At 33.2% G+C, this 118,690-nt stretch overlaps 1 protein-coding gene and 1 long non-coding RNA gene across 2 annotated transcripts; both read left to right on the forward strand.

Moving 5' to 3' along the window:
- Positions 1 to 17,253: 17,253 nt before the first annotated feature.
- LOC128990421 (uncharacterized) lies at positions 17,254 to 52,108 on the forward strand. The gene is made up of 3 exons (XM_054412782.1): positions 17,254 to 17,436; positions 50,846 to 51,051; positions 51,703 to 52,108. Exons 1-3 carry the CDS (start codon positions 17,379 to 17,381, stop codon positions 51,859 to 51,861), a joined length of 423 nt encoding a protein of 140 aa, XP_054268757.1. The 5' UTR covers positions 17,254 to 17,378; the 3' UTR covers positions 51,862 to 52,108.
- Positions 52,109 to 52,420: 312 nt separating this feature from the next.
- LOC128990422 (uncharacterized) lies at positions 52,421 to 56,456 on the forward strand. The gene is made up of 3 exons (XR_008490523.1): positions 52,421 to 52,624; positions 55,661 to 55,794; positions 56,367 to 56,456. It is a non-coding gene; the product is annotated as an uncharacterized LOC128990422 (long non-coding RNA).
- Positions 56,457 to 118,690: the final 62,234 nt, after the last annotated feature.

The following is a 118,690-nucleotide window of genomic DNA, read 5'->3' on the forward strand; positions in this document are numbered from 1 at the left end:
CTATAGCTCACAGTAAGTGATTCAATTAGTTTGAATTGGTTAACAAGATTGTGTATTCAACAGAAATCAGTAATTTATATCAGCACAATCTGTCGGTGGCTTACATCAACTACGACGATTTTGGTAAAAAAAGCTGGCTACAAATTTAACATGGTGATGGAAAGTCTAGTTGTATTGATAGTCTAAGGTTGTATCATAACTTCCAAGGCCTGACTTATTGGAGGTTAAGAATATACATGAATTAACTAAAAAATAACATTATTTATCTGCAACTGAATTGTTATTTAGCAAAATATTTTGTACTATTAAATATATAACAGTAACTACAAAATGTTATCATTAAAGCATTTTTAAATATTGGTGTACCGGATACAAAACGAATCATGATATTAAACAGCTACATTATGATAATAAATTAAACAGTTCGTTAAAAAATAGTGTCCTGATTTTTTACCATGAGGACAGACATGAAAAAATACTCAAATATACATTTTTTTTTACATTACACAATGTACGATTCTAAGAAGCTATATTGAGATTTTGATGTTCGCTGGAATCCGTGTCAACGATTTATTGCCAGAGCGATGACATTTGAAGCACGTGACTCTGTTTATTGGAATGTCACGAACCTGATCATAGGATCAGTTTTATGGTGAAACAACATGTGGCATCATTAGTTTTCTGATATATTATTACATAAAGATAAATTTTAAATGTTTTTCTTAGATAATTATAATTAGCAACTATTTAACATATTTAACTAATTAGCTATGTAATAGAAACTAGATTTTCCAAATATATGTTACTAAATTATTATCATGTTAAAATATTATTCATATAAATTAACATAACGTACATTATTATTACACACAATGTATACTCTTTAGTAAGCACAAGTAAATGACAACTTTTAAATATAAAATTAAATCTATACATTTATTTACTTTATTGGGGAGGTCCTCCCCAATGGAAATGTATGGTCCAATAAAGAGCAATTGGATATAAAGCATAACATATTATTTTTCAACCAATGATTTAGTTTATAATATACTATATTGTTTATTCTGGATGTAGGTTGCAAGGTCAACGAAGTTACTAGTAGTTTTAGCAAAGAAAAGAGAACTATTTGCCTAGAAATGCATTCTCACTCTAAAAATTGAAGATAAACACGTGTTTTATTACAACAACTGAATCAATACATTCGGTGTTGAGTGTTTTCAATCTATAGTACTACTGATTAATATAATTCTATTTGATTTACTTGACATGCTATTATTTTTTCAAATATAACGTCCATTAACAAAAAGATTTTTCTAACTGCTTTATAGACATGTAAACGTTAGTTGTGTAAGTCTTACTGTTGCAAGTTTTTTGAGTTGTTTCTACTTTGAAAGGACGTAACAAAGAAGATAAATCTTGTTAAGAATAATACATAATTTTTGACCATGTCTACTAGGTGAGATATTTGTGAACATTTCATAGTAGGCCTATTTATGTTATTATAATAGCCATACGTTATTGCCTTTATATCTCTTGTTTTAGTTTTCTCAAAGGACACATCACAAAAGTACTTTACAGGGTGATAATATGCAATATCAAAAATATCAGACGAAAAATAACTGAAATATAACGTTTATGGTGTAATAATTAGGCAAAGTTATTCGGTGTGCACTTCATTTTACCATATCTTACAACTAAAAAACGTACCTATATCAGTTATTTGTCGTTCGATCTTTTTGATCTTTGTATCGTTTGATAGGGAATAAGAAATGATAAAAAGACGTATTCTTTACATTTTTTAGTTATTTATGTAAGACAAATCCAAACGGCCGCCATTTTAAAATTTCTAATCGGACTAACTTTATTTGTTTCTATAATAGGTCTTCTTTACGTTAAAATGCTTACCAAGTTTCATAATCATCGAATGAAAAACTTCACAGTATAAAAAACAAAATGGGGGATATCTGGGTAAATATGCATTTTCGGACATGCCATCACAAACACTTTTTTTCTTCCTTTTATGAGGATTCACTTCTCCGAAGTCGTGAAACCTTTTTTAAGGACATCCTGTATTTATCGTAGAAATCAATAAACTTGTTAAGAAACTTGTTAAGAATAACTTAATTCCAGAATCACCTGTTAATTTGACTTTTATCCAGAATTAATTGCATGCGCATTTGTTCACGACTGAAAAATTCTAATGAGAGACATTCGACTCTACAGGCTTCAAAGCAAGGGCTGCATGCTTCAGGTAAAGTGTTTGAACAGTCAATAATGGACCGGGCTTTGATGTAGTGTCCAATTTGAGGCGTCAATTCAACCTTGAGTATTGAACTAAAGAGACGAGTTTTTGCCAATCCAGGCATTGTGTCGTTTAAAATTTCCTATAATTAATAAATTTAAAAACTGTTATTTTACTTCCTGCATTAAAACCCCCATTATATAAATGCATAGTGTTGCGTTAATAATGGCCACAAAATGTGTAAACAGTTTTTTTATGCAATTAAGATTGGGGTGTATTGTTACTGTATTAGTGTTTTGTTTTGAGTTATGATTTATATAAATATAAACTAATGTATATGTAAATATAACTGGTGCAATTTTACTGCCCTGGAACACTCCGTAGTCCACTAGTTCATCACTATATCAACATCATAAGTAATACGATTTATATAAACCAATTGTGATCCGTTACAAAGGTTACATCGTAGCCATGCAATAGAGTTGTGGGGAGACAAAAATATCTCTTATTTTTCTCAATAATAACGTTGCAACACGTACCTCAAAAGATAAATTGGCATTATAGTAAAACTTTCAATACACTTGCAAAAGATATACATGTGTAGGACTGCTTATGAGATTATTACGGCAATACACACTTTTCAGTATGCAAAAGCGAAACGTATGTTATTTTTTATGAAGTAACATAAAAATTGTTAAACTTCTAATTTCAAATCATGTGATTTATCGTGTAAAAAACCAACTAAAATGAATAGAGTATATTGTATGCTCAGTTTTTTATTTAATAACAGAACCTGTTCGCACAACCGGACGGATATCAATCATTCAGTTCAAGAACGGATTCTGTTTTCCACAACACGTGTTACCATGTTTAATGCAGCAAAACTTAATTGTGTGGTTAATTTTTTTTATTTATTGCTATGCTAGGTATATTTTGGTATTTTATTTGATTTAATTTTAGGCTCATATTGTTTGTAAATTGTAACGACTATATAAATAAAATAATTGTTTTTTACACACCTATGACTCAGCTGCTTTGTTGATTAAAAATGACAAGAACAGAAGTAGTAGTTTAACCTTTAAGAGAGATTAATTATTCATGAGCAGATGAATGCTAGATCTTTGAACTTTTGATTAAGTCAGAGTTTACTTAACGCAGTATGGTCTTTGTTAGAAAACACCGCATTTGAAGTACACAATTAAAGCTCATTCCATTTATAATTATTTTTATTGATAATTGACCTCCAAAAGTATGCATTTTGGTCATCTTCCAAAATCAAACTATCCCTTCAACAAGTCTTTCGTTTGGAGAAACGATGCCTTGGACGAAATTAATTCTGGTCAACTCAAACCCTATGTAGATCATGACTTGACCTTTAGGCTACAGAACAAGTCATGCATAGCTTTCATCCCAATTTGATGAGATTTACTCGAATAGGTTGTTGTAGGTTGAAGTTTGATTATTTTGCGTTGTGATTAATCTGCCTTGGGAGAATAGTTATTTGTGTAACTAGTGGGTAAAGTGGTACTTTGCTGCACACGAGAGCAATGTTTACTCGAGGAATGATCTCGAGTGCAGCAAAGGCCTTTTGCACTCGTGTTACACATTATATTTTTCCTACAGTCACTACAAAGCATATAAATAATTAGTCTTTCAAACACTATACAGCACGTTTTTAGGTTCAGCTGGCAACACAAATAGGTGCCCTAGAGAAAGTAGTACCCGGTCCATATCACTCCGCTATTTTTCCTCAGCAAGAAATGTGCACCGCGTTTTGAGAATATAGTTTCGTATGTTTTTGTAATTTAAAGTGGTTTCCGTGCCTAAAAAAATGCTTTAAAGGTATTTTCTTGTTTATTAAGATCGTAGGAATGTTTTAAAAACGTTTAAAAGAAAAGTCCAGAAAGTTCAGAAATACCGAAACTATAAACACGAAATGACAGGTTAAATCGTAGTTATAATAGTCAATCAGCTGCTCATAGTATTATTATATTTAAGTGTTGCCAACCTATTTCCAAGCGTACACGGATTACGTGCATAATAGAACCACGCTGTTTTGTGTTGTTTCGTTGGAATCCTGATTTGCGGCAAAGTATAAACCGTACGACAAAGTATAAATATGCAGCAATTAGCAGCTTTCTGTACTATAAACAGTACAAGGAAGCCTACCTTGTCGGGTGACTGTAGGAAATAGTTATTTGTGTAACTAGTGGTGAAAGTGGCACTTTGCTGCACACGAGAGCAATGTTTACGCACGAGCCGCAGGCGAGTGTGGAATGATCTCGAGTGCAGCAAAGGCCTTTTTCACTCGTGTTACACATTATATTTTTCCTACAGTCGCTATAAAGCATATAAATAATTAGTCTTTCAAACACTATGCAACACGTTTTTAGGTTCAGCTGGCAACACAAATGGTGCCCTAGAGAAAGTAGTACCCGCGGTCCATATCACTCCGCTATTTTTCCTCGGCAAGAAATGTGCTCCGCGTTTTGAGAATATAGTTCCGTATGTTTTTGTAATTTCAAGTGGTTTCCACGCCTAAAAAAAATGCTTAAACGGTATTTTCTTGTTTATTAATATCGTAGGAAGGTTTTAAAAACGTTTAAAAGAAAAGTCCAGATAGTTCAGAAATACCGAAACTATAAACACGAAATGACAGGTTAAATCGTAGTTATAATAGTCAATCAGCTGCTCATAGTATAATTATCTTTAAGTGTTGCCAACCTATTTCCAAGCGTACACGGATTACGTGCATAATGGAACCACGCTGTTTTGTGTTGTTTCGTTGGAATCCTGATGTGCGGCAAAGTATAAACCGTACGGCAAAGTATAAACCGTACGGCAAAGTATAAATATGCAGCAATTAGCAGCTTTCTGTACTATAAACAGTACAAGGAAGCCAACTTTGTCGGGTGACTGTAGGAAAAAGAAATTAAGTCACATTAGCTGACAAACCTGAGCCCCCAATTTGACTTTTTTCAGTCCCGAAAAAAATCATAACTATTACTGGTTATAAATCGTACCAAGCAGGGAGGACCTAAGTGGTTTATTTACTATAATCTCCTCTTTAATGTCCTCACCTTCTATCTCAAGGTCACAAATCTCTATTATCACCCTCACACCTCACCCTTCTCATGTAGCCTATCATTCTCCCCCCTCACGTAATCCAACGTAGTATTTACTCATCCTTTTCTAATTTGGTTACGTTTATTTAAAGCTACAGATTTAAGCTATTTAATGCCTAGTTAAAGCGTAAGTTGTTCGCATTTTGCAGCTCAATACACTCAAAAGTTACTGTTATCGTGCGAGTTAAACGCGTTTGACAATCATACAATAATACATATAGTAAATTTATAAAGTAAGTTTACTAAATTATGCGATTAATGAAAAATAAAAATGGTTTTCGCTCAAATTAAATTGATCTTGCAGTATGTTGTATCCAAACCAATGCCAGTAAACTAAAATACAGTATTCTTGAAGGCACTTTAACATTGATCAGATGCAATGACTTAGTTTGATTATTGATATGAATTAAATATTTCGTGGACTGAATACATGTTTTATTTAGGTTATAATATTAATAACCATAGTCCATGTAGAAGGTAGTATGTAAGAGGGTATTAAAATTTTGTTATTTATTGGGTACAAATTAATACGTACACTCATAAACTATGAGATTTATGAGCGTGGCGTTCACTAATTGGATAAAATTCAAGTTCTTGAAACAAACACCGTTTACATTCAAGGTATTAGGAACATCAAATGTTAGTGTTCATATTTTGTTTGTATCTCTTATTATAATAATTTTATTTACTAACGGGGAAGGTTTTGCATTCGTTAACGTAATAAAGTCTGCAAACTCTGACCCTAATATTTCTACAGTTATGTTTTTACGTAAAAATATTAAAAGTTTAGTTACAAAAATAAGTTTAAGATGTTATCGAAACAAGTTGAAAGATTAAAACAAAATATTCGTATATTGAAGCATACGAAGGATAAAAAGGAATCAATATAGTGTGTGTTGGTATGCACGAAGCATTGTTTATGGATTTGTAGCCTGTTTAAAATATTCTTATCATACCATACAAAAGTGTTACGATTTTTCAATGTGGAATATACAGGGTTAGTAAAAAGTGTGGAGACCCCCTGTTATTTTTCTAACGGCCCATACTAGAAAAACTAAACTCGGCACACCATTATGGCATGTTATGAAGTAATTTTTGTGCATAACCGCCACTTGGTTTTCATCCCCAAAATGGGACATTTTGGGGGAAACTAAAAAAATTCAAATACAAAGACCCATCAAGTGACCCCTCATTTTGAAGGTCCTGGTAAAAAAAAAACCAACAACGCAAACTAGAGGTCTCTATCTCAGTTCAGTACAAAATGGCAGCCAATTGAAATTCTCATAAGTTCCCAAACCCAAAATGGGGGAATTTGGGGGAAACTTAAAAATTTTAAATGATAAGCCCCATCGAGTGACCCCTCATTTTGAAGGTCATAATAAAATTAAATTAACAACGCAAACTATAGGTCTTTATCTTAACACAGTAAAATATGGCAGCCAATTGAATATAAAATTGCAAGTTATTTCCGATTTCTAAAGATTTCAATCAGCTTCCATTTTTTACTGGATTGAGATAGAAACCTCTAATTTGCGTGTTTGGTTTTCTTTTTCCAGGACCTTCAAAATAAGGGGTCACTCGATAGGTCTTTGTATTTGAAATTTTTGAGTTTCCCCCAAAATCCCCCATTTTGGGGATGTACACCAAGTGACGGTTATGCCCAAAAAGTACTTCATAACATGCCATAAAGGTGTGTTGAGTTTAGTTTTTCTAGTATGGGCCGTTAAAAAAATAACAGGGGGTCTCCACACTTTTTACTAACCCTGTATTTTACTAACTGTTTTCCTGCTTAATAAATAATGTATTTAATGTATGCTAATGAATGTTCTATATTCGAATAGTTCAGTCTAGCCACAAACACAGTTGGTTTGGAACTGCTGACTGCAAACAAACAAGTTTCTCAGGTGCTTGGGCAACTACTGCATCATATTTTAACCCTAATAGCTACACTTCTATGCAAATAGATTGAAAACAATAAATATTGGTTGAGTTTATCATTTTCTACATCCGTTATCAAACGGTAAATAAATAATGTAAGAGTTCAACTACAAAGTTGATTTCACAAGTATAACTAGGGTGTAAGTAACACTTGTGGCTTGTAGAACATATCTTTACGTTAATATTATATATATAGTCGATAGGAAGCAATACATTATCTGACATCGTCACTGATAGAAAACTGAACATCCTATATGATTATGATAGTAAAAGATTATTAAGTATAGAGTGATTTAAAAATTGAGGTTATTTTACTTTTTTAATTATATTAATTCGAACTTCAATCGTAAAGACAGTTTTTTGTTTACCTTATCATTATCACATACAACAGAACTGGTAGTATTTACTGCATTAATAGAACTATCTGCTAAGTCATTGCCAGCATTTAGAAGAGATAGGTTTATCTTACCACTTGAGAACATATCAAACCAGTGTTTAAAAGTGACTACAGGTTGATTTTTCGAATAAAAGTAGCTAAGGATAGCTTTAGCGTTTACTAGAACATTTAAACCACATTCAAATCCATTATTTTGCTGGCAGCAAGAGACCTCAGTAAATTCCTTCTATGTAAAACCAAGATTGTTTGTCAGTTTTAGTGCTGAGTTGTTATTTAAGTTTTTTACTGAGTCAAGATGGAACACTGCTTTATTGTGTCACTGCTAGAAACCTGAACACCCTATATGATTATGCTAGTAAAAAATTATTAAGTATAGAGTGATTTAAAAATTGAGGTTATTTTACTTTTGGAATAATTTTAATTCGAATTTCATAAATAATCTTTTAATTAAGTAACTAAAGATTAACCACTATTTCAGATTTTATTCATGCATATGTGACCTAGCTTTTATTCGTCTTATTAATAAGAAAGAAAATTTTAACTTAACAGACAAAATAATATTCATTAGTGAATCTGATCCTAATAATATGGCTACTCTATTTTGTAAACAAACCAAAATTTCACCAAGTTCATATGAGTTCAAATATGAAAATGCATTACCGGTATTGAGTTTAATTAAAGCTTTACCCTCTTTCATACAAATTATATATTAAGGGTAAAATAAAATATAACGAGAAGTTCTGAAATAAGGCAAATAATGTGTTGATTCTCCCATAAAGCTGTGTATCGCACACAATAATCAATCCAACATCTCATCTCCCTTGATTGTATTTCAATGATATTGACTGACCGATAATTATCGGTTTTGTTATTTATGGTTGGCCACAAAAATATGTTAAGTTAACTTTTAAACCACTAACTCTAAAACATCACTTAGCTCTTCAAACAAATTGACCGAAAGTTGATTAAATACCCCCGTCACAGCAAACCTACAGACTAAGCGAATTTCTATTTACCCGGCTTGATTTCTACTAAAATATTCCCTATAAATTTTCAGATTTATTTCCTATTTAAATAACATTAATTTTAGTGAGTAGTTAGGTTTGCTGCTACGGGGAAGATGTTGAGGTGTGTTTTTTCAATTGAAATATTGATAGCTTAGTATGAAATAAACCAAATTGCCAAATTTGATTAAAATATATCCATAAACAAGCAAACTAGAACAGTTTATTTATTCTCCATAAGAATAACATGGGAATTTTAAATTTACAATTTTTTAAATTTTCTCCGTAGTCAATGAACATTCAAAACACTTCAATATACTAAATTATTTGTTTTTTAAGCTCTTCAAAATGGTCTAGAGAGAAATTTAGAAATTTAAAGTTTTTTTGGGTCAAAAATGAGAAAACCCCATTTTTACCCCATAAAACCCCCCATAAGCCTCTGATCCCATGGTCCGATCATGCTGGTTCGCGAACTCGTTCGAATAAATGTAGGTTTACACGTTTGTACAAAATTTCATCAAAATCGGATTAATTTTGCTCGAGTTATCGCGCTAACGGACATATATATATATATGAATTTGAACGGATGGTGTTTTTGGCCTCTGGGGACCTCAAAACGAAAAAGTAAATCGGTCCCGGGTCTAGGTCTTACCATGAGACCTACGGTAATAGCTTATTCCCTATATGGGAAATTCGCTAAAAGCGTTACAAAATTAATCAATAACAGAAACAGTATTTGTTTCCGCCTTGTAAGTCACTGAGTGCACGAATCAGTCTACGTTCTATTCAAAGGTCACCGGTTGGATCCTGAGAGATCTGCAGCCTTTGGCATTTATTTGCAGTTGCTGTATATCTCATTGTAATTTTTTTTTTATATGGTTGGTCCTCCTTTTGCATTCCTATTATTTCTATACATTACTTTTTTATTTCAACAAATACACACATATATAAAACGTTTATTAACTTTTTTAATTGGAGGATTTATAAGCAATTTATTATACATTATTGTTGCCAAATAACATTGTTTTCATACAAACACAAAAAGTATGTAAGGACGCAGTAGGTGAAAAATGGTCCCAGAAATGGAATAAATGTTGCATAAAATGATGATGCAAAGAAGACAGCAGCGTCCATCTCGGGAACTGAGAGAGTTCGCTTTTACATGTACTTCTTTACATGATGCCACAGCGTTTAAACAATGTGAGTTTAAACAATTATTACTAAATAACAATTAAAGGAGTGTTGTTTTAAATTGTCTGTTTCTATATAATGTGTAAAATGTATCAGCTCCAAAAGTAATGGATACATTTGTAAAAACCACATACTGCTAATAGACAAACACAGAAAACCAGGTATTTTAGAACCATATTTAGGCCTAAATTATGATTACATTTACCGTTTTGGCCTAAGAAACAAATAACGAAAGTCTATTTATATACAAATATTGGCTTTTTGGGTGGGGAACAAAATACAATTGGGTAAATGAGCTTGTTGGCAATTTAGTTATAGCCTATAGCACTGTATTTTAATTTTCAAAAATAAATGTTGACGTCCGTACATCATAGGTCAGACAGAGTCAATTTTTATTTAAAGCCTAAGTTACATATTTTGGACTTTGTACATTAGATATCTCATGTCTAACAATTTCATGATTATACTACGAAAATACTACATACAATTCGCAATAATGGTTGTGAAGCAAAAAATGTGGTTGAATGAACTCTGTAACAATGTCAATTTTTGAATAGTTAGTGAGAATAGAGAATGGGAAGGTAATTGCAATTCCATTCAAACACATGTACAATCAAAGTGTAAGAGGACAGGAGGCCAGTCTGGGTATGATTGCCAATTACGGGACTGGAGTAGCCACGGTCTCTGGCTTTCACACGATTGGTCAAAGTTCCACAATTCCAATTAAGACATAATGAGCCCAGTTCTACAAATTTTAGTCTGAAATTCAATGAGCTAAATCAGAGGCTAGGTCTAAAGGTGGATGTGAAATGTGCATATTGTCTCCAAACTGTGGTATGTTCTGTGTTTCAGAGTGTTGTTTCATACAATATTGCATTAGTTGACTTAATGATTTGTTCTAAAACCTCTGCATGTAAAAGTAAGTTTAAATAAAAAATAAAAACGAACTTGTGCAAATAGCTATTCACGATCAATATAAGCTTTGCAAATTATGTCTAATTTGATAATTTGATAATTTATTTATTTATCCTGCCCTGGCTCCGAAGGTCCACTCTTCCGCCAGGACAGGCTCCACAATTTTACAATGTTTTTTTTTCAAATTACAGGTCTAAGAGAAATTATGTCTATGAAAACATTGACAAATTATCATAGCCATACTTAAAAGATATTATAAACAAACTTTATAGTTTTTGATTCTGGATATAAACTATTTGCGGTAAATTAAATTTGTAAAGAATGAAATGATAAATATCGTTTAAATAAGTGTTTATTTTTCATAATCAAATAGACAGCTTAGAATAGGCTGGATAAACATTAAATCTACTTTCAAAAATTATCTATATATATAAAGCTCAAATACCACTGACTCATTCATTCATTCATTCATTTACTCGCTCATCACGAAATCTCAGAAACCATAAGACCTAGGAACCTGAAACTTGGCAGGCAAACTCGTTTGGTTATAATTTATATCGTTTGTGGTGTCTCTTTTATACCGTGCACTAGAAAATAAAAAAGATTAAGCCTGAACTATTTATTGCCTATATTTGTTCGCAAATGATCCATTATGCCAATAGTTAGACACCCACATCCATTCAAAGATTTAAATTATGGTATGGTGTTTCCATCACGTATGTTACATCATAGTGTAATTTATTGTTACTTAAATTATCGGAATATGTGAACGTAGCTGTTATAGTTAAGCCAGTAACTAAGTTACATCGATCGTCGTAGTTAGTATTGAAACGTCAAAGCCATTGTACAACAAATTTAAAGTTGATAATAACGTGTGTGGGAATGATTACATCAGAATGGCGTTGGACAAATACGTTGGTCGTTCATGTTTTGGCATCTAGGCAAAATATAGGTTTATGTCTATTTAAATTATGAATCCAAATATTTTATGTACAGTTACAAATAGAAATACTATATCACAAATATTATACTGAGCCTACTTTATAGTAATATAGGTATACTTTTTATACCTTTACTTTAATTAAAATACATTTGAAAAGGATGCATAATGCAAGTGTTAGAAATGCATTTTAAATTAGATTTAGTTAATTCTACAGATGTTTGAAAATAACATGCAAGACTATTTACCATCGTTTGCATACGGTTATCTATCAACCAATGGCTCAAGCTTTTCCAAGGTCAAACATATCACCTTTTCAACTCTCTTGGTGACATTTCATTGCCGTAATATTTTCTGTAGTTTCATATTGTTCTAAAATATCATACAATACAAATTTAAATTTCGAAAAAATCGTTTGGTTTTTTATTTAGCTAAATTCAAGGTGTATTTAATACTAGCATTAGTGATATACATTTACATTACTTTGGTTAAACAGTTTTGGTTGTTGAAAATTAAAACATTTGACAAAAAAGTAACAAATCTTTGATTGTTTACGTCAGCAAAATCCGAAAAAGATAGTAAACATTACTATCGCACAGCAAACATTTTTTTCCGTAGTAGGCCTGAATGATTAATTTTCGCAGGTAATAAACATGTAACGAAAACAGGTCGTTTCACAGTAGTGTAGCGAAAAGTTGTTCTGTAACGATGGGCTGATTAACAACCCTCTTTGTTGGACATTTTAAAATTGTACAAGACAGAATAATATTTTACGTTAATATAAAATGTATAGACGAAACTTTTGATGATTAACGGAATGGTAACTTCGTGTAAATTAATTTTCAAGAAGAAGTGAGCGAGCTGGTCTAGTGGCTAGAGCGTGGGAGTCAGTCCCTGTGGTCTTGCGTTCAAATCTCCCATATCACCAATGGATTTTATCAAAGTGATATTTCCGCAACCCCTAGGTCTAGCATGAATTAATGTGAAAAACGATCCCGGGCTCGTGCATAGCGTCCTAGGACAAAAATACACAAGTGGGTTGATAACATGACGTCGAAGATAATCATGACCATGCATAAATCGGTGTGTTTGTTCACACTACATTTATTTTATCGTGCAATCATTATAATACTTACTTTAGTATGGTTCCTATCGATTGCATTGCTGTGTAGTCACAAAACAATCATGTAAGCTTGTGGTAATTGCAATTGAAGGCTTGTGAAAGCAATAAGAGATTATTGATTTAACACATATAACATAATACTGGTATCTAGTGCGTTATCAACTTTATTCATGACATACTAATAAGCTACAAAAATCATCCCAAACAACATATTAAAAACATGCATTATACTTAAATTCACTAATATGAACGATAGATAAGTTACAATGTTATAATTAATTGTAAACAATTTAAAACAGTCGAAAACGTGATCTCTTTAGCCTATTTTGATGTCATACAGAGTTACTGTATTTAATTATATAAATCTGGGACGCAATATCCATTTTAATTAGAAATGTGGTTAAGTTTAATTATATATTTAAATAATTATGCAAATATTTATTTGAATGTGGTCGGATGAAATACTGATGAAGTATACTTTCTTATAATGTACTATACTCGTCCGAGAACGCTAATCATGATGATGAAAGGCCCCATGTATTATTTATAATAATGTACGGCAATAAAAGAATGGATTCTGGCCTGGATTTCTAATCCAGGCCAAGAGAACAAGAGAGGAGAACATAGTATACGTTTTACATAGTTACGTTTTAAAATGATGAATTTGAATATTTGTTATCAACGACTTATCGTTGAGAAAATACATTCGGTTTTGTGTATTGTGTATGTAATTGGCAAAAACTTTCCCATAGTCTATTCTAAAGTTGCATTTTCAATAAAACTCTATAGCTTAGAACTATAACAACTAAGTGTTGTTTAAATTTGTAATCTGTTATTGAATGATTAACCACCAAACAATTTATACAAATTCTACTTTAACAAAACCGATCTACAATACCTCGATTTTCCACTGAGATGATATAATGATTAAAGGGAACGTCTGTCTGTAGATTGTAAACAAACACATTAACTGGTGCTTTATATATCGCTACCAGTTACATGTAACGTTTACCTTTAATGAACGATTATTCTTTTGCTTGAAAAATCTACTTCTATGCCAAATAAATGTTTATATGTTTGATTTTTTTCTATGCTAACTTTTATAATTTAAGTACTTATTAAAGTAGCTAGTGTTCTTAGTTTTATTGAAGATCGCGTTTAAACATTTTCTTTCCAATCTTCAATTTTTAAAGCCCGAACATCAGAAATAATATAGAGTCAAAATCACTTGAATAATTTAAGTTATGCCATACCTTTTCAGATATTAAATCCTACCTAGGTTCTTATAAAAACTGAGTTTATATTATCGTGCTTCAGTTTCTTTCCAAATACCAAATTGAATTCAATATAAAATCTACTGATGTACGTTCAAAAGCTTGAAAAAAGATCATTTATGTTAAATAATCAATAAAGTGCATAATCCATGTAGATGATTCTTTTTTCGTTACGTATTCAGAATGTCAATGATTTTGTTTACTTACAGAGTAATGATTTTTTTTCTTATTTCTCTGTGCTGTATTTCCTGAAGATTTTCTAGTTTTAATTCAATAATACTTCTTCCGTGGCAATTAACTAGACATTTTAAATTTAATATCCAAATTGGTAGCCTTTAAAATTTTTCCATAAAAATATGGTTAGCATGAACTGATTAAAGAAAATTAGGTCATTAAAAAAGTAATTAATACCTGTTCCACTTCAAGTAACTTTATTCATGTATTGCAGCTACTGTAGTAGTTAATTTTCAAACGCAGAACAGTTCAAGTGCATTATCCTTTGACCTTTCTCGCGAAACTAACTTTGCAATCACCAGTTAGTCGCTTCACCCCCCTGAAGTGGCTGAAATAATCTAATTATAGGCCTGAAATCAGTGAGGAGGGTGAACTCAAGTCTTTACAATGAATTAAAGCTCGAAAACCACCTACAAACGATTATAATATTACTCTTTTTGCACAAGTTATAATAGCATTTTGGTATTTTACTTTAAATACATTCAAACAGACTATGTAATGCTTTTAAATACTTTTATACTTGAAACTAACAAATATTCTTCGATTATTATAACACCTTAGAACGAACTTCTTGTAAGAATCAACAGCCATAGATAAAACATACTCCCATGAGCTCAACAATTAATTTCAATAACGAACTTCTTGGAACGTTGCGAATTTTAAAAACTAAGTACTAAATTGTTTTCCGAATACTAACTGCCCCCAGCGAGCACAAGGCGAGTTCCCAATTAAAACTGTAAACGTTAACTTGGATAATTTTAAATATGTATCAGAGAAGAATTCATTAACTTTGGATAAGTAATTCAATAGGCGTATTGAAATGTTACATAAACATTTTCGAAATATTTTAAGTCCACCAACAATATTCAAAGGCCAAGCTTTGGGTTTGTTATTTTTCTCGGCCTTAGGTCCAAGTCCATTACTCTTCTTGACTCACACACCGCCATGAATCTCAAAATCTACAAAAGAAACACTTTACCTCCAAAATGATGTGTCTCGTTTTTCACATTTATCTTGAAGAGAACGTTTCATGTAACGTTTCGTTAAGACTATTATTACGGCTTGTAGTTGTAATACTTCGGTATGTAATATGTAAACATAAGAGAAAACGTAACATGTCATCAGCATGTAAACATTTTCATAGAAATTTATCATTGAACGTTGAAAACAAGTACATGGAAACCAACTGAACAGTCTTATTGGCTGTGTTTTTGTAAAGGTCATGCTGAGTATTTACGGTTAACTAATTCTTCTCTGTGTCTTTGGATCTTTGTGATTTTTTGCAAATTCGATAAGAATTGGTTGCTTAATAATTCTTACATTTACAGGTATACTTAATTTTCACTTTCATATACTATTTGGCATTATTGAGGGCTCTATGAGCTGCAACCTAAATAAAATTCATGGTTTTGTCAAACACTGAATCTTAAAAAAAATATAAACTATTCATCCGTCGAGTCACACTGCTAGAAGTGTCATGGTGTCAAGACAAAATGCTACAGGGAGTTGATATCGAGCGATTGGAGATTTATCTGTGAGATTTTCTGTCCTGAATTGTCCTAGTCGTGACATAGTTGGGCTTTATTGGAATATTTAGAGTTTTTAATATTGTATGGAAATGTTAAATGAGGTAGAATAATGATTTTCTTTTTCTCCTCGAAATTAAGGAGTTTAATTAAATAGCAGTATTGTAGTATAAGAATTATATTCTTGGGTTTCGATAAATGAAAGGTTTCTACATTATATTTTACATAAATGCGAATATGATTTGATCGTAGAGAATATTAAGTAGGGTGTTCATTATTAACATCTAGAACTAACCTCAAACTTAAAAAATCGAAATAAAACAGTCGCGCAGTAGTCAAATAGTCGTGATTGTGAATATTGTTCATTAAATGCTACATTTATCCATTACTCTTAATTACCAAACAGTTATCTTTTGTGACCTCACTGTTTACATACATGCATGATGTAGTGGTAATAAAGCTTCGAAAGTAACTGTTCAACAACGATAGGTTTTGCAGGTAACCTAACAGATTTAGTAGATCTGATACAAATAGCAGATACTGAAGCTTTAATTGTACGTAATTACTGTTCTAACCATAGTTAACTTATTTTGTATTTATTAATATTATTTAAAATTGACCATTTATTACTTAGATGCCTTTAATTAAGCAGATTTAAACATTCTTCGATATATGTTTAGGAGTGTATTTACAATTCAGATATGCCACATCCATAAACTTTAGGACAACATAAAACGTTGTTAGTTTTACTTTTAACAATCAGGAAACTGATCCATCAGGCACAATCGTATCTTGCAGAGTAGTTTAAACATTTTTCAAACTATTATCTTAGGAGCTTTTGAGAAAATTATTTTTCCTTTGACACAATAAACCCGATTCTTCTATGCTAAAATATAGAACTGATCTTCCTGTTGTAATTGATCCCAAAATACCTTGTTTAAAGTCCCCCCATTTTGAGTACCTTAACGTAGACATCGAAACGATTAAAATGTACTGCAACATTTTCTCTCAACGTTAAACTGAAGGAAATGGGGTCCATACAATGCACTGTGTCAACGGAATCTTCCCCAAATCTCATCACACTAGACTGATATTTTACACAAAGCCTGCGGGAACTCCAGTAAGCCAACTTATCCATTTGACAGTTTAAGTCTGTGGCACATGTCTTATTCAGATAAGTGGCTGAGGCGATTACAAGAATTAGAATCAATTAATACTCTAGGGGGTGGGGAAGTTCTGTAGGGTGCTGTTGGAGGGGAGTTTAGTTGAAGCCTGGGGGTGGTCTTCTCCCCTATCGCCGCTCAGTGAGCGCTCGGCTTCAACCCCTAACTGATCATAGGGTGCTTCATCGTCCGTAACTAACTTTACGCGCCGCGAGCGGAAATTATCATTTCGGTCCCAGCTGGCTTGGAAACGTTTGATTTCCTCTAAACAGCTGTTTCGTTGCGTTTTTCGATGTGACTGTGGATATGGAGACTTCGCTTGTGTTTTTGGCGGGTCTTCACTTGGTGTTTTTGTTGATGACAGGTATGAATTGTACAGTATTTTTAACCGATTGTTTAGTGAATGTATACAGTGAAGTCGTAAGAGTATTGCCAATTATTGTGCCGTATAGTACTACCTCTGATAGAATTAATCTACTCTAGGGAATGGCATCAGGTTTTGTTTATGTTCACTTTAAAAGTGAGCAAATACTACGAACAAAAGACCGGCTCAATGAATTGGGAATTTGTGACACATAGTCTAATCATTGTAACCCAATATACCCACTTCCGAAAACATATTTTTTAATAGTCCAGGGTCAGGTTCCTGGTTAAAAGAATTGTTCTTAAATAAAATAGTACCATAGTTTCGCTTGATATCCAAAAATGACTCTGCTACTCACAAGGATTATGAAGGCTCTCGTAAAATTGCAGGTAGAATTATATTGTATGACTATAATATTGGATCAAACACAGCCAACATGTCGTTGTTATAGTTTTGGCATAATAACTATTATTTTAATAAAAATTATCATTTACATTGTCTAAAGAATCGTCATTAGTTTGTACCGAAAAGGATTTTGTTTATACAAATTTAACAATAATGAACTAGGTTGATTTTTTGTTTGAATATAAAATGCCTTTGATAAGGAATTGATAAAACGAGCTAATTTAAATAGTTCTATAACCCTATTAAGTTACTCAAAGTTATGAGAGAGACTATTACAATTACAGTGTAACTATAAGATGTAGTGAGCTCCATTGGCACACGAGCTTAGAAAAAGATTTAGTTGTAGTTTACCTAAAACTTATAAATTATAACCATAAATATGGTATTTAAAGATATAATGATTCTAAGGTCAACCGCTAACGATGTTTTAATAATGCACAAGTCTTACTTTACGTAAAAAATCACTCATGCACAATTATTTTTTGTTTATGATCATGTATTTATGAAAACACGAAATTAATTCAATACTTTAATGTAAGGTTTAAAAGGTCCTTATTATCGAGACAAGTTTTGGGTCAATCAATTAATACGGAAATTAAACTCGTATTTATTTTAAGTTTATTGTCAGAGTAGTTTATTATTTACCATGCAGGTAGAGTTAAAAAGTAATATCGAAAAATCTTTTTACCTTTGATTTACTATTATAGCAATTAAATTATTATAATCTTAAAATAATTCTATTATAGTACAGGGTGGGGCAATGAAAGCGCCCCAATTTATAAGCAGTACAAACTCAATAATATTCACCCTATGGATATAAATAGCTCATCAAAACACAGCTTATCTTTTGCCATTTTAACTTAACAAAGTCATTTTTCCATTTCTTGAGAACGAAATCCTGCAAGTGACGTCCTTGTCCTACTTGACATTAGGCACTTGAAAACTCCATCAAATACACCTCTAGCATTTCTTCAGGAATCACTTTAGTTTTTGGACAATTCTTAGCTTCTGTTCAAGCAAATCTGTGGGGTGACTTTGAAAAACTTCGAACTTCAAGTAGCTTATTAGAAACCTCCCCCCCCCTTCCAAAAAGGAGCCAACGTAAAGCTTTCAACAACAACAGCTCCTGGCAAATCTCTTTGGACTTTGAGTTACTGCGAATTTGCTGGTGTACAAAGAGTTTTGCGGCACCCACCGATTATTTTTAAGGTTTAAGCGTTTATCCTAAATAATTTTCCCAGTTCACCATTGTTTTCCAATCTGGAACAGTGCTATGTTGACCAAGGATGGAATGTGGTCCATACAATCCCTGGGGTTTTGCACAAGAACCACTATTTTAAAAATATGTTTGCACATCAAAATTTCAGTGTTAATAGCCTCGGGCATAATATTTACTAAAATGGCATAGTTTAATTGATGTTTTAAGCGCAGCTGATCATTCGTTGTTGCAACAATTAACATGTGACAGCTAAAACAAATTGTGGCGTTCTCATTGCCCCACCCTGTATAATATTATGTAATACTATACCCCAGGTAAATTGCTGTCCTGAGATCGAATCCCGCCACCAATAGAACCTATACCATGTGATTTTCCATGTTCAAGTGGTTCAGATTTCTCTCCCTGAGTTGTAAAATTTGGTCTTCCTATAAAATATAGATTGATAAGTCCCTTTGGCTAATGACTTGCGTTGGTAATCTTCTTAAACAGTAAATCATACGGTAGTTAACTAACTAATACAAATTAGTATGTTTGTAAACGATAAAAAGGTATTACTAAGGACGCGTTGCAGAAAGTCAACAGTCCCGGAAGGTCAAATAATTTATACCTGTGCCTCTAGGTCAAAAACTACAATGTTTGCAGTGTCTGTAGATCAAAAATCCCAGTAAGTCAAATAGTACAGTCCGGGCTAAAAACGTAGTCTATGTTAAAGCAATTGACTTATTGGGAATTTGACCTAATGCAACAGCAGTTTTAATATAACGAAATAAGATAAAATATAAGTTCAGTTTCGCTGAGTCAACAGTGCCGGAAGGTCAAAAGTATAATCTGTTAAAAACAGCGATAGTCCTCTCGACGCATGACTTCAATAATTTCGTGTTTTGGTGTACTTAAAGTTGTGCTAAAATTTTGAAAATTGGCACAGAGCTTCTTGGTTAGTCCTACTCGATGACTATTTTGTTGGAACTTTAAACTATTTACCGATCTAATTAATAAAAATTGATATGTATGGTGAAATAGTTTTAAATCGTGATTTCTAACATGAAAAAGTTAGCATGCGAGATTTTTGTTTGTTTTTGGGTTAGAGAGGTTTTGTCTGTGGCAAAGTTGTAGCCAAAAGTGTGATGCGTAAAATATATTTTTTTGAATTTTTTACAATCAGTGGTTCAATAGATAACTTGGGTTGAAGAGGACGGCAAATTTAGCATTTCGCAACGCATGGAAAGAACTACATCGTACGATGCGACTGCTGAGTGGACTTTTAATTTACAGTTCTAAGGACAAGAAAAAGATGAATATACAGATTACCAGTACATTCATATTATTTATAAAACATCTTTCTGTATTACCAGCTTACATTTTTCACTTATATTAATAAGAATACATCACAAACAAGGTGTTAAAAATAAGCGGAGAGACACTTTACCTAGTAATTCCTTGGGTCAAAATAAACAGAAAATGAACGATAACATTTTTTCCAAAATCGTTTCGCGTTTCGTTAACCAGATATCCGCCATTTTGTATTTTTTACATACAAATATTTATCTTTACACTTTTCCAACCGATGTTTATGAAACTTGGTATGTACGTTAAGGTAGGAGAGACCCATGTTATAAATAAAGATTCATCTCGATTCACCCTAAAATTTCAAAATTTAACACTTAACTACAATATAATATTCTTTACTATACCACAATATTTACGTATCACCATAAATCTTTAATAAAATAAAACGTCCACTTTTTAAAATCCAAAGTAAATCAATTTAATCTTCCTTTTTTGAAAAATATAGTAAAAAAATTAAGCGATGTTAAAATAACGACAGGCGAGTTTCGATCTGGGTGTTTCAGGTTTGAACCTAGGAGGATTTAACATTAATTAACATTAATGTTTAATCCTCCTAGGTTTGAAGTGATTGAGAGGAATACATGAAACCGAAGGGGGGAGGTAGCAACAAGTGCACTGGTACTTACTAGTGTCCAATTACAATTTCAATTGTAATTGGGATATCGGATACGGTAAGAATTAGAGAAAACTTTAAATGGGGGACATTCCTTTATTTCTTGTGGCAGTTAAAAATATGATTTTAGTTTTTTGAAATTCAGCCGCCATTTTCCAAAATGGCGGCCAAATTTGAAATTTATTATGGAACACCCTATATTTTATCATGTTTTCGGATAGAATATGCAATTTAAAAACTTTTTTATAATTGACATTTTTTCGATAAACCGACTCGTTTAGGAGTTATAGCCTATGGAAAAATGACTTCCGGTGTACATTTTACATCATGTAGCTCCTAAACAAGTAAGTTTATAGCAAAAATGGGAAGAGTAAAAAAGTCTTACAATTGCATCCACATTCCAAAAAGACCATAAAATTCATTAAAAATATGAATTATATTATTTTAAAAAATGGCGGCAAACTTGAAAAGTGGAAAACTTTTTATTTTATAGTCTTAAAGGAATGTAGATGCAATTCTAAGACTGATTTACATTTTGCAATTTTGCTCTAAACTTACTCGTTTAGGAGCTACATGATGTAAAATGTAAACCGGAAGTCATTTTTCCATATGCTGTAATCCTAAACGAGTGGGTTTATCAAAAAAATGTCAAAGCTAACAAAGTTTTTAAATTGCATATTCTATCCGAAAACATGATAAAAAACTAAAATCATATTTTAACTGCCACAAAAATTAAAGGTATGTGCCCCATTTAAAGTTTTCTCTAATTCTTACCGTTTCCGATTTCCCAATGGTGGACTCCTTGAGTTGATCACCCTGTATATATGAATTTGAACGGATGGTGTTTTTGGCCTCTAGGGACCTCAAAACGAAAAATTAAATCGGTCCCGCGGGTCCAGGTGTTACCATAAGTACTACGGTAATACCCCCGCCGCAGCAAACCTGCAGACTAAGCGAATTTCCATTTGCCTGATTGGATTTACACTAAAATGTCTCCTTAAAAATATCACATTTATTCCCTATTTAAATAGAATCAGTTTAACATATACTTAGGTTTGCTGCAACAGGGAGGGTAAAAGTGTTTTTTATGTAAAATGTTAATAGTTAGTAAGAAATAAAAACATTTTCTAAATTTGGGCAAAAAATGTTAATAAACAAGCAAACTACAACAGTTTACTTATTCTCCATAAGAATAACATGGGAATTTTAAATTTACAATTTTTTGAAATTTTCTCCGTAACCATTAGGTGCATTATAACGCTTTATATACTAAATTATTTGTTTTTTTAAGCTCTACAAAATAGTTTGGAAAGAAATTGCAAAATTTTATGTTTTTTGAGTCAAAAGTAGGAAAACCCCATTTTTACCCCATAAAACCCCCCAAAAACCCCCGTTCCCATGGTCCGATCATGCTGGTTCGCGAACTCGTTCGAATAAACGTAGGTTTACACGTTTGTACCAAATTTCATCAAAATCGGATCGTTTTTGCTCGAGTTATCGCGCTAACGGACACATATATAAATATATATATATATATATATATATATATATATGAATTTGAACGGATGGTGTTTTTGGCCTCTAGGGACCTCAAAACGAAAAAAAAATCGGTCCCGGGTCCAGGTCTTACCATGAGTACTACGGTAATAGCTTATTCCCTATATGGGAAATTCGCTAATAGCTTATTCCCTATATGGGATATTCGCCAAAAACGTAATAGTTATATAGAACAATATTACATTCAACCAGCTGTTAGTTAAAACAAATTATATGGGACTAAAACAAATCAAGATTCCTTTAAAAATAATTTGAACATAATGAACATCCTACAATTTTACTATGCATATTTAATTAATCTGCCATCCTCATACCTAAGAATTGAATGTATCAATGGTCAGCATTACACATAGTATAAATATGTCAACTCTAAATATGTCTTTAAATTTGTTTCCAAATGCTGAATGTTTACAGCTGTTATGTTAAGCAAATTATATTGTACTAAAAGCTAGCTTAGAAGGTAAGCGTCGGCTGCTAGACTTTTTAAAAATTAAAACTTAATTTCTAAAAAACTGGGACCCTTAATTATAATTATGGCGTTGACATTCCCTAGTTCTCAAAATTATCTTTCTTTCAACATAAAAATTATGAAAATCCGTCGACTGGTTGATTCAGAATGTGAAAAAACCTCATTTACGTTTTAATAATATATATGATAGTTTGGACAGGTTTCAACCCTTCCGAGGCGTAATACATTTACACAGTTTATGTGTAGACTACATTATAACTCATAAAATAGTTCTACAATTAAATGGATCTCCTTTTACAAACGTATATAATAACCAGAAATTTTCAGATCGTCCTTGCGTGTATTTTATGCCACAAATTTTGACGAAAGGCTTTTCATTACATAAACTATACCTATTTACAGTGTTGACCAAACAGTTGGCAAGAAGCATTAATAGATAATGTACCAAATATGATAATTTTAGCTTTATTCTAATTATGACAAAACACGAAGTAACTAAAAGCGAGTTTTGTTGGTGTAGTAAGCGTTGCAGGAGGTCTACTTTACACTGAATCAACGTTCACTTTTATTGCTTTTGATCTTCCGGCACTGTTGACTCAGCGAAACTGAACTTGTATTTTACCGTATTTCGTTTTATGAAAACTGCTGTTGCATTAGGTCAAATTCCCAATAAGTCAATTGCTTTAACATAGACCACGTTTTTAGCTCGGACTGTACTATTTGACTTACTGTGATTTTTGATCTACAGACACTGCAAACATTGTAGTTTTTGACCTAGCGGCACAGGTATAAATTATTTGATCTTCCGGGACTGTTGACTTTCAGCAACATTCCCATTACTAAAGAGTATCTTCTTGAAATATGACACATTAGAAAGTGATGAACGATTCATTCAACAAAGGAAATCATGTAATGAGCGAGAGAGGGAGAGTTTACAGTACATTACGACTAGACAACACGGAAAGTTGTCATCACCATGTTGTAAACACGAAACTATCTACTTCGCTATGATATTGAGGAATTACAGTATAACTGGTTGCAGTACACTTACTAATAACTTTGTATATGATAGTAGGCCTATGAGTTGTATGTTCGACATTTCGTTATAAGAAACAATTGAATAAATTTGGCTCCATGAAATGTCTACGTGTAAAAAAACTCATGGTCAGACATAGAGTAGGCCTACGTTGATTTCAAGTGAAATATTCTATACAGATGATTAAATTCTTCTCAATGCTCCACGCTCTTTGCAAATGATGTCGAGCGTGAATATCAAAACGCGGTCTGGAGGGTTTTGAGTGATTTCAAGGAGAACAATGAAGAGAAGGTGGATTGACGGGGATCGTTGTAACCTCCCCTGTAGGAGAGGGTGGTGTGTATTACTGGGGATAGTGAACGTTTCTTTCTACAGTTGAACCTCGATAAAACGAATTCCTCGATAAGACGAATTTTTTTTAATCCCCTTGACACTTTCATATAGGTTAATGCTAAAACACCTCTATACAACGTAGTAATTAAGTTAAAAACCTCCATAAGACGAATTTGTTTGTGACATGGGCTAGGACTGATTAACTAAATGATATACTACCTCTACAAGACGAACGTGACCTCTATAAGACGAATTTATCATAATCTTAACCTCCATAGTAGGCTACTTAGTTTTCAAAACAAACAGAAGCTTGTCTCAACATGAAACCCACACCCATCCCTCCTCCTTCCTAAGTAATTGTTTGGATAAACCTTGGAGCGAGGAGAAACCTCTATAAGAAGAATAACAGCAGCATTAAACCTCGATAAAACGACCCTCTTTATTAAGAATATTTCTATAGTACGAATTTTTCCCGTACCCCTTGAAATTCGTATTATAGAGGTTCAATTGTATCATGTTGAAATATTTCTAGGAATGACATAATCGTGAAAATACAGCAGTGTAAATGCTCATCTTTAACAACCATTGAAAGGTCTGTCTTTGTTGTGTTATTGTGGATTGTGTTGGGCCCCCAACTACCGGGCCATTGTGTTATAAACATAGCAAAAAGGCGATTCATTGCGTTCAAGCTCAGCCTCAAGTGCAGACTACCCTCACTTTGTCCACTAGTGCAACCACACGTCTGATATGAAAGTAGAAAAATTGCTTTTTTTCTCTTGAAGTTTAAATATTTAATAACTGATTTTAAATTTATACATATTAATAGAAAGGGGTGTGTTCTTTTACTGCAACAGTGTGGGAAGAAAATATTTTTATGGCATATTTTTCTTGAAAGAAAATGAATACTCAGAAGGCTAAAAGATACAATAGCATTATAAACTCTTTAAATTAATCATAGGATTCGACCTTTTTCGCAGAACTTATGATTTCCTAAGGCTAGTAGGCTACCAAAACACACATCAATAGTATTATACAGTAGTGGTTTAATAATATTTCTTAAATGGCGTCATAGTTGAGGTTTAAATTTATTGAGGACGATATTATCACTGAGACATGGATTCAGGACTCGAGACTAGGATTAAGGTATTTCGCACTCTAACCCTAGGGTTAGAGTTGTACTCAAATTGGAGTGTGTGCACAGATATACAAATACAATGTCTGACCTTTATCGTGTATCGGGTTGTAGTTCCATATTTAGTAACAGCGGAGTAACTACTATATTTGTATCACAGTATTTTTTCAAAGAATTGATTTTCATTTTTATTTCTCGGCATCCTTAACTAATTTCTTGTTGTTCCATCGACTTCCTGCTTTACAAAAAAGTTAAAAACATAAACAGATTAATTCTTATACTGTACCCAAATATAATAGAAACATTAAGCAAAATGAGAATTAGTTTTGCTGCTATGAGTAACACAGTGAAAGATAATTAAAATTTATTATTGAACAAGAAATTCCCAATTTCATTAATTTCATTATCCATGCACAAGTATTGTTTAGCTTATTCGCAGTCAGGACAACACGATGCATACGTACTACGTTTAGCACTAAACAATATACGAAATATTAATGTAACGAACAAAATTGTCTAACAACCTCAACTAAACAGTGAACAATATTATCTTAAATTTTCAATGTTTTGTAAAATGTTCTAAACGTGATTCTGAGGGTTAAAACTCCTTTCATACACAGACCTAAATCTTACCTTAAACAATGGGCTTTAAGATTTTGCAATTGTCTATTGTTTGCCTTACCAGTGATTCGTTTACAATAAAAATATGGTATGAATCAACTGCAGAAAATTAAAATGTTTTCACTTGAGAATTCACATTTTACGTTCGTGTCATTTTGGTAATAACTCTTAGTTATATTTTCGGGGTTTAGGATGTATACGTTTGTGCTATTGACTAAAACAGCCGCTTCCTCGCCCTATGAGCAATAGTCCTCCAACGATAGTATCAGCACACATCAGCACACCGTCGAGTGGCTACGTCGGAACGTGCTGTTTGGACCTGATCGCCACATTTGTGTTGTCTGATCCAGCACGATCGCAGATTTAACACTGACAAGAAACTAGTATTTAAAGGTATAATAAAAAGTACAAGCGGATCGAGCATTGCTTGTGGTTTTTAATTTGTAAGACAAGTTAAAAAATAGACATAAGACAATACCCACATGTACAACTCTCATGATATTATAAAAACAGTCTAAAATATGCAATAAAACAAATTATATAATAACTTTTTATCATGCTCACATATTGGTGCTATTTGCACAACATTTTGTGTAGGACCCTGTCGACTCAAGGCATTGAAAACCGTTGTAGGCCTAAATAAACTTTAATTACTGACACCGTAAAAAATATCAAAATAAAAATTCTGCATTGAAATAATATCATTACAGTATTGTAATTTTTAAAGTTGAGCCCTTCTATAAGACTTGATGTTATAGTTGATCTCATATTTTATAGTTTAATGACCTATATTTGACATTGAGATTCCTCCAACAATTAATTGACTTTAATTAATGGATTAATTAATTGCCGTTATACAGTATTGTGCTAGACATAAGAAAATGTAATTTTTATTCAAAACTCTGACGAAAATACTCTTTAGAAATAAGTTAAAGTGTAAACATAAAAACATAATAAACACTCCGAATACTCTAAGATGTGGTTTTCTGCTGTATAATGTAGTTTCAAAGGCTGAATTTAAGAGTTTGTAAGACAAAAAATGTCATGCTCTTGAGTCTAGACCATATTTAGTGCGAAGATGTCAGTTTTTATACTGAATCACATTTAAAGTATGTCTAAACAAAACAATAATGTTAAAATTAAACTATTAATTTGGAACTCCAGTTAACCTAAAAAAACATATACCTTAATTGTGTTACGTGTACATAATCTCTATTTTACATTTTTCCACGTTAATTAAGTTGTAAAGCTATTTTACGCCACACTACATTATTTTGATGAACTTTCCACGCAAAGATTTAGTCCAGAAAACAGCTGTTTGCCGCCAGCTTATTCAAATGGGGTTTCATTGCGTACTACTGTTCTGCAATGAGTTTTACCGGACACCTATCAGCTGATTATACTGTATTTTCATGGCAATTAGTGGTTATAAACAAAAACATAACCTCTCTTAGAGGTTATGACTAGTGATTATTAGTCCTTTAGTAGGTGGAAATATATAAGGATTTGTACGGATTAAGTAGTATGGCGTAAACTATCGTACGTAACTCGTCCAAAATGTGTGTACCGGACTCGTATGGTAATCCCGTACTCGACTTCGTCTCGCACGGGAACGACCACACTCGTCCGGTAAACACTTATTTTCAGGACTAGTAACGTAATATACTATTTTGGGCGACGTTCCCTCTTCAATCTTAATTTAATAAACAATAAATATTGAAAATATCTACAATAAAGTTCACTATAAAAACTCGTGATCATATTTAATTAACATCTCAGCTGTTGATCAGCATTGTTGCGGGTTGCGAATATTATGCACTCTCTGGTTTCAACATGTTTAGTCATTGGATCGTGGATCGTCGCAACAATGGGATCGTCCACGGTTATTAGAACAGCAATGTATGCATAAAAAATAATGACGCCTCTGTATTGAATCTAATACTAATAATCTCTACGTATGTTTTGGAAGTTTTTTGACAGTTGCATTGAAATAATAATACAAACGTGTTTATTTTCGGGTCATTTGTTTGTTTATGATCCATGTCTTTTCCGTGGGATTGTCAAACATCGTGCAAATTCCGGTGCCGCATCGTCAAAAACTACAGAAGGTCCTTGAGGTTTCCTCAATACTGTTCAGCATTATTGTATCTTTTGCGGTAAAATATTCTACGGTTTTGAACAGTCGTATTTATTCCAGTGCTTAGTAAAACACCTCAAGTATATTAAATAACCGATGCTAAAACGTATTCATATGGGAATGCTTTTTTTTACTATATTCAGTAATTTGCCACTGTACTGTAGATGATTTGTTATGAGCATAGGGCATATTTTAAAATACTCCCATTTTCGTATAGCTGTCTTGGCTACCTGGCCTTTCATAACAGCAATGTAAAAAATATTAAAGTTTCATTTAAAGTTTTTAACAAAAAACGAATTTTCCTAGAACAGTAGGTTATGGTTTTTAGCCTAAAACTAAGATATTAAAAAAATTAGAGGAAATCGTAGGAACCGCTTTTTAAATTGTGCACAAACGTTACTCCTATTATAGTATAGATAATTATTATTAATATTACTATTGGCTGAGGATAAACTAAGGAAGAGTAATTAAATAATAGCTTTGTTATTGATTAAGGTCAGTTGGTTCATTACCTAGGACTCGATAGGACCATTCGATAAAAGCAAAATATCCAAGGGCAGCTAGGTCCAGTTTCAAACTTTCAAAAACTACTGACTTTTCCCAGGATCAAACCGACAACCTAGTCATTACTATAACCACTAAGCCATCCAGTTATCCTTAAAAAAAAAACAAAAAAAAACAACTAGTAAAATGGTTACTACAACCGTAGAAAAGATATTACATTTCCATGTTTACGTTGTAACATGTTAGTAGTGGCGAACTACCGGTTTTACCCCACTTGGGGCACGTTTTCCCATAAGAAATAACATGGGATCATTTTTTGGCCACTAAAACCAAAAATCCTGATCTTTGCCTAAATATCCCTATATAATTGTCAAACCTTATTTCTTACTTATTCCCCATAAATATATTCGATATTAAGCTAAAAAAGCTATTTCTTATATTTATTGACCCTTACAAGTGTAAATTTAGAGTAGAGGCAATATGGCAAAGATACCTCACTTTAGGCACGTTTTCCCCATAAGAATAACATGGTGAGCTTTTTTTGACCACTTTTTTAAAAATCCAGCTCTCGGCCTATACAAGCCTATATAAATGTTCAATACCATTGTACAACACTATTAAAATTTCAAATCCACATCCATTCGCATGTATATTCTCAAAATCATCAACTTGACAGTGCGAGGTTTGTACGCGAACTCGGGCGCGCTCCCGGCTCATGGCGCGCTCCCTTGGACATCCTTAGTGGAAATCCATGAATTCTGGCTACTTGGGAACCCAAGCCATTTGACATATAATAAATCACCTTTTCTCCTAATAACCTTTTCTATCAAATACATGTCTTTATATTTGGTCTGTAACAATTCCTCTGTATAGAAGCCTCCCCTGATTATATTACCATTTTCATCTTTCAAGATATAAGTCACAGGCTTTGTATTCTTTAATTCTGCTATTGTAAATAGCTCCCCTGTCCAATTCGGGGCATATCCTTTACTAAAAACATGTTTATACTTGGAAATTCTCACACTATCACCTACCTTATATCTTGGCTTTTTAACTTGCACTACTTTAGAAGTCAACCTCTCATGCACATATTTACTGTTCTTAATATTCACTTGGTTAGGCTTCATTCCTATAGATCTATGCACCTTATTATTATATTTTTGAATTAACTTTGGAAGTAAATCCAACCATTTATAACTCCCCTGAGCACTAAATTCCCTATATAACCAATTCTTTAAAGTTCTCTGAAACCTCTCCACAATTGCAGCCTTAGTTGTAGAAAATGTGTGATAGTGATTAATATTTAATTGTTTCATTAGTTTGCTAAAATATTGATTAAAAAATTCTTTTCCATTGTCAGATTGAATGTTTTTAACCCCCTTTGGTAGAATGGTTTTAATGGCTTCTGTAACCACTAACCCTGTCTTATTCTTTAGTGGAGCAGCATAAGCTATTTTAGAAAATGTATCTATTAAAGTTAAAATATATTTATTACCAGAATTCTCTCTAGCATAGTTTTGCATATCAATTAAATCTATTTGTACAGTTTCGTTTATACCTAATACTTTAAAAGACCTTCTAATGAAATTCTTTCTTGCAGGCTTATGAAGTTCGTATGCAATTTCATTCATTTTTTATAACATCACTCTTTCCTTGTATTGTAAATATATTACCATTAGCCCCAATCAATAGATTATCTTCCATTCTTTTAAATACATAGTTTTCTGGTATATATGGTCTATTATCTATATACTTAAATCCACTCAAAGATGTGGGGTCAGCAACTAATAAATCAGGATTGTATTCCATCAAATTAAATTTTCTTCCTCCATATACAAATTTTGATCAATCATAATACATAGCTTGTGACATTAAACAAATATCATCTAAATATTCCCCCATTGGCAGATTTCTTATATATTGTTTTTTGGCATCCCAACATTTTTCTTTTTTATCAAAAGTTATAGTCTGTTCTTTTGTAACACAGTCAGTGTCATCAACGGCAGGTTTAACACGTACTAACCTTTTATTATTAAAATCTCAATAGCCTGATTCCATTTTTGGAACTTGTGAAACATTCACAGCATCCTTACTATCTGTACCTTCTATCAAATTGCTAAGTTTCTGTTTCTTAGCATTCCAAACACCATTCTCTGATTCTAAAAATTCATAATTATTATCGTCTTGTACAAATTTACCATCTTCTTTTCGTATTAAAGTCTGTTGTAAAGTGGGCACATCATCTAAACTTTCACCCTTTTCCACATTAGTAATTTTTCGTTTCTTAGCATTCCAAACACCATTTTCTGATTCTAAAAATTCAAAATTATTATTGTCTTGTACAAATGTACCACCATCTTTACGTATTAAAGTCTGTTGTAAAATGGGCACATCATCTAAACTTTCACCCTTTTCCACATTAGTAATTTTCTGTTTTTTAGCATTCCAATTTTTATTCTTAGATTCTAAAAACTCATATTTAGTTTTACCTTGTAAAAATACATCACCTTTTCTAGTTAATGTCTGACCCAAAGTTGATACATCATCTACAAACTCCCCATCTTTAACATTACCAATTTTACGGTTTAAACAATTCCAACTATCGTCTTGTAAATTTAAAGTAGGTTCACTACTAGCCCTGGATTCTGCAGGCTTATTATATGGATTATATAAACGATAAAATTTATCTATAAACATATTTTTATTTAATAAATAATTCCACTTTCTCTCAATTCCTCAATAATGGAATCTATTTCATTGTCTACTCCTGAGTTACCGGCTTGGCGACTTAGCCAAAGAAGTCTTAACCTATCTACAAGCTCATTAGGATCATCCCAATAAATATAGTCTATTTTATTACCAGTCACTTGTCTCAAACCTTCACCAACAGATTTAAATAGAGGTTTAATTATATTAAGATATTTAGTATGTCTATTACTTGAAATTGGTGCACCATCTTTGTAACTCTTTAAATGTCCATTTGTAGCTTCCAAAATTTCTTTATAATTTTGCAAATCAGCCTGAGTGTTTTATCATGTCATTTTTTACCATTTTTATTATATAAAAAATGTCTTTTATTCAACAAAAACATAAATTTAAAATAGTACATACTAAGGAAAATATACCAAAGAAGTTGGGTCTATTTCCTACCAATATTCGATGTGTTATTTGCGGTCCAAGTGGAAGTGGGAAGACGGTTGTAATTTATAACTTAATTGTAAGAAAGGAAGGATTAAAATTTACAAACTTATATTTAATATCTAAATCATTAGAACAAGAAAAATATAAAAAAATAATTGAAATATTTAGTTTGTGTGATGAAGTGAAATTACACACGTTTACTGACTGTGAAATCACACCAAATGATGTAAAATCACAGTCAGTTGTTGTATTTGATGACATAAATAGTCCAAATATTACACAATTTTTCTCAATGGGTCGACATAAAAATATTAACTGTTTTTACTTGTGTCAATCTTACAGCAAAGTACACAAACATTTACGTGATAATGTAAATTTCCTAATATTATTCAAACAAGATGATTTAAATTTAAAACATGTATATCACAATCATGTTGGTAATGACTTTTCATTTGACCAATTTAAAAATCTCTGTCCTCAATGTTGGGATAAAACTAAATATGGCTTTTTCGTAATAGACAAAGAAAGGTCAAAGAATAATGGTAAATATAGATTTATGTTTGACCAATTCTATCAAGAGGATGGTAAGGGTAAATAAATAAAAGACTGGAGTTTTTTAACATTTGTATTTATTATATATCTACACATACAATTCATGTTTGATCAATTTTATAATGACCAAGCGCAAGAGTATTAATGCCATCTTCAAGAATAAACCTCTTGTCATCGTCAAAGGATAGTACTTTCTTGTTCATGGTCAAGGTTTGAAGATGATGATTTGTAGATTTAATTCTTGTCACATTCTCATAGTAATCTTGCCCAGTTGCAAGACAGTTCAAATAATGTTGATGTCTGAGGAGATGTTTAACAGTGGCACCATCAGCTCCTTTAGCTTTCTTCACCTCTAAAGCTTGCTTGTCTTCTTCATATAACCATTTTAGAGGAATGTAAGAATATAACTTTGGTCTTAAACCCCAATATTCATACATAATATGACCACCTAATTCATCTTTAAACTTTCCAGTGACTTTTTTATTTTTATCAGAGTATAAGAAATGGTCTTTACTATATCCAGAGGTATCAAAATAGTGTAAGTCACATTCTATTTCCTTGTAAAAGTCCTCTGTAACTATAGCATACATTAATGAATCTGTATCTGTCATTAGAAATCTTTTGTTCTTAAATTTTGACATATAATTATAGTGGAAATCATACATTATTACTTTACTAATATCCAAAATGGTCATTCCCAAATATATTGGTTTATTAAACTTTACAACTAATTTATTTAAATGTATAGCATGTAAATTGTTATCAAACTTTTTGCTACAGTCAAACCTTGGATTAGTGACATATTTTGTTAATAGTGACTCATCCTTGAGATATATATCACGAAACTTGCGTTGATTCAAGATTGTTCGACCAAAGAGACTATTATTTAACAATTTATAAAAGTCTTTTTCGAAATCAGTTTTAGCACATTTGCGTTTTTCAATATTAAAATTAATATAGGGCGCAAGCCATTTAGACTGTCTAAATTTTAAAATTCTATGGTATTTTGTAACAATCAAACCCAATTCCTCATATTTTTGTAATGCTTTATAATGTAAAATATATTTAGTTTTGTCATTTAAATTTGGCATTAATTTGCCATTCATTTTCTCAGGTGCTAATGGGTAGTCATTATGTAAATCATGTAAGCTTTTATCATATTTTAAATCAACTTCTAAAATGTATCCAAACTCATCATTTTGATTGTATTTGTAGTCTATCTCATTAGTCCAACGAAATCCATCCACAGGTAGTGGCTCACACATTGCTGTGGAGTATAGCGAGTTACAATCTAAATATATTAAATACACACTTTCTTGATTGGGGTCATAGTGTTCGCCCCTATATCTATTATTGGCTTTAGCATAACGTGTAGAAATCATACTGACTCCTCCTCTGATTGCACTTTCTATGAACAAATGCATGTCAATATCTTGAAATAATTGTAATTTTATACCGGTCATTCTAAGACAGGCCTCCCATGTTAGTCCAGGGAGTAAATACATATGTACGGGGTCAAGTTTATAATCTTTTAAACACAGGTCTCTAAATGTCTCAAAGACATCAGCCAGTAGCAATACGTCTGTTTTAAGATATAAATCATGATATTCTTGTAAATTATTTATATTAAAATGGGTCCAGACATTTTTAGCATGTTCATATTCATTGGGAGAGATATGTTCTTTAGTTAGAGTACTGTAAAATGCTTCTTTTGGGGGTAGAGACTCTGCGAACTTATCTGGTCCCGTCATATATTCATAGGGATATACACCTTTACGTTGTAGTAGTGGATTGTCTATAAATCTAAATGTATTTAAATTGGAAGCTAATTTGTATAATGGAAGGGACAAAAAGTTATAGGAATCTAAAAATACTAAATCATCAATAGAGAATGAAATGTACTTTTCCATATCCTTGGCTATACAATTTAATTTACGTTTATTAAACTTTCCCAAGTGTTGCATTATTAAATGTCCGTCATAATTTTTCAAGTTATGGAAGAATACTGGGATTTTCTTTGTTGATTTATAGTTTAAATTGCAATCATTGTGTGCAGCTCCACGGTATTGGCCAGATGAATGGCAATGATCTCTCACCCTATCAAAATATAGGGGCTTTTCACAAATATGACAATGTGTCGAGTTTTGGAAAGACGCCTCTTGCTCTGGAGTCATTACCAGGGGAATATATATCGCCATTTGACTTTTAATATAATCATAAGTCTCAAATAATCTTTTAAAAAACACATCCATAACATTTTCACCACTGTACAACTCTTCAGAAATAATCTTAGACTCTTTCACTACAACAAATGCAAATCCAGATGGAGTATGGTTGTTAGAGTTTATAAAGCATTCAAAATCTGCATAAATCACAAATGGGGCTTTAAGTTGATATTTATAGTTTTTAAATTGTAATGTATCTTGTTTAGACATTTCCACTCGTTGGGCATCAAAGTTTTTACAATATGTTGCATGACGTTCTAATATATCATTAGTGTAAAAATGTTGCAAACACAACTTACAAAAATGCTTTTTATGGTCATCTTTTGTAGAGTGGAACATTAACTTATCAAAATCACGAATTAAACAGTAATGTGATTTACGACCTTCTTGTAATAACAATAGATCTACATGATTATTACTATTTAGTTTGGTTGTTCTTAATGGATATATAAATTTATCATATTCAACCCCAAATACATTAATACTTATATCATTCTGTGTTTCAAATTTATCTATATCAGATATTTTCACAGGATACTTTATGTTTGTCATATTCAACTGACTTTCATAGGGTACATAATTAGAAACCCTTTCAGCATGTTCATTAGAGTTCCTTGGATGTAATGCTGCTAAAATCGACCAAAGGAAGCATTTATTGTCAGCATTTTTAATATTTAAAACTGCATGTTTTGATTGAATACTTTTTGGTGTAGGGATATATGACTTTGGAGTTAGGGGCTTATACTTGTAAACATGCAGCTGCCAATATTTAGTATGGTCATATATCCATCCACTGCCTTGGGCTTGATATTTGTGTATTGAAGCGTCAATCTTTAAAAGTGCATTTTCAATTTGAGGCTTTAAATCTCTCTTCTCAATAGTTAAGGTAGTAAGGCTTCTAAAATCTGCAATACATTCTTTTTCATTGACCAATTTTCCATTTTGATCCATTGAATATTTTATAAATTTGATTCTCCTAACTAACGTCCATTTTATCGGAAGAGGACAAGACTGAAGAGTATTTTTAAGGTCAGCTCTAATCGATTCACCAACAAATTTAATCATTGTATATGGACATTTGATGCAAGAATTGGCGTGTCTTTTAAAATGTCCAACAACATTCGTTTTACAGAAATTACAAGTCTTATGATTTTGTAATATATGTGATTTTAAAGCCACATTATTATCACAGATTAAATTGCAAACCTTGCACAGTTTCACCTTTATTTGATGAATTACCTTGTAGTGGCGAATCAGGTTACTTTTGGTGGAGAGCAACACGGAGCAGTGTTGACAGGTGGGCCTCATGGTCCAGAATGAAATAACACCCGAATGTCACTTCTATTTATAGAATTTTCGAAAATTTCAAAATTTTTAAAATTTTAAAAATTTAGATTAGAAATTAAGAATTACTTCAACAGGAGTTCACCCACCCAGGACTAGACCAGTAGAGACGAGAAGCCTGACCGTAGGTCGGGAGCACGACCAGGAGCGCGCCATGAGCCGGGAGCGCGCCCGAGTTCGCGTACAAACCTCGCACTGTCAAGTTGATGATTTTGAGAATATACATGTGAATGGATGTGGATTTGAAATTTTAATAGTGTTGTACAATGGTATTGAACATTTATATAGGCTTGTATAGGCCGAGAGCTGGATTTTTAAAAAAGTGGTCAAAAAAGCTCACCATGTTATTCTTATGGGGAAAACGTGCCTAAAGTGAGGTATCTTTGCCATATTGCCTCTACTCTAAATTTACACTTGTAAGGGTCAATAAAATATAAGAAATAGCTTTTTTAGCTTAATATCGAATATATTTATGGGGAATAAGTAAGAAATAAGGTTTGACAATTATATAGGGATATTTAGGCAAAGATCAGGATTTTTGGTTTTAGTGGCCAAAAAATGATCCCATGTTATTTCTTATGGGAAAACGTGCCCCAAGTGGGGTAAAACCGGTAGTTCGCCACTACTCATGTTTTTGAATAATAATATTACAACAATAATATTAATTAATTAATTAATTAAATTATTAATATTAATTAATAATATTAGCACTGTTGTTAGAGTCACCATAAAAGTAGTCACACCAAATCTTTGAATAACCCAAACTGAAGTGTTATTTTTGTACACATTATCATACTTTATGATCCTGTTAAGCATCACTGAATGGAACACTGAATTAAACATACAGGGTGAATAAAAAGTCAAGACCCCCCCCCTCTAATATCTTTTCTAGTAAATATACAGAGATATCCTTTTGGTGGTCGAGCAATCTTAGCAGGAAGTTTCATTTTAAAATTTTGAAATTTTTGAGTGTCCCCCCAAAAGGGGGGATTTGGGGGGCAAATCAAATATTTTAAATGTAAACCCCCTTCAAGTCACTCAAAAATTTCAAAGTGATAAAATGAAACTTCCTGCTAAGATTGCTCGACCACCAAAAGGATATCTCTGTATATTTACTTGGAAAAATATTAGGGGGGGGGGGTCTTGACTTTTTATTCACCCTGTATAGCTTCAATAGTAGCCTATCACACTCATAGGCTAACTTAGATATATCTTGTTAAAAATTAAAACTGGCTACAGAAAGCATCGTGGGAATTGAGTAGGGGAGAAGATTACAGATTAAACAAAAAGATTAAAGATGGGTTTGACCCATATAAAAAGATTGTCCAATTTAGTATCTAGGTAAATTTTTACTGTAATGTGTTTTAAGTCGTCTTTTATCGTACTGTGTATTACCCAGCTGTAATGAGTGTTGTATCAATTTTAATATTAAAATTTAAATAAATAAACATTTCAAGGGTTATCACATTTCTATGTTAAGGGTGGTTTGTATAGAAAGAATATTCAACATTACGATGCATGATCGTTCCCCAGTAATGCACACCACCCTCTCCTATAGGGGAGGTTACAACGATCCCCGACAAACCACCTTCTCTTCATTGTTCTCCTTGAAATCACTCAAAACCCTCCAGACCGCGTTTTGATATTCACGCTCGACATCATTTGCAAAGAGCGTGACTTTAATCATCCACATAGCATATTGTGTTGTAATTCACCCTGCTCTGATAAATATATTCAGTTGTATATTTTGCTAGGGTTCAGTTAATGTCGACGAAATAGTTATGTTCTACGGTGATTTCGTATAGCATTTATTCGTTGTAATCAGGGTCAAAGTGGCAAATTTAATATGGTCCAAGCTAATGTGTTTCATACAGTAACTAAGACTAAAAGCGTTGTACAATAATTATATAGATATTTTTGTGGATATACAGTATTTGACTGAATGAAAGTACATAATAGTATTTTACGCAACGATTGCGTAAGGACAGTGTTAACGACACGAGAAGAACATTTAAGGTACGAGCCTTGGTGAGTGCCTTAAAAACTTCTACGAGTATCGTTAACACTATTTATGCGATTTGCGTACACTACTTTACCTACGACAGTGTTTCAATTACTAAAAATCACTACTCTTTGCTTCTAAGAGAGGTCATGTTTTCGTTTATAACCTCTCGTTGCTACTGACAGTGATGCAACGAAACATTGCAAGCGCTAATTGCACCACTCAACACGCTGATTAGTTGATGTTGAAATCATTTCAATTTTACTTCTTCTCTCTCAATCCTTGAACCTCATTGGTCCGTTACCAGTGTTGTTATGAGTATAACAATGCTGTTATGTGAATCTTTTTAATTCAAAGAACTCAAGTGAAATGGCTACTTAAAAAACGGTCGTAGGTAAAAACTATTACACATGTATAAATATTTTATGGAATCAGCTATAGTTTTATCGAATGCCATGGGAGTGAGTGGATGTAGTGGTAGAGTACGGCACTTAGTTTCTCAAGGTCCAGGTTCAAATCCCGCCAATTACAAATTAATTTTAGGCCCACATAAGTATATATTTCGAAAAACAAATCCTCGCTGGGTATGGCATGGTAGTAATAAAATGAAGTATAAAGTAGGCCAAAATTCTAAAATACACACGTTTACTTACTCAACTATTTTAATTAGTTTTCTTTACCTATACATATTATATACAGATAAACAATGTAAGTTAATGTAGTTTAAAACTTTGATGGGTTGGACCACTTTCCCTTAAAAGTGTTTGACATCATTACAAAAATGCCACTGGCGTAGACACGAAAAAAAAGAAAAAAAGTTAAAATTCATACTGTTTTGTAATTTTAAAGTTCCTTGCAGGGTTCAAACAATTATTTACGACGTAAGCCCGATGTTAAAACATTTCTTACTTCGAATATAAGCAAAAGGTTTTCTTCTGTACGTGCTTTGCCTAAAATACTGTTATTGCCACGAGGGAATAAAGTACAAGGTAAGTTTTTACAGGTTTGCAACTTTACTGCATTATAAGTATTAGAAACACGTCTCCGAGGAGGGAGTTAACACTGCGCAGAACGTAAATGGGCTGCTTATTGGCTCCAAATGTACTTTAACGTAAACTGTTTCTTTCAAATTACTGTGCACAATACACTTCCAGGGGTGCGGGAGGTTCGTAATGATCACTTGCAGTTTCATTTTTATTTTCTTCGTATTTTGGCTGAAACACAGTATTCTCGTGCAAAAGATCAAAAACAAAGTGTGTCAGTGTATAGAATGTTTACGTTTCTTGGTTGAAAGTGAGTAAGAAATAAGAAAATGTCGGTTTATGGTTTATACATGCTAGAACCAGTTCCTTTGACCGACAGAGCATTATATACATTTGCAGAAACAATTAAATTATCTTCCACAAACCTCACAAAGCTTCACTAATTTTGAACACAATTGGGATTTTTTTCAATTTCAGGACTTTTATTTGGTTACTATCTTATAATCTAAAATTGTAAAAGTCTCTCCATTACACAAATCTGTCACGATTTGCATAAGACAACAAAGTAATCTATGATACACAACAAATAATAGCTACTATTCATGGAGAATAATGCATTCATCGGAGTTTGTTGAAAAGGTCAAGAGATTTCAGCATAATTTGTCAAGCATTCCCTCTCTTTTAGGGTTTTATTTATCGCCCACACAAGGAGCAATTGCAGTTTTGGAAATTAAAACGCTTTTATTTGAAATCAGTCTAAATCCATCAAAATGATGTAGATGTACAGGAAATCGAACACCTTCTTTTGTTATAAAAACTCTAGTTATTTGTGCAACTAGTGAGCAAAGTGAGCAATTGACTCACTCGAGAGAAATACTTACTCACGAGCCGTAGGCGAGTGAGGAATGGTTTCTCGAGTGAGGCAATTGCACTTTGCACTCGAGCTGCACATTATATTTTTCCTACCGTTACCATAAAACAAATAAGTTGGTAAAGAACGTAACATATTTTTGCACAGAAGTGAACTTTTAATATGACATTTAATGATACAACAGTACAACAGCTGACCGGCTGATTTACAGCCAATGCTGCCAACGTATTTCGTGCATACGACCTTGTCTGCATGTTACGCGCTCACTATTTCGTGCCTTCACGTTGCAAAACTGGAGTGGGACAAAGTAATTGGAGTGAGACAATGTTAACATTGTCTTACTGATGAGTGAATTGGCCACTTTGCTTTCTCAAATCAGTGAGAGAACATGTACATTGTTAGGTAACTGTAGGAAAAACTAATTTTCAGGTAGCCTATTGTAACACATCGTTGACATGTTGATTATACAGGGTGTCACAAAAAAGTGTGATGGGCTATACAGGACCTAATTTTACATGCAAAAATAAGTCAAAAATGAAGAATAAATTTTTTTGGATTTCGGCTTAGTTTAGCCGTAATCCGCCATTTTGTTTTTTGGGGAAAATATTTATTATTTCAAAATCCCTTTGAGATATTTTTACGAAACTTGGCAAAATTGTTAACACTATAGTAAGTAACATTTATAAAAAAATTATTATTTTAACTTTCCAAATTTCAAAATGGCGGCCGTTTGAATTTTTTAATGCCAAAATTAATGAAAACCGGTACCTAAATCAAAATGTTGTAAGAGACAAAAGTTTTAGTATTTATTATGACAAATCTAACAAAACGAAAATGAATAAAATCGGTTCATAAATAAAGAAGCTGTGTTTATTTTAGTAATTTAGACTGAAATTATTAATATTAAAATGTATTAAATGTAATGTAATAATTTATGTAACTTATTAAATGTAAAATTAGGTCCTGTATAGCCCATCACACTTTTTTGTGACACCCTGTATAGTTCCTGGTGCTATTATGCGAGCATATGATAATATGCATTCACACACTACTAGTTTTTAATGTACTTATGCTTAACGGAAAATATAGGATGAACAATGTAACTGTGGCCATTAGTATCTAAGAAACTATTAGATTTAGAGAAAACATTGGACGGCGAACTTCAACTATTCTCTTATTACATTAAGATACGAATTCCACCTTTTCATTGTTGCTAACTTTAATATTTTTTTTACTTAACACATTTTTTTAAAATGTGAATGCAATTTAAAAACGTTTTTACACGTCTCATTTTTGTCTCTAAGACTACTTGTTTAAAAGCTACAGCATGTTACATCTTGGAAAAGCTGGTTTGGTCATTCAGCATCCTGTAGCCCCTAAACGAGTAAGTTTTAGGAGGAAAATGCTAAGTGCAAATAAATCTTAAAATAGCAAATTAATTCTAAACATCGAACATATGAATTCTATTTTTTCCTATAAGAACTTTTTTTATGAAACTCGCTGTATTTTTTTATTACATTTTGAGAAAAACAAATTTATAATACCTTCATAGTTGGTTAGTGATGATTTTTCAATTAGTTTTATCCCCAATAAGTAGCCTAATATTTTTCTTCAACAATGTATATTTATTTTACATTACATCTAACTGTAAAATGTGTATAACTAACAGAAAATCGTTAGTGCAAACTACATTGGTGTACCTCTTAAGTTGATTACTTCACCTTTGATACCTATTGCTATTGGAAGTAACACCTGTAGATGGAGATATAAAATAAAAACATATTGAAAGCGAAGCCATGCTGATTGCACTGATGGTTGCTGACGTCACAAATGAGAATCAGCGGAGAATTGCTGATGACAGCAACTTTCTAAATAAGAGAAATCTTAGTCGTTAATATTCTCTGCCGTACAGTTATTTAACAAAGCGGTTTTTTGCATTGATAATAATTAGTCAAATATAATGTTTGTGGTACTTTTCTATATTTGGATATGGTTTTAAAATTATTTTTTACGCTTTCTACTTCTAATTTGTATTTTCATTCAGAAACCTAAATACTTAGCCAAATGAGATGTACTTATCAATACGAATTGGTGATATTGGCCCAAAATAATCGGATGTTATACATTTCATTGTTACCGATTTTTTTGAGACGACAACTCTAAAAAGTATAGTTTGACTCTTGTTGTAATTGATTAGTCATTTGATTGATTATTGTATATTGACCATCGAATTATTGAAAATGTCTTTGATTAACTAATGGTAAAATGGATAAAATGATGCGAATATGGCTATAGTAATACTGCAAACCAAAAATTGTCGACGGATAGCTAAGAATAACGGTAAATTTACCACCAGATAAATTCTATCAAACAAGAAAATCTCGTGTCGGCTGTTTTTCGTGGTGCGTGATTTTGCATGACAATAAAAAAAAAATGTTCAGATGATTTAATTATGATTAATATATTCTCACAAACTCTTTCAAGCTAAAATTTTGTTAAACTCGATTGCGTAAACGTTTTTCACTAGTGTATCACATATCGTTTGTAAAGTTACATGAGTAACAAATATCAGTAAGTTTTTTTCAGAAATAGTTATGGTTCTATTACTACATATTCTTTTTTGTATGTGATTTTCACGTAAGTCGTGAATTAAAACTCATTAATTATTTATTAAATTTCTATTTCAAACACAGTTATTAAAACATTCAACCATTCAATTAAAAATATATTTGTAACCTATTTTCGTCTGATAACTTTGATCTATTGGAAGTAGGAACGACCACTGTGACCGACAACAATACAGCAATTCGGCTTTGAGAACTTGAATGGCCATTTTCCCGTTGTGCTTTCAAAACTTCGCTTTTGAACAAATGATCTGTAATGCTGTGGTTTTCCACTCCACTAAGCATTTCATTGAAAATAGTCTTAATTTTTAATTTATTGCAAATGGTAGTAGCATTTGAAACTCATTGATAAAAGAATTTATAAATTATAATTTCTAAACAACAAGAGGACTAAACCATGTTGTTTTACATTCATCATTGAGAGAATATTTTTTTCTACAGTCACCCGACAAAGTTGGCTTCCTTGTACTGTTTATAGTACAGAAAGCTGCTAATTGCTGCATATTTATACTTTTCCGTAAGGTTTATACTTTGTCGTACGGTTTATACTTTGCCGCACATCAGAATTCCAACGAAACAACACAAAACAGCGTGGTTCTATTATGCGCGTAATCCGTGTACGCTTGGAAATAGGTAGGCAACACTTAAAGATAATAATACTATGAGCAGCTGATTGACTATTATAACTACGATTTAACCTGTCATTTCGTGTTTATAGTTTCGGTATTTCTGAACTTTTCTTTTAAACGTTTTTAAAACATTTCTACGATCTTAATAAACAAGAAAATACCTTTAAAGCATTTTTTTAGGCGCGGAAACCACTTCAAATTGCAAAAAACATACGGAACTATATTCTCAAAACGCGGAGCACATTTTTTGCCAAGGAAAATAGCGGAGTGATACGGACCGCGGGTACTACTTTCTCTAGGGCACCATTTGTGTTGCCAGCTGAACCTAAAAACGTGTTGTATAGTGTTTGAAAGAATAATTATTTATATGCTTTATAGTGACTGTAGGAAAAATATAATGTGTAACTCGAGTGCAAAAGGCCTTTGCCCACTAGTTACACAAATAACTATTCCTACAGTTACCCGACAAAGTGGGCTTCCTTGCACAGATATTATAGAATAGATAGTATAGAAAGCCTTACTTTGGCGCACACCAATATTCCAACCAAACAACACAAAACAGTGTTCTTTTATTATGCATCTGTGTACGCTTGAAAATAAGTTGGCAACACTCAAAAATAGTACGACTACGATCAGCTGGTTGCAGCGTTCAGCGATTCCCATTTCGTTCAATGTTTGGATTAAACCTAACCTAAAAACGCGTGTACAGTGTTTGAAAGACTAATTAATAAGATATTTACTCAAGGGAGGTATAGAAGAGCCTTCGATGACGTCAGCGGTCAGATCTCTTCTCTTGAGGGAACACCATTACCACAACAATACGGTATAGAGCCATCGGCCTCTGTGGTGTAGTGGAAGCGTTCCTGGCTGATGAACTGAAGATAGCCGGATTGGTCCCCACCGATAGCATTAACCTTTAGTCGACGATTTAGCTTAGAATGCGATTACTTCGTAACTGTAGAAGGCCTACATCTTTTGTTAAAATTTGAGGCATTTATAATTTTATTTTATGAACAGAACAATTTTTTTCGATAAGTAAACCTTATTAGACTTTTCATTATCAGTAAGTTTGGTTAGTTTGGTTAGGTTATAAGATTAGTTTTATAATTTTTCTTAATAAAAAAACTAATTAATTTTTTAAATCAAAATTACGTGCTAGGTTCTATACTGCAGCGCTATTCACGGAGGAATTTTGAACTAAAATATGATGTCATTGTTGCCTCATTTATAACTCCCGTAAGTCAGACCCATTTCAATATGATTATAGTAACTGTAGTAAAAGCATAACACGAGTGCAAACTGCCTTTTCTACACTCGAGGAACTTTCCACACTCACCTACGGTCGTGTGTAAAAATTTCTCTCATGTGCAGCAAAGTGCCACCTCGCCCACTAGTTACACAAATAACTATTTAAATTACAAAAATGTTATTATTAAAAATGTATATTTTATTGCTATTTTGAGTTGTGACAAATAAAATAGTTTTTCATAATTTCAATTTCCAAATAAGCTACATCATCATGAAGAGTTTGTACCGGTAATATAAGGTCAACTTTTGATGGTAACGAAATTAGTGTTGTACTGTTCCCTTATAAAAAGAAAATGCTAATGGTGTTGAAAAACATACAAAAACTAAACATTACCGTCAACAATGAAAAGAAAACTGACTTTGAGACTGATTTTTAAGAGGCTGTTAATTTGTTATGATATACATGTAAAAATAAATGATCCATTTCTCAACTGAAGCACAACTACCTTGAACAAGCACAATTTCCCACATATACAAAATAACACACACAAACACACATGTATAGAGGCCACATGCGGAGATGTAAGTCTATCCCTCAACCTTCACTTGATGTTGAGGCAGATAATGAGGCTGTCCAAACCTGATGAGTCCTTAGACTCCTACTGGGGTGATGGGGGGGGGGGGGGGGTTATTGTAATGACGTCATTATGTTGCAAGGATATAACGAGCAGATGAAAAACATACGCGCCTCTTTAATTTTCTAAAATATCTTTCGACGAAAATTTTGTCTACAGACTTTATAGTGGAATAATTACGTTTTTGCAGTAATAAAATCCATGGATATGTTACATTGGAGTGGTTGAACTGGTGTATTACAAATTGACAACATGATGATGATGAAAATTATAAAATAGTGTGGCCTGCTGGGCTCAAAGTGAAAAATATCTATCGCATTATTTGAAATGTGTAAATTTTAATATAAAATTTAAACAACACATTCTTAAAATAATAGCTTAGTCTATCTGGGTAAAGGAGGTAAACAGAAAGGGAATTCAACTTTCAATTGTATAATAGTATATAAACCTAGAGTGCCTCTGACATGACGTAACAGTAGACAAATACTAATGACATGTATTTAGTTATGGTTAAGGTGGTACTACTGTAAAATTATACAATGAATTACTAATCCGAGTTGTTAACACCAATGTACAATCTACTAGGTCTAGGCTGCGTTTGGTTAATTGGAGGCCAATTTAAACAACATTATCGTTAGTGATTCACAAAGGTTTTTTTCAAGTCATTTTTTGTCTTTACATAATATATTCAGTCGTAATTGGACATAGTTTGATTCAAACTTTGTTTTATTACCGTACTGGTATGAATAGTTTAATACAAACAAAGGGTAGGTCCCGGATCTCAGTCTCGACCTAGACCCACTCAATACTTATGCATGCTGAGCTCAGCAGCAACCCTTTAATGTTCTCTATGTCTGTTTGGAACAACATATTCTTATTATTTGAGACTTGTATTGCTATTTGATTACTAAAGTTTGTCCTTGTTTGCCGTATAGCGTGAGAGGGTAGCAAAGTGTGGGGGGAAATAATGCAAAGTCATCAAGATTATTATGTGACTCAATCAGCCTAGATTCAGAAACCTACATGTTCATGGGAGCTCGTTTTGGCCCTTAAAATACGCATATGTTATTCCGTTATGTGATCTAAAATTCTGTATAGCTTACGAAAAATATTGCCTGTCATACTTTTCACTAAATTAGGGTTAGTAACTTTTACGGTATGCTTAGTTTAGAGGTTTTATACTACTAACAATGATGAATAATTTGCAGTCAATATGATGCGTTGCATTGCAAACATCAAGTTAGATTTGTTTTTTTGTTTTTTACATTATGTAATTTTAAGTGATCCTTTTGTAATTGAATATAGCTATTCTTATTTTTATTTAACAACACCTTATAAGGTATAGATTAACAACGCAGGCATATACTGTGCAACAAATTTAAGTTTATACAGATAACTGCCATTATTATTTTAATTCATACGGTAATTTCAGGGATTTAAGACACAATTTTAATTTATTGTGGTTTATCTACACAATTTCTGTATTAATAAAAAAAAACCCGTTACTACCTAAATGTCATTTATTATATAACAATTTGTTCCGATGGTAATTATTGCATACAACACTCAAATCTGAAAACCGACACGTAAGATTTATTTACTGTTCAGATGTGTTCTATAATCGAAATCAGGAAATCTTTCCTCATCCTAAACCACTTAAATTCTAATCTGCCTACGTATCCTACTTCATAACTACCTAGGCCTACTCATAACTTCTAAGAGAGCTTGTGTTTTCGTTTATAACCTCTCCTTGCCACTGATAGTGATGCAAAGACTCATTGTACTAACCACTCATTGCATCGTTCATTATCAATTAAAAATGGTTTTAACCGGTGATAAGTTAACGTTCGAAGCATTTCAGTTTTACTTTTTTAATCTCATAAACATCATCTAACTTTTTATTCCTTTTTCTCAACAACAGCACAGAGCAAAGCTCGGTCACCTGGTACTGAAACATGATGAAAAGCTATGTTTAACCAATCCCTTGCTCGCCAAGCCTATATGAGCCAAGCAAGTATTCAGTTCCTTAGTAAGCTATAATAATTCCTTATACTTTATTTTTAGTATCCTAAGCAGTAGATCTAACACGACGATTTGGAGGCTGTGAGAATAAGCTTCCCTCCTGCTTCAATGATGAATTAAATATTTCCAAATCTAAAATTTCTAATGGCTTCCCAAGGCTTCCCATGGTATATGGCTTTCCATTTACTTGGAAGAATAGCTTATGAAAACTCTATTAAAAATGTTTAGCACGTTAAACAAATTCAGTAACCTAAATTATTTTAAAAGCTTACAAATATATTAACAAAGACTATTTGCATGGATAATATTGAGCAAAAACTGGTCTTAGAATTTACGAATAGTAATGAGAACTAGATCAAAGCTTGGTCTCCAGGTACTTAAAAAAATGTTGATACGAGATTTATTATAATTTCTAATATTACGCACCGTTTAAGTACCATCCAACTTAAACAACATACTTGGTAACACTTTCTTTTAGTCGTTGCAACATAAGCTGCCTATACTGACGGCTGACGGCGCTGCCTCCCCTTCCCCCACAACCCCACGGGTGGGTCACATGACCTCCTGGTCCTTCTATACCCATTGGTCCATTTCCACCAATCACGACCCATAGGTTTTTACTAAACACTGCAATAAAGCTAGATTATTTTAACCCGCAAAGCAAGCGTACAAGCAAGTACATAGAATCTTTTAACTTAAGTAAGTAACGAATTTTGGAAGATGCTTATCCACGCCTAAATTGTGGCCAATGTGCTTAAATTGCTTAAACTGTCGCAATGAAGACTAACCGGATTCCCTTTGAATACAAAAGCATATTTACAAGTTTATTACATGTTTACAGCCACAGGTAATCTGAACATACATTTTCACTAACAGTTACGCAAACAACGGGGCTTTAGCTTCTGGACACGTTGATGGTGCATTTATTATTTTTTGTAATTTTTTATAGAGTTGGTTCCACCCCTTGTTTCAACCCTCAAAAGCGTGCGTTGTTCAACCGTGAACCCTCCCTCTGGCGTTCATGGAGCGTAACTAATGTTGTGGTAAAAATACATCTAAATACGGCACGTGACTTTGAGTATAATCTGACTTTCAATCCCCGTTAAAAGCGGTTTAGGACATATTTAGCCCAGGGGGGTGTTCAAACGCTTTCATAGGCGTCATTCATACATTTAAAACCAGTCAATAGATCGTTTCTCTGTTCTCTCTTTTTCACTGAGTTTTCAAACAGACAACTGTTCAGCTTTGGTTATCGCAAGTTTATGTTATATTAGGAAATAATGTGGAAGTTTACCACAAAATTTGTGAAATCAAAGTTTTCACTATGTTTTGGGATATGGTATCTGATAAAATTATCGTCCTAACAACTAAAAATACCCCCGCCGCAGCAAACCTGCAGACTAAGCGAATTTCCATTTGACTGATTGGATTTACACTGAAATGTCTACTTAAAAATATAACATTTATTCCCTATTTAAATAGAATTAGTTTAACAAGTACTTAGGTTTGCTGCATCAGGGAGGGTAAAAATTTTTTTTTTGTAAAATGTTAATAGTTAGTAAGAAATAAAAACATTTTCCAAATTTGATCAAAATATGTTCATAAACAAGCAAACTACAACAGTTTACTTATTCTCCATAAGAATAACATGGGAATTTTAAATTTACAATTTTTTGGAATTTTCTCTGTAACCGTTAGGCGCACAATATCGCTTCAATATACTAAATTATTTGTTTTTTTAAGCTCTACAAAATGGTTTGGAAATAAATTGCAAAATTTTAAGTTTTTTGGGTCAAAAATGGGAAAAACCTATTTTTACCCCATAAAACCCCCGTAAACACCCGTTCCCATGGTCCGATCATGCTGGATCGCGAACTCGTTCGAATAAACGTAGGTTTACACGTTTGTACCAAATTTCATCAAAATCGGATCATTTTTGCTTGAGTTATCGTGCTGACGGACACATATATGTATATATATAAATATATAAATATATAAATATATATATATATATATATGAATTTGAACGGATGGTGTTTTTGGCCTCTAGGGACCTCAAAACGAAAAAAAAAATCGGTCCCGCGTCCAGGTCTTACCATGAGTACTACGGTAATAGCTTATTCCCTATATGGGAAATTCGCTAAAAACATGTTTATACACGAGGGTGCATCATGTGAGACTGATATTTTACACCAAATTTGCGTCTCAGGCTCACTAACTATTAGCAGATGTATGCAATGTGTTCACTCCATTGTAGATGTCGATTATTGTTTTTAATTAAAAATTCTTTTTAAAACTCCTTTACAGTGTTACATGTGTTTTTGTTGTTGCATTTATCCAGCTTATGCAGAATTTGTGCACTAATCTAGTTTATCGAATGCTTTTTGATCTGGGGACTGTATCTCATTCCAGAGTTCAAACGTGAAAACTTTGCATTTTACCAACCGTGATGGAAAATTACCACAATTATCTTAAAAGATATTATTTCCCTAGATCAAATAAATTTGATCAAATGTATCAGATTATTGTAGGGTCTGCACCAGTGGAATTCTTCGTTAAGTTTTTCATGATAGTAACCTGAACGCTTTTTGTGGAAAAGTGGTCCAAGCCCTTAAGTATATGTAAGGATAGAACCCACCTCTCTCACCCCGGAGTCCGAGATGCTAACCACTAGATGCAACACACCCTCCATAAATAAAGGGTGTCCCAATAAGAACGCCGGATTTAAAATGTTAATAAACCATATATTTTTACGCTAAAATTACAATATGAAACATGAATCTTAAAGTGTAGTATCTCCGATTAGTAAACATTATGTCATGTAATATTACGTCTCGTAAGTGCCCACCTGCTGCCTGCTGCCAAGCTCGACTTCTTTTGACAACGTTATTCATCACTTTTTCACAAACTTGCTGTTGAATTTCATTAATGGCACAAATAATTTCCTCCTTCAGGTCTTGGTTTGTTTTCGTAAACAAGCTACTTTAAATATTCAAAAGAAAGTAGTCACTCGGTGTTAAATCGCACGACGAATGTGTGCTTCATCGCTGAACAGCAAAGAAAACATGTAATTTTCATCTTGATTTCCACCCATCTTATAAATTCAAGCCGTTTTACGGGATCTCTTGGCTTGATCTCTTGAGTGAGGGCTTGAATTTTGTGAGGGAACATGTGAAGGTATTTTACCTAAATTATTTGTACTGTGCTCCGAGCTAGGCCTAACTGCTTAACTACGTCGACGAAGAATCTATGTTCTTGCGTTGTGCGTTGTCCTCTACACTATCATGTACAGTATCAATATTTTCAAGGGAGCGACCTGCCCGACTGTGCACTGGTCTTTTAATTTCAAAAACTGAGCCAAACTCTTCGAACATAGAAATCAATCTTCGGACAGATGACTCATTTTGTGCAGTGTCCCGGCCGAAAATAGCGCGCAGTTTCCGCACCGTTTCAGCGAAACGTTCCCCGTACTTGTGGTGCACTTTAACTATGACCCCACGTTGATCCGTAGTGTAACGATTCATGACTACAAATGGAACCTAATACTGATTACATCACTGATCATTTGGTAATTCCCATTGAAATATAGATGAGAATAAGACGCTCCTAATATCCGGCGTTCTTACTGGGACACCCTTTAGTTCTATGATATTGTTGTATAGCACTAATTCCAATTGAAAAAAAACTGAAACCTGCTTTGGGACCTTACATCACCTTGTTACATTGTGTACACCTGACATGGTTGTCTCTGCTGCCCCAGGTGCAGGAGGTCTAAGGGACGTCCACCTACACGTGCCTCAGGCCGTCTTGACAGGCTCCACGGCCACGTTGCTGTGTCGCTATGACCTGGAGGGCGACCTCCTCTACACCATCAAGTGGTACAAGGGTCGAGACGAGTTCTTCCGCTACGTTCCCAAGGAACACCCTCACACCAGAGTCTTCCCACTGCCCGGAGTCATTGTTGATGTAAGTAAGTGTCTGTTATAAAAATAGTTTCAACAGTTGTTCATGCCAAGCTAAGTTTAATAATGTGGAAATTATTATTAAATACAATGGCTGTTATAAATTGTGTAGAAGAACCATTCTGTGGTCTAATTTAGTACAGCTTTATAATATTGTAAGTTCTAATATATGTTACTTTTGCAATTCATTTATTTTATTTTGCTAATTTCCTCACTTGTTATTATCCTAATGTATTTTTTTTTTAGGAGTATAAAGATAAAATTTACACTTACAAACATAGGCTATCCAAAATATTAAACATAACTCTTGTTTTCATAGTTCTCTAGGATTGATACTATATTATCACTATCCTAACTTTAAGGTGCATATTTTAGAGGTGAACATGAATCTAAGGAATGGAGTGTCATAGCTCTGTAGCTTTTTTTACTGATACCAGTTGTTATCTTAGCAAGGAAACTTATTAAAATCCCTATGATCAGGAGCAGCCTAGTCCAGTTTCAATAATCGAAAAGCTACTTACTTTTCTCAGGATTGAACTGGTGACTTATTGATTACTCCACCAAAACCATTCAGCTATCAAATAAAACGTCTCCATACATACTCGAGAATATTTTAGTATTCCCTGCAAGATATCTACCGAGTGTTTGGTTGCAGATCGACGCATCTGGCAGGGATCGTGTGACGTTAATCAGTGTAGACAAGTCCCTCACCAGCAAGTACCGCTGCGAGGTGTCTACTGATGCGCCGGACTTCCATACGGAGGTGGTGTCGGCTCATCTACAAGTCCTAGGTAAGTCCAAGGGGATCGTGTGACGTTAATCAGTGTAGACAAGTCCCTCACCAGCAAGTACCGCTGCGAGGTGTCTACTGACGCGCCGGACTTCCATACGGAGGTGGTGTCGGCTCATCTGCAAGTCCTAGGTAAGTCCAAGGGGATCGTGTGACGTTAATCAGTGTAGACAAGTCCCTCACCAGCAAGTACCGCTGCGAGGTGTCTACTGACGCGCCGGACTTCCATACGGAGGTGGTGTCGGCTCATCTGCAAGTCATAGGTAAGTCCAAGGGGATCGTGTGACGTTAATCAGTGTAGACAAGTCCCTCACCAGCAAGTACCGCTGCGAGGTGTCTACTGACGCGCCAGACTTCCATACGGAGGTGGTGTCGGCTCATCTGCAAGTCCTAGGTAAGTCCAAGGGGATCGAGTGACGTTAATCAGTGTAGACAAGTCCCTCACCAGCAAGTACCGCTGCGAGGTGTCTACTGACGCGCCGGATTTCCATACGGAGGTGGTGTCGGCTAATCTACAAGTCCTAGGTAAGTCCAAGGGGATCGTGTGACGTTAATCAGTGTAGACAAGTCCCTCACCAGCAAGTACCGCTGCGAGGTGTCTACAGACGCGCCAGACTTCCATACGGAGGTGGTGTCGGCTCATCTACAAGTCCTAGGTAAGTCCAGGGGGATCGTGTGACGTTAATCAGTGTAGACAAGTCCCTCACCAGCAAGTACCGCTGCGAGGTGTCTACTGACGCGCCAGACTTCCATACGGAGGTGGTGTCGGCTCATCTACAAGTCCTAGGTAAGTCCAGGATCGACAATGGATTTACTGTATACATTCCATTACTATTTTCAAGTTGTGGCATACGTAGAACATGCTCTCTTATAAATTTGCCATTCTCCTAGATCAGATGAAATGGTTATTTTCACCACACTATGATGTTTTTGACTGTATTACATACGTTAATTAGTGGCTGAAAGTTACGTTTTGCTGGCCATGCCAGCTGTCATCGTAATTTGGGGACCGAGCAGGTTTTTACAGCCCGGGGCCGCAAAATCAGCTGTCCGCTTACTTACTTAAAACATGAATATATGCATAGATATATATGTGTACACAATATATGTTAAATACACAATCAAAATCCATAGCATTGCAATATAATTGTGTTATTTTCACCGCTCCCTAGCAACTATTTTTTTTTTATTTTTGCTGATTCCTCATATTATTTTTTCACATAACCTTAAAGTTGTAGTTGTGTTGACTATCAGTGTGCATTATTATAGTGGTGAATAGTGGTAATAGGGTATAGTGTGGTGAAAAATAGCGTTCGTACCACGGACCGAAATGGTTTTGCAGCTCTCGATCAATTTAAGTTATCGAATTCGTCTCGAACTTAAAAACTATCTCGAGCTGGCAAAACCTCATTTTCGGCCCTAGGTACGAAATATATTGTGCAACAAGTGCACTTTGTGCTCGTGTTACTATAAATAATTATTCTTTCAAACTCTATACAACACGTTTTAGTTTAGGTTATATCCAAGCATTGTACGAAAATAGAATGTTAACACTAAACAACAGGTTAAATCGTATTATCAATACTCAAAGGCTGTGAAACAATGCACCAGCTGATCGTAATCGTAGTATCTGTAAGTGGTACCAATGTATTTACACTTAAGTATACGTGCCTTATAAAGTAAAATAATATTATAAAGTGCCTTATAAAATCACACTGTTTCGTGTTGTTTGGAATACTGGAGTGTGGCAAAGTAAAATGAGTGCGACAAAATAAAATGAATTCGACATAATAAAATGAATGCAGCAAAAGTAAGTAAATGCAGCAATTAGCTACTTTTGCGTAATACAATCAGTGCAAAGAAGCCTGATTTGTCAAGAAACTGTAGAAACATGGTTTTCTGATTAGTCAATATTGAACACAAGTAGGGTGTGAGTTAATGTTTACTCTTTGTTTCTCAAAACTGTCTTTAGTTGAGCACGATTTCAAACTAAAATAGCTATACGTTTGTAAAATATTACTTTTCTCTTGTATTATAACCGAAAGTATAGCACACATTTTAAACTATGTATTTTAAGTGTGGTCGTATAATTTAGGTAGCCTAGCGTATAGTAAACAGTTATCGGATTAGTATTCTAGAAAGAAAGATACTAATGGGATTGTGTTAAAATATACATACGCTAACTAAATTAACGGCCAGTGTCATCATCTGATGCGGCTGATTTACTTGCAAAGGAGTCTCAAACCTGTCCCACGTGATTTGCCCTCATTCAAAATTTGATTGCTTGAAAATACAGAAAAATACAATTGGCAAGCACAGTAATAAGCTACTAAAATCTTTGATCATTAAAACAAAGATGCAGTAAGTTATGGAGGTTTTTCCAGCATTCGTTACTTTACAAACGGTTTTACTAACAAGCTTAAGGAGGTGCTAATTTCCATACAAACAACTAAGTACGAATAAGTAAACCCCATTAAAAGAGTATCTTCAAACTAAACAGAGATCTGTAACTCACGTCGTACCCATATAAGTTGCATGCCCTCCATAGCAGAGGCAGAGAATTGATTAAACACCATACGTCAACAACTTGGCAACCCAACTCGCCAACTTTCTCCCAAACCACTCTCTTGACACATTACAGATGTAGAATGGCTTTGCCTAAAATCTCTTACCAGAGTTTGGCTTTTAAATGGCTTAGCCCTAAATCCTTTTCCCTTAGCGATATTCACTTATGCCCTTTCATCAGTGATTTTGCATTCTGTTTTGAAGTAGAATAAGCTTGCTATTTCATTTTAGTTGTTCGCAAAGGGAAAGGTTTATTTAAAACTTAAAACCATGTGAAGTAACAGTAGTTGTTCAATTTCAATTATTTCGAATATTTAAAAAAATCAGCATTTAAATAGTTCATGAGGCAAGACCAATCAATCTAACAAGTCTAGATTATTTACATTTAATAAACATTTAAAAGAACCGAAGTAGTTAACCCCATATAGCCCATACAGGGTGAATCAGACCCGTACACATACTTTAACGGAATTTACAGCCGCTTGTATATCTCACTTATCATGTTTACAATTAATGTTTACCACTTCTAGAATAGCTAGGGATCTAAATTTTTTGTAGTGGTCGTCTCGGTCCCAAACCAAGCAGAAAATCTAAAAAAGTTACATTTACAAATTAAAGCCCCCTCAAAAATTTCCTTAAATTCCCCCCCCCCCCATTTGAGAAAAACACGGTTTTTCGACACGTTTTTAATTTGTTTAATTACTTTTCGGGCATATAGGCTAGCTGTTTTTAATTATGCAAAAACTGAAAGAAAAGTGTCTAAAGTAACATTTTAAAATTGGAACCCACAAAAAATTTAAATTGGCTTATTTTAAATAAAAAAAAGTGGTTTTTTAACGCTTGGTGGGCCATACCGTTGAGCATGGGTGGTCTAAATGACCCTGTAAAAGTTAAACAATCCTTGAACTTGAAAAAGAAAACAATCCATACTAATCTATTGAACCTAACTAATCGACTAATGTAGTCAAGCAGGGTTTTAAATTGTACCTCATTCTCATTTAAAGCATACGACTGTTTCCAAAGTATGATTTTTTTATATTTTATGAATGTGAATATTAAATTATGTTTTATCTTTGGTGTAGTTTGAGCGTGGGACTTCAGTCTCCAAAGTTTCGGGTTCAAATCCTACAAATCAACTGTGAATGATAATGTCACGACTCTTTTTAAGCCTATCCTGAAGTAACTTAAACGACGGTTCCATGCTAGAGCCTTGACATATATGGTGTAAGGGGAGGACATACAAGCTGTATTGTTACAGACACCCCTGTAGGACTACCCCAAGTGGAGGTGGAGAAGATGAGCTACGCGGTAGGAGATATCCTGAGAGCCAACTGCACTTCACCTTGGAGCACTGTGCCGCTCAACCTCACCTGGCTCATCAATGGTGTCAAGGTGGGGAAATAGTTAATTGAAATACGATATGCTTGAGATGTATACTAAACAAGATCATTAAAATTGAACAAAGCTTGTAGTTTATAAGCCCATTAGAGCTTTGATATCTTGTTTAACTCTTCTTTGCTTAGAAAAGACGTTTTAAGTGTCAAACGACTCAATTACAAGTTGATATCTAGATAATATTTAGCACTTGGAGGAAACCCTAAAGCGTCTCCAAAAGTGACTGAAAATGAATGAATGGTGCTTTTAGCACCATAATCCAACTTGCTAGGTTAATCCAATCAAAGGTTGAATACAATTTAATTTTTTAAAGATTTTATTGTAATAAAAATACGATCACTTTAGATGAGGTCCACACAAACACACAAGTTTTCTGAAGCCGAAACCAAACACATATATTTTTAAGTAATATTCATTTATACCGAGATTTATAATTGCATCAGGGAGTCAAAAATTGTATATGTTCATTAGGCTGTCAGCTGTCACAATTGGCTAATATATTGACAAACACAATAAAACTAATTAAGGTTCCTTCAATTTTACATGTTCCAAACTACATACTGTTATAGGTCAACGAGAGTGACTATGTAGACCTGGCAGATGATGAGACTACTAACAGCACCACAGTAGCACTACACACCGAGGTCTGCAAGGGTGGTAGACTGAGACTACAATGTGTGACGTCACTGTACGATGTATACTGTAGCTGATGATGATAAATACTGTTATAGGTCAACGAGAGTGACTATGTGTACCTGACAGATGATGAGACTACCAACAGCACTACAGTAGCACTACACACCGAGGTCTGCAAGGGTGGTAGACTGAGACTACATTGTGTGACGTCACTATACGATGTATACTGTAGCTGATGATGATAAATACTGTTATAGGTCAACGAGAGTGACTATGTAGTCCTGGCAGATGATGAGACTACTAACAGCACCACAGTAGCACTACACACCGAGGTCTGCAAGGGTGGTAGACTGAGACTACAGTGTGTGACGTCACTGTACGATGTATACTGTAGCTGATGATGATAAATACTGTTATAGGTCAACGAGAGTGACTATGTAGTCCTGGCAGATAATGAGACTACCAACAGCACCACAGTAGCACTACATACCGAGGTCTGCAAGGGTGGTAGACTGAGACTACATTGTGTGACGTCACTGTACGATGATACTGTAGCTGATGATGATAAATACTGTTGTAGGTCAATGAGAGTGACTATGTAGACCTGGCAGATGATGAGACTACTAACAGCACCACAGTAGCACTACACACCGAGGTCTGCAAGGGTGGTAGACTGAGACTACATTGTGTGACGTCACTGTACGATGTATACTGTAGCTGATGATGATAAATACTGTTATAGGTCAATGAGAGTGACTATTTAGACCTGGCAGATGATGAGACTACTAACAGCACCACAGTAGGACTACACACCGAGGTCTGCAAGGGTGGTAGACTGAGACTACAGTGTGTGACGTCACTGTACGATGTATACTGTAGCTGATGATGATAAATACTGTTGTAGGTCAATGAGAGTGACTATTTAGACCTGGCAGATGATGAGACTACTAACAGCACCACAGTAGCACTACACACCGAGGTCTGCAAGGGTGGTAGACTGAGACTACAGTGTGTGACGTCACTGTACGATGTATACTGTAGCTGATGATAATAAATACTGTTGTAGGTCAATGAGAGTGACTATTTAGACCTGGCAGATGATGAGACTACTAACAGCACCACAGTAGCACTACACACCGAGGTCTGCAAGGGTGGTAGACTGAGACTACAGTGTGTGACGTCACTGTACGATGTATACTGTAGCTGATGATGATAAATACTGTTGTAGGTCAATGAGAGTGACTATGTAGACCTGGCAGATGATGAGACTACTAACAGCACCACAGTAGCACTACACACCGAGGTCTGCAAGGGTGGTAGACTGAGACTACAATGTGTGACGTCACTGTACGATGTATACTGTAGCTGATGATGATAAATACTGTTATAGGTCAACGAGAGTGACTATGTAGACCTGGCAGATGATGAGACTACTAACAGCACCACAGTAGCACTACACACCGAGGTCTGCAAGGGTGGTAGACTGAGACTACAATGTGTGACGTCACTGTACGATGTATACTGTAGCTGATGATGATAAATACTGTTATAGGTCAACGAGAGTGACTATGTAGACCTGGCAGATGATGAGACTACTAACAGCACCACAGTAGCACTACACACTGAGGTCTGCAAGGGTGGTAGACTGAGACTACAGTGTGTGACGTCACTGTACGATGTATACTCCACAGTTGCTGAGGTCTGGCTGGACGAGGACCGGCCAAGATTAGCTTCAGTCCTTGGTACTAGAGAGTCTTCTGCAGGTGTGTTTGTTTTTCTCTTTATTTGTGTTAAAACCTTAGTAGTTGTAAGGTAATAATATAAAAAATTATATAATTTGTCCCAAATATTTCCCACGTTAAAACGACCCTACTATTCTATAAAAGCATCTAAACATATTACATTTTTATCTCTCAACATTCTTTAACATATGATTCCATAAGTGCCTGTGCCTACTTGCTTAAAGTCATAAGATAGTAATAGTCAAAAACATTTGCTTCAATCTAGAATATGCAGGTTGACCAAAAATCTTCCTGGGGATTACCTTGTTTAAGCATATCGAATTTAGACATTCATAATATATATACAAAATTATATAAAATACCGAGGGAAGAACTTTATTTCATCGAAATAGGTTTTTAGGTTCCATAAGAAATGCTTGCAGAACTAATAAACGTGTAGCTTGGTATTCAACTGGTCGTACCATGTAATGTGCCTAACTGCTTCCCTTACATTAGCTCTTGTTTCAGACGTGCTTAGAGTTTCATATCGTAGAAAATATAACCTTTTAGCAGCTCATTTCAACTCCTTTTAAAGCGTTTTCAATTTACTACAAAATATTCTTAAGAACAGGAATGGTTCCTTGGTTTAAACTTACAGCAATATTAAAGTCGAGAAAGGGTTATCCATCCGTTAAATTAGTTACTACTATAGTATTTTTAATGGAAAGCTAAATGTTTATGGTAGATATACATGGTGGGATAAAAGTCCCGGGACGGTTAAATATTTCAAAAAGTAATAAATATAGAGCTTTGAAATTTAGTAATATTTATCGGCTTTAAAATCTTTCTAACACATGATTCAGTGATACACTACCTCTTCAGGGGAAAGGCCCACTAGGAGTCAGAAGGCAATTTTAAATGTAAGCACAGGTCGATATGCACACTAGTAGAATACAATGCCATTAATTTCAGCTCAAACGGACAACCGAGTCAAAAATAGCAGCCGTTCAACGATTTCTTGAGTCTGCCATTTCGAATCTTTGAATGGCTGCCATTTTATACTCAGTAGTTCTTTAGTGATCGAATAAGAGCTATCTATATAAAATCTTGAAATATTTAGCCATCCCGGGACTTTTTCCCCCTGTATGCAAGGTGGTTCACGTTAGGTGTCTCAAATTCATTTCAGACAAACCGTTGGCCCTACAATGATGAAATTAAAATATTTCCCACTAAATCAACCCTAAGGAATAACGTAAAAATATAAAGGAATAACGTACGTTTTTTTTTAATACAGAGTGTTTAAAAACCAGAGGGTTACTAGTTCAAATCAGGTAATATCTTAGATATCGCCTGGTTTTTCTACTAGATAGCACCTGATTTATTTTTAAATCAGCTGTCCAATTGTTGCGAAATATAGTCCTATTAATGTGGCCTGTGTTAACAATTAACATGCGTTTTATATGTGGAAAGCATGTTATTTGTTAATAACTCAAAAACTTAAAGATATATGGGTATGGTTTAAATTTGAAAGTTGCTTGCAATAGCAAGACCTATAAAATAATGTACTGTTTGACATATGATGCTTTTTGATTTTTTTTAGTTTTAGCTATTTTTGTTTGTTTTTAAGATAATATTATAATATCGGATACCAGAATAAAGATTAGCTTATAAGGAACGCGATATTTGAATCAAGATATCTGCAATTTCAAGAAAAAGAAAGGTTATTCCGTAAAAATCTAACTTTTTTAAAAAAGCGGCCATCATTTTGAAACTGCTAAAGGTAATTTAGATCTTTTTTTACCAAAATATTTCTTTTAATAGGGCTTTAAAATTATGTATAGTATGATATATGTTCGTATTTGATATTTACGATATTTGAACTAGTGGCTCTCTGGTTTTTGAGCTGTATCCCTGTATTCAAAAACTTTTATTTTTTTACATTGTTCTTTGGGGTCAATTTAGTGGGGAATAATTTTATTTCATCATTGTAGGGCCAACGGTTTGTCTGAAATCAATTTGAGACACCTTACGTGAACTACCCTGTATATACAAAAACAATAACAGAAGATTGAAACAATAAGTCATGCAAGTATCTGTTTGAAGTATAATTTCTTAATGTTATTTAGACCTTGTGAAAAAGTTACATATTGACTTTCAACTGGAAAAGAGAAATTAACAAACACACATTAGTCCAATAATATTATTTTGTGTGTGATTTATCGGGGTTTAAGTATGAAGTATTAACTTCCCTTTTTCATGCAAATTAATAGATTGTTAACTCAGCATGTATTTGTGGTTCCAGATAGTGGAGGAGGTACAGTACTTTGGTCTCTGAGCGCACTTCTTGTATCTCTACTAGTCGCCAGCTAACCTTCCGGCTGAAAACTGTGACAATAAGTAGTTAATGACCACATACGGTTTTATAACCATATATTTTTGCAAACTGAAATTTTGTTGAGGATTTTATAGTTACAAGCCAACAATAAATGTTTACAACATATGTGCAATATGTACAGTATGATTGCATTAGTGCGGAATCCTAAGACAAAATCAAGAATACAAATAAAATAGTTGTGTAATTGGTAGAATGTCCATACAGTTGTTAACTAGGCTGATGAAACAACCACTTTGATCATATTCATTACGGTACGATCGTATTTTTAATCAAGATATGCTGATAAATATAAGCTAGAATTTAGTACATATTCAAAGTTCGTCATAGATTTCGGTTAGTTTTCTTTATTTATTTTTTTGTATGAGCAAATCGTTTTGCGTAGCTTTGGGCAAACTTGAGTTCCAAAATAAAAAATTACAAATGTCAACCAATATGATTTTTATCTAATATCTTGTAGAGATCAACGTATTTATATTGAAGAAGACTCTATATCAAGTTATCACGCAAAATATTCTATAAAGGGAGAAACGATAAACAAATTTATTCCAGAAACACTAGCTACATTTACTTTTGTTAACGTTTTATTTAAACATGACTTCGGCTATGTTACAAATCTGATCTGTAAAGGTTACTTATATTTAACTTATCCTGCAGCAATGTCTTGAATAACGTTTATATTACACAGTATTGCTTTAGGTATCAAAATAACTTGAGAATCATTGGTTATCAAGTTGACTGCGATGAAACATTTCATAATGTCTCTCCCTGAAGAAAAATCTTAATTAAAACGTTCCACAGAGTTTACACAAAGAGGAAAAATTAAGCATTCTTGTTAAAAGAATACACCTTGTTATCTTATCCTTTGTACTTATTGTAGAGGTGGTCAAAATATAAACTACAGCAAGTTAAATAACCGTTTATACGTGGTATAATGTATTAAAGACTGTGCGCATACCAAAACATAGAAATGTTAACTTTAGTTTAAGGTACATGTATAAATAGTTTATTACTTTGTCTATGTTTTGTCTGGTGTATATTATTGTTACATGTAATTTTTATAAGAAGTAGTTCAAATAAAATGTTTGTATGGCTTTAACATTTAATTTCCTTTTCAACCTTTAAATAATCGTTTTTCAAGTTGACATGTGGCAGTTGTTTTGGGATAGAAAATTGGCCCAGGATAACTCCTTGAACATTAAAATGGTGCCTATAAAATTACCTGATTCCGTTTATGATCCTAAATTGTTTGTAGTGAACAGCGACCGGTTTCGAAGCAATAACCTCATCTTCCAGCTCGTCTTATGTCTCATTTCACTCTTGCGAGATCGTCAAGTTTTAAAAATAAACAAAGACACTGACATTCAAATAAATAAACACGATACAGACTGACGAAAGATTAACATAAATTCGGGAATTATTTCCACACACGACGCGGCACGGGCAGACGTTTTTGTCATGACTCGTCTCTTTTATCATGTTATAGCCTCGAAACCAGTAGCTTCTCACTACAAAAAAAATTGGATCACAGATGGAATCAGGTAGTTTAATACCATTTTAAAAACCGGAAAAATATAACAAGAACAAAGAATAATAAAGACTGCTTCGCCTCATATTCAAGCTTAAAAAATCTGCATTTTCCGAAAATTTCTCGACTGAATAGAAAGCACGACTTAAAGCAAATCTGATAATTTTGACTTATATGATTGTATGTTTTATTGATTTCTAAAAGATATTGGTTGTTTATTTAAGAGTTTTATTTGAAAAAATCTATAATTAGTAGGCCTATAACTAGCTGCTGCAATTTCTCCATATACACATTTGTGTAATCTACTTTGGCTATATAAATGGCAAACTTTTATGACTAAAATAGAAACTGGAAAAACACATTATCGGGTGAGATGAAAACAGGCGTTCTCAACAAAAGAAATGATGGAGTGCTATATTATAGCAAAGCTCACAATAAGCTTTCTAAAGAGCACGTAATGTGGCCATCACATGTAAGCTGCATGGCTACCCTCTAGCCTTTAATGTGTACTAATGCTAGGACGAGCTTATTTATTTTGCAGTTTTTGTAGGACAAATATAAAGTATAAAATTATACCATTGTCCAAACAGAAGAATATCATAGGGTATGCTCGTATAAATAACATTTTCTATAATGTATATTGATAGTCTTTGAACTGAAAATTATTTTGAATCGAAGCATGCTTTTACTAATATACCTGGTTGCTTCTTTTTATGGCATTTACTATTGATGACATAAATTGCTCATATTCAGATAGTTATTGTGTCTCCTGTCATCATGGACAAAACATTTCTACTTTTTCACCTGCGTTTACAATGAGTAAGGAATAGACAATGACCTTTCTACTTAATCTATGAACCGAATAATAATTATAATTTATCAGTTTGGAATGAACACACAGAAGTAAGGTAATAAAGTAATTCCATATTCCTAAATTGTATCCATAGCAGCCTCCCTAAATTAATTTCACAAAGTCAATAATCCAGCTGTGTTTGAGCTACGGCAATCTGTAATATGACTTTTTCACCACACTATGATGTTTTTGGCTGTATTACATATGTTAATTGGTGGCTGAAAGTTACGTTTTGCTGGCTATGCCAGCTGTTATCGTAATATTTGGGGACCGAGCAGGTTTTTACAGGCCGGGGCCGCAAAATCAGCTGTAAAACATGAATGCATTTTAAATACACAATCAAAATCCATAGCATTGCAATAGAATTGTGTTATTGTCAACGTTGCCTAGCAACTATTTATTTTTATTTTTGCTGATTCCTCAAATTATTTCTTCGCATAACCTTAAAGTTGTAGTTGTATTGACTATCAGTGTGCGTTATTATAGTGGTGAATAGTGGTAATAGGGTATAGTGTGGTGAAAAATAAATGTACCCACTAAACCCATTCATGATTATTAAGAAAGCAGTTCTGTGTTGCAGGCTATATAGATTAATTAGTAGATTCGAGTTCACTGCAAATGTTATGTTCCCAGACGCTGTAATATAATCAAAACTATTAAAACGCATCACTTCCCTAAAGCAGCCTACCTTAAATTCCTCTTTAAACTCTTAAACTCCCATTTGTCTCTCTTAGAGAATTTAGTTTAAGGCTTTGGATTACTTCGAGGACAAATTAATGTTGGTTATTCTGCAAAAATACATCGGCTATAACATAAAATTTGTGATTGTATTGTACTTTTAATTCGTGCTTTAACGATCTTTTGTTTTGTTGTATATTGAAACTATTGTAGTCTTCTCTTCTTTTTTACTTTAATTTATAATATACAAATTTTCTCATTTTGAAAACACGTTTTTTTACACTCTGTTCATTAATAAGACTTCCCCCTTCGCTATGGTGACTCCAATCCAACTGCTAACCGACCACCGGCTTCCTCAACCGGACGAACCTTGACTGGGCACAAGCCAAAAAGGGTTCACTAATCCTCGCCTTGGCTGGGCACATGGTCCACGCCAGGCAGACGGCGCGCGGCAATGAATTCCTAGAAAATCCCGAGTGACTAGTGAAAGTGCAATGTTACATGTTAATCAACGGAAAGTAAATAAAAGAAACGTCTTATAACACTTAAAACATATATTTACGCTTATACTGTTACTCACAAGACGGTAAATATACAAAACAGATGGTAAGTGGTGATCGATTTCGATTGGACACTCCAATCATCATCAGACCCAATAGGCGAATGACAAGAATCTTAATGGCGTCCCTACTTATACCCTATTGGCTACCGGAAGCACCGGCCAATACATTTTTATAAGTACAACTGGAATCAAAATGTATTTGTTCATTAATCAACTTATTTCTATTTTTACATTTTTCCTTATAAATATACAATTCTTCCCAAGCATTCATTCATACACACTCTAGTGGTGTAGATGGAATCAGTATGCATGTCCTAAAATATTGTAGGGAGGAAGTGGCAGTTCCTCTTACCCACATTGTCAATTTTTCACTGACATCTGGAATTTTCCCTCAGAATTGCAAAATTGCAAAAATAAAACCAATTTTTAAAAAGTCAGACAGAACTGATCCGGGGAATTATCGCCCAATCTCTCTCCTACCAGTCGTTTCAAAATTGATTGAGAAAGTTGTTTCGGAGCAACTTCTTGGAAAAAAATAACATATTGTGTGACAGACAATATGGTTTTAGACGCAACAAATCAACAAAATTGGCACTCATTGATTTCATCAACAGCAGTATAGACGCAATGGAGGCTGGAGAGACGGTAGTTGGTTGTTTTGCTGATCTCTCCAAAGCCTTCGATTGTGTCGAACCTGCAATTCTATTGGAAAAATTGGCATCAATTGGAATCTCAGGACTTGCGCTGAAGTGGCTCACATCCTATATGAGCAACCGATTCCAAGTCACTGAGATTCAAAAAAACTCAAATTCAAAAACTGAAAGAATTTCATCAACAAAAAAATTGATCTCCAATGGCGTCCCCCAGGGATCTGTCCTTGGACCTCTCCTTTTCTTGATCTACATCAACAACATCACAGATACTGTTCCGCAGGACAGCGTCTACCTCTTTGCGGATGATACAACGTTGTTCGTAAGGGGAACTGACGACGCGGCCCTGGAGGCAGAATCTAATCAAAGAGCAAATGATTTGGCTGACTTTTTTTCCTCAAACAAACTCAAATTAAATTCACAAAAAACAGGATACATGTGTATCCAAACTGCAAAAAGACAAAATTCAAAAAATAATAGGACTCCGAACCTATTAATTGGAGAGGATCAAATTCAAATTTCAAAAACTGCCGACTTTTTGGGGGTGAGATTGGACGATAAATTGAGCTGGGATGCACAAATAAAAAAACTGGAGGGGTCTATGGCTCGAGGGGTCTTTGTACTCCGAAGAATAAGAACCTTCGGAAACCTGGCTCTCTCTAAACTTGTGTATTTTGGCCTAATAGAACAGCACATTTTGTATTCAATCATTCTATGGGGAGCTGTTAAGAAGAATATTGACCAGATCTTTGTCTGGCAGAATATGGCAGTAAGAGCAATCTTGGGCATGCCGCCTCGGACCAGCTGCAAAAATGTTTATAAAGAACTTGGCTTTCTCACAGTCCCTTCACTTTATATCTATGAATCAGTTTGCTATATAAAATCACAGAACATTAAACCAACTTTTACAAATCACACTTACAACACACGAACAAAGGGCACACATGCAGTCCAACATAAACTCACAAAATTTGAACACAAACCAGATTACATGGGAATGAAATTGTACCAGGCCCTACCGAAAAAATTACTTGAAATTCAGAGCTTAACAAAATTCAAATCAGAATTAAAAAAATATCTAGTAGAGTTAAGTTTAGAGGACATAGACAGTTACCTAGATGGTGACAAAAATTAGTATTAAGCTGGTTATTCTTTGTATTAACCCTGACCTGTCCAATTCCTTAAGGCAAAGGACTACGGACGGAGAGATCATGTATCATGTATGTATGTATGTATGTATTACATTTCCTTTCTTACAATTCTTTAAATTATCTAGACTATCCTCAATTTTTCCTAGTGAGTGGCCATTTTGTAACAGGTGTTGTGCGACATTTGATCTTTCCGGTTTGTTGTTCCTCCACGCAGATATGTGGTTTTTGAAGCGGTTAACGAAGTTCACAGTCTGTCCAATGTAGAAGTTATCACAATCGTTACAATTAATTTTGTAGATGCCCGAAGCGTCGAATTTGTTGAAATCTTCTATTTTCGGATGCAGTATTTTACTCATGGTGTTCTGAGTCCTGTAGGCCATTGAAACTCCGTATTTCTCGAATCTGTTAGCAGTCCTTTGTGTCGTAGTCCCCGTGTAGCTAAATGTGATATATCTGGTATTTTCCTCTTTTATCTCTTCTAATGTTGTTCTGCTGTGTAGTGTATTCTGCCTATCGATTTTCCTCCTCGTCTTCCTTGCGATGTCCTCTATCGTCTTGGTTCGAAATCCATTAACTTGAGCGATCTTCTTAATGGTGTCCAGTTCTTTCTTCCTATTAGCTTGGCTAAGTGGGATCTTATAGGCACGGTACAGCATAGATCTAAAGGCTGCGGTCTTGTGGATTGTCGGATGGATAGACTTCCTGTTGATTGTAGTGTCCGTTTGCGTAGGTTTCCTGTAGATGTCAAACTCTATCTTGCTGTCTTTTCTCTCTAATGTGAGGTCCAGGAAGTTGATCTTTTTGTTTTCTTCAAACTCGTTGGTAAAGGTGAGGTTTGGGTGGTGGCTGTTTAGTGTCTGCATCATCGTTTCGTGCTCTTGATCCTGGGCTTGTCTGAAGATAACAAGAATGTCGTCTACATATCTAACATACAGTTTTACATCATGATTCTTTCTTAAATTCTTTAACATTTCTTTTTCCTGATGCTGTAAAAATATTTCTGACAAAATTGCCGAAAGTGGACTTCCCATAGCTAAACCATCTGTTTGTTCGTAAAATCTATTGTTAAATCTAAAATAATTTTGTTTCAAAACAGTCACAAGCAATTTTACAATCTGATTGACATATTCATCGTCTAAACTATTCTGTAAAAGCCTACATTTAACAAGATCTACAGTTTCAGATACAGGTATGTTGGTGTACAGATTTGCGATATCAAATGAGACTAGCCTACTTTTCGAATTTATATCTATGTTCTTTACACGTTCAACAAATGTTAATCAAAACAAGGGTTAATCTAATTCTAAAATCCCAACATTAGATAATTTTTCAAAAGCTAAAATATAAGTGAAGTGATTTGATACACAGCACACATTTGAAAGACAGCTGGCAACAACAATGAACCTCTTGTGTGAAATCTATATAAATAAAATTACAGTTTTGTCTGTAAATTGCTTAGAATCATGCAGTTTTTGGTTATTTTTACTTTCCATAGCCTAAGAAAGCCGAAACTAGTCTTATCTCAATTTCTGTCTGTCTGTCTGTTTGTCCATTCTATGATTCCGTCTGTGACGCCAAAATGTCATTTTACGCGGCCTGCGGCCTACTCCTAGAAAACTAGAGTACCGATCAAGGTACTCCAAATCATTTTTCTATATTTACTGGATTGGTGAGATTGTCTTTGGCTATAAAAACATGGCCTCGCCTCTTTGAAAACAAATTAACGAACCATCAAAAACCCAACTTTGTTCGATTTTTGTCCAATTTTCTCCCAATGTTTACTATTACATTTTATAAAATAACGATCAGCTGTTTGGATTAGTTCTCACTTCTAACTGTCACTGATATGTTAACATTAAAAGTTGTATACAAATACCGCAACCATTTCCGATCAAGTTTTGTTAGCAGTGTTAGCACATCCAAACCAAGTGAGATTAGAAACGTTGTGCCTTACTTAACCGGTTAAATTAATCGCAAGTGCAACGATTGTTCTTGAGTTTTGATGACCGGGGGAAATACCGTGAATCAGTGTTGTATTAGTGCAAGGAAACTTACATTTTTTTAAACATCGTCACCAATACCGTAGCTTACAAAGGTTTCCACTCATTGACAGCGCTTCAAGGACAGTTGTGTAAAGTGCAAAGTTAAAAATCACAACTGCAGTGGGTGATCGTGGATGTTGCTGCGATCTTGGAAGATCTTTCTGATTTCTCTGTGATAGTAACAGAGGTTTAACTTACAGATGTAGCTTTGAAGACTTTGAAGGCTTTGAAACTGTCAGATATTGTATTTGCGAAGGTTTATATGTATTCCTATACAGTAATAGTTTTTCCAGCATATCTGGAAAAAATGCACACTAAATATGCAAACCAACTCCTGTTCTGAATATAAGGTTTCAACTTACTATAAGATTCCCGTACGTAGAACGGGCAAACAGCTACTGTAGTTAAAAAAATCTTCGCTTGTCTATCAAACATGTCAGCTCAAGCACAACGTTACTAGTCCTGAAAATAAGTGTTTACTGGACGACTGTGGTCGTTCCCGTGCGAGACCAAGTCGAGTGCGGGATTACCATACGAGTCCGGTAAACACATTTTGGACAAGTGACGTACAATAGTTTACTCTTGTTATACTATTTCAGTGAGGGTATCATCCATAAATATATTTTCTACGGTAAAAGGTTATAAAAATATATCTATTAGCAATAGAAGAGCAGTGGTCTATATATTCTTTTGTTTTTATTAAAATTTGTACTGCCACATCAACAATTCACGATAAGCCACTGTGAATAACCAAACCTGGTAAGAACTTTCAAGTTTGTGATTATCAGACCTAGACATCTGAAGAAATTTATCAAAGAAACATTCTTAATTTCAATCTATCAAACTAAACATCAAATATCCAAAAGTACAATGTTTGAAAAACTTTCTACAAAGCATCAAGAATAATAAAATACACCCGCCGCAGCAAACCTGCAGACGAAGCGAATTTCAACTTGTCTGGTTACATTTTTTTCTATAGATAAGACATTATTTATTCCCAATTTCAATAACATTAGATTTAACGAGTGCTAGGTTTGTTACTACGGGGAAGGTAAAACTGTCTATACTCTTTTTATCTATGGTAAAACATGTTGTGCCCCACTAACAGACAGGAAAACGAAAGAAAATGTGCGTTTCATAAATCAACAAATTGAACTACTTAACGATCGTGATATTGACAGCAGTGTATCTCGTACAAAGTATCACGTTAACATTTGTGTTCATCGGATCTAAGCATTGTAGATTTTGTAAAACCTATCTTTTTGATATGCGATATAAAACCTGCACATAGGAAAAATGCATTTATTTTTTTTATTAGTCTTACGTTCATTAGTTACCTTAGTTCACTGGCTACGTGAGTTATTCCTGGAACCGAGGGGGGCAGACCCTCCCTGCCAAAGATAAAGGATGTGCCCAGCCAAGGTGTTTAAGTTGCCGCATGTGCCCAGTAAAGGCAAGCCCCCTCAACCCTCATACTCGCATTGTTCTGCCTAAAACCATCCAAAACCCTTTACGACGTTTTAATATTTGCGTTCGAGATGATTTGCAAAGAGGAATGTCGGTTGAGTATAAATAATTAAATGATTTATGTTTTAAGGGCGGTGGACAGTGTTTAATGTGGCTGTAGAGCCAACAACATGTTCAACATGTTTTGAAGGCTGTGGTCCAGTGTTTCAGGTGGCTGTGGCACCACATCAAATGAACCACCAACTGGATCCATCCAGTAAAAACTATATATAAATGTTACTAAGACGTATATAACTATCTCTGTGAATAATAACTAAGGGAGGCATCCTCTTGCTAGTAAAATCTTGATAATCAGTATAGCAGGAATGCGCAGGAAAACTGTTCTGCTATCTATTGTTTGCATTTGGTGGTTGTATCCCATATTTAATATAGCCAATGCAAAAAAACTAATCTGATTAAACAAATTTGAGTTTTGCAGTATTTTAGTATTTTACTTACATCGTTTGGTGTCATGTAGTAAATTGTAAGTCAGTTAATTGATACACATATATTATAACTAAATCACTGTACTAGCCAAAATAAGAGCAAATTTAAACAAATAAGAGCCTCATTAAATAGTACATATTTGTAATTACTATTTCTAGGTTCCCACCCTTCTATATACTTCTTATAGACAAACTTATACGGTATCAAAGCATTTTTGCCATTTTGTCATGTGTTATGCTACTGTGCCAATACTGTGTTTACAGATGGCATGTTGGTTTAATACAATTATTTACGAAAAAGATACTATTCTCAAAAGATTATAAAAGGGTGCGCCAAAATAACCTGACGGTTTTTAATACTAAATAACTCAAGAACAAAATAACATTTTATGTATTAAATAATGTTATATTGTACACACTACTATGCCATTTTCTTTTATGAAAAATTATATCACTTAGGTGACCTTCTCCTAAACTCAGGCTTCCCATTTTTATCCTGCCTATTTGCTGTCACCTTCGCCTGATGAATAGAAGCAATCTCTTCTCGGATACACTGCTTGAGTTCAGGGATGGTTCGAAATCTCAAAACAAACTCTTTGCTTTTAAGTATCCTCACAGCCAACAGTAACACGAAATTAAGTCTGGGGATCGAGCTGACCATAGCACATCACCAAACCAAGAGATCACTATACCGGGAAAGAGTTTACGCAAAACTATCATTGAATAATTGGCTGTATGACAATTAGCGCCGTCCTCTTGAAACCATGTGTTGTCATGTCTATCCCTCCTAACATTCGCAGTTGTGGAACCAAAAACCCCCTCAGTTTTTCCACATAGCGTTCCGAGTTTACAGTGACAGGTGGGTGTTCCCACTTTCGTCCTCAAAAACATATGGTCCGATGACTCCAAACCGTGCCACACCACACTAGACAGTAACTTTCTTTCGACGAAGTGATGTTTTACCAAACATAACCTAAAAATGGCATACAATAAGCAATGGTTCACTACAACAATGAGGTCTCTATCTAGTATAACAGGTGACTTATTACAAAACAGAAAACGTCAGGTTTTTTTGGTGCACCCTTTATATAATACATTTTCACTATCATCGAAGTAATACGAATAAATCATATGTATTGATCAGCTGCGTCAAAACATATTCACTGACACAGTTTCGATAACCAACTACAGTATGTTGCATTAATGACTGCGACTGTGATTATTTCAAGTTGACACAATCAATGTTTCTACTGAAGTGTTATTTGTTTGTCGTTCGTATTTGTCACACATTATTCAATTTCCATTTTTCTCTGGTACACATTATATTTTTATCGGCCAATTTAGTTATATTGAGTGCTATGGTTTAAATTGGTAATACATTTTATATTTAATACATACAAAAAAAATTTCATAATTATACTAAGTAGGTTTATTTAGTTTATTTAGTAGATTGTAATGGGACTCTGTAAAATGATGCCTTTATAATATGTGTTTGATTCATTTTGTTTACCTATGAGAATCTACGATGTATAAAACAGCATAGAAGAATAATCAGTACATTATACAAAGCTTAGTTCGTTGAGCACTATTTGATGTGGTACAAAGGTTAATGTTGGACGTTGGAGGAAATTATCTGTTGAAAACACTCTGTCAGTTGTTAATCTAAACTAAACTATTTAGTATGTACCAGCTAAAACAACGCTCAGAATAATGCTTTTGTCGAGAAACATCTACAGCGTTTGGTTTTTCTAACGATTAATGTAAAGAAAAGCACTTCATGTACCATACTATCAAACGAATTACGGTATACATATGTTAATGTAATCTTTTTAGATTTCCTTTGTGATTACATGTAGTGTCAAATCCTGCAAATAGATTGTATCAATATTGTTCTCACTTCTGCAAACAATAAATGCATTTTTAATATAATAAATAAGCCTTTTTACATTTGAATACTTATTAGTGATATTAGTTTCTTATCGAGTCTCTCATGTAATTTGTTTTGGGATTAGATTCATACCGTGTTCTTATAACCACGGGATTGCTTAGATTTAAAAATAATATCTCGTAAATTTAAGTAAAGTATAAAACTATTTATCGTGTAACTGTATATATTATACATTACTGTAATCAAATTATTTGTTTGAAACCATCAGTTTAAAGAAGGCTTATCTCGCTTCAAAGCTCTTTTATCATTTATTGTTTACTAGATATGTGGCTCTACTACTTAAAGTTGGCTCCTAACAACAACACAATTCTTGATCAAGTAATCTTAATACTTCTAAATTACATTTTTTTAAATAGGTAGTTATGGCTTACTAATAGTTCTAAAGTTCTAAAGTAGTAGTTGCATTACTATCTAATGGACTATCTAGGATGGGGATGGTTTGGTGGAGGAGCTGGGGTAGAAGTGTTTTGCTCCTGGCAATTCACAATTACAAGACATTTCTACAAAAAGAGGAAGCAATCGTCTAATTAGTGATGTTGTAGTCTTGATGGTTTGCTACTTCAACTCTAGAGGGGATAACTTACTCATTAACCGATGGGCACTGGCTTAGCTGGGAGAGCTGAAAAGTACATGGCTGGGGTTATATGGATGATAAAAGATTGTTTTGTATTGCTAAAAACAAAGAATTCTATAGCAAATCAGTTTTCTTGGGATACAGAATTTCCACAATTTTGAGCTGTAAGTAAAATGGTAGTGAATGTACGTTAAAATAATTACATTACTACGAAAATTGGAAGTTTTCATCCATGCATTGTGTTAATATATAAAATAAAATTTGTATTAGTATTAAATAGTCTTTTTTGTTTCATTTAGTGAATTTATTGAATTTATGAAGTGTATTTTACTCAAATAAGTTTCTGAAAATAAATAAAGATAGTAAGACACTTTAAGCTCCATAAATTATATCGTCAAGCAACTTGTAGGCCAATTTATAGTTAATTTTTTACACATATGCTACTATAAAACTATGACACATTGGTGATTTGATCTTGTTATTATAACGCACTTAGTTTTAACCACATTAAAACGCCACCTTAATAAAAATCGATATTATCGTTTAAATAATTGTTGTTTAAATTCTGAATCAGTTTTGCCATTAAGATCTTATTAGTCAATCGCATTATTTTAACGGATTTTATTTAATTGAAAATATTGTTTAGCTAATAACTATAAAATTCTATTTCCCAGCAATATTTCAGTGATTTATGCTTACGCCACAGCGTTATTAGTCTTGATATTTCTGAGAGACAGTTTCTTCAGTGGCCATGAGAACGTGACTGTGGCATTAAAATGACTCAGTCTCATATAGCTGTGTCGTCGAAAAACTGGCAAGAATACTGATTGTGTTTCTCACTCATGTTATTCAGAGTAATGTTAGTCAATATAATAAATTGAAAACAAATTTATAGTATTATAGTATTATTAGTATATTAAAACAAATAAAGAGTACATTTACTATTTTATTTGTGTTATTTCATTTCAAGTCTTAAAGAATCACGATAAGTTAAGGTTATCCTACCAAGAGTACTACCTTACTTAATTCATTGATAGAGTAATTAATTTGTTACCACAACTAAAAGAATACATTAGCAACACTATTAGGTAAGTAGTTAACAGATGTATGTACGAGTAGTTGCCAAGGAACAATAATTGCGTTTCTATGGATGTTGTTTTATCGATTTATTAACAGATTATGTTTTTTTTAACAAAGTTTGTTTAAAAGAATGTTTAGGCCTACCCAGTGGCAATTCTTTTAACCAAGGTAGAGGTCATGCACGACTTTTGGCAAAATGTATAAAATATACCTTAGGTAATCAAGGTGGGCTAAAAAGGTGGAGTCATTGCAGGAAATGGTAGAATGTGCAATACACTCTCATGGTCAATGATTTTTTTTTTTAAGATACACAATTAAAGTTACAGATTTTATTTATTGATGTTAATCAGAACTATTTGAGTGCCACATTTTAAATGTAAAAAATTTATTAATATTGAAGTATTACACTTTCCTTAGCCTTTTAAGATATTTGTAAAATCGATGAATTAAAAATAGTCTAGTATAGTTGTTTTAATAATGCACTCCTTGCAAAGTTTATTTTGCTTCACACATGAATTAGACATAATATTTAAAAAAAAAACTTATTATAAGTATATAGTTTAAGAAATATGTTTATACAGGGTGCGGCAAAATAAACCTATCTATTTTCTGCAGAGCACTGTTCAACGACAGGTCGTCTGAGGGTGGTGAGTTGCAATGAATGAATTCTTATATTACCTATAGCTGTAGAGATGCTCAGACCGTTGTTTTTTTATAAAGTATTTATATTTAAATTTACATTTTATGTTATTTATTTTTCCAAATCTTCTCTTTTATGTGTTTACTTCAGTTATATTACCAGACATTTTATTATGAATTTATCTGATTGGTTAACAAATCGTTACATTCTTCGTACGGTTGCCCATTGAAAGATGAGACTTCACCGTGGAAAAAGATTGAAATCAAGAGGTTATTTGATCTTCATCAACAAGAATTGTGAAACTAGGGCCGTCATATAAAGATATTTATCTAAAACAATACATTGGTAGGTATGGGCAAGTTATAAGGAAACATACTAACAAAAGTCTATATCGCGGAATGCAAAAACCTAGTATAAAAAATGCACGATGTTTACTTACAAAGTCTTTGATCACTTACTACAATCTGATAGTTTCAGATGGATGGATCAAATACAGTTATAATAATACAAATTGCTTTGTAGTAATAAAACACAATGATATTATACTGCAATGTCAACGATTATCAAACCGGGAACATTCAAGCTGTGTTTCCCTAAGTGTAGTCTTAATTAAAACATTCCACAGAGAATATTTTACACAAAGATAAAAAATTGGATCAAAGATCATAGAGAGAATGGACGGTCTTGTTATCTTGTCCTTTGTAGTGTAACGATTGTTGCTATTTTATATAAACCTTCAGCTTTCTTTAGATTCAGTGACCCAGTTCATAAGTTCTATGTGTGACACAAAAGTATAACAATTTGTTTCATATATTGTGATAAAAAAATTATATATAGGGTGGTCATGAATTATTGGACACATTTTAAGACGAAATGACTAAATAACCAAACAACTTAGAAACATGGGAATCGTTTCATTAAATAGTAAATGTAAACCAGTTTATTCAATAACTGCACAAAAATAATTATAAAAATCTCAGTAAGTATAAAAAGTTGGTTATACAAAGTCTGTACAAATCTCCTAAAATGTGATTGTTAGTTGTGTTTTCTCCTCAAAGACTTGTGCTGTGGCATAATCAGCTGGCCAACAATGGACCTCTCTACACCAGCTGAGTATGACATTTGACGAATCAAACATGAAACTAACCTCAGTATCAAAATTATTAGTGTTCAAGAAAAAGCAAAATATGTTTTTTTTTTTTTTGTTCATTGGCATAACTGTTTCAAGAAAGCTCCATTTTAAGTATGGCCGTAATTCTCCGAGTAACAATTCCATAAAATGGTGGTACGGGCAGTTCCAACGAACGTGAAGTGATTAACATATAGTCTAAGAAGTCTTCACCACAGAAGAAAACATATCTCACCAACAACAATTTAGGTGATTTTCACACACTTTTTTAAATTACTTTTTAATTACTGATCTTTTTATAATTTTTTGTGAAGTTACTGGATAAAACAGCTTTAAATTTGCTAATTAATGAAATAATTCCCATGTTTCTAAGCTGATTGGTTATTTATTTATTACCTTACTTTACCTCCTTGGCCACTCAAACCTAAGAAGGTTTTTGGCCTCGGTTATTGAGGTGTTAAATAAATAACCTTTATAATCCATTCAACCATTAGATAGTAATTTGATTACAAAAATTCAAGAAAATTGCCTTTACATTAGCATTAGAGGATTTTTTATTTAACTGTGGGCTACAATAACGTGTTAAAAAACATTTGTTAATTTTTTAACCAAAACTTCAACCTGGAGGTGAGTGATCGTAGCAAACGAACTTTAACCAGAACGTGATTGAGCGATGCGAACGAGCTCATATTATAATGAACGAGCATTTGACATAGCACCACATTAATTAAGACAGGACGACGTATGTCGGGCCAGCTAGTTAGTTTATAAAACTAACTCAACGTGACATGCAAATTAAGAATGTTTCCTTAAAATCTTAACCCACCCAGAATTAATTACTCTTCTGTGACTTTTGTGTGCAATAAAAAGCGCATAATGCTAACGTCATAACCATTATCATTGTTGCTTTCTTTACTGTTCCTCTTTATGTAATAAGTTTGCTAGTTAGTACAGTAAAATTAATTATTTAAGGAATTAATCATCAATGTAACTACAATATGAGTATCTAATAATCTGTGGTTTTATTATATATTTTATTACCAAAATAAAATTAGAAACAAAATTGGGAAACTTCAACACTGAGAAAATCATTTATATTAATTATACCAATACAACGTAAATACAACCTGCCAAACGTATCATAAAAGCCAAATACACCTGATTTTGTTCCATACTGTATCACCATTATCACCCAGTTGGCCAATCACAGCCTCTCTCCCCCGGGGAGGAAATCTATTACTTGTTACTTGGGTTTACTGGATTACTTACGGTTTGTCACTCCAGTTGCTGTAATTGAATCTCAACTCTGGGGAGGCTCATATCTTTATAGACCAGCTCTGACTTGGCTCTGGCATTCATGCCACTTAATCATTTTGAAGGCTAATTTTTGAATCACATTTTTTTTTACCACGATAATTTGCTTCCATTTTTTAATAGACCTAAACAGCACAAAGGCCTCGGAAGAATGTTTTATTTCAATATAGATTGGAATTAATTTAAGTAGAAGTTATTAATAGTTCATACTATTTTTTAAAGAATTATTTGCATTTATAAATTATAAAAAAAATCAGTTATGTACAGTTATTCAGGACTGTTTTATGTTTGATATATGAGTTTCATTGTAACTTTAATCTTTGTATATTCAAACAACACAATTATTTGTTATTTGTATTTGTTAGTTTTAAAAAAAAAATCCTAGAAGGGTAATTAGTAATTAGGTAATTGATGTAATGAAAAGTGACGAATATAAGTGACATATTTTAATGGGTTTGTTGCTTGTTGTTTGGAAAATTAAGTACACATACAAGCTTTTAAGGCGACTTTGGTTTTATTTGTTATACAGCATAGCTAAGAAATAATTTAATTATAAGTGTAAGTTAATTATAAGATTAATTAAAATTACTAAAAACTTTAAAACATCAATTGAGACATTTTGAGGGACTAATCTATTAATAATAATATAACGTTATATAATTTTAAATGTTACAATTATTTATTTTGTAGATCCTATGTATTGCAAACCAACATTAATTCAAGATGCGCAACGACGCGACGTGCCCCTGCTCGAGTAATGATCCAATTTGAGGGTTCCGTTTACCAAGTTGTTTCCCCTTTAAAATTGAAAAGTGAACCCCACAACGAACCTTCATCTTGCAGCTGCTTATGTGTTTACTGGACCATGTTAAATGTAAGTGTGAATTTTGTGTTCGGAAACTACAACAAGCATTAATATTTAATAAGGATGTTAAAACTGAGTAGGTTAAAAACTATAAAATGGGTATGTTGCATTGAAACGTTGAAAATTGTTTAAAACATACCATACCCAGCACGAAATCTAAAATACGTTACAAAAGAGCCTTAAGAATATGACTATCGTGAGTATATATTATTCATCACTTGTTATTTTTTAAGAAATTACTTCCAGCTTCGTCTGAAAAACTATTTAGATTGTTCTACTGTTCAGCTTGTTAATAGACTTATTGAATATATTATATTACACTAGCTGTACCCGCAGGCTTTGCCCCGCTTTACTTCACAAATGAGCTTGTTCGCATGGTTCAATCACGTCCTGGTTAAAGTTCGTTCGCTACGCTAACTCGGCAACTCGCCTCCAGGTTGAAGTTCGTTCGCTACGCTCACTCACCTTTTGGTTGCAAATTAGCTGTTGTCATAAATTTAAAAAAATAATAGTGCTACTCCATGTTGGTAATCCTTGTAACTTTAATGCTATTGCACATCATAGAACAGAACCAACTTGAATTGAAACAGCTGTTAAGATTCATTAATTCCATTTAAATATGAGTACTCATAAGGTTAACATGGGAAACTCCAGAGCCACTGGGGCGGAGCCCGAGAGTCCGATCAGAATAAAAACCACTTAGTTTTCCTATTTAATGCCTAAAGAATCAGTGTACCAAATTTCAGCCTCCTAGGTAAATGGGAAGTGGGAGAATTAGTGATGAGTGAGTGAGTGAGTGAGTCAGTCAGTCAGTCAGTGAGGGCTTTGCCTTTTATATATACAGGGTGATCAACTCAAGGAGGCCACCATTGGGATATCGGAAACGGTAAGAATTAGAGAAAACTTTAAATGGGGGACATTCCTTTATTTTTTGTGGCAATTAAAAATATGATTTTAGTTTTTCAAAATTCAGCCGCCATTTTCCAAAATGGCGGCCAACTTTGAAATTTCTTATAGAACACCCTGTATTTTATCATATTTTCGGATAGAACATGCAATTTAAAAACTTTTTTATTCTTGACATTTTTTCGATAAACCCACTCGTTTAGGAGTTACAGCCTATGGAAAAATGACTTTTTTTTATGGCGAAAAGTAGGTTTATGGCGAAAATGCGAAGAGAAAATAAGTCAAATAAGTCTTAAAATTGCATCCACATTCCATTAAGACCATAAAATACACAGTTTTCCACTTTTCAAGTTTGCCGCCATTTTGGAAAATGGCCGCCATTTTTAAATAATATAATTAATATTTTTAACAAATTTTATGGACTTTTTGGAATGTGGATGCAATTTTAAGACTTATTTGACTTATTTTCTCTTCGCATTTTCGCCATAAACCTACTTTTTTTGGAGCTACATGATGTAAAATGTACACCGGAAGTCATTTTTCCATAGGCTGTAACTCCTAAACGAGTGGGTTTATCGAAAAAATGTCAAGAATAAAAAAGTTTTTAAATTGCATGTTCTATCCGAAAATATGATAAAATACAGGGTGTTCCATAAGAAATTTCAAAGTTGGCCGCCATTTTGGAAAATGGCGGCTGAATTTTGAAAAACTAAAATTATATTTTTAATTGCCACAAAAAATAAAGGAATGTCCCCCATTTAAAGTTTTCTCTAATTCTTACCGTTTCCGATATCCCAATGGTGGCCTCCTTGAGTTGATCACCCTGTATAGATAATATAATATATTTATATTTTTTACCAAACATGAACGTGGGCTTTTGAAGAGTGTTCCGTAAGTAGGTAAAATAAGAGCAGGGAAAACTGGAATAAATGTAATTTGTCAAAATAAATAAAAAATCTATAGCATTAAAACGAACTCTTCGTTAGCGAGATATCAGCAATGTTGTTTTGTTACATTTTAAAACTATATCTTAAAACTATTGCAGATATACAGGGTGATCAACTCAAGGAGGCCACCATTGGGATATCGGAAACGGTAAGAATTAGAGAAAACTTTAAATGGGGGACATTCCTTTATTTTTTGTGGCAGTTAAAAATATAATTTTATTTTTTCGAAATTCAGCCGCCATTTTCCAAAATGGCGGCCAACTTTGAAATTTCTTACGGAACACCCTATATTTTATCATGTTTTTGGATAGAACAGGCAATTTAAAAACTTTTTTATTCTTGACATTTTTTCGATAAACCCACTCGTTTAGGAGTTACAGCCTATGGAAAAATGACTTCCGGTGTACATTTTACATCATGTAGCTCCTAAACAAATAGGTTTATAGCGAAAATTCGAAAAGTAAATAAGTCAAATAAGTCTTAAAATTGCATCCACATTCCAAAAAGACCATAAAATTCGTTAAAACTATTAATTCTATTATTTTAAAAATGGCGGCCATTTTCCAAAATGGCGGCCATTTTCCAAAATGGCGGAAAACCTGAAAAGTGGAAAACTGTGTATTTTATGGTCTTTATGGAATGTGGATGCAATATTAAGACTTCTTTGACTTATTTACTCATCGCATTTTCGCTATAAACCTACTTGTATAGGAGCTACATGATGTAAAATGTACACCGGAAGTCATTTTTCCATAGGCTGTAACTCCTAAACAAGTGGGTTTATCGAAAAAATGTCAAGAATAAAAAAGTTTTTAAATTACCTGTTCTATCCGAAAACATGATCAAATATAGGGTGTTCCATAAGAAATTTCAAAGTTGGCCGCCATTTTGGAAAATGGCGGCTGAATTTCAAAAAAATAAAATCATATTTTTAACTGCCACAAAAAATAAAGGAATGTCCCCCATTTAAAGTTTTCTCTAATTCTTACCGTTTTCGATATCCCAATGGTGGCATCCTTGAGTTGATCACCCTGTATTTATGACATTAGATATACTAACTTGACAATAAAAGAAATTGTCCTAAATAATTTACTTCATTTTTCTGTTTGAAAATAGTGGCTATTACGATGTTTATAACTTAAATTAATAACGGAATGGGGGAATTTAAGAAGAAAATTAAACTTATTTATTTAGCATTTAAAGTTGTCTTTCTTCGCATTCGTGTTCTTAACCAAAGTAAAAAAGATCGAATTTAAATAGCTGGGAAATTACGATTTTTGTTTTGAAACAAGGTAAGATGTCAGGGTACTCATGATTTTGCCCGTACAACTAAAAAACCGGAATTTCCAACTAACTGTTTATTTTTGGAGTTTCTCGAACTTATTATATCAAAAACATTATTTCTGATGTCTCGCTGACAAAGAGTTTTTGAAAACAGTTTTATAAATCATTTTCTTTTTATTTTGACCCATAACACCTATTCCCAAATATTTTGCTTTTACTTACTGGTCACCATGTATGCATCTTTTGTGAAAAAATCAGTCATACAAATATTAATTATATAGTGAAGAGAGCTATACTATATTGTCATGGTTAAACTAGTTTGACGAAACATACGAATATTACAAACTCAACGTTCATTTAACTATAAAAAATTATGTTTATTTCGTTAAATCTTTGGTTACAAGAAAGTTGCGTGTGTTGCGCTATCGACGGAGCCACTGACATGCCGAAAAGACGATACTATATTATAAATTAGTAAATACTGTATTGTTTCTTTAGTAAATGCGATCATGGCCAAGTAGTTAGTAGTTGAGGTTCAAGGACAACTACTGTCTAATTACCCTTAAATACAAATTTAAATAAATACTTATTGTATGAAAAGTATGTTTTTCGTTCGCACAATTGTAACAGACAAAATAGTTTAATAAGAATAAAATATCTCGCTCAGTGATCGGAAAAGATATTTATTGATTTCAACCGTAAGTTCGAGGAATGTTGACAGATGTTTTATTTTACCTTTTAAATATAAGACAATGTCTTGCGATATACTTTTACAAGAATACTTATTTGGGAGTGTGTGTTTAGTACTTGTGGAAGTACTTATTTAACCGTACAACATGTTTGTCTGCCACAAGGACCTACGGTTCATATAATGTCGTAGTGATACATTCATTACACGCAGTAGAGATGAGACATGTTTTCCTCTTAATGAGACAGTGATTATTGCGAAGCTACATGTTAATGAGCAGTAAGCACCTCTCATGATGGTCCTCGTTTGTCTACTACAGACTTAGTTAAAGTTGAGTCCCTAACTAGAGAATATTTTGGATGGTGTAAATAATAGATCTCATATTTTCTATAGGTTTCTAGATCATTTAATTAGTTGGCTGCACTTTACTTTAGGTCCCACACAAACAACCGAATGAAAATATCGATTATTCGATTTTTTCATTCGATATATCGTTTGGTTAGTTAGGTTAGGTTAACCTTACCTAACTAACAAAACGATATATCGAATAATTGATATATCGATCGATATTTTCATTCGAATGAGTGTAGGACCTAAAGTAAAAGTGCAGCCAATTAGTTTATGTTTTGCCAAGTAGTAAAAAGGTTAGTGAGATTCATGTACTACATCATAACAATAACTATGTCAATTGTTATCGAATAGTTTGTTATATAAAAGATAAAGTGCAGTAAAGATGAGACGGATGAACACCTGATGTAAAATATCCCTCCCCCCTTAAACAACATACTGGTAACCAATGCGTACATATAAAGGTTGTTACCCCCTTTCATTTATAAACCAAACAAATGTAGAACCAAAGTATGCATGAGAGCATCAGACTTGCACAATATTTTGTAACCTAGTTAATTGATTTATTACCATCACAGTCTGCAGGGATACTCGGAATACAACTTGTTTATTTACCAATATTCAGTCAACTGGTTGGTTATCGGAATAGTGTACGTTTTATTGTTATATGTATTTATTGTATATTTATATGTATTTTATTGTTATATTGTAGCCTTGCAAATAATCTCATACTAATGTGTTTGTTTGTTTGTTTGAAGTTCAATCACGCATTACTACTGGTCGGATTGGGTTGAAATTTGGTATGATGCCCGATTAACATATAGACATATTCTTATTTCAAAAATCCTTTCGAGCTCCGCCCCAGTGGCTCTATAGTTTCCCATGTCAACCTTATGTTATGAATATTCATATTTAAAAGTAATTAAAGAATCTTTCCAGCTGTTTCAACTACACAAGTTGGTTTTATGATATTCAATAGCATTAATAGGCTATAAGGTTTACAAACAGGGTGCAGCACTATTTTAATTCTTTTGAATTTAGGACCACAACTAATTTTAACCAAGCAGCAACAAAAAGTTGTGAGAACTTTACTTTATTCTTTTGTTTAGGTGCAGTAGTTGAACATTACGGCTATGGTAGATGTAATATACTATAGTATACAGTAAATTATAGTAAACCAATTTTTTTTTTAACATACCCTCTCCCATTGCAAACATAAAGCACGAGTACCTGCAATAAGCATTATACTTATACGCCAAACCCGTACAAAGGACGGGTACTCTACTAGTCATCTATATTTGCTTCTTAGACGCTCGTGTTCTTTGTTTTCTGAAAAAAAAAAATGTTATTAGTAGGCTATTTAAATCATGACAAATTGTTCTGTAGATTAACACAACTGTTTTATTTATTATTCTGTTAGGGCAACAAGGTGGCTACTAAGTTTATCTTATCATTTTACTTGTTTTAACTATAACGAAGTTTCACAAGTTTTCCCATAAGTACACTAAGTCATATTGCGATTGAAATATTATTTAGAAATTATACAGATGGGTGGTTTTCCAAACACAATATTATTTCCTTATTTTTTATCTTCTATCAAAGATTTTTATTAAGGCTTTTAATTAGTTACACCAATGCTGAACTAATGCTTGTGATTATCTCTCATTAAGCATATTTATTTTTAAGTCATCAGCAAAAAGGTGGTTCCTTTTAGAGTTTTTAGGCTTTCTGTTGGATACATTTGTGGGTACATTTTTTAAGTATATTAACTTTATTGAGGTAAAAGTGGGACAAGATGATTTGAAGTGGTTTGAATTTTGTATGAGGATAATTTGAAGATAAACTAATATTGGCAATAATGTGTAGTGTTCTCGTAGGATTAAAATATCGGGTCATAGTTTACTATAAGGCCAATCAGATGCCGTATATAAAAATACGTTTTAGGACAACAACCCTTTTCTTAGTATAATTAATTATATTATATATAGGGGTCTCTACCCAACATCTTTATTATGTAAAAGATCAGATAAAATAGTATTACAAATATTTTATGTAATTCAAGTCATTCTCGTTCTAAATTACATTGATATACCTATACAATAAACTCTCTCCATTATAGCCTATCTGTTCAATGTATTTCTGAGATAGTTTCCTCGTCCTTAAAGGTTGTTATAGGTTTTATAGGTTGGAGGGGGTTGGCTGCATTATTCCTATTACTTCTGGTCTGTCGCCAAAACAAATATACCGGTTTTTGAGAGTCTTGCACCGGAATATAAACGGTGTTTATTATCAACAATGAACTGTATACAGGGTGTCCCGGAACTCTCTACCAATATTTTAGGGCATTGATCCTGGGTAAGAAACGTGCCTAAATATCATATTTAAATTGTCCGGAAGTCCTTAGTTACTCACACAGCCGCCATTTTGTTTTTTTCAGTTATTAATTTTTTTTCTAAAGAATGGTTAAACATATGAAATGGAAACTTTGCAAAAACATTTATGATAACTAGGCAAAGCTACAAAAACATTATGACGTTTTTTCAAATTCATAAAACAAAATGGCGGCCATTTAAAATTTTCTTTCTTAAAGAACTCAAAAACCATTGATTTTACAAAAATGTTAAATGGCCGCCATTTTGTTTTATGAATTTGAATAATCGTGATTTTTTGGTAGCTTTGTCTAGTTGTCATAAATGTTTGTGCAAAGTTTCCATTTCGTATGTTAAACCATTCTTTAGAAAAAAATTAATAACTGAAAAAAAACAAAATGGCGGCTGTGTGAGTAACTAAGGACTTCAGGACTGTTTAAATATGATATTTAGTTATGTTTCTTATCCAGGAGCAATGCCCTAAAATATTGGTAGAGAGTTCCGTGACACCCTGTATATTCTTTTGGTTTTACATGATCAGAAGAAAAGATAAGTCCATTTAACTTGCAGGCCATTAGTTATGTATCTGATTGTAGTCCAATACCTTGGTACCTTTGGTATTGGCCTTCGCGTTTGGTAGTCCAAAACCAAATCAAAAATTAGGTTCCAACGCTTAAAATGAGGAAAAACATTTATAACTATTGAGAAAGGGGTTTTTAATCAAGTGTTCTCATATAAACACTTTTAATATAGAGTATTGAAAAGATTCAAATATCGTTATAACTTCATCAAACTTTCTTTTTTTTTCTTTTTGTGCAGCATGTCTCGTAATGGTAAATACCTAACGCGTCCCATTTAAAATTATTTGAGGGTAAGTTCAACAGTATGTTTTTCGTTCGCACAATTTTAACAGAAGAAATAGTTTAACAAGAATAAAATATCTCGCTCAGTAATCGGAAAAGATAATTATTGATTTCAACCGTAAATTTGGGCGTAACTTACAGGAATGTTGACTGATGTTTTATTTTACCTTTTAAATATAAGAAAATGTCTTGCGATAGCCCATACTATGCAAATAAAGAAGAGTAATTTATCGGTAATATAAAGTGGCTATATTTTCCGAGACTCTACGTAAAGGGTGAAAGTGACCCGTTAGGTCAATCTGTTAAGAATGTCTCTTCTAACGGATGAAGCAAGGTCCAAACAACCGTGTAAATCAAACAGTAGTTGACCACTCAGCAAGTTGGCACCACTGGTCTACCTGGTTATCATACTTCACACCACTGAATATAAAATACGTGTTTTTTTCTCAACCAGTAACACAATTAATGCTGCCGTTGTCCAAGTATTCTTGGTAATTAAAAAACTTATTTATAACACAGGGTCGAACAAATTTGTAACTATTATGTAATTTTTTTACCACCATAACATAAACAATATTTGAACTTTTTAATTTAAGTTAGTAAAAAAATTCAGACACTATAAATAAATATATATTAATTTTCTTGAAATAGAGCAAAACACATTTTATGATGGATTTAGTTGAGTGCAAATGATCTATTTAGCACATACTTTTACATACTATTTATAAACATACTTTTCAATCAAAAACGTTATACTTTATTATCCAACTAGGTTTACAACCAAATATCAGTAGATAAATATAAATTATATATAACGTTTTTGCTACCAGAGAATTTTAAGAATGAAACTAGCCTACATATGATTAATATAATATACTCTAAACCAACTTAACTTAAAAAATAGTCCAACTAAATTTTGATAATAACATAATGAGAGTGTTGCAATGTATTATTTTTCTTGTTTTCAAACGCGCATACGATACAGAAAAGCAATGCAAAAGTTATTCGGACAAAATGTCTACCATGTCCCAACAAATACAATCAAAGAATATACTCTAAGGATTTTAACATACTTAATATATATTCACCAAAACTTTAAAATTTTTGATTATACCCCCTACCTACTATAAGAAAATATCAAGTGTAATTTTGTTCTAAGATATACAGAATGGTCAAATATGGTTGGGGCATAATTTACGTAGTGATTCCTCGAGTCAAAATAAAGAGAAAATCAAAAATAAAATTTTTCCGAAATCGCTTCGTTAACCAGATATCCGCCATTTTGTATTTTGTTCATAAACATTTTTATATTTGAATTTTTACAACCGATTTTTATGAAACTTGGTGTTTGTATTAAGGTACAATAGACCCATGTTAAAAAAAATCTTGATTCAACTTAAGACTTTAAAATTGCGGCCATTTTAATCTTTTAAACTTAAATTAGGTACTGAAAAATGGCTGATTTTATGAAAAAATTCCAAGAACGCTTTTATTTACAATTTCTAATTCCGTATCAAACGATATCGAGTTCAAAATGATCTAATAAGAAATGGCTGAAATATTAAGATTTTTGATTATAAAATGGGACAAACCTGACTAGCTTAGCCTTTTTCTACCCCATTTTACTACTTAAAATCGTAATATTTCAGCTATTTCTTACTCGATAATTTTGAACTTGGTATCGTTTGATAGGGAATCAAAAATTCTAAATAAAAGTGTTCTTGTCTTTTTTCATCAGCCATTTTCTAGTCATTTAAATTTTAAAAATTTAAATTGTCACCATTTTAAATTTTAAGTAGAATCAAAATTATTTTTTTTCTAAGATTTTTTCCCTTAACATAGGTACAAAGTTTCATAAATATTAGTTTAAAAATCCAAAGATAAAAATGTTTATTTAAAAAATTATAGATATCTGGTTAACGAAGCGATTTTGTAAAAAAAAATGTTATTCTTGATTTTCTCTTTATTTTGACGCAAGAGATCACTACGTAAATTATGTCCCTACCTTTTTGAACACCCTGTATATATTTCGAATTTTAATTTTCAATAAGGTAGGATTGAATTACAAGGTTATAAAAAATGTTATCTTGTATAGTTATTTCTTTTTCTTGTAATGAAAAAGAAATAAGGATAAAGTAATTACAACGCCAACTACTGTTTTATGGATATATTTCGAAGACACAGAAGTGAAATTTCGATGGGTAAACAGTAGTATAATAGCTATTTACCTAACCCGCCATGTTAAACTTCCCTATCCCAAGCGTGATGTATATAACTTCGTTACTTCTCGAGTGATGTAAAGTATCAAAAACTCACTCGGTGATGTAAAGAAACCCATTTAAATAACATTGAGTGCTTAACTTAAAAAATATAACTCTATGGAGCCAACGACGTTCAACGCTAGAAATCATCTGTGCGCTTGAATGTTATTGTTATGCTTTAAAGTATTTTCCTAACCTAGCTTTTGCAATTTTGTTAGTAAAAGAACGTTACTGATAGAAGTTGAGTTAAATGGATAGTGAAAAATATTGTACGTAAACCCATGTATATTGTCGGGTCAGGTAAAATCTTGTACGTTACACGTTACGCAAGAGCGTGTTTACATCACTTAGGTAAATTATGCAACTCGCTTCCGCTCGTTGCACAACATTCACCTGCGTGATGTAAAAACGCTCTTACTACACTTGTAATGTAAATAGCTATTACCTTACAAGTGTAGTAAGAGCGTCACATAGTGTGCTGCAAGTAATGATGAATTTGTAAAAAGTTTTATGGTTGCATGATCACAGTTTTCCTGTAAGTGCCAAATAGCACCATGTTAAAAAAAGTTAGATATATACCTTTTGTATGTGTTTCTTATCTAACTTATCAAACAAATTAGGAAATAAGAAATGAAACAAACTATTATTGTTTAAACTGTTTATTTAAAACTGTTTATCCCGTATTTACCATCTGAAAATAGTATGTACATAATGTAAAAAAGCTTTACATTCAATAAAATCATAACTTGTAATCATTAAGAAACCTGTATCCGTTTGGCATCTATAGGCAAAGGTTGAGACAGACTATCATAATAAGAACAACCTGTATCCATTTGGCATCTACAGACACAAAACAGTGTCAATGGATATTATAAGTTAGAAACAACTTATGCCTGTAGTATCCATTTGGAGCTAGTTTTATTTTGTTGGTATTCAAAAACTACAGTAAATCTGTAACCATAGCAATCATTTATTTTCATTCTAATGTACCCAAGGAACATAAAAATAATGTTTCTATAATGATAAAACTATAAAAATAATACAATACTAATCTCTAAAAGTTGAAGAAATTCCTCCACATCAGAACATGTGCATGGCCAACTGAATTATAGTTTTTCTTATTTTTAATCCAGTGCTACCAACTTTGAAAAATATAATTTCTCTAGAAGAATATCTGCTTTTACAGTGCATAGAGGTAGAAATTTGTGGGTATAACTGTCTCAACAGGAAAAAATTAAGAATAACTGTATCCATATGGATACTATAGGAAGGAAAGGGATATAATGCTATTGTAGCACCAATGTGTATTTGTTACTGAAAGTGGGTTTAAGCTTTTGTTCAATAGGATGTTCTTGAAATTGTTTTTTACTTTGAAGAATAGGGCGTAGATTTAGATTCTAAGGATACATATCAGAACTGAGTTATGAGGTGTGCTATAAATATTTGAAAATAACTTAAAATGCAATAACAAGACACAAAAGAATAATATCAGACCTAAACACAAATGAGTATTTTAACCTTACAATTTTATTAAAGCAGTTAACCTTATGAATTTTTTTACGAATATAAGCTTCTTGAAGATATCTCTCAAATGATTAAATAAGAAGAGGTAGATGTGACACTTATTCCGTTGGTTTGAGTGATGGGGCAACCGAACTGTCCTTACTGATCAGAGATCCAATTTAGGGGTGGTCCTCTCCCTAAACTTGCCTTTCCCTTCAAAAGTGAAATGAAAACATTCATCTTCCTATGGGCTACCTTGTACGGTTCACTTAACCAGCATTCCACTGATTGGTGACTTTAAATAACTATTTAAATTAACGCAAAACTTTAAAGTATGTCAGTCAACCCCAACTGAATTTACAAGTTAATAAAATAGAAGTGTTTTGTGAGCTTCAAACATTTTTATTTCCTAAATCTTCTGGGAAGAGATATTTCAACCAGAAAATATTTACAGGTAGTTATTATAATATAATACGAAGATCGTTGTGACGGTAAAATATAGTATTTACAGTAGATAAAATATAGTTCAATAGTTAAAAAAAATTGTCTGTTATATGGATTAAGAAATGAAACTGTTCTAAGCTAACCTAACATAACCAACCAAACTTGCTGTACCATCAAAGAAATTTCGTTTGGGTTTGAATATAAAAGGCAAGTTATAAACACGGAATTTTTAAATGTTACAGCAAGTTTGTTTAGTTAGGTTAGGTTATTTTTTTAGAACAGTTTCATTTCATTAATGTTTGTTGATACTGAACAATATTTTTCCTAGTTGTCAGCTGATATGTTTCAATTTGTTAATATCGATATATCGAGAAAAAAAATCATCGATAATAATGAATGTTCCCTTTAACAGGAAAGTACCACATAACCTAACTGCATGTGTCACTCTAAAATATGATGAGGTATTCAATTTTAAACACCTAATTACCTAAAAAATACAGATTTTAGACAGAGTAATCCTAAACTGAATAAGAACTATAGGCTATTCTTTTACAGATTTCAATTATGTCCGGCTAAAATTCTTTAAAATCTAACTCTTTTTGGAGAAACTCAAAATGCCTATGAGCTGCAATAATTACTTGAATGATAGCGGGTAAGGGCCCACAAGAGGAGGTGGGTTAAAAATGTTATGCTCGAGGCAATTCACAATTACAAGAAACTTCTACAAAAAGTAGGAAGGAATTGTCTAATTACTGATGTTGTAGTCTTGATGGTTCGCTCGACTCTGCAGGGGACATCTTCATGGCTGCTTTACTAATTAGACAATCATCAAACGCAGGTTAGAGAGCTGAACAAGTACGTGGGGTTGATGTGTACGACGGCCCTGAAGGGACATTCTGTTTCTTTTTGTCTTTCATTCTACTTCGACTTTTTTCTCGAAGTACTTCGACATTTCTAGTCTAGTCTAACTTCAACTCAACTTCAATACGAATACGTTCATTGGTTCATTCCACTGAGCTAGTTCATTATGTTCTGTTCTACAATGTTCTGTTCTATAATGTCCTGTTTCTGTCAAACTTCTTTCTCTGTCTCTGACTCTGACCTCTGTCACTGTCGGCCAGCCATTTTTACCATATTATAGCGACAGAGGAAGCGGGAAGAGAAATAATACAATAAATAAATAAATTACTAATACAGCTAATTACTAATACGCTTTCCCGAGCTTGTACTTTTCCTTGTACCACTGTGTATGCATCTGTAAGTCAATTGATAATATTTCAAATTATAATTTATGTGTTCTTTTTTTGACGCCTTTCTTTCTGGCTCCATCGATTGTTCTTGAACGTTTCAAGGCTTCTTATAACTTAGAAGTACAGTAATTGAAACTGAACGTTCTGAAAGTTCCCGTTGCATTATTTTGTTATACTGGAACTGTAACAGAAAACTGGAACGGGAACGGGCTGTGGCTGTGGAGCATTTTGACGTGCGAATAGACACTTCGTTATAACAAACTATTATAAGCACATTCGAGAATAAAGTCGAAGTAATTCGAGAATAAAGTCGAAGTACTTCGAGAATAATGTCGAAGTACTTCGAGAATAATGTCGAAGTACTTCGAGAATAATGTCGAAGTACTTCGAGAATAAAGTCGATGAAGTACTTCGAGAATAAAGTCGATGAAGTACTTCGAGAATAAAGTCGATGAAGTACTTCGAGAAAAAAGTCGAAGTAGAATGAAAGACAAAAAGAAACAGAATGTCCCTTCAGGGCCGTCGTAGATGTGGATGTTAAAATACTGTTTGATGTTAGAAACAACGAGGAAGAGCTATTTTCATTCAAACATTTTAATGGGACAGGATTTATTTCTTAAACTACATTTATGATTTTAAAATTCATTGTTTCGACTTTTGACGAATTACATCCATGTACCACACACACACTCACACACACACACACACACACACACACACACACATATATATATATATATATATATATATATATATATATATATATATATATATATATAAGTTAAGATTTCTGAAATTTTGTTATATCTGTCAATAACATTTTTAATTTTATTTGATGTAATAAAATGGGGTTATTTAAGTACATTAAGGGTACATGGACTTGTAGTTATGCTTATTTACTTCACAATATAATTTGATGGTCCATTGACTTTATATACTCCAAATAATCATTCCATTTACGTTAACCAAATGCAACATTGAGTTTTGATACTGAATGTGGACATTTCACGTGAACCAGATGATGTGATAAAAATCAAATCATTGACTTTGGAGAAAATAGACATTCCATGTATGGGAACTAAATATACCATTGACTTTGGATACTGCAAGTAGTTTCTCATTTATGCGAACCAGATGTTCCGTTGACTTTAGGTACTGCAAGTATCTATCTATATATTAATTTGAAACTGTTTTTCTTTGTGACAGCTAATTTGAGAGAACGGCTGGGTGTAGAAACTAGGTAGGGGTCTCTAAAGAAAGGTCTTGGTCTGTAGATGAGCCATCAAAAGAGAAACGTGGTAAATTCCCTTGGGGCTCTGCCCCAGTGGCCTTTAAATTCCCATCCCATGTTATTCTTATGGAGGAAAACGGGGTTTTGTCACAGCTAATTACAGAGAACGGCTGGGCGTAGAAACTTGGTAGGGGTCTCTAAAGAAAGGTCTTAGTCTGAAGATGAGCCATCAAAAGAGAAACAAGGTAAATTCCCTTGGGGCTCTGCCCCAGAGGTCTTTAAAGTTCCCTCTTCAGATTTGTTTACATAACGACCATATGCATACATTTACACTACTTTTGAATGAAACAGCTGTTAATATTTAAATAGTGATTTACTAAATTTGTCAAAATGAAGTATTTGCAATGGTTTTTTTTCTGATTTTAAAATCGATTTTCTTCTGAATCGTGCCATGTTTTGCAATATAATGTTCTATTACCAAATCAGTGGAAAATCCTAATATCACAGTAACTCTTAAAATAATTTCTTATGGAGTTAACTTATATCTATTGTATTGGTTTCTGCCTTTTTTACCACTTCTTGGAGATTGCACGTAGACGATATTTTTTGGCGTTTTGCATTCGTAGTAGACGATACTTGAATGGTGTAATTTTTTAAATTACAATGGGAAAAAGTGAGAAGTACTGGACAATTTGATATATTAAAAATAAAACTGAATTAACACTGTGCTACATTACTAGAGCAATAATTGAAAGAGCCGATTTGCAAACAATGGAAACAGGAAAGTCATAGAACACAACCAAGTACAGTAGAGGAAATAGAAATAATGTTTTTTTTTTCATTTATAATCGTTATTATGGACAACCTAATGCGGCTATGAGTGGGGAAAATTTTGTATAAAACACTAAAAAACAAGGTCAGTTTTTGAAAAAAGATAAGATATTTACAAACAATTTTGATTATATCTAACTACTGTGTACATCTTGAGTATTTCCACAATCTTTGAGTCGACTCTTATAAAGTCATCGGAAATTATGACTGTTATTCGTTTTAAAATAACGCCTGTAATGCTTCGCAATTGCTCGAATTCGAGCAACAGGTGCACTAGTAGATCTTATTTACAAGAAACGGATGTAGCATTGACATTGGAAAACTATTGGATTAATATGCTAGCTCCGAACAAAATTGCAAAGCAAACAACTGCATTGTACGCCTATTTATAATAAGTTACACATTTTGAAAATCTGTGGGTATTTTTGTTAATTTGAATACAACAAATTTAACACCACATACAGGTCAATTGGTATTGAAATATTTATCATTCCTTAACAAAGCTTTTTAAGATTTTAAAAATCTAGTCCGTATGCAATATTCTATGGTGATTTTAAAATTTGACATTATCGTTCACAAATACAACATACGACCAACAGTATCAAACCTTAGGTTCACTATACAAATGTTGCAACATTTGTTTCCTTTCTCAAATGTAAAGAAAATTTCAGACAATTGGGAATTGTTAAACTAGTCTGTTTTGATTAAATCAATTGTAAAAATGCTTTGTAAGTGTTTGTGAATATAGAAACAAACAATAATTGATTTAAAAACTGAGATGTATTCCTACTAAAATTCCTGCTATGATATTTTGAAAAAAGGTTTTCACAACAGCATATAAATTAAATATTATCATCCCTAACTTAAGAGATGTAACTTAAAAAAATTCTCAATCGTAGATTGAATCCCTTTTCTTCTCTCTTAGCTGTCTTTAAATTACTCGTATTTGAAACAAAAATTAGTTTTTGATGCTGTACTATGTGATTTTATTCTGTAAACTTCTGTATAATTTCGTTGACTAATCATAGCTGATTCAGCTGCTTGTTTACAGATGGATTCCTTTTGCTTTAATTTTTTTTATTACCCTTTCAAGTGTTTGATTAGATTGTTCTTGCAATTGCTGATACACTTTGGTCAATTATACCCATTACGAATCTGTCACGTAGTTCTTCGTCTTTAAGGTTCTTGAATGAACAGTGTTCTGACGTTGAACACTAGAAAAGCCATTACTAGAAAAGCCATTACTAGAAAAGTATCGAATAGTTCATCTTGTTGTTGTGGTCTTGAATTAAATTTGCTATTTCTTATATCGTTTCCTTACCCAAAAAATATATCCATAAAAGCTTTTACCACGTATTCAAATGCTGCTTCATCATCTTCTGAGAGGTATGCTGTTGTTGGGATATCTTCAGAATCAGGTCTTATGCCATATATCAACCCACGTGCCTTCGAGTTTTCAGGTTTATTACTCAATCCAGATCCAATTCTGAATCTTTCAAATTACTTGGACAATGTTTGCCACTGCTCAGGATGTTTGAAATCAAAAGGCCGTCGAGGCTGAAACATGACTGCTGAAGTCCTATTTTAGTCATGATTGTAGCTTAATTTCTTCTTCTAGTGATTGAATTGATTTACTTCTGATTGATTTATTGTTTCTAAGCATTATAAAGAAGTTGAACAGCTGCTACCAAATCGAGTACTGATGTTATAACGTATAACAACTTTAATTGTGGGAATATATGTTATAAAATTAATTATAAGTCAAAACAAAAACAACTTACTACAACAGATGATCTCATAAATTACAAAACTAATATTTAAATAATAACAACTTATAACAGTTCAGATCTGGTAATTTAATTACCTGAAACTTAGTGGTTCAAAATATAAGAAGAGCCAATTACAGGCCAACTTATGTTACCAGCTTGGTACTTATGCTATGGTAACCATAGCATTTCCAATTGAAATCCATAGTATACGGTGCAAATAAGTGCTAGTCTATCATACAATACCCCAAAGTTTTTTGGGGGTTTTCTACGTTCAGCTGTAACAGTTATCCCTGATACAAAAATTCTTTGCATTTAGTTTTGCTTCAAACAAGTTTTCCTTAATCCTATACTATGAAGAACGCATAAGTGTTTATTTGGTCTATTACTGAATAATAAGCTGTTTTTAGTGTTAAATGTATTGATAATTAGTGTCACTTCAAAGATTTCCTCTCACGCTTATTCCCACTCTCGCGTACGGTTCACTTAAGCTTACTCCCAAACACGGAAAATACTCATTCATCTTCACGTCACTCTGTAATGTACTTCTCTTGCCATCATACATAGCGACTTGAAATGCAAAAGACAGTCTATAATGAAAAAGTTTACGAATTATCTTTTAACACTTTATTTACACAGATTATTTATATGGTACTTAGGTATTATACGGAGGCCACCCTGATATAGCGCGCTGGGGCGGTTATGTTAGGTTGGGTTATCATAATAGAAAGTATGACTCGTCTGGTATCGTTTTATTCATAACAAAACGAGGAAAGTCCTACAAACATATTTATGATAACCCAACCTAACATACCCGCCGCACCGCGCTGAAAAAAATGTGGCCTCCGTATAATACCTAAGTACCATTTATATATTACCTCACTCTGTAGGAAATACTTTTACCTACGACCGTTTTTTAAAGTAGCCGTTTCAGTACAGTTCTTAGAATTGAAAAGTATCTTATAACAGCATTGTTTACTTTCATAACAGCATAGTTTTACTAATAACAACATGGGTAACGGACCAATGAGGTTCAAAGATTGAGAGAAGAGAAGCAAAATTGTAATGATTCGAAATTCACTTAATCAGCTGTTCAGGCCAATTTAATTGTTGATTGATGCAATTTAGTGTTTAATACAATATTTCGATACATCACTGTCATTGGCAATTAGAGGTTATAAACAAAAACATAACCTCTCTTAGAAGTTATGGGTAGTAATTTTTAGTAATTAAAACACCGTCGTAGGTAAAGTAGTGTACGCAACTCGCGTAAATAGTGTTAACGACACTCGTAGAAGTTTTTAAGGCACTCGCCAAGGCTCGTACCTTAAATTTTCTACTTGTGTCGTTAACACTATCTTTACGCAATAGTTGCGTAAACTACTATACTGTACCTGCAAGATAATCGTAAGCCTAATATACATTTTACGATCTTGAGTTAGGCTGATTGGAGGGAGTTTTCAATGTAAAAGAATGATTTCTCCATGCCTGACTGACCTATTATTTATTGTGTTGTTTAAAAGTTAGATCTAATGTACAGCTACTACTAGGAAAACCATTGAAACTTATATAGTTAAAATAATAATATGGTCGGTGTTCTAATTATTTGTTTAAATTTTTAATTTCTTTTAATTTAGTGATTATGCATTTAATTTATATATTAATTAATAATTTACATTATTTATTTAATTAATTTCTTTTGAATTACTTTTTTTCTACTCTTATTTTTATCAATTAAATTATTCATTTATCACGGAAAAGAACTTTGTCGAATTTATAAACATCTACGTAATAACTGGTGGATGTAAAGCTTCCCCATAGCTTGTAGTCTTAACACATTATTTAATTGAATGATTACAATCTAATAGTCAAAAGTTAATTATTTTTAAAAGAGACCAGAGAATTAAACACGTAAAATATAGCAAGATATAGCATGGTATCCAATAGGAACATCGAATGCAGTTAACTGTTTCTTTTGTTTCCCCTCTTGTTTTTTTAAAATGCTTATAGAGTAATGTTCCCATAAATAAACTTGTTGAATTTTAACCACAAAGACTAAATTTTAATGCCTTCTCAAAAACTTATTGTTATTTTTTCTCCCCGATTACATGAATATTCGATTATTTTTGTATTGAACCTTAAACAATTGTGAATAGTTTGGTAGAAATAAGTACCCTTTAATCCCATGTACAATCTTTTTTTCTATTTTAATATTCGTAGTTAATTAACAACAAAATTAGAGCTCCGTTCTATAAACAACCCATGTCAACAAAAAAGATTAGGGTTTCTTTTCCGAGCCGGTTCGGCTCTTGATTTTCCATCAAGCATCACCATTCATTTATCTACTGTATTACTTGACCAAAGAACATAAATTCGATTTTTCCTAATTCTTCCTAGAATTAAAGGCGTATTTCACCAGTTCTAATTACATTATGTTATGTTTTGGTCTAAGAACCTTCTGTGACATACCAGATTTCGTTTGAGTTATTAATTATTAAGATCGCACGTGTAAAGCACGCTGCTGAATCACGAACAACCAAATTTAAAAAAAATGGAGTTAATTCACCAAGAGGTTTCACCTGGTTTATATATTATAATTTAACATAAATTAAATTGACATCCATTCAATCTTAATGAATTTTTCTTTAAACAAAAATTGTTTCTCACCAAGGTAAAGACTCGCATAGTACACATAGTAATAAAAATTCGTAGGAAACAGCCTACGATTAGATATTAAATACTTTCTATAAAAGAGAGCGTTCGTTAGCATAAACGTTTAAATGTGATATAGGTGTTCTAATTGATGAATTTATTTCCTTACATGATTTTAAATATAGAAAATATACACATTTTTAACCCTTTACTTCCCAGAATTATGAAATTTAATAACAAAAAGTTTTATTGTGCATTTTCTTTTTATTTTTTGTATTTTGAGGCTAAAAATGTGTTTTTTTTCAATTTTCCCTCATAGAATTTAAAGTTAGAAATATGTATCCATATGGATACCATGGAAACCTAAAGTACCATTATTCGCTAATTTTCATACGTTAATAATTTTAATTTTTCTTTGACACTCCCATAGTATCCATATGGATACAAGTTTCTTAAAAGTTGTATCAAATTGAAAAATAAGTTACTTGTTCATCAATTAAAACAAATTCATTTAGAATGAGTACAAATAGACATATTATGTAAACAACTTTACTACAATATCACTAGATGGCATCATAAGCCACTCGACAATTTCTTCATTGTCATTCATCTGTGAAACACATCATGATTATATTTGATGATTTATAATATCGGACTGAAACAAGCATTACAACACTTATAGGCCTATATTTATCACTGTGCAGACTAAAAAAAACAGACTTATATCGAAGAAAATACAAAAGAAAAACAGTATCCATATGGATACTATGGGAACACAGACGACACACCATAAATTTTATTAAAAATAACCTGTATCCAAAAGGATGCTATGGGAACACAGAGGACTCTTTTAAAATTGTCAGCATACTCTGTGTTCCCATAGTATCCATTTGGATTCAGTTATTTTATACCAAATATATAAAAAGTAAGTAACAGAAAACTATAATTCTAAATATATTTCAGTAGCTAAAGGTGCAATGAAGGGAAATATAATTTTTCCCAGCTTCGTTACTAATTATAAACATAACAAATCTTATCTTGAAAATCTTAAATTTCATGATGTGTCAAAAACCTGGTTTGCATCACTTTGAAATGATATTTTTCTTCTTTTCGCAGGCTTGCCAACACTAGGAAAATTAAAAACCCGTTCTAATAAGCCTAGAAACAAAATGCATAGAGGTATAGACTCAAATCTCTACTTACAGAGAGGTAAAAAAATGAGAAATAATATGTATCCAAAAGGATACTATGGGAAGTAAAGGGGAAGATTATACACAATTGCTTAGTGGTAATAAACTATGATGACAATATGAAATGTTGACGATTATCAAACCAAGAACATGTAAGCTTTGTTCGCCTGAGCGTAGTCTTAATTAAAATGTTCCAGAGAGAATATTTTACACAAAAGGAAAAACTAAATCAACGTTTGTAAGAATGGACGCCTTGTTATCTTGTTCTTTGTAGTGTAACGATTGTTGCTATTTTATATGAACAGTGAGCATTGTTTAAATTCAGTGACACAGATCATACCTTACAGCTCGTGACACCTAAGCTGGCACTTGGCCTAGCGCGGGCAGTGTAGGCGGGAGGAGGGTGGAGGTAGGGAAAAGACCGGACTGCAAACATTTCCGCTGCCTCACGGGGTTGACTCCCCTTGCATTGTACTTGAGCGCCTTCATATGGGTCGCGAGGACAGTTGATGCAACCCGCATGGCGGGACATAATGTTTTTGAAATAGGTACTAGTAGCGATAGGCCAAGTGCCAGCTTAGATGTCACGAGCTGTACAGTACGCAACAATAATGAGTATTTAAATGTGTTATGTATGCTGTGATGTATAATGAAAATATTTTCATACAAATGTATTGATCATTTTTGTTGTCTTTCTCAAATATTTTACATGTTAATTCAGGCGAAAATTTAAAAGTATACTCTTATTAAGGATTTTACTGTTTATGATTCGTATGTTTTTCTGCTTTTACATTTTTTGACTGTTTTTGTGACGTTTGTTTCGTTTGAGTGATAATATGATATCATTTAGATACTCAATTCATTAGATATTCCAAACGTTTAGCTTAAACATTGCTAACCATTTAAAATGCAGTTTAAATAAATGAATATTTTAACGTTGTAATTCATGAGGCCGCATTGTGAAAGCAAGTCTCTAAAGTTTGGCTTGCAAACTTAAAATCGAACTGTAGGTAGGAACGTCGATACCAAGACAAGGAAACGTTTATACGTTGTCGTACGTTTTTTATAGGTATTTATAATTTCATTAAAAGCGTATAATCGCCAGCTATGGGCAATTCATAAAATTGAAGATCAATTGAGCCATTACATTTGGCACAAGGTCGTTGATTTTTATCTTCATATGAAAATCAATTGTTTCTCTTATGATAAACAACTAATTTGATTGTTAAATATGCTTTTGTTTTGTGAACAACAGTTCAGTATTGATTTGAGTTAATGAAGAGCCCAGATATGTTCTCAGTACCGTTGTGAGAAAGTACATACTTAGTTTTTTTTTTACCGACTCAAAAAACTGTAAAATTTTACACATCCGTACTGATATTTAAAATATTTTTTTTGCAATTATTCCTTCAAAATGAATTTAGAATTGTGAGTTTTTAACAACAACAAATTATATGTCTATAAAGCCAATAAAATGTGTATTATAAAAACCGAGCAAATTAAAAGTTGTATACCGTTCTAAATTTTACGGCTAAGGTAACACTATAAATTAAGATTAGGAAAATAACAAAGACTTGGGAAGGTTCAATAATTATACCAATGAATCGTCAATACAAACCCACCAAACGCATCATAAAAGCCTGATTTTTTGTTCCATATCATCATTATCACCCAGTTGGCCAATCACAACCCCTCTCCCCCGGGGAGGAAATCTATTACTTGTTACTTGGGTTTACTGGATTACTTACGGTTTGTCACTCCAGTTGCTGTAATTGAATCTCAACTCTAGGGAGGCTCATATCTTTATAGACCAGCTCTGACTTGGGTCTGGCGTTTATTTAACTTCATTATTTTAAAAACATACGTTTTCTAGTGGAAAAAATCATAATTTAGGTTTACATTTTTTAATGAGCTGCAAGCTGTGGTGCAGTTCGTTATTTTCGATTATCACTTTTAGGTATTTTTAACACGAATTATTTATCATTCCACTTTATTTCAATTAAGACACTAACAAAATGTTCAAAAAGAGGGATTTTGAGATACGTACTAGTGTTTCATGGTTGAAATTAATTTCCTTGGTTATTGTTTTAATTTAAGTTAACCATAATTAAGTTTTTGAAGGCTTTTTCAATTTTCGATATTTGAGTCCCCGAAAAAAAATTTCCCAGTAATTAATTGTTAGTTTTTAGAAGCCATACTCTTTAAGAACCCTGACATCATAAGGACACGAAATTCTTATCCAGCAGTTATTATAATCAAGGCCGTCATGTCAATTGTTTGGTAACTTATTGTTTTACGTTATGAAAGGAAACTGCCCAAACCCAGGTCTTATTACTATCTAACATTGATACATTGGTAACATTGGTAACATTCAAAAATTTTATCTAAACGCCATAGTTTTCCTTAAATACGCTTGCTGCCTTATTACCATAGTAGGAATTTTAATGCTTATAGATTTTTTTATTATTGTGTTTGATTTATAACTGATTTAATGTCATTTGCAAAACCATCGTTGGTTATTTTTTTTTAGTAGATGTTTCAACTATAAACATTTCAATAGTTTTTCTTATGAAGTTTGTTTCATCAATTTGGTTTTTTTTAAATATTATTAAGATAAACTCCACCTTAGTGTAGACCAGTATTTTATTAAGATAATTTCAATTTTTCACTTTCACATTAAACCTATTTGCTGGGATTGAGTACTTCCATCTTATTGATGCAGTTTTACATTACATGAGTCTATCTTGTACGTATTATACACCAACATCTATATTCCAGGTCGGCAACGACAAATCCACCTGTCATCCCCCGCTCAAGCTCAGATCCAATTGAAGGGTTGCGTCTACCAAATCTTTTTCCCTTTTAAAGATGAAATGTGAACCCTCATTATACAGCCTCTCGAGTCTCTACTTGACCACATGAATTTAAAAGTGACTTTGATGTAGGAAACTACAAAAAGCATTAATTTTCTATGCGGATTCCAAAAAAAGTATGCAAAAGCACGATAAATATAATGTTGTTTGGAAACTCACAGAAACAAATGTTTAATGATTTCCATATCCAATATACAGTAAACGAAACCTTAAAAGGGGATTTTGACCATTTAATTAATTGCTTCAAAGTATGAGTCATTGCTTTTCAGTTTCCCTAAAATTAGTTTAACGTTTCCTTAGGATCACTTGAATTTTTACTTTTATTTTAGCGTGTTCTTGTATGTTTAATATTATTGTGATTCAACAGTTGCAAAACCAATGTTGATGAAAAGTTTAAATCTCATTCAAATATTGAATATTTAATGAAAATAATTCAAATAAAAATAGTTGAAGTGGTCATTTTTCCCCTTATAAAATAGTTTTATATATGTATGAGTGTTCTTTAAAATACGTGAAATATATTTTACGCTATATAACATGGTAACCTAACCAATATATTTCAAGGTACTCGATTTTTATATAAATCCAAACATAAAATCAATTACTTAGTCAAAATTTGTAAATTATATATCAAGCACAAAATACATTCGAAATATTACTTTCGTGAGTATCTCCCCAAAAGCAGCAATCCATAAGTAATGTAGTTACGGCAATTGGTTCGTTCCCCTCAGAGCGAGTGGAAGTGTAGAGGGGAACCACTGTGATGGATCAGGACAAGACAGACAACTGTTCAAGTAACAGAGAAGAGAACAGATCAACAGAGAATAATTTGGATTACATGGAAATCGCTAGTTTGCTCCCTATGAAATACTGATGTTAAAGATATGCAAAGTCTGCCACATAATTCCAAAATCAATTTGCATTACTTTTCTTTGATAATAGCTTAAATAGTATGCCAGTACGTAGTGTGTTGTGAAATTTTAAAGCCTATTTTAAATTTAATTTGAATTTCCCGCCCTTAGCGCCACCTGCGGTGGCCGAGGTCGGCAGTGCTTATCTGTCCGTTGGGTTTTAAAATCATATCATTGTACTAGTGGGGGTGCTGGCGACAAGTTTGCATGGCTCCTGTGATAATGTAAGTGTTACATTTATTTAGTTTAAGGATTTTTATATTCATGTTTAAAATACTTTTTCAGGTGCTACAATTTAGTTGAAAAACATAATTAACCAATTTGTACAAGTCTTTATTTACTGTTCAATTTCGTTTACCACGTGTGGTCAGTTAGCCTGTTTTAGTTTGTAATTTCTTGAATAGTAAAACAACAGAAGAGTTTTGAGAGCTATATTAATTTAAAATGAGAATTATATAACCTTAATATTAGGTTCTGGTCAAATGTAAATTTTTATTCAATTTAATGTAACTTAACTCAATGAATGATTTTTTTGTATTGAACATTTTATAAGAAATCCGAATCAATGTTTTATACCTTTTATGCTTTTCCAACAGGTCTCTTGTAGTATTAATTTTATTTTAATTTTAAGCTTGTGTTAATGGTTTTGCAGACGGGAGTCAAAATTTGTACAGCTAATTCTTAAGATGGCCCAGCCCACCCCTGCTGTATTGAGTAATGTACCATTTCATAATTTTGGGTACTAATAACAATTAAGGCTAGCATATGTGTAAAGGGTTATTTGGTTTAAAAATTAATAAATTGTTGAACCGTAATTCATTGAGTCGTTATTATTCGACTCCCCTTGTTCACGGGTCAACTTGGCGACCCTCTTGGCTGATCCACAAGCTAAAGGAAGTGGATCTAAATTCACACCATAATTATATTCGATTGGCCATCCTGGAATATAATTAATTTGCGCAACTCTGCTACACTTCCTGAGCTTTAAGATAACCAAGACATTGAACGAGGTCATTTAGGCTACTCCGAGAATATCATTTGAACTTATATGAACTATCCAGTGTGGTGTTGTGTGATTAAGTTATTATGTTGAACTGAAATTACAATACTCATAAAGGGATGATAAAGGACATGTTGGTATAAGTATATTGTAATAAGATTTGAGAGTATTTTATCATTACAATCTTAAACCGGTTTATTAAATAGGCTGAATTTAAATAGTTCAAGTAAACAACGGTGAAATCGAACAGCTAGGTGCTAAACAAAAAGGTTTAAATTAGCTTAAAGAATTCTAATGTGTTGATCCGAATTTTGAAACTAATAGGTAGGGTTCACTAAATCCTTCCTTTCCTCGCCTTTATCAGCACTTATCCTATTATCAAGATGGCGAACTACAATGTCAATTATCTTCAAAAGGGCGAGTTGATTTATGAAATAATGTGCAGAGAGCTAGACTGTCAACATGAGGTTTTAAATAAATTAAGTGTAGATGAACTCAGAAAATCCTTGCGTAAAATCATTGGGCAGGCACCTAATTTTTCAAACATTGAAAATAAATTGACTGTTTTGGCGGAGATTAAATATTGCCAAATTGCGTCAAGCGTATTGCAAGTACTAATCGATCGACAGTCTGATGAGCCTACGGCGCTGAATTTAGCTAAGATAAATGCAAAGCTAGCGCATTTAGAGCTAAGAGCAAACATGCTAAAACGAAGTATACTGTTAGAAACCGACCGCAAAACCGTTGAAGAGTTAGACAAAACCATGATTAGTCTTAGTAATAAACTGTCAGAAATCGAGAATAAAATCGCTCCGGACGAATACCAACGTTTTCAAGAAGAATTAAATAAATCGTTAATCGAGAGTGAGTCAGCCGATGAGGAAATAAACGGCGTATCAACCGGGCAGCTTATCACCTCTTCACCTAGTAATCAGCTGAGATTAGGGAACCACGACACGGCACACGTCCCACCTCAAGGTCACTGTACGCCCCCGCACCCCGCGGACCCTGTTCGTCCCGCTCCTGCACCGCTGCCGCCGGTAGACTTGTTCCAGAAACTAGCAAACCCATTGGAAAAAATTTTGTCAAAATTTCCGGAGAATTGTACTGGTATGGAGATAATCCCGTTACTAAACTTTTTGAGACAGACCGTAATTTTACAACAGGAATCGCGCCTACCCGAAGATCAGATATTTAGAATAATTAGCAGGTACGCTATTTCTCCACTCATTGGAACAATAATAGAATGCCAAAACGGCGGGAAAAGTATCATACAAACACGCAGGGAAATATTAAATTCATTTATTCCAGCAGCTTTGGGAGAGCAATTAAAATATGAGTATATTCATCGTCCCCAACGCTACGATGAGAGTTTATCACTGTACTGCGAGGAAATTAAATTAAATAACCAAGTATTTATGGCAAACCTAACGGAGAAACAATTGCTTGACTCTATTAGAAATGGATTGAACCCGGACACCCGCAACAAGATAGCTGTATATAAATTCCCCGAAACAATGAATGAATTGAAACTTATTGTGGTGCAAATGAACAATTTGGTCTATAATGATTATTTGCACAACAAAGCGTGCGCCAACGTAGTCCCTATGAGACCGGTATTAACCGCGGCCATGCCTGTTTCGCAGCCTGTTGGATTGCCTGCAAATCACGTAAATGAGCAAAATGTGTACCATCACTCAAACTACCATAGTCGCCAACCAAGTGATGTAAAGAGATGTTTTATTTGTAACAGACCAGGCCATTTAGCCCGGCATTGCTATCGTGGTTCAAAAAACTAGTAGACGCGGGAAAATTTGCCATTAAGTCACAGCACCAGTTTAAGGTAAATGTTCCCGCCAATAAAAACAATCAACAAACCTATTGCTCTGTTAATCACAATAATGAGTTTACTAAACATAGTAAGGATTTTAAGAAGGAGTTCCGGAAAATAACAAAACAATGGAATAGTTTAAATAGGAAGAATTGTATGCCGACAAAGGGCCGAACTGTAGCAAATTTGCCGTGTGTAAATGTGATTATCAATGAAAATGTAACTATCCCAGCATTAATTGATAGTGGTGCTTCCTACAACATTTTAAGTTTAGAATTATTCGAGCAATTATTGAAGAGTAAACATGCAATTAAATGTAAACAAAGCATACCTAGTCATTTAATGGCGGCAAATGAAACTCCTATAAATGTAATAAATGCATGCAACTTAAGGATTAAAATTGGAAAATTTACATGGTGGGAGAAATTTTTAGTCATTGAGTCAAATCGATACAAAATAATTTTAGGAATGACTTTCCTACAGCACAAGGGGCTTTGTATTGATTTCCAGAGTAAGACCTGTCATTTCAAATTTGATCCAGGATATTTAATTGAATTAAATGTGGACGACCAGATCGATCCAGGATTAAATGCGATAAGAATAGGATGCATAGAAATGCAAGACGAAACCGAAAAGTTTATTGCCGAATATCCATCGGTATTCACAGATCAAATAGGCGAAGCGCTCGACCTTGAGATAAAGCTAGAGGTCACTGACCCCACTCCAGTTTCTATACGGCCCTATAACTTAAGTCCTCCGGCCATAGCTAAAATGAAGGTAATCATTGATGAATGGTTAAAACAAGGAATTATTGAACATAGCACGTCTCCTTATCAAAGTCCTGCATTTTTAACCAAGCGTGACCGTCTCGTTGTAAATTACGCTCAAGTTAACCAGCGTATAAAGAATATCTCTTATCCACTGGGTGATATTGAAAACATGTATCAGCATCTGCAAGGGGCGAATTATTTTTCCATATTTGACCTTAATAAGGCTTTTTTACAGTGCCCATTAAATGAGGAGAGTAGGGATTTAACCTCATTTGTATGTGCGGTGGGAAAGTTCCGTTTTCGCAGAGTATGTTTTGCTCTAAAGGTCGGAAGTTCCATATTGAGTAACTACATGGATAAGATATTTTATCACCTGAAATATAAGCACCTATTGATATATTGTGACGACCTTCTAATTTTTAGTAAAACTAAAGAAGAGCATCTAAGACATCTACACGAAGTCGCTGGTATTTTAGCGGCGAACAAGTTGACAGTTAACCCGGACAAAGCCAGATTCTTTTGCACTGAGATCAGTTTTTTGGGCCATTTAATTAGCCATAATTCTATAACTATAGATCCAGAGCGCACTGTGGCAATCAAGAATTTCCCGGTCCCTCGCACAGTAAAGCAAGTGAGACAATTCACGGGCATGTGTGGTTATTGGCGGAAATATATTGAGAATTATGCCGATATTAGTCGACCTCTCCATGCGCTCAAACGAAAGAATACAGAATTCTTATGGACAGCAGAATGTCAAGGTGCCTATGAGACTCTTAAAGAGAAAATAGCAAATCCCCCAATATTAACTATGGCTGACTTTAACAAACCGTTCGTAGTACATACGGACGCGAGCGCCACAGGTGCCGGAGCGGCTCTCCTACAGTATAATGAGTCTGGTGATCTGATGCCGATTGCTTTTTATAGTAAATCGTTCACCGAGAACGAACTGCGTTATTCCATCTACGAGAAGGAAGCGTATACAGCGGTATTGGCTATGGAGAAATGGAACGCCTACTTATCACCTCAACCATTCACCTTAGTGACGGACAACCAGGCGTTAAGTTACGTGTTAAACACTAAGAACAAATTAGGACGCCTTTCCAGATGGGTAGAACGACTACTAGCACTTCCATTCAACGTAGTTCATAAACCTGGGACAGAGAATGTTATAGCGGACGCCCTATCAAGACTCTACGAGCTACCAGAGGAAACTTCGGAGAGTAACACAATCAACGTATCTGGAAATAACACAGTTACTTATGGCAGTGAAAGCGCGCCTAACCCGGTAGAACAGCTGAATATGTTAATTAACGAGCTCAGAGAACACCCTGTACAACACCATGGAGGAGTGAACTTTATCAGCGAGATACCTATGGCTATGAAGGACCTGAAATACCATCAACGTCAAGATAAGGAATGCAAGAGGATCATGAAGAGTATAAACGACGGTACCAATCAATTAAACTACGTTATGAAGAACGAACTATTGATGTATAAAGGATCTAAGGGAGGAAACAAGATTTATTTACCCGAGAGGTTAATAAACGTTGCATATACGTTTTTTCATGATGGATTAAATGGAGGACATCTTGGAATCGCACGGACGGTAACAAAAATCGAGCAGTATTTTTATCGGCCTGACATGGAGCGTATTATTAGGGGTAAAATTAAAGAATGTCGCATATGTATGATGTCTAAGCCTGCTCAAAGAAAATACGAAGGAAAGTTAGTGTCGAGACCAGTCACATCTGCTTTTGAAACATTATTTTGTGACATTTTAGGCCCACTTCCACGCACGACACGAGGAAATAAATATATTTTTGTTGTGTTAGATGCATTCACTCGATTCTCCTGGACATTCGCTTTAAAGGAAGTGAATAGCAAAGCTATAATAGCTAAATTGGATCAAATTTTTGGATTATTTTCAGTACCACGCACGTTAGTATCTGATAATGCCACTTACTTCACTTCGCAACAGTTTAAAGCCTACCTGTTCAAAAATTATGTAACACATCACCTGATTGCCCTGTACAGACCCTCAGCTAATCGTGTGGAACGACAGTTAAGAGATCTAGGCACATTGCTTAAGTGTTATTATGCCAATGAACAATCTAATTGGGATGCTGAATTGCCGTTAATACAGATGACCTTAAATACAGCGAAAAATTCGTCTACTGGTTTCAGTCCATTTTCGCTTATGTTTTTCCACGAGCCCCGTAACGCCCTCTCAAACATATGGAACCTGGATGATTTATTGAGTGAGAACTTAAGTCGTGATGATAAAGTCCAAAATTTAACACAGGCCTTACGAAATGTTAAGTCTAGCATCGCACGTAGCAACAAACGTGAGAAATATTCGGAGAAACGCATCCGACATCCATTCAAAGTGAATTCTATAGTATTTTGGAAAACGCACTACTTAAGTAAAAAGATAAACAAATTTAGTAAGAAACTAGCCCCAAGATATGACGGTCCCTGGCGCATTGTCTGGTTTGTAAGCCCCAATACAACCATAATTCAACGATGCGATAACGTCCTAGACGTGAGGAAAGTTCACATATCTGAACTCAAACTGTATGTGTGATAAGGTACAAAGTATGTGCCTCCAAATACTGTCGGACGCGAAGTTTAGTCGAAACCTATTGTAAATAAACATTTATAAATTGTAAATAGTAGATTAGGAAATGTTTAGGCTAAGAAACTGAGATCATGAAGAACAGTGTACATATTATTTGTATTAGCAAAATATAACCACTACGGATACATTGAAGTGAATAACCAATTCGCATATAAATGTGTAATTAAGGAATAATGAAGGAGATTATATGAAGATAAGCAGTTCGGAGGAGCAGAAGGATTAATGAGCATAAAATTAGGTGCTAATATAAGATTCAGAATGTTTATTTACGTTGGTGAACAAAGATAAGGTGATAACGTAAATAACAAGGATTGGTGATAATAGCAACGCCTATTTATATGAATAGTCATAAACAAAGGCACGGCAAACTAAAGTTATTTCAGTATAAGCTGCAATTTGTATAACAGTCGTTAGATCACAAATGGGACTGGATGCATTGCACGGCTGAGCTTGTAAATAATAAACAAAGGAGTACATATTTATTTTAATGCTGAGAAGGCAACTAGGTTATTCAATTATTGACAATGTTTAGCAAAAGGTGACATTTATTAAATAGCAAGATCTAAGACAGTTACAAAGATTTCGTTATTACATGGATTATAACATAAAAGGAGCATTTTGTTGATGAACAACAATGAAGACTGGAACTGAAGATAAACGAAGATGGAATGAAGAATAGATTGAAGAATACGATTCCCTTCCGTTATTCCTTATTCCTCTCAAAAATAAAATGTTTTTATTTAACGCATTTTAGGGTAAAGATCTGTAATGTTTGTAAATAATTTTAAATCAGACTGAACATTTCATTTACAATTTTGAATTTGTGCATAAGGTTTTACATAAGGTTCGTTTGAGGATAAACGAAACAGCTGATAACTAGTTGACCGTGATTGTTTGGTAGGATGATTAGGGCACTGATAACGAGAAAGGATTCATACTACTGTCCGTATCTTGTTTGTTTGGAATCATAAACCTGTCTAATGAATTGCAATTCTATATTTTGTGAGTTTATTTATTTTTACTGTCCAGAATAAGAATTAGGGACAAATCATGTTTCAGTTAAGGATTTTTTTAATACGGCAGACACAACTGAATATGACCTAAAATAAATAAATAGGTAAAGAAAGGTTTTAGAGTCAAGTTGACTTATTTTATGATAAATCGAATAAATTAAACTCTCGTTAATGATCGAGGATGGATGAATCAGTGAATGCTAGGGATGAAAGTTTGAATGTATGGGATTAGCAAAAGGTTAGCGCGTCTGTGGTACGAATGTTCACACTCATTATCTGTTTTTATTTAGTTTCACACATCACACTTGGTACTTACGTGGCCCGGGACACACAGGGTACTTCACATTGAACTTAGACACTTGTTATTTTTGCAACTTTATGTACACAAACATTATTATTATGCTCCTTTTTGGTTTCGCCTTAAGCGCACTTTTGGGAATATACAGGAAAATGAGAGTTTAATGTTAAGTTTTGTTTGACATAGGTTTTTATACAATTTCGTGGTTCAGGATTACTAGGTCATATAAAGTTAGTTTAAAGTAAGTTTTGGGTACTAACAGCATGTATTTAGGTTAAGGAATGTAATACTTTGCTCTGAGAGGTTCTAAATGAAAATGTCTGACTTTATTTTACGATCAGTTTGCCGTATTTTTCAGAGTGAAAGTTAAGTCGTCTTATCTTGATTATGGTTGTAACCTGTCATATGTTAGACCGAGCGATTGCAGCGCTCTGTACCCTGGCGGATGGCAACGAGGAAATCTAGAACTATTGCGATTGTTGCCCGCCAAGTAGTTGTAATTCAAACGGACGCTCCTGCGTCGGAAAACTTTGATTTCTTTGAATGAGAAAATGTATAAATTATGTTTGGTTTTATTAGATGAAAATTTGTAATGTTTAGAAGAGCTAAGTGAGTTTATTTTTTTTATAGGCTTGTAAAATTTTAAAAAGCAGGGGAAAATTTTATGCCAGTACGTAGTGTGTTGTGAAATTTTAAAGCCTATTTTAAATTTAATTTGAATTTCCCGCCCTTAGCGCCACCTGCGGTGGCCGAGGTCGGCAGTGCTTATCTGTCCGTTGGGTTTTAAAATCATATCATTGTACTAGTGGGGGTGCTGGCGACAAGTTTGCATGGCTCCTGTGATAATGTAAGTGTTACATTTATTTAGTTTAAGGATTTTTATATTCATGTTTAAAATACTTTTTCAGGTGCTACAATTTAGTTGAAAAACATAATTAACCAATTTGTACAAGTCTTTATTTACTGTTCAATTTCGTTTACCACGTGTGGTCAGTTAGCCTGTTTTAGTTTGTAATTTCTTGAATAGTAAAACAACAGAAGAGTTTTGAGAGCTATATTAATTTAAAATGAGAATTATATAACCTTAATATTAGGTTCTGGTCAAATGTAAATTTTTATTCAATTTAATGTAACTTAACTCAATGAATGATTTTTTTGTATTGAACATTTTATAAGAAATCCGAATCAATGTTTTATACCTTTTATGCTTTTCCAACAGGTCTCTTGTAGTATTAATTTTATTTTAATTTTAAGCTTGTGTTAATGGTTTTGCAGACGGGAGTCAAAATTTGTACAGCTAATTCTTAAGATGGCCCAGCCCACCCCTGCTGTATTGAGTAATGTACCATTTCATAATTTTGGGTACTAATAACAATTAAGGCTAGCATATGTGTAAAGGGTTATTTGGTTTAAAAATTAATAAATTGTTGAACCGTAATTCATTGAGTCGTTATTATTCGACTCCCCTTGTTCACGGGTCAACTTGGCGACCCTCTTGGCTGATCCACAAGCTAAAGGAAGTGGATCTAAATTCACACCATAATTATATTCGATTGGCCATCCTGGAATAATAGTATATAGTGATACATGTTTTTGAGAGGCCCTGTAGGTATAGTTGTATAGCAAGACAATCATTAGATGTAGAAATGGCGAGGAATGTTTGCCTCTTGACGAGAAAGTGATTATTGGGAAGTATCAGGATGATGAGCACCTCTCGGTACGGTCCTTATGTTTAAGATCAAAGAACTTAACAACTTAACAAGCTATGAGTCTCTAACGTCTAAATATTTTGGACAGTGATTAAGTGATTTGAGTTAAAAATGTATTGACATCGAAACTATAGGTCTTAGATAATTGAGTTGGGAATAAGCTAGTGAAAGAAGACAGTGGTTTACAGATTTTAAACTGTAAAAATAACTGTCAAACGTGATGAGATGGTTTTCTTTTAACGTTATAGGGCTCTAACCATAAAGGATTAACCATAATGTCGAGACCAATATGAATGTAACGCACATCCAATGAATGTAACAAGACACCTAGCCTAGGACAGAGTTTCGATTCTCCTTTTATTTATAACACATTTCCAGAACCAACATATTGTATAAGCCTACATGAAAACACCAAACTTGCACATGTTAATTGACATAATATCATTACAGTGTAGGGATACAAGCAACTCAACTGGTTTATTTATAAAAAAAAATATTAAAATATGAATTATTTGTTTCCGTGTAATTTAATCGTTCTAAACTTTGTTCTACAGCATTCTATCAAGATATTTTAATATTTCAGTTCAGTATTAGATTTCTGAAGATTTTTATTTTGAAACCAAAATTAATTTTAGAGTTCAATAACTAACGTTTTGCATATTCATGTTTCCCTATAGGGAAGAAGCTATTTACCGTAATATACATGGCAGGATGTTGACCTTGGGCCGATTTACTATTTTATTTAGATTTTTACTGTATCACTAAAGTACTATTTTATTTGTTTTAATTTTATTGATTAATTACTTTCAATTGAATTTTTTCAATGTAGTCAGTTCCTCTTACCTTTTAGACTGTGTGTACACTTTTAAATTAAGCGTAAAAAGTTAGAAGAATAAACACATTGAATAAACAATAACATCTTCAGACAACAATAAAATCAGCTGATTAGTTGGTAAGTTATTACGTTGACCTTTACTACAGCTGATATAAAAAGATTGGGTGTTTTGTGTACAATTTTAAAGCCATTCTAATTATAGATGATTGATAAAAAAAAACACTTTTGGTGTTGTGTAACATTTTATTATTGTTTGAAATAATCTAAAATCACTTAAAAATAACTTACAAAGTGGACGGAGGCTGTTGCATCGTTTTGGCAGACTTAAGCCACATGCCTCAGCATGCACTAAAACTAACCTTCAGCGGTCAAGTATTACTAAATCTGCCATATCTCAGTTAATATTCGTCCAATCTTAAAAAAGCTAAGGTATCAATCGATTAGTAATTAAATAACCTTAAAAAATTTAATGTTTGTAAAATCAACGGGTTTTGAGTTATTTAAGAAACAAAATTTTAAATGGCCACCATTTTGTTTTATGAGTTTTAAAAATTGTCGTAATTTTGTTGTAGCTTTGTCTACTTGTCATTATTGTTTGTGCAAAGTTTCAACTTCGTATAATTTACCACTTTGTAGAAAACAATTAATAAGTTAACAAAACAAACTGTGTGAGTAACTAAGGGCTTCCAGACGATTTAAATATGATATTTGGATATTTTTCTTACCCAGGAATAGTACCCTAAAATATCAGACATGAATTCTGAAACACCCTGTATAACAATGCCTGTATTGGCAGTTGCATATTTTTTGTACCTGGTCTTGGTGGAATATAAGGTTTTATAAAGTAGGCCTAGGGGGTGATTGTTTAGTGGAAAATGATGATTCTAATGATCATGATGATATTATGTTTTCTCAATTAAAGCCCTACAGACCTAATGTTTGTATTTCATCTTGTAGGAACCCCAAGCACATGAGGTTGAGTGACGGACCCCAAATTGGAAATCAGCTCGAGAGAGGGTTGTCAGTGCAGACCTTCTCAACCAATCATCACACAATAGATGTACCTTGAGGGCTACTGGACACTGCTTTGATGAGAACACAACAATTATCAAAGCTGGAGGTGCCGAAAACCAATAACTTCTTTAGGCTTTACAAAAAATACCCCCACCGCAGCAAACCTGCAGATTGAGAAAATTTCAATTTGTCTTAGATTAGATTTTTACTAAAATATTTCCATAAACAAGTCATATTTATTTTCCATTTAAATAACATTAGATTTAACGAATACTTAGGTTTGCTGCTCTGTGGAGATTTAAAAGTAATATTATGATCAAATTTTAGCAGTACAGGATGAAATAAAATTTTTTTTCCAAATATGATCAACATATACAACAAATAAACAAGCAAACTTCAAAAAATATTCAAAGTGTAATTACAGCTGACTTTTTAGAGTTATCAGTGAATAAACTATATCTTAAGTAATATGTATCTTAAATAAAAGGAAATTGCATATATCTATATATTATATTATAACTAGAGAACCCGTGCGGCTCAATGAGCCGCATAGTATGAAACAAAACGCCGAGGAAAACGCAAAGCTTAAATTCGAGTAATTCTAGTTACATCTTAGAGTTTTTTGAACACTTGTTAGAAATAAATTTTTTAATGTCTCTATTTGCGGGCTCACCTAAATTATTTCTGCTCTCAGTTTTAACTGATAATTTCTAATGAATGCTAAACGATCTGCTTCAATTTAAGTTAACATGTTGTAACAAAGTTTTTCCAGCATTGAGAATTACCTAGTAATATATTACTAGGTATTATAGTTATATATAGAAGTATATATAGAAGTTATATATAGGTATTACTCTACTAGGTATTAATATAAATGAAATTAAATCCCTAGCAAAGTTTCGATAATTATATTAACTAGTTAAACCTCCCAACTTCTGAAAGCAACTAAGATACTTAACCTCAAGTGCAATTTAGAGGGCAAAGTTGCGATAGGGAAATGACGAATGACGTTAAGCTATCATTACTCATCATATGTCAGGGAGAGGAAATCAATATATCGCTTTCAGATTCAAATTTGGCAATCGTGCGTGTGAACTTAGTCGTAAAATTCGACATTTGTGCCAAGACATAATTACTTAAATAAATAATAGTTAAAACATTTCAGTTGTATTTCTTGGAAAGATTGATTCTTGGCTCAGTTGTAGAATTTTAATTGGCTATAAATATTATGTATTCTAGACACAGTTCAACAAGAGGGTCGTCAAAATCCCTTTTAAACAGGTTATAAAGCATCGAAAATTTGCTTAAAATATTTTAAACGATGATATTCTTGAGAATTTGGAAGAAGTGTATGAAAATAGTATACCACACAAATAATATTTGAACTGACGTTGAGTTTATGTCATTGATTTGTAAAAAAGTTTTAAAATATTTTCAAACTTTTGGAGGAATTAGAATTGATTATTTTTATAAAGACAAGTTACTAAAATAAATGTATTATTTTTCCCATTACAATGTTACAAAATTAAACTACGAAGGTATTAGACTCAAAAACATGTTTGTTCATTACATCCATCTTCACTCATCTTGAAAGTGTTTTCCACATGAATGTTTCTAAACAATATAAGTTAGTTCCTAAAAGAAATATCTCAAATTTTCAAGGTCGTGTACGTATAGGTGACACTAGTTAAATATTGGTTTGAGTTGTGGCACAAACGAACTTCCCTTACGCAGAGATCCAATTTAGGGGCTGTCCTCTCCCTAAACTCCCCTCACACTTCAAGAGTGAAAAGTGAACATTTATCATCCTGTCCCTTGAACATTTCATTCAACCAGCATCACACAGATCGATGACTTGAAACGATTATCAAAATTAAATCAAAATGTTATATGGTATTCTCAGTTAGGCTATTAAAATGGGTAGAAATAATTTTGTTCAGCTACGAAAACGTACATAACATTAAATCTTATGTTGTATTGACCATAAAATTGTTTCAGTCGATAAAGGAGGGTAGTTTACACGTATGATAAATTAACTGTTTAGGTAACACCCTACTAGAGATTACCTTAGAGTCCTCATTATTTCTATGTAAAATAGCTCAATATGTGTTTTAAAACATTGGAAAACAAAGCTTTAACCGCTACTCTTAATATTTATTAGTCACTAATCCGACACAGATCTCCTCAAGCCTGTAGTTTTTCTCATATCAACACAGGTAACGGACCAATAAGGTTCAAGTATTGAGAGAAAAGAATTAAAATTGTAATGCTTCGAACGTCAACTAATCAGCTGATCAGCTGATCAGTTGACAATTTTAATTGTTGATCTTACTTGTTCCTGTTGATACTCGCGTATTCTTAACCTAAGTTGGTGGAAGTTAAAGGAAGGTACACTAAACTGTTTTAAAAATGTCATTTAGTGAAAGTGAAGTTGACGAGATGGAAATGAGAGCACAAACTGCTTATAATATTCTATAATATTCGATGCTGAGATCTAACTGTAAATTAAATCTTTCACTATAATCATTCAGTTGTCCAAAAATAAAAATAAAAATGCAATATTTCCCTAATTGTACCTGATACAGTATTTATGGTAAGAATGCTGCTAGCAGAACCTATTCAATGAAAAAGGTAACTTATTATTTAACGAAGTTTTACAAACACGTAATTACATGAGATCAGCTGATTATACAATAAGTCGTTGCATCACTTTCAGTGGCAATGACAATACACGAAAACATGACCTCTCTAAGAAGTTATGAGTATTGATTGTTAGTAACTAAAAACCAGATTGTTAGTAATTAAAAAACTGTCGTAGGTAAAGTAGTGTACGCAACTCGCGTTAATAGTCTTTACGACACTCGTAGAAGTTTTTAAATTTTCTACTCGTGTCGTTAAGACTAACTTAACGCAATCGTTGCGTAAACTACTATTTTGTTTCGCATCACAAACCCTAATTGCTCATTGAAGCAATGTTATATATACTGGTTGTGATATTAGTGTATTGTTACTTTTATTATAATTACGTTTAAAAATACTCATCAAGGCAATTACAATTTCACATAGCAACAATTTAACTGCACTATGCGTTTATTTCATGGCATGGATTCTAAATTAAATTCTTTACATAATATTCACCATGCGAAGGTATATTTATCGTTGTAAACATTAAATTGGCTATGGATATTGATATGCTACTTTTATATCGAGGTTAAGTGTGAATAATTGTATTAACAAGTGAAACCTGTCAATATCTTACATAAATATACGTTATTTTACACAATAGATAAAAGATTTGCTCAAAATTTGAACAGTATTGAATATGCGAGACTGCAATACTACGATATACAATATAAAGCAATAATTTACAATGGAATGCGTGTCGGTAGGTCTATAAACAAAGCTATACGATTTTAGAAGCATTTTTCACATTTTAAAAAGAATCGTTTATTTGTTCACAGTGGTTCAATTCCTTACGAAAAAGTTTAGATGAATAATAAGGGATTAAGTAGGCCTATATTGTAACGTATGTTATAGCTTTACTTAAGCCAACTTAAATTCTTGTTGAAAAGTTAGAAAACGATTCGTCTGTGCATGGCTCTCCTGATATGTGAATCGAGGCCTAAAGTCCGTATAAATCAAACGTGTAGTACACCCAGCAAGTGGGCACCGTATAACGGCTGGTCGTCATCATGTTTCACACCGCTGAGTAAAAATTATGCTCGAGGATGGATTAATCCGAAATGTTAATCTCAGCAAGTTGGTTTTTACTAATGTGATCGTTATCTAGTCTTGTTCATCGGACGGCCGTGTCGTTCAACTGGCAAAATAATTTGGCGACGTTTCATGTGCGTTGCAGGAATCCGCCTCAGTGGCAAGTTACAATTCAGGTTACCGCCACTCAACCGAACTTCGGAAAGTATTTTGCCAGTCAATAACTGTCATCTCCCTAACACCAAGTTTATAGTAGTTTTTCACAATGGAACCCTTCCTTCACTTTTTATGTAATTGAGAGTTACAAAATACTAACAATTTCCCTTTTTTACATCAAGAGTCCTTACAAACTATCAAGATAAAATAAAATCAATAAATTACCATACAGTGTTTCATGGTCTGGACTGTTTTATCATGGATAACCTCCACTAGGACTGATAGGTTTGAAGGCACAAAATGACAAGCAAGCACATTTGTTGGTTTGGTTATGACTGGGTATTGTAAATGGGAAAGATTGGGAGTTTTAATAATGTTGTAATTTTTACCACACTATAAACTACACACAGTCAATACAATGGAGAAAAGACAAATATTCCAAGACCTCAAGCTTAGTCTACCAAACACCCTCAAAAATCACAAAAAAAAATTTGATTAAAACATGCATTGAAATTTCGACTTCAGTTGCAACAACAACGATGAAAATAATGAAGTTATTTATTCTTCTATGAAACCACTAACAGTAACTGGAATAGCTTTATAGGTTGGGAACATGTGCGTGTTTTTATGGCAGCAATTGGAGCATAAAGGGAAATATATTGTTTTAATTGGATGTTGTATCAATGTCTGAAACATAGTGGCGTGTTGTTTGACTAGGAATATAGGAGAAATTATTTAGTCGACAAGCTTTAGTGCACATCTCCCTTGCCGCATCATCTTGTTAGCGTGGTGGGTTACAACATGCTATAGATTTATTCACTAAAAAGAATAAGGGGTTTCACTCTTTCGTTTATTTAGTTTTCAAAATTACATTTAAAATTCCTAATGATATTATAGATTATGGTAAATATACATCTACATGGTATCACTAAATGCTTTACTAACAATCAAACTTTGGACAAAAATGTTGAAGATATATATAAATGATTAAATTTACCTCTTTATGCCCAATAATCAACACAATAACTAAAAATCAAAACTCATTATTAGTGTGAATCTTTAATTTATGAGAAATACAGTTACTGCTCATGTACTAAATACGAGTACTTTTTAAACAATTGTCCAACATTGGCTGCTATTAGGTAAATATTTTTGTAAGTTAAACATTTGATACATAAAGCATCCTTGGTTTACATTCGTGTACATTTACCAATGTAGTTATTCAAGTCAGACATGTACGTCTAATTGATTTACCGGGAACAACATCTCGAGGGAAATGTGGCTACATATGTGCATTGTTTAGGTATCAATTATAGTTACTTACTGTATAATCAAAGTAAAACTCATAAATTAATACACAATACACCTAACAACAGTACTATGATATATTAAATACCCATTAGTATATTTAAGATAATTTCATGTAATTGTAATCATACAAACATATAAATATTCTTTAAATTTGACTCGAATTGAATAACGTCGCGTACTGTTATCATGACTACTGCTTTATTTACCAGCAAAACTAAACTGCTTCAGCAAGCAATTATGATACCATTGTGTAATCAAGGGGAAACTATACATATGAAGAAACTATATTTTTTATTACAATTAAGTAGCAAGATAGTAAGTAAATTATTGGAATAAAATATGCCCTACTAAGATTTTTATTATTTTACTAATAATTTTTCAAAGCATGATTATACGTGTGACACGTTGCAGTCAACTCATATGTACATCATCTTTCTGTCGACTAATCACCAAACTATCTCCCCAAGGGAACAAAAAAGTGTATGTATAGTATACAGTCTTCGAATGTATTAAGGTATGACATGATTCATTTTAGGGGTGTATAGCGGTTACCCAACTATGCCAAACTCTTC

Source organism: Macrosteles quadrilineatus, unplaced genomic scaffold (assembly GCF_028750875.1).
Source record: "Macrosteles quadrilineatus isolate MER2022 unplaced genomic scaffold, UCM_ALF_1.0 Scaffold_3__2_contigs__length_128488019, whole genome shotgun sequence".
Taxonomy (NCBI): domain Eukaryota; kingdom Metazoa; phylum Arthropoda; class Insecta; order Hemiptera; family Cicadellidae; genus Macrosteles; species Macrosteles quadrilineatus.

Coding starts and splice junctions, on each gene's coding strand:
- LOC128990421 (XM_054412782.1), top strand. CDS start 17,379: ATGGAGACTTCGCTTGTGTTTTTGGCGGGTCTTCACTTGGTGTTTTTG. Junction 17,437..50,845: donor GGTGTTTTTGTTGATGACAG/GTATGAATTGTA, acceptor CTGCTGCCCCAG/GTGCAGGAGGTCTAAGGGAC. Junction 51,052..51,702: donor TGCCCGGAGTCATTGTTGAT/GTAAGTAAGTGT, acceptor GTTTGGTTGCAG/ATCGACGCATCTGGCAGGGA.